Below are 144179 nucleotides of genomic sequence, written 5' to 3' on the forward strand. Positions count from 1 at the left end.
AAATTAACAGTAAATATGCAACATGTTGACTTGTATATAAACTGTAAGTATATTAAATAAACAAATGTGTTCATATACACATTTATGTTTTTATTTAGGCTGTTTTATAATTTAGGAATTAGGGCTGGGCGATATATCGAGATTCAAGATGTATCGAGTTTACTATTTTGGTGATATAGAAAACTGTAATATTTCACATATATATATATATAAATAATAGCTTATTATGTATCAAAATACTAGTTTCAGGAGTCGCTACTTTTACTTCTCAGTACAGCATGTAAAGCTCAGTTAGATGAATTTCTGAGTGCACATATTGTGCAGTTGTTAATAAAGGTCGACCTACCACACTCTAATCACATAATTGTATTTAGTAAGTAGTTGACAAGTGGGTATTTTAGATTTCTTATACACCTATTTTAAAATGTAAGGGATACTGGAGCTTGGTGGGGCAGGTGGGACGGCTCATAGTGGGCGCCAGAAAATTTCCCTTATTTTCAAATCCAAAATTTGACAGGTATGATCCAGCCATGGAACACATATACTGACATGCACACACTACACAAAGCAACACACGCTGGGAACAGACAACAGAACTGCACACATTGAAGACAGATTAGGGGGCTTAAACAACAGGAAGCCTCACACACTGACAGAGAAGAGACAGAAACGCACACCTGGGGACACGCAATGACAAAGACAGAGAAGAAGACACACAGAGAGGAAATACACAGCATCACATCCTCACACACACACACCAAAGATCCCACGCTCACATACACACACAACATATACTTGTCACTCACGTCATAACAAGCACACAGCTCCAACATTAGCATCAAGTTCATATACGTTTTATTTTCATACACACAAACTTAGATTAGAGTGGGTCCATACACAAACCTCATAGCATCAAATCTACCAAAATGATTCAGCATTCAGGTAGATACTTGCTGCTGCTGTGTGTTCAGCTCTGAATGTCAGCTGCTTAACCAAGACATATTTGACATCTGCCAGAGTGTCTTGTGCAATACCGTTATTGGAGGTAGCATTTCAGCACAAGGATGGACGTCATCGGGCCATTTCACCAAAATGCACTGGGTTATTGCTTCGTATTAGCACTATAATAGATTATGCAATGCAGTATCCTGAAGCAGTGCCACTGCCCACTATCTCTGTACAGAGCTTCAGAGATACATTCTGTGCTGCCACAGAAAACAGGCTCAAAAATACAGTTTCAGTGTGATCTTAAGTTTAGAGACATGGGGCCTCATTTAACCGTTGCACACACACACAAAATGTTGCCTGAAAGATGTGCATGACACTGGCTGCAATAGACTGCACGTTCAATCAACCTTCAGAGCATGGAGGAGGTAAGCTGTGTCTGCGCTCGTGTGCGCTCTGTTGTGGACACACATTGTCACAAAATGATGAATCAACTGGCATGCAGCATGGCCCCCACATGTAGGAGACACACTGACGGTGCCATGCCTCACTCCATTATCACTAACTTCACAGCAACACTGACAGTGTTGTTTTAACTCTGAGGTAGAGCTGGGCTATATATTGTACATCCCACAAAAAAAAACTTTCACAAGAAAAGTTGCGGATAAGGAGAGTAAAACGTAGACCTTCTTCATTTGGACCATCTAGTAATATATTCACCTCTCAATACTGTTATATCCTTTATGTCTGTGCTTCCCAAACTATTCACAGTCCCGTACCCCTTCAGACATTTAACCTGAAGCCATGTAGCCCCTACTGCTGCACACTTAACAAATACGATAATGTAAAGCAGTGTTTTTCAACCTTGGGGTCGTGACCCCATGTGAGGTCACCTGGAATTCAAATGGGGTCCCATGAAATGTTTCATCATTTATAAATTTGAAAAAAATACTGATTAAAAATCTATTTTTAAAATGTTTTAATTATAATTATCACCACACACAAAATCTTAAACAACTGTATTCTATACTGTCACTTTATCAAATGTAAATCTAGTTCAAATAAAATTCAGTATAAAAATATTTTAGCTGGCGCATATTGTCACTTTGTGCACTAAATTAATCCTGGCAACAACAAACACTATCAAAAGCTAATTATAGAAAGAGTTTGCCAGGGCTTCTGTCTCCAGGTTTAAATTGTTATTTATCCCCCTTTCGTTAGGTTTTTTTTAATTTTATTTTATTTTATTTTATTTTTCCCTCTCATCTCTTAATTTTATTACAATATCTAATTTGTATTTGATATATATAGTGTATCGTTCTTTTCCCTCATGTATTTGTCTATTGTTATTTTGATATTGTCTCCTCCCCTCACCCACTAATAGCACAATACCATTACTATTACTATTATATAATCACACACAGACACACACAAACGCACATGCACATGCACACTCACGCACGCACACACACACGTTTTGTATTTCAATGTGTAAGATATGTAAATATTGTCTGTAGTAATTTGTCAGCGTATTTTTTTTTCTTTCTTCTTTTGTGTAATTGTCTCATTCTTTGTGTTGTATGTGGCAAAAATAAAATAAATATGGATTAAAAATAAATAAACAAATACAGCAAATCTAATATTTTCATTTAAAAAGTTGAACAAAATTTCTTGGCATTTGGCATTTCTAAGCTTTGAATCACTAATGTGGGTAACAAAAAAATAAACTGTGACAGTTGTGGAGTGACGTCAGAATATAAAAGCAGACGATGGAGACCTGTGAAGGCAGTGATAAACAGGTTAGTGGGTCACACGTAGCTGTAAGGAGTGGGCTGTTTTCTGAGCTTATTGAATTGAAGTGTCATTTTTACAGCTTCATTAGTGTGTTCTGCGTCTTCAGGGGAATCCTGTACGTAGGATGTAAACTCACACAAAGTATAAATTGCCTAGCCAGCAGCCATAAAACGCTCCTACAGAGACAACACGTCAAGCTGAGTCGTTGACAGTGGGGGTGTCACATCTCCCAGTGTTTCCCTCACAGGTTCCCTGTTCTTTCAGCTTCCACTGAAGCTGTTAACAGTGAAAAAGTGGAAGGACGGCTGCTCTCTGGAGATCTGTAGCTCCATAAATACCTGCAGGTGATAACTAGGTAAGATCATGTGGCAGAGGTTTTTTTTTTTGCCATCTTCACGATGGTGTATGTTTCATACCTGTGGGTGGAGGTGGTAATTAACTGCTGTTTAGCACCATTTTTAGACATGTTTCCATGACATCTCTCTCTTCCTCCCTCCCTAGTCACTGTCTAATCACACTGCCCTCCTGCTATGTTTTGTTGACACCTTCCCTCAGTCCATTGTATTCATCTATAGCACTCATGCATTATTTATGGCTTTATTGCAACACAGAAGTTATGGCTGTGGCGGTTCTGATGAGCGTTTTGATATGCGCATATCTGCACATGCACTCACATGCACACTAGCGAAAAATGAATTTTTGCAAAAAAAAAAAAAATGTATTCATTTTTGTTTATTTTTGTTTTCAAAGTGAACGGACACGTGTTTTATTTGTTTATTGGATTATGTTAGGGTTAGGGTTATAATCTCAGCACGGAGGTAAACTCAGACCGTGACACCAGGTCATGCACTGGTCTCAGTGGTCTTCAGGTAACAGTGGCTGCTGCAAGGAATCTCAGCTGTGAATAGGCTGCTTAGTGTTAGCAATAACTAAAAGTTAAAAAAGGGGAAAAAAAGCCTGACCGTTCACAGGAACAGCTACAAACACACGGTTCAATGTGCATTTTTTCAGGCTTGTGTATACAGGTACACTACTGGTTAAAAGTTTTAGAACACCCTAATTTATTTTTAGTTATTTATTGCTATTCAAGTCGTGCAAGTCCAGTGAATAGCTTGAAATGATACAAAGGTAAATACTGAACAGCCAGAGGTTAAAGAAAAAGGTTTGGTTACTCAAAACTAAAAAATAATGTACATTTCAGAATGATACAAATAGGCCTTTTTCAGGGAACACAAAGTGGGTTAACACTTTAAAGCTGCTCTGCAGCAGTGAAGGTTGAATCAGCCTTGAAAGCTGGTGCTACTCATTCCTACAGGTGTTCCAACTTTTCTTACTTCCAACCCTTCTGTCTGCATAAAAGCAGTGTTGGAACGCACTGTGGTAGCAGACCCTCATGAGCACCAGGTAAACAGTATTGTTCATGGATTCCATCATTTCTTTTTCAACTCAAATTGCTTATTTGTTCTGTGCTTTCACTGAGTGTAATGACACAATACGCTGAATAATTTTCAGTAAAAAACTGGAAAAAATGTGGTGTTCTAAAACTTTTGACCGGTTGTGTACTTTCAATTTACTGTACAATGGGTCAGGTTTCTCCTCCGCATACCTTAGGCCCGAGGTTCTCAACCTAAGGGCAGGCACTCAAAATTGGGTCAAAATCTTTATTATGTTGTGGACTTTAAAGAAAATACTTCATTAGTTCCACATTTGGAAAATTCAGTTTTGCCTGTGTCAAAAGTAAAAAAAAGTGCTATCTTTTCCTATTTATACTTTGGTCAAAATTGTCAATCCTTCCTAAAACAAAAGACTTTGAATCCAGCAAGTAAAAACCCACAATACCCTCCTCCCACAGATACTATTAAATATCTGGGTTAAAGAAAAGAAAATAATCAGTCTGTTCTCTTTGATCCAGATGTGTAAAGTAGATGTAATTGATTGAAATTGTACTCAAGTACAAGTACAAGTAAGTCATACATAAAATACTCAAGTACAAGTAAAAAGTAGCTCAATTAAATAATGCTCAAAGTAAATGCTAATAGTTACTTTCACCACCCATGTTTATTTTTGCCACGTTTCCCTTGCATACATTAAACATCTCATGTATAAACTTAAAAAGGCAGAGACCAAATCTTGCACAATTGCAACTTCATTTATTTTCCACAAAGGCATCTGTATAAAATAAAAGGTTTGTCAAAATGTACAATTCTTTTTTAAATAAATTAACAACAATAAATTAAAAACGCATAGAGCAGGATTTGAGAAAAAAGAAACATTCATTTTAAGTTTTTTTTTTTTTTTTAATACGAATGGGTGATGAAGCACTCTGAACCAAAGAGAATGAGCCCACACACATTTCTACCTATTGCCTTGAAAAGATTGTGTGATGCATTTTGTACTGCTGTCTTTCCCACGCAGTTCTGCAGACGTGACGTCTAATGACGCTGATGCACGTTCTCGATGGCTTGGAAATAAACAGGAACTAAAGAAGAATGAGAAGAAGTTGGCTTGAAGACTGAAAGAAGACAAGCACAACCTACAGTAAACAGCCACATGAACAGTGAGTAAAAAAAAAATAACCGTGTCACAGTTAGAGTCCATATTTTCATCCGAGTCCAACTCAACAGTGAAAACCTCATTTTTTTCTCTCAAAGAAATGACATATTTATGTTTATTTTAGTGGTAAGCAGTGATTTTATTAACAAACAACTGTTAATGTCAACATCACATCAGCGCACAGGTAACAAGCGAACATCAAACATAAACAGTGCAGTGCACACAAGAGACCCATCAGATCTATTCACATAATCCATGTATCAAAGATAAGGATAATCCAGCCACGGGGAGGAAGCCAGCTGCGAGGAATTGTGGGAAGTGCACAGTTGTGTTCTGTTTATCACTTAAAAGTGGAATTCTACCTTTTGTATAGCCTCTGTTCTAAAGTGGCTGTTTATATCTGAGTTGTGCCTTCTTTTGTAGAATGATTAAGGTAAAGATATGTGCATTGTTCGTGCACCGTGAGCAAGGTCTGTGTGCTGTTCATGTAAATGTCGCTGATAATAATAGCACCACCTACAGTTTTGGATCTGTGTGAAAAGTAAGTTGTCCTTGCTGCCTCGCGCTTCCACATTGATAGCTATATTATTGTGCAGAAAAAGGATTGTTTCAATGATGTATTCCTTTAAAATGATCTTCTGCTCCATTTTCCTAGCTCGCAGATCACTGATCTCACTGTTACAGTAAAAGCTGCACTCTGCATCAGGAAATAGAAGAACACTGCGCACAAACGACACTATGTGACAGAATCCGAGAGCACCAGTTCTAAATATCTATCCGTATCCGCCCCGTCCGATGCCATTGGCTCCCGTCAGGGTTCGATCGGGTATCCATCCTCTAGCTACAGAATCAGCTGTAATAATTTGATGCGTGTCCCCCACGACAGATGACTGTAGTTGTCTGAGTCTGAGTTCTAGATCCTTCCCTTTGCTCCTTTAAATTCAAAATAAAAACAATTCTCAGGCTCTAAGTATAGCTACATTTGAGAAACTGAGAAAATAACCTTCATTCAATTCTGTTTTTGCACCGCGGATTACGTTTAATCGGACTGGTCGGCTGTGATGTGATGCATTTGATTGTTGTCTGGGTCATTTCATTTTTAGTAGTTTCACAATCATTTTAAAACAAAAAAAAATATTTACTCAGTAATGGTTGGGTGTAGAAATGTAATAAATGTCTTTACTCTTTTAAAACATATTTAAGTACAAGTAAAATGACTGATATAGAAATATACCCATAAAAGCTACTCAGTTACAGTAAAGTGAGTACTTGTAATGTGTTACTTTCACCTTTGCTATGATCCCACTGAAACCACCAACATAGTGCTTACAAAATATTGATTCTATGATTTCAAAATGGAAATAATAATAATAATAATAATAATAATAATAATAATAATAATAATAATAATAATAATAATAATAATAATAATAATAAATAGCCTTTCAGCTCTTCAGAAAAATAAATCTGACGGGGGTCTCTTCATGCATTACTTTCTAGCAAACCAACTACTATAACAAAATGGTTATATCCCTATGAAAATATGTTAGAAATACTAGAACAACTAGACTACAAATATAACAAACTCTCTGACCTTCCCTCTATCACTGCTACTCTCAAACATCACAACTGCTTTAAAAATCTTCTGGTCGCCTCCATCTTAACGGCATAGTGGAAACCCCTTGGCATTGCGAATGCCCCATTAAAATCAGGACATGCAGTAGGAACAGATTGGTATCACTCATCTAGAGCAGGGGTTCTCAACTGGTCTCACCCTGGGACCCACATTATCCCATGTACATTAAATTGCGACTTTTTTTTTTTTTTAATTCAAGCAACCAAATTTAGTTTTTCAAAACTAGCTGTTGAAAACACAAATCTATATCTTTCAAAATAAATGACAAGTCCAACATGAGAGACATTAAGTATTTATTTATTTTTGACCAGCTGTCTGCGACCTACCCAGTACAGGTCCGCGACCCATTTTTGGGTCCCGACCCACCAGTTGAGAATCACTGATCGAGAGGACCTTTTCCAAGAAGGTAGAATTAGGAGATATGACAGTTTAATCCAAACATTTAATATGAGTAAAGGTAAATTCCTACACTTACGTAGCAGAGACGATAAAGAAAAACACTCCAATGGATCCAAATACTTTTCAGCCTCCAGAGCTGGTCATATTCACTAGAAAGATTTAATTTAAAAAAAATCCGAAAACTATCCAATATCTATAAAGCACTCTTGAGTTTTAACTCAGTTAATATAACTGGAGACTTAACTGTCAATGACTAATGGCACTGATTTCTGGGCCTAAATCTGTACTATAACCTCCAAAATAACAAAAAACACAAGCCTAGAATGAATTGAAAATAAGGTTCTTCTGGAGGCCTTTTAGGGGCTGACAAAGACATGGGATGCTCTGGAATGCACTGAGTAAAATAAGAAAATGGAAACCTAAAGAAACACAGAGCTGTAAGTGTTTGGGATGTAAGTGGGAAAAGATTGGATTTTTAATGTTCCTTTAATGGCCTTTAATGTTCTTCTCCTCTGCATATATAACCATGGTGTTTTTATAGGGACGAGATATCTGCCCTCTCTGCTGCACTGAGGATCAAAAATAAAGCTATACACACAAAATAAAATGCCATGCTGAAATATTTAATTGTATGATAACAGCAGTGAAGCTATGGGTATAATGAAAACTGGCATGGTTGATTTTGCTAAAATGTCTTTCTCTTTTTTATTAAAAATGGATTTCAGGATTAATTCGATGCTTAAAACTGAAAAAATACAGACAAAAAAAACCTAAACAGAAAATTAAGCTCCATAAAATATTATTTTACCCTAATATAGCCACAGAAAATAGTGACGTCCTAGTGTGCACACAGTATGTCGGTTGTTTTAAAGGTCATAACAGGGCGATCCATTGTAGGGATTTCTACCGACAGGCTAGAAGCAGCAGTCCAATAGGTTTACATTCATGTGCTCACACACTTAATGACAGAAAAGTATTATGCTGTGATGCTCTAGTTCAAAGTCAGGTCATAGTGTTTACCTCTGACACAGTAAGTGAACTGCTGTTGTGTGACTGACATCCTGCACTATATACAGTTACATAAGACCAAATGCACTATTTCTAATGCATATATATTCTAATTAAGTTGTTTGGCACAATTACGGTATTTCGGTTTAAGCTACTTGTTAAAGTGTAAGGCAAAGACAACGCAGCAAACGTGGTGGGTTTCCAAGCACAGATCTAAAGACACATACTGATACTGATGTCTCCCATACATTCCAATAATACGCTGTGTGACTTTGCACTTGGATTCTTAAATCCCTCAGGTTTAATCCCACAGAAATAACTTTATGCTTACCTGAACATGAATACAAAATATTAAATCATCAGCCTGACAGTTATACAATTAAGGGTACCCCTCAATCTGACCATCAACGTTGTACATAAAGACAAATTTCAACATATTATAGATCCATTCTGTGCTAAGGAATGCTACCTCTTTTTAGCCTTGTCAAAGAGCAACCGTAGCAGTGGAGGCAGTCAATGAGGAAACCAAGCTCCAGGTTTTGATGCATCAGTTTATCTGTTTATTTTTAATGTACACCACAAGCACAGTGTACTTCAATCTCCACTCAACTCTCTACTGAACAGAATGAAGGTTCTTATATACAGGTGCACCACTAATTAGCCTGTACCAAGCATGGGGTGACATTTAATTTGCATATTAAAAGTTATTACAGTCCTGAAAAGTGATGCAGAGGTTGCTGTCTCTCTGATGAACAGGTCAGTAATTGTTTTGCTTCTGGAAGATTTTCTCTTGTATCAGTTGCATGCGCAAGCTCATGCTCCCGTATGTTCCTGTCGGGGGTGGAGCTTAGAGGAGGTTTTCCTAGCTCAAATCATGCTAGCTTTCAAATTTTGCCTTTTTAGGAAAGGTAAAAAACACTTTACTTGAGGTTTTATACGTGAAGGCTGACATTACGCCGTCATTATTATGACATGACACTTATCATTAGCATGCATAAGGTGCCATGATGGCTGTCATTAAGTGTTGTTCATTACCCTAACCCTACGTTACCCAAACCCCTAACCATAACTCTATACCTAACCTCACTTGATTCCTCTATCTAACCCAAAAAAATGCCAACATAGCTCCAAAGGTGTCATAATTTAGCAAACGACAGACAGCCTGCCATGCTCATTTTTGCTGCCTATTTTTCTAACTGCTTATTAACCCTCACACTGTGACATCATCTCCACGGTGATGATGAAACAGTGTGAGTTTGTTTGCTGGTAACTCAAACGGCTGTCTTTGCGGTGTCTCTCTTGACCATGTCTTATTTCATGTCTCATTAGCTGTGTGTTTGGAGGCCATTGATCTATGAGACGTAATTACATTATCAGAAAGAGAGAGTGGTATGATCCTTTACAGTACACACAGAAACTAATGACGCAAGGTCCAGTTTGCTGTTATCACTCTTGCACCGTTTGATGCTCAGAATATATTCCTTAGGTCAGTAACGGAAACGTCCTCAAACTTTGCTCAAGATTTTTCTTATAGAGTTTCACCCTCATCCACTGAAAATAAATGAAGACCTCATGCAAACAAAAAGGGCAACTCAGACTGGGACTAAAATGCATGACATTTTTTAAATGATGAAAAAAAAAAATCCCCAAAGTGGTGGGGGTGTGATTTTGAATTAATTATCCTGTTTTTGGAATAAATACTTTTGATTTATTGATCTGTGTATGTATATGTCTGTGTTATAAACAATGTTAATCATTGTCCCTAGAAGCTGGATTTTTCCTTATTGAGGTAATTTCAGGAACAAACCAGGGTATCCTGTACTACAACACTGGCTAACTTCTAACTGGTGTAAATCAAAGGTAACTTATAGGAGAAACTCTAAAAATGTAAATATTGTGCAAAAGTTCATTTATTTCAGTAATTCAACTTAAAGCTGCAATATGTATTTTTTTTTTTTTTTTTTTAATCATTTGGTCAAAAATCCATAATCATTTTTTAGCATATTGTAAACCAAAGTATTCTGAGTGGACAGTGAATCTCTGCTCCTTCTCCTTCTATACAGGAAGTTTAAAAATCCAGGAGCTGGATGTCAGCCAATCAGAGATCTTTCTACAAACGTGTGCTCCATGAGCTGTTTTAAGCGTGACTAATGGCTGCTCGTCTGAAGTCAGGCTTGTTCACGGACCATCGGTAGTAAAAGTGTAATGATGGACGTTCAAGCAAAAGTCTCCATAACAGCGTTCGACACAATAGTGACACAGCAAATCAAGACGAAAAAGGTCGACTGAGGTGGAGAAGAAACAATTTAAGAGGCACAAACACTGAGAAGGAATGGACCGCTTTGTGTCCTCATTGATCCCCGTGACTGTGCACAGTCCGCCCCACACACTCTGGAGAGAAAGTGAGAACAGACGGGATAAATCGTGTTTGAGAAGCTATTTCAAGGTGAAATCTTTTTTGCATTCTGGATGCGGAGTGGTAGTTGTCAGTCCGCTCAGAGCGGCAGGCAGCCTAGATCACAGCCAACTGTGTGAGCTCTCTGGTGGGGATGAGCTGACAGTAGCAGTCGCTGCTCAGGACAGTAACTACACAATGATGCATTCATGTCAGAGTCTCTAACACACCAGAAAAATCTCCACGAACACAAGATAAAGTCTATACATTTGTCTCTACGGAGAAAAAAGTCACTAAGAGCGTTCAGAAAATATACCAATAAGGGAGGTTGAGTTTCGGTTTCGGTTTCAAAACGGAGCGGAGAGAGGATTCTACATACTGCAGCTTTAAATGGTGAAACTAATATATTATATAGACTCCTTACACGCAAAGTCAGATATTTTAAGCCTTTTTTTGTTCTAATTGTGATTATGGAAATGTGCCCCTTTTACATGAATTACTGGCTCAATAAGGTGTTGTATGGATGTTATCAACATGTGGCACAGCTGTGTTATAGATGACCAGGATGCTTCATTACCAGCCTTCAGCTGAACCACGTTTTAGTACTTTTGGCAGCGTGGGCAGGTGCCAGGGTTGGGTTCAATTACATGTTTTAGTTACAGTTTCAATTACCCATGTTTAATTACAATTCAATTACAATTACAGTGACCGGCATTTTTTCCAATTACAATTAAATTTCAATTATTTTTTACATAAATGCAATTACAATTATGCTCTCAATTACTCAAGTTGAATTACAATTTTAATCACAATTACTGAGCCTGAAATAAATGACCTGATAAAAGTGAACCATCTCTGACGATAACGGGTCCTAAATCAGCTGTAAAATACATTAAAAACAAATATCTATGATCTAATTTATTTCCTACTTTATTAGGCTTCCTAATCAATAAAAATATAGGTTTTTATATTTTTGGTGTGGGCGGCTGAGCCTTTTTGTGTCACTATACCCCTAGAGCTAATTTTTTTTAAAATGGTAAAATATGGGAAAGCTGAATATTTGTTGACTACACATGTGTAGAACTGTACATAGAACTGTTACGTAGTTCCCCAGTTTTGTTTTAAATTATATTTTAAAAATCTAATTTTATAGAATTTTCATCGCAATTACAATTACAAAGTCAATTATCTGAACTCAATTGCAATTTAATTACGATTATGATTGCAACAGATTTTTAAAATTACAATAACACTGTAATTGTAATTAATTATCAATTACGTGATTACAATTGACCCTAACCCTGACAGGTGCTAAGTCCTGCTGGAAAATGAAGTCATCATCTGCTGAAGAATGAAGTGCTCTAAAATGAGCTGGTAGGTGCTGCGTTGACTGGACTTAATAAAGCACAGTAGACCAACACCAGGAGATGACATGTCTTCCCAAAGCAACCCAGACTGTGGAAACCAAACATCTTGGATTGTGTGCCTCTCCATTCTTCCTCCAAACTCTGGGACCTTGCTTTCCAAATGAGGTACAAAATTTGCTGTCATCACAAACGTGGTCCCCACGCACAAAGCAATCAATTCTTTCTGTTTCGTGACAGTGTGACATTCTCCTGTGAGCTCAGGCTGAAATATGTTAGTGTATTTTAAATGTGCTCCTACGTCTGATATGACCAGGGCTAGAACAGACAAAAGAGATTGGGAACCACAGATCCAGACAACTCGGTATTTATAAAAACATGCAGCATGTATTTAAAAAGGAGTCTGCCTAGTCAGGGCTGCTGTGTAATAATCTCATTTACCATCAGATAACTTCAAATGTCACCAGTAAAACACCAGTGAGCTTTTTTCCTCGTCTCTGAAGGTTTTTAAGTCATCAGGTCGTGATGACCAGAGCATAGCTCAGTAAAAGCAGCTGGACTCTTTAAGTAGTGTTTAAAGGTCTCCTACTTGCCTGCAGTCTTTTCCATCCATCTCACTTGTCCCAGTATCATTCATTATCATGATTAGAGAGACTTGAGGCATTTATGTGCTGTTTGTCTTTCTGAGTGACTGACAAGGTTGTATTTATGGAAACGAGCCCCTCAGACACAAACCCATTCTGCTCTCTCTCAGTGAATCACTACAGATAATTCACCTTAATTAGACAGCGTTGATGAAAGTGCAGCGTCTAAATTAAGAGGAACAAGATGTTTTTCACCATTTTGTTTATTCATTTCTGGATTTATAATGTTATTCTCTCAGTTAATAGAGAATCTGAGATTTGTCTTTTTCCTGAGTTTAAATGCCTTTCATTAACTTTTTTTCATGTGTTGGCTCCATGATAGGAACAGCAATGATTTCTTTAGAATCAGTTTCATTATTATATTTCACTCCATGTCAATAGGTGTTAGCACTGAGCCCAATGAGGCTGCTTTGGGATCCTTTGTAAATTGCTGTGCAGTTCACAAGTTTCAGTTTTATGGATTCACATCGGACAAAAGTTACAGATTAAGGTAGTTATGAAACAATAGAAAAGTCTTAAGAGTGTGTTGACTGAAACCAAATGAATTGAGCTGCTTTAAGTGCAGTGAACTCAAACTGCTCAACAAAATCTAGTTGTTGATTCAGCCCTGATGATGATTTCTACTTCAACCTGAGAAAAAAGGTCAGCCATGCACGTCATGCACTCTAGAATAATCTTGGATCTTGAATAATGATCAACAAAATATGCAACATATTTAAGGTAGAAATAGGTTAATCAACAAAAAGGTAGACATGATGGTTTGCACAGTAACAGACTATTGGTGTTTAAAGAGTCAGTGATCTTTACCTGTGAATGCTCATTGCAGACTATTCTTTCCTGTATTGAAATGAAATGAGCTATAGAGAACTGACTGAACAGGGGAAACTGAAGTGATGGTGCTCTCTAGTGGAAAATGCTTCTATAACACCAAATTATAAATAGAATTGTGGAAAATATTTTTGCATTAAACACTGAATGTGCAGATTTGTTTTTACTATATATATATATATATATATATATATATATATATATATATATATATATACACACACACACACACACACACACACACACAATGGCCTGACTGTTGCTCAGTGGTCCAAAGTTAATTTTGCATATGATTTGGAAATCAAGGTCCCAGAGTCTGGAGGAAGAGTGGAGAGGCTCAGAATCCACATTGCTTGAACTCCAGTGTGAAGTTTCCACAGTCTGTGATGATTTGGGCTGCCATGTCATCTGCTGGTGTCGTTCCACTGTGTTTTCTTAAGTCCACAGTCAACACAGCATCTACCAGGAAATCTTAGAGCACTTCATGCTTCATTCTGCTGACAAGCTTTATGGAGATGATTTCATTTTCCAGCAGGACTTGGCACCTGCCCACACTGCCAAAGATACCAAAAACTGGTTCAATGACCATGGTGTTACTGAGCTTGATTAACCAGCAAACTGGCCTGAACCCCATAAAGAATCTATGGGTTATTGTCAAGAGGAAGATGAGAGACACCAGACAACAATGTAGATGACCTGAAGGCTGCTATCAAGGCAACCTGGGCTTCCATTACAACTGAGCAGTGCCACATATTGATCACCTCCATGCCACGCCTCATTGATGCAGTAATCCATGCAAAAGGAGGCCCAACTAAGTATTGAGTGCATAGAAATGAACATACTTTTCAGAAGACTTATATTTTTGTTTAAAATTTCCTTTTTTTTTATTGAACTTATGTAATATTCAAATTTTCCAAGACACTGAATTTTGGGTTACCATTATCTCTACGCCATAATCATCAAGATTTCAAGAAATAAAGGCTTGAAATACTTCACTCTATGTGTCATGAGCTTATATCATATATGGGTTTGACTTTCTGAAATGAGTGACAATAAATACTGAACATTTTCTTGATATTCTAATTTTTTTTAGATGTACCTGTATACATACATTCATTTTCATACTCGGTTTTTTTTTCAGGATCACAGGGGATCTTCTGGTGGGTATCCACTTCTCAAAGGGCTTTAGGCGGCGATACACCCTGGACAGAACACCAGTCCATCAGGCAATTTAAAACCGGGATACCTAGAGGAAATTCACAAAGCACAGGGAGAACATGCAAACTCCACACAGAAAGGACCAGTGTCCACCCCAGGACCTTCTTGCTGTGAGGTAGATGTGCTAACCACTAAGCCACGGTGCACTACTATACATTGAAGTTACTAATACTTAAATAATAAATAACTGTTTTAAATGTAATCTGATATAATGCTCATGAGGTTTTATTATTTATTGTGGATGGTGCATATTATAAAATATGACAAAATGAACCAATGTGGCAGTCCTCAATCTGCAGTCCTTAAAACGTTTGGTTTTTTGTCCATAGGCTTGAAAAAAATATATGTATTTAAATAATTTGGTTATTTAAAAAAAGAAAATTGACCATTATGCACAAATGATAATGTTCCATTCCCAATGTTGAACCTGTGTAGTTTGCATGTTGAATATAAGAATGTAAATCCCACATCGTTAGTAACTGCTGTCTGAAATGCATTGATGAACAATAAATATTGGCTGTAACGGCACAGAAAACCAGAACAAAGAGACTGTGTTTAGTTACCCAAAAGAACAAAAACACTTTAATGCTACATCAGTTTGAAAAAGTATTTATAATATGATACAAGTGTATTTTGTGCAAGAGGTTGTTGTGGCTGTGAAACCTGTACATGATGAAGACAAACAACCTGAAAGCTGAGTAACACAGCAGCAATGAGTCCAAACTGCTAAGTGTACATAGATAAAGATACAAGGAACATAATACGGACGGGATGGACCAGAGTACAGTGGCTGTAAAAGGTTAGATTACATATTTATATAAAGTGCAGAAGGATTAAACAGGTCGGGGCCGATCTACTAAAGATCTGCATCTGTAAAAACGAGCACTAATGTCACTACGTGTGCTGATAGATGCTGAGGGGCATCTACTGTACTAACCCCACGCAATCAGGATTGTGTCTGTCAAACACAAACATAATACACACAAATTCATTTGGCGGCTTTTGCTCTGATGAATATGTGATGTGGAAGAATCAGAGCTAAACGTTGGGATGAATAAATGCAAACATTAATGTAGCCTGTGCAATGTGATTTATCATTTTGCACATAGATTCAGCACGTCCTACAGCCAGCATGTGCTAACTGTCACAGCTTTATACACACAGTGATGCTTCATTGAGTTTTAGAATCAAAAAAATATTGAAATATATAATATATATGTGTAAAAGCTGTGTAAATTGTGTGTGAGGTATAATGACCAAATAAATAGCCTGTTTGACACTATTTATTGGTACCGGTGCTTTCTTTCCTCTTAGGCCACGTTTTGCTCCTGGAGCCGTGCACTCTGCTCTCCCTCTCCGACTGCACAAATGAGGTTCTGGGATTCAGACTAAAGTCTATCACTCTTGCTGAAGCATTGATGGTGAGAACCAGCGCTGACCTGCTGCCTGATGATGTGTGGAGTAATAGGTCAAGTTAAGTCAATCCTGAGTGCGTGCGACACAGCACCAAACCAGGACACAGCTCTGACCTCCTGGATGATGACATACGATTTCTGAGGGCTGATCTGAGAAGTGATATCAACAGTAATGGACGGACTTTAAAAAGCTTTACATTAAAATGCATATAAGCAACAGCAACATTTTGAAAAAATAACATTACTGTCTTTTAGTCTATTCAAGTAACAACACTTTCATTTACATTTATTTTGTTGGATATCTAATTGAATAAACTCAATGTATTCACTAAAAATAAATGAGTGTTTGTTCAGAACTGAACCTGCTGCTCTTCCAATGGCTTCAAAGGTACTTTTGTCCCTTAGCCCACTCAGCTCTTCTTCGTTCTCCATGTTGAACACTTAAAACGCAGAAAATTCCTCCATAGCAGGCGAGAGAATAGCACATCCAAAGTATAAAAGCTTGCAAGAGATTTTGCATCCTTAATTTGAGATCTTAGTAGATCAGCCCCTTAAAAAGCGAAGGCCTACAGAAATGTGACAGATTTGAAAAGTCACTCTCACAGTGCTGGAAGCCTCCTTATCATTCGCTGCTGTGGTCGGGTCGAAACAATCGACGGACTTGGCAAACTGTTGGCAACAGTTCAACAGCAGATTATACTCTGAGATACAAAATGTATGAAAGAGAGACCAATCTGTGCAACAGACAAGAGTCTTAAAATACCAAAAGTCCCATTTTTGCCCAGAATAAGCAGCTGTTTGCTGCTCTCCGTGCTGGAGCTTAGCACCAAAGGCTCCTTTCTGCCAGTATGAGCTAACCTGAAATAAATGAGAGGGTTTACCTTTGTTCCTGGGCAGTAAGACATCTCTGATGTTAACGATATAAGAAAATATATGCACTGTTAGGGACTAGATTACATGCTTTGTATATACTCATAAATCTGCTTTGTCACTTTAATGCGTCAGCGTTATAAAAGTAAGTGGATTCAGCATCACAGTTGAGTCGTAAGAACAAAGAACAGCAAGGAGGCATCAGGCGGTCCATCACCTCTCCACCCAGCACCAGAGCATTGTGGGAGATTAGGTCTGCTGAGAACCCTGTGGAAGGACAAACAGTGCATTGTGGGAACCAAAGAACAAACCAGCAGGTGCCAGTGGCTCATAGACATTAGTGCTTACAGAGTTGGTTCTTTTCCTCTTCCAGCAGTCTGGGTTGAGTCTTTTCTGCTCCTCAGCCAGAGCCTTGGCCTCCATGGTGTACATCCTCCTCTCCTCGCTCTTCATTTTCTTCCACTTATCACCCAAGATGACACTAATAGCCCTGGAGCCCAAAGGTCAGAGCACAGATCAAAGATTGATTAGTCACATTTCTACCGTGACAAAAAATATCTTTGTTCTCCTCTGACATTTTTATCGTTTCTCTTTCTACCCAGGCATTGACCTACATTCATTTCCCCATCATTAAACCTTCAGAGATATGCCAGACAATGCAGAAAAGGTAAAAGAGAAAAATGTGTTGATAGGATGTAGACTGTTGGACTGAAGCTATTTCAAACTTATGTGTTGTGTGACAGCTGAGAGTCTGACTGATCAGCAGAAGAAATGACCAAGTGAAAGCAGTAGAATGACTTGCTTATGCAGCATCTTGTGTACGTGATGCTCATGAACAGGCCTGGAGTGGTTAACCAGGAGGACGGGGACAGTTCCTGGTGGACCCCATCATCCTTCCCACCACACTGCATTACGTTTTAAAACAATAAAAAATGTGTATTTAAACTCAGTTTGTCTGACTCACATCAATCTTTTTCAAATAACTAATGCATAGATCTATGCTGTTGATGTGATATAGCAACTCCTTTTTATTAGCTGTAGCACATCAAAGTGTAGTGGGCATGTCCTCCATCTGCCACATGGGCAGTGGGGCAGTGCTTTTCAATCTTGGGGTCACCCGGAATTCAAATGGGGTTGGCTGAAATGTCTAGTAATTGTTAAAAAAAAAAAAAAAAATTACTGATTAAAATTATATTTTTGTAATTTTTTAAAATTATTAATAAATATTAATAATTGAACGGGCATCATATGTACACATCATGCACACAAACCCCATGACCACAAAAAGGTGGCAATCCCTAAAGGGGAGAAACTGAAAAAAAAAATACAATACAGAAAAAATCCTTCATTCAGATTTCATCAACAGAGAGATGAGAGGTAGCTGATATTATATCGTCTTCGTGTTCCCTTTTGGCTACATTTTTTCCGCTACTTCTAAAATTTTGATTTGAGGGGGAAAGACATTTATTTGCATAGGGTCAGCTTCGACAGACCTAGAAATATTTTAGAAAAATACCCTGAATAACACGGTTTACAGAACAATCTGCTTATGACTTTTCCCCCGTTTATCTGTATGTTGTCAACGGTTAACACTACATTTAGTGTAATCTAATGCAACATATATGCATGTTATATTCTAGCTAAAAACATAATAATAATAATACATTTATCATATTGCTTAGTTGTGACCATCAGCAGCCCTCCCTAAGGAAGGGTGAGCTCAACTTTAATAAGGGCTGAAGAGGGAAATGTTACACCCAATCAAAGAGAGGCAAAGCACACCCTAGCGATAATTACATGATTAGAATAATAATAGGTCATGAAATAAAATGGGCCAGTCTAAGGCATGAAAATCCAGGGCTGAAAATGAGCCCCACTTCGGCCCTGCTCATGAACCTTACAAACGTTTCAATCTGTGTTTGTAATCAGGATTTGTTTAAAAAAAAAAGTTGTCTGTGTGTATTTCATTTCATCTGTATTTACATCTGTATGCATGTGTAATCAAACCAAGCCACTCTATTGGCTGTGTCTTTACCCGTGACTTTTGGAACACTTTTAGTGAGCAAAATCTGTAACTTTTTGAAACTTGTAACTCATGCAATACACGCTTGGTCACTGCTACCAAAGCCATAGACTCATTAATGTGAGGCCAACTTCATAAGATACTTTGTCTTAAAAACATGTTTCTCATAACTTAAAGTCCTAGTGGCATGGACAAACAAGTTAATTTTAATAAAAAATAGACATGAATGGTGAAATGTTTGTAGTATAAGAGGAATATTGAGATAAAGCAAACATTTCCAAGCACTTTGCTGCCGTCTACTTCAAGTTTTTCCATATTGTGACATCATGGGTGGACTCTTCTTTGGTTGACTGTTTCTCGCATGCGATTACTTCACATTCAGAGCTCAGATTAGACAGTGCCTGGTATCAATGGATAGAGCTGGTCCTCTCGAGTCTGAATTGAGTCCGATGGAAGCAAAATGCAGTTTTTGGACACAAAAAAAAACCTACTAAAATCGAAAATGGGGGAAGCCCAATGAGAAAGGAGCCTCATACCCAGGGAAGAGTCAGAATTGGCCCTGCTGGAGGCTCTGGAAGTCCGACCAGTTCCATTTTTTGTAGTGATGCTGTGAGGCCAGCACAGTGCTCGGAAATGTATTTATTTTTTTATATGTTACACATTTGATTATACATCATGATACATCCTCATGATTGTATCAAAGATCATTATGTACTCTATTTTATATTAAAAATATCTTGCTTTTCCATGCCACTAGCACTGTAAATTATAAAAAATACATTTTTAAAAGAAAGCCAAAAACAATTCAGCATCAGATTGGTGGGTTTATCACTTGGTACCAGCTACGACTGGTGGTTTCTAGTGGTATTGCACAAGTTACAAGTTTCAAAATATTACAGATCGTGTTCACCAAAAGTGTACCAAAAGTCACGTGCACAGAGACAGCCAATAGAGTTGGTCCAGTTTGATTACATATGCATACAGATGTAAATACAGACACGGTATGGTTTACAAACAGAAAACTCCTTTTACAAATCCTAATTCTACACACACAGATTGAAACACACCCATGGATCAAAGTATAGACACAGATTGTATTACGCACACACAAATAGTTTTGTTGCAAATAGGAGTCGTCTGCTGGTGCACTCCATATAAACACCTACATATAAACATATAAACCAGTGCTACACTGGTTCCACTGGGGCTCACCTGTTGTCCTTCCCCGGATACATCTGTGTATATTCTACTCTGTACTTCTTGGCAAAGAGCATGAAGGCATTCATTGGCCGCTTGCATTTTGTGGGCGTGGCACCGCTGGCTGTCCCTGGGTTGTTGCTCCGGTTGGATTTACTGCTGGAGGATTGTGGGGAGCAGGACCGCTCCAGTTTCTCACAGTACTGACTGACTGGGCTGACGGCGCCCCCGCTAGACAGGGAGGCCCGTCGCTGACGAGCCATGTTGCTGAGGACATACACGGCTGAGGAATCAAGCGGGGTGAAGTCGTAACTACAGGAGATGAAGAGGAAGGGAGGAACAGGAAGGTCCAGCATGATTAACACAATCTCCCACTATTTTTTTAGAAAATATTAAAACTAAAATAGTCCTAAAGGTGCAACAATCTTCTAAACCTGGAAAAAATTCACATCAAATTTTAAGTCTATACTAGTGCTTTAGCTTAGTGTGGGGAAATACCAGGATTCTCAAGGTAATAGCTCGCAGCGTCATATTTAAAATTATTAAAAAAAGGACATAAAAAAATAACTATGAACTTAATTTTAAAAAAAGATTATTCTCAACTATGAACTGAACTAGTTCATTTTAACATTTGTGAACTAAACTTTGAGCTATTCCATGTAGAAAATTTACTTTTCAATCCCCTAGCGTATTAAAATAATAATTAGGAAAAAACATAGCTAAAGTCCAGGCTGATGAAGATTTTAGAACCAGAAAACTGGAGAGAAAATAGTGTCACGACTTTCAAGGGAAATGTTGTCCAACAGATGTGTTTATTGAGCGCAGAATGAATAATGTATATCTAAGGGACAGAAAGTGTGTTTGTGACACACATTTAGGGTGATGATATGTTTTGGTTTGAAGGACGTACCTCCTAAAAGTGTCAAAGACGACCGAGTCATCACAGTTAATGGCTTCTGGGTGGGTTGGTGGCAGACACACGTCTCCAAGCTGCATCTCATAGCAAGGGATCCCATGGTGCACCACAGTAAGGCTTGGATAAAAAGAGGACCACCCTGACAAAGAAAAGGAGACATAAAATCACTACGAGTGTCAGAAAATGTATTAAAGATGTCACTACTTAGAGTTGAAACTACAGCATTAAGCCTGAAACATGTAAGCTGCATATTTGCCTAAGTCTTATACATACAGGTGATGCTCACACCCTAATGAAAGCTGGAGGAACATTTAAAAAGAGACAAATATGCTCAATACTGAGTAAAACAGCTGGAAGAATCAGACTCAATACTGACTCAGTCTACTTGGTTGGAAAAATAGGGCTTCACAAACTAATCACACTGCAGTTAATAATACAACTCACCCAATCATCCAATACTCTCTATCTCAAATTATTGAAAAAAAGAAGAAAAAAAAGGATTATAGGCTGAAAATCTTCAAAACCAGACTTTAATAAAAGAAAATCTCTACCATTAAATCATAGCATATTGCAGTTATTTAATGAGTTATTTATTTATTTTTTGATCGGACACGAATCTTGAAATGCACTAAAAACTAAAAAAGACAATGTAATAGTTGAAAGTCTTATTTCTCCTCTAAAATATCTTTATTACCTGAGAAAGTGTCATAGGAAAAAAAAGTCATCAAGGACCTTTGGAGGATGTTACAAGCAAGGCTAAGTTTCCTTTACAACAGCCAGCTTTTGTGACATTAAAATCCATTCTAAAATGTTTAAACAAACTAACAGTCTGGTTCAACCACTGTTGTCTTGATGAATTTTCAGAGCACTACCATCCCTGCTGCACTCAGAAGCAAAAAAAGTGATGACTTGAAGTTGACATTGTTGGAAATTCACTGGAAAGTTCCTAAATTTTGTGTTTCTGCTTTTTTCGATGAACCTCTAGCTGTGCCACTCATGGGTTAATGCTGGGCCACACCTTTACTGAGATCCATCGGTTAAATTAGCAAAGATGCTATTCTTCAAATTATCTGGTAGGAGTTGTTTATTTACAGTCAAGCAGGTTTATTCTAACTTTGTTAATGTCTCTTTGAGTTACTAATCACCTGTTCATCCTGTTTTTTTTTTCCTGAATATGTCTGCTGCTGTCAGAAGGACCAGATCATATTCATATGATACGTTCTGAGTGCTTGAACAGCTTGAACAGTTGGTGCGGGGTTTTTCTGTCTATATGTGACGCATGATTCTGATGTAGCAGTGAATATTTGATAAATACACTCAAGCAGGGCCTGAACAGTGGGTTCCATAAATGGAACAGAACATAAATCAAATGTACAGACATTCCATGAAGTCAGGCATTGATTTCTATACAAGTACCATTTGCTCTTCCTCAAACAGTCAATCTTTACAATCACTTGGTTTAATTTTCCTGAAAACACAGGTTCAGTCATACCTTTGTTTTTGACAAAGAACGGGTGATCCAGTCTGCACTCAGCTGTGAGAAGGCCTTGGTCAGGGGAGCCAGGGTCAAAGGTCAGTTTGAGGATCGCCTGACTAAAAGACAGCGTCTCTTCGTGGTTGACCAACTTAAGTCCATCTGAACCATAATGCTGTATCAGAAACAAAACAGCCTGATAAGAACTACAATTAATAAAACAGATCAACACTAAGTGGTAATGGTAAAATATTAATAAGATAACTCTTCTGTGTTTTAAAAGGACAGAAACTTTCTGGGTTTCCCTGTGATGGACTTACAGTGCGTCCATTGTCGACCCCGCTTAGTGCCCAGAGTCAGATGCTATTGATTTCAGCATCATGTGACCCTATATTCCATGTAATTTCAACAAATGGCCCAAGCACTTTGGTCTAAAAAATCCTGAAGTTTTTACCAATTGTTCCGATTGTTGTGCGTCCTTATTTTTCTTCCATTTTCAGTTTACAATATCTCACAAATGACACCACATAAGAAAGTGAAATTTGGTATACTATTACAGCTCCACCTACTCTCACAGAATATACAAAAATATCTGCGATACATCCTACCCGGTGGACATGCCAGCCCCTCAAATTTGAAAAAAGTTAGTCAGGGTTTGGGGCTTGAACATGTTTGGGCCTTCTGTAAACAACTTTAAATATGCCTCTGCTCCCTGTTATTTAATGAGCTTTGAGCTATGTACATAGACTGTTCAAATCATTTAGTTTTAAGCAGATATTGATGATGGTCCTTGTTGTTTCTTTTTGCAAATCCAAAATACCATCATCAGAATAACCTCCTGTATAATGACCTAGAAATACATTTTATCCACTTTTTTTTCATGCAGAAAGGTTTAAAACATTCTGAAGATGTTCCCATGTATTGTTGACAAAGACGGTTTGGCCATTTGGTGGAGTTGGGTGGGGTGGGGGTGAGACTTTGGACTCCAGCTACTGCTCCTATGTGCTTTCTGAAGAGCTAGCTGTGGTGGGTCAACGTATAATGTTTAAGCTGCCCCCCAGTGGTTTATCTATGGACTCACACCATGTACAATCAATGCAAAAAGAGCCCAGGATGTTACAGGCCTCACTGCAGATTTACAATTTCAACACCTTTGAGCCCATTTTGCTCTGTTAAATTTGACTCTCAGGTCCTATGTTGGACTCCCAGATTACTTCGATGACTCTGAAAAGGTTGCCTTGCCTTCAGCCTGGAGGTAGATGGTAGCATGCTTTCATCATCTGAGTCATCATCTGAATCCCCGAGTTCATCAGCTTCCTGCCACTCCACATTAGAACCTCTGTGGAAGCGCACACGAGTTCCTGAATATCAAAAAAGATACAATTAAAATGCAGTGAATCAGCGGACGTGGGCTGACACTGAGAAGGAAGTGGGAGACGGAGCGGATAATTTCTTTACAGATGTTTTTTAACATCTAAACACACATTCAAAGTCATACAAGAATTTAAAAAAGCAGCTGTAACAGAAGTATTAAACAACCTACAATTATTATTTACATGATAGTTACACGAACATGACAATAAATGCACTCTTTTGTTTGTTGATAAAGCTTTGAGAACACTTGTACCATTTGTTTAAGAGTCCAAATTGAGATTAAAAAAAATAATGATATACAATATTTTACTCAAGCATGTGATAGAATCCATTAAACAGGCTACTTTATTGAAGAGAGCATTGTACATGGGACAGAGAGAAAAGAGAGCAAAAAGGACAAAAAGAGGCCAAATAACAGCAAATTTTGCTGAAAAATTACAGCAGGAATAATCTCTCAGATAATAAAACCTCCATGGAGGTCCAGAGAGGGATTTGGCAATGAAAACACCATGAAAGGAGGAACTGCTGGGGAAAAAAGTGTTTTGTTAAAAGTATGCTAAGTGTCCTCTTTTCTAGAAATCAGAAATTGTTCACCCAAAGTTATGGGCAGAGAAGTTCCAAATGGTTTGTTATCACATTAGTAAGAAAAAATCTACATGGGTAAATGGATTTAATTTATATAGCACTTCATCCCACCAAAATAGTCTCAAAGCAATTTACAGTATCAGATCATTTACACATTCACATACCAAATGGACAGAGCTGCCATGCAAGGACCTATTCAACCTTAAGCAGCCACTAAGAGTTCAGTGGCTTGCTCAAGGACACTGTGTATATCACTGCTTTTTTCCAATCAATATAACTTTATAAATGACAATACAAACTTTTAATGTAAACTATATACATCAAAATAAGCCATGGATTAAATGTAACATTCTGAAATATATCACAAAATAAATCTTGAAATAAAAAAAGTTAAACCAAATACCACAAGAGTTTGAGGCTCAAGAAAACTGATTTCTATTTTAAGTAATATTGTAAAGTATATGTTTTAACCTGTATGTGTGTATGTCTAGGCATTGATTTGTTGCACATGTACACAAGTGATTTTTTTCATTACCTTTCAGAAAGCAGTGCCAGGCTGTGGACGGCCAGGAGTGAGACCAGGCCATGTCTTCATCATCAGAAAAGGATGAAGACATGGAGAAAACCCCAGACTCTGATTCACTGCAGGCCTGTTATTGGTTTAAAGTGTGGGGGGGTGAATTACATCAGGAAATAGGAACAGGAAGCATGTTACAAAGCAAACAATCACTGGGCCTAAAAGAACTGGCCAGTCTGAAGTTACCCTGACACGCCTGCGCTCTCTCAGGTGGCCCCTGTACGGGTTGGGTGCACTGCTGGCTAACGGGGGCCGAGCGTAGGAATGTAAGCTGTTACTGGTGCCAAAGATGTGAACTGGAGATGATCTGGGTATAAAAATCATATCTGTTGTGACACACATTGTTACAACTAAAAAATGCAACATTTATGGACACATTAACATAACTCATCAGTTTTTCTTCTACAAACCTCTTGTGAGGAGCATCCTTCAGCAATGGACTCTGAGGACTGGTGGCAATGTTGGCCAGCTCAGCAAGCCAGTTTGGGCTTGGGGAGCAGCTGAGCTCCTGGTGAGACACTGCTCCAACCTGAAACAACCTTGTAGACCTCTGGTCCTCCTCCACCTCCTGCAGCTCCGGCATGTCATCTAGGGAAAAGTAGCATTTTAGAGCTTTTCAACTGCCGGCCTCCAAAGTTTAGTAGAAATTTCCATTACAATTACAGATTTTTAGCATATTTAAGGTTGCTCGAGACTATATTTATTTATCTTTTGTTAGATAAAGACCTCATAGATCAATAAATTAAAGGTCATTTGCTCATTTAGTTTATTATTGCTGCTCAATGGTCTGTTTTGATCTCCACTGTAAACACTCCATTTATTGACAATTTGGAAAAGTTTTGTGCATCGCCTTGTGGCACCAGACAAAGAGGACAGTGATTCTCTTGACACTCTTTTTGTTTTAGTCTGTTCCTGATATTCCTCGTGATATTACCTCACTTCCACGAGACTTTCAATTTTGGCCGAATTTTGATCGTTCAGCGTCACTTTGGCAGAGTTTTACCAACACTATATTCAAGCTGCGGTTTCAACTTTTTACATCTTTTTTTTTTCTTTTTTTGAGCAAATGATCTTTGATTCATTGATCTATAAGGGCTACACTTGGATTTCCTCTTATGGTGGTAACTTCTAGTATTTATTATGCGTGTTCTCTACTACAACACTGGTTAACTTTTTACCAGGGTAAATCACCATGGTAACTTAGAACGTATAACGTGGGGTAGAGCAGGTTTTTTTCTGGATAGGATATCAGAGAGTACAAAAGCAATAACCAATCAGTTCTCTTGGATAATGACCTGCCTATTCTTAGAAGATCCTGTTGGTGTGTGCACTGTGAGAGGTGCGAATATTTAGGCACAGATGCAGTCTGGTTGGGAACCAAAATACTGTAAAATTTGTGGTTTTCCCACCCACCTGCCCATACATTTAATCAAAGAGGGGTTTGATGTGATAGCAGGTAAGCTAATAGGCTGTAAAATACAAAAAATGTCCACCTTATGATGCAGACTTAAAGGCAGGGTAGGTAATTTTCAACAACTAGCATGATTTTGAAAGTAGCATCCTCCAACTGCTCCACTTTTACCCACCTCCTGCCCTCTGTGCTCCATCTAAAGCCACGTCCCTCACACACATGCACGAGCGCCGGTGCTCCAGACACAGACCTCAGCTCATCGCTTGTATTGTGTAGAAACTTCATCGTCTCATGTCTCATTCAGCTGTAAGTAAACACTAAACTTTATCATTATATATATTAAAAAACGTGACTAAAAACTCAATTTTAACTCTGTCACCGTTGATGCGCTTTGAGTGTGGGCTAGTGCACATGAGGGGTCTAGAATGAGCAGGGAGACATGATTGATTAATGAAAAACCGTCTTTTTTCATTGGTTGACGTTTTTACATTCTTACAGCTGCTACAGATGACAGATTTTCTTTATTCCTTTTTCAAAGCACATAGGATCCTAATTTCTGTCAGGACATAAAGACAATTTCAACCAAAAACTTAAAAAGTGTATCTGGAGAAAATTACCTACCCTACCTTTAAGGCTCAAACATACATACGGCCTGGTAGTAGTTTCCAGTAAAATCCTACATTTCTCATAATCCTCCAAATCGCTTCTCTGTAGTCCTTGTACGCCTAGGACGTGTTTTAAAGGTGTCAGTACTTTCGTAGCTCGTCTGCATCTCTCCTCTAAGCTCGTGTTCATCTCTCCTGCTCTGTTTCTAACCTGGCAAGAACCAGATTGTTGTGTAGCCCTCCCTCTAACTCAAGTTCTCCACATCGATCTGGGTCCGTGTCAGGCGAATCCTTTCGGAACCAGGGAGGGACACGAACAGAATGCTTGAAGCTTGGGGCGAAGGGCCTGTCCACCATGATTTGTTTTAGCCAATCACAGGGTAACAAATGATGTCGTCATTGGCATGTGCCGCAGAGATGCTGCTACAACAACAACAAGGTCTTTTGGGATAGTAATGCTGCGGTCATTATGTTGTTGAGTTACTTTTGCAACATGAGTATGTGAGTTAAGGGCGTGTTAACCATCCTCCTGCGTCGACATCTTTCTATTTTGATTCAGAGCTATGCTAATAGCAGTAGCACGGCTAATACCTCACCCCTCAACTGCGCATGCGCCAGTTTTGCTTCGGCACTTTTGCCTTCATAACACCCGGATATCCCAACACTGCCTCATGATAGGTTCTAACCATTTTGGTTTCGAAAAAGCAAAAGCGGGAGCAGTACAAGATGGATTCTGGTGTTTAGGGATGCACCGAACATTCGGTGGCCAAATATATTCTGAAGAATATTGTAAAAAAAAAAGCCACATTCGGCCTTCGGTTTAGTGAGTTAAAAGCAAGGCCGAATAGTAGTGTGTGACGCAATGACACAATCAAACAATGTGCAGTGATTTTGAGTCAGAAAAGTGTGCGCGCGTTGCTGCAGGAGCACAGCAGCAGCAACAGCTCCTCCTTTCCGCACACAAACACAGCCAGACTCTCTCCGTTGTCAGTCACCAAGTCCATTGTTAGCGCTGTGAGCCACGAATCCGTCAACATCTCCATCTTTCCTCCATACACTACACCGGGTCTCGCTGCATAGGCTGGTGTAGCATTAGCACGGAGTGCTAACAGCTGATGAGTGTAAACAATGGGTCCATGGCTCCAAGCAGTGACTCGAAACACGATCGGTAGCAGAAAAAGTAGTGCACTTTGGCAATTTCCTGTCTACATTATGTCCTTCCTGCTTTTGCTGCAGCGACAGTGTTGCTTTAGGACTGAATTATTGATTTACCGGTAAATATTTCATATTTTTAAGAATTGCTCCTCATGGTGATGTGAGTTGCTCTGCATTGTTTCTTCATGTTTGTGATTGACCACAGTGTCCACGCAGCCAGGTTCGATACCACTGGTTTAAGTTAACGTCTTAATAACCAGAGTCATACTATAGCTACTCTGAGATTGTGAATGTTTGGTCGTCTTTATCTGATAAAAAAAACTAATATTATCGTTCTGAGCAGTTTTATAGTAAATTATATACTGATTTCATTGTTGTTTAAAAAATACATCTATAACATGTTTTTAAAAATTGGTTACAAGCCAGAGGACACAGGTGACAGGTAGAGCAAGCAGGCAGCTTTCAAATAGAGTAAAGGTTTATTTTTCTCATTCAATTAATTATATTGATTTTAATAATCTGGTAATTACTTTATTAATGTAAGTATAACTCAAGTTTTGCTTAATTTTCATTTCTTGTCTAAAATGTCTAAACCCAGGGTTCTCAAGTCCGGTTCTGGTGAGCACCTACAGTATTAAGCATGGTGGCAGTGTCATCATGCATCTCTACAGAAAGCCTGTCAACAAGATAATCTGTACAATCAGGCGTGCTGGACTAGGCACGCATCCCAGACATGCAGGACACGAGCTCTCTAGGAATAGACCTGAGATCCCCTGGTGTAAACTTACCCTTGTGGAGGTAAAATCTTTAAGCAGTCATTTATACCATACTTTATCCTTTTACCAAATCTATGTTTGCTTAACTGTTGTATCATCTTTAATGGTTTAGCATTTTACCATAATCCATGTGGCACCCCGGTGAGGAGCGCAGGTGCTCGTTGCACTTGAGTGGATTGAAAACTTCGTCCATGCTCACAATGTTCTGGAGATTCCTCTTTGTTCCTCAAACCAGCTTCAGTTCACATTACTCAGCGTCCATCAGTACAATGGCACATCATTAGAGTCTGCTAAACGAAAACAGCAGATTTAGATCATACACAGATAATGACAAACTGCTGGGTTCTGCATATCAGTTAAAGCTGCTGGAGACAATGGATTTTATTAATCAGATAAAGACTAAATAGTGTAGGCCTCATAGATCAATAAAAAGATGTAAAGGATTGAAATGGTTGCTTGAAAGTTTTTGATCTCCACTGTAAACACTCTTGTTGACAGTTTTGTGCATTGCGTAATTCTATGACACATCTCACGATGCAATACACAAAACTTTTTCAACAGTGTCAACAAGATCGAAACAAACCTCCAAGGAAAATTTGCAAACTTTTACATCTTTTTTTTTTTTTTCTGGGCAAAGTCTTCCATTTATTGATCTATAACAGCTTTAAATTTGTGAAACATACAATTCCTTTTCTTAAATCCCAGATTGTTCTTGAAATAGAACAAACTACCGGTACATTGTGTTGCTAAAACAGCTCTGACCTTTCAAGATGTAGGCAAGTATCTTAATGTATTCAAATTTATTAATGAATGCTTTTGAAAAGCCTGTGCATGAAGGTACAAAAGGTTTTCAAAACCTAATAATTGATTTTCCAAAGATAGGTTTAGATTAATTTAAATTCTCCATCCATTGATCTGTCTTTACTCCTCCATCCCATGAATAAACTCAGGGAACAAAGTGGGTACAAGACAATCCCAGTGACACACTCACTGAGCACCACTATTACCACTCCTGATAATTTCACAAGCATGCCAACCATGTAGAAAAAATACATTGGTGGAAATGGGGATTTAAAATGAAAAAGGAGGACTGTAGGGAAGGTTTACGCATGCAGAGGAAAAGCAAAAAAGACGCTCTATAATGAACCCAAGAGCAGACAGACAAAAGAGAAGCTGCTTTATTTGAATATTTCGATATATACTTTCATAAATACCTGAAAATTACTTGTTTTTAATGTAGTGGTGTGCATGTTTTAATTGAATTAATGTGACGATATAAAATAAGATGTGAAATGGCAAAAACATGATTTAATAATCAGTTGTCAGGGTTTTCAGGGAAAGCAGAGTGGTTTTCTGTGAAGTGCTGGACACTGTGCAGTCTTTGAGGAATCCTTTGTTTCTCAACCATGCAGGAAACCTCTATGAATGGTCATGTGACGCGCTGCGTGCAGGCCTTGTTTATAAACTCAAGGGTGGACTGGCGCATGCGCAGCAGTGCTCATTCATTCCCAGCTGCGCAGAAAAAGTGAATAAAATCGGAAAATCGCTTTAAAAAGTGACGTTTAAACACTCGAAAACACGAGTATGTCTTAAAAACAACACCGACATGAGATAAATATGAACTCGCATGCGTGTTTTGTTTGGATTTGTGTTGTTTAGTGACGGGCTGTACAGAAAAACAGCCTTGTAGTTACACAATGACAAAAGAACATGCTAAATTCAAGTCGATATGTGCCACTTAACTGTCATTTACGCCCTGACAACGCATTTAAAGCTCCAGCAAAAAAATGTGAAATAAAAAAAAAAAAAAAAAAAATCCCTTGATTTTGGGGAGCACGGAAAATAACAAGGAGCTGATAGTAAAGCGTTAAATGCAAGTTTGGTGCAGTTTATTGGGCTCATGTAAAAGCAAAAGTCCAAAGCAGAGGCTCGAGCACTGTAAACAAAAGAATGTCAACAAGTTGGGACATGACGCAACCTCGTCCCGTTCAAAATGAATGACACAAAGAGCTCGTGCCGACCTTTTAACCAGCAGCAGCCGTGCTCGTGCTCGTTTCGGCCTGCTTTCATTCAACGAGCTGCCGTCAGTCACACTGGTTTGTTATCGACAAAACAACTAGCGCCACAGAGGCAAAACAACCGCAGCTTAGTCTGACTGTAGACTCCATTAGAAGGTGTGACAACTACGTTGAAACTTGGTTTTAAAACAGCGGATTCACGAATCATATAAAAGTCTAGATAAAGACCACGTCAACGCGTTTCTCTTGTCGAGAAAAAAACCAGCTAACTTCCCACTTACCAGAGCTGTCGCCATCGAGAAACTCTGGCATTCACTGGAGGGGTGGGTGAGAACCTTCACAGAGAAGGCTCGCCATTGGTCAATCACGATGTCAGTTACACAAGAGCTAACATTCTATTGGATGGGCCGCTTGAGAAAAATGTAAAGGGCGGGGCTTGGTTTGTTGTTTATCGTCCCATTGGTTGAAAGTGTAAGGATGTTTTTTACCCAGTAACAGCTGATTGGCAATAACAAGAACAATACAATGTTACATCAGCGCGAAAATCCCTGCAAGTACTACTAAATATTGACATTTTCTGCTGCAGGATTTTCTGAGTGAATGTTTTATAATGAATGAATGAACAATGTGACATCTAAACTTTATGAATGTGTGTCTTTCATTATTGTGGATAACAATAACGTGACGAGTACAAATGCTGAGTTTGCTTTCTTTCTTCTTGTCTCCTTAGTTAAAAAAAAAAGCTGCAAAAATATCGAAATGTGTGATATGAACAATGCGTTTAAATTAATACAAATTGTGGAAAAAAAAATAAAAAATTAAAATCACATTTATAGAAATAATTATTTTGGATTAAAATGTGAATTTTGTGTACATTTCTTATATACTGTATTTATTCAATGATGCACGACTTACATGGTTAAATGTGTACCCAGGTATGACACGGTAGTAAGAAATGTTGTTTATTGACATGATAAGTGACTTGCACACTACTTTTAGCCAGTTTCATTTTTTTTTTTTTTTTTGCTTTTCAAAACCACCAGAAATATTAAAGAGGGATGAAATGAAAAATTACTATTGTTTTATAACTAATCAATTTTTTTTTTACCATTTAGCCGGCAAAATAGAGACAAAATACATAAGACTTTATACTATGCATGTAAAATGAAGAAGAAGAAGAAGAAGAAGAAGAAGAAGAAGAAGAAGAAGAAGAAGAAGAAGAAGAAGAAGAAGAAGAAGAAGAAGAAGAAGAAGAAGAAGAAGAAGAAGAAGAAAAAGAAGAAGAAGAAGAAGAAGAAGAAAAAAAAAAAGAACAAGAAATCTCATTTTAGACTCCTGACAAGTTGGGAACCATAAAAGTTGTTGGCCGAGGTAGACAGCAATAATTATAGTTGCAGTAATGTTCATATCACCACAAAAAACAGCATGACCTAAAACTTACATTAAATACAGAAAAAAATTGGAGAAAGATTAAGTGTCTGAGGACGTTGGTATGACCTTTTTCATAAGAAGAGGTCACTCTAAAAATTGTACAGGAGAATGTTTTCAAATCTTACAAAACTATCAGCTTACTAGCAGCAGAAGTTTGTTTGGCTGTAAAAAAACAAACAAACAAACAAAAACAAACTGCTGCAAACACTTATCAGCTATAGTGTGTGGACACAGGAATAAACAGCACAATAATAATAATACAAAAAAATGCTTTGTAAAAACATTAAGGTAGTGCCAAGTTTACATTCTGGTGTAATCAAAATGTAACAGAAAGTTTTGTAATAAATGTTGAGCTCTTGTGTTGATGCACAATGAACTGTGACCAAAAGAAACGCCAAGATCTCCAGTAAGAAATATAGTTTTGGCATCAAAACAAGCACAGAAATCAAATGATGCTGTGGGTGCAGCAGAGAACACTGTGAACAAATGATGAATCTATGTAAAAATCTTTTCTTTTTTTTTTTTTTTTTAACAAACAATGCACATAACTTGATGAGTAAAATGCACAGTAATATCTTTACGGTGAGATTCATTGAAAAAAGCCATTGAAACAAGCTGTAAGCACATCTGCTTTGGCTTTACTTCAGTCCAATCGGTGTCAAACTCTGCTAATGTGAACCTTGTCTCAGGTGGAAATTCAGAGTCTTACATGTCAGACACTCAGATGATGTACTGCAGTGGATATTCACATTTCTTGTAGGAAAATCTGTACATCCAAACACGCCCCAGATTAACCCTTTAATGGTCCATTGGTGTTACTTTATGCACTTTGTTGCTCGATCTCAGGGCTGCTTCCAAACAGGGTGACCAGCTGTTCCTCGTAGTTAGCAATGTTTCTCTTCATGATGTCCATGCAGGGGCCCAGCAACCTCTCAAAGGCTTTCACGTCCATGACTGACGGAGAAGCACCAAAACAGAGGAATGGACAATTATCCAGATGTGGATAAAGTTGATAAAACATATGTAAAAAGCATTACCCAAGCATTTGACGTTCCCCACAGCGTAGGCAGAAGCAGCTCTGGGTTTGTTCGTAACGAGAGCCAACTCTCCAAAATACTGTCCCCTCGAGCACATGGCGATGTCCACCTCCTCTTCCTCCTGGTCCTTTTTTGTCTGAGTCATGAAGACACAAAGTAAGACACCAAATGACAATTATACACATTTACACTGATCAGCTACTACATTATAAGCACGGCACCAAAACTGTTCATATCCTTTGTCCAAATACCAATAAGAAATGAGGAGCAATAAAAGTTAGAGCAACATTACATGCTGACTTATTTTGAAGGAAGCCATTGCATAAGGGAGCATGGCACACTCCGTAATATCTATCTATAAAAGCAAGAAAGGTCTGCGTTCGTGCGTGCGTGTACATATTTGTGTCTTTGTGGAGCGAATATCTCCCCAACGCAGTGTCTGTTTGAGATACACACACACGGCTGATACACGTGTGTGTGTGTGTGTGTGTGTGTGAGAGAGAGTGCCGACCTGTTCTTTTTACGTGGTACCACAACCACAAAGAGAAAACAGCACCGTAACACCTACAATAAACAGCACTAACCATAATAACACACACTCACACACACAATAATCACCCCTGCACTAAGAAATGTTAAACCCCTTTATAACACTACAGAGTACAGAGTATGTCCACCTCTTTGTACATCCAACCTTCTAACATACTCATTTGGCCATTATTGACAACTATACTTAAACCCCTACATGAAAACATACTTCCGACAGGTACTGTACTAGTACACTACAAACTCAATAAGTATATAATGTCTATTATATACTATTAGTATGGTTAGGATGATGACCATTCCCACTGAAGTATACTTCAAAGTTTCCCAAGATGCATTTCAAACCTATGACAAAAACCTGAAGCACACTGAGGCTAAATATTCTATTGATTCTTCACCTTTGAAAGTTCTGAAAACATTTTAAAGAGGACATATCATGCTAAATCCACTTTTTTAGCCCTTAAATGCATTTTGTTGTATATTTAGAGTGCATAGAAGTACAGAAAAAATAAAATTAGTCTCTTCAGGTGCTCCGTTGATATCTTTATATTCTGTTTTGCTCATATTTTTCAATCTGTTTCGATTTTTCTATTTTCTATTATGTTTTTTGAACTATTACATCACAGTATTTGCAGCGGAACTGCCAAATTTGTACATCAACTCCAGGTCCAACACTTCGAGCAATCCGCCATTTTTATTTCTCGCTTTTATTTTGTAGTCCAAGCTCAAGGATGCAGAAGTTACGAGAGGATAAGTCAAAATGTTTGGCTGTTGGATGTAGTAACCCACACGCTTCATTACACCATCTCCCAGCACCAGAACCTTTTCAAAGTGCCTGGTTGAGTTTTATTTTTTATAGAAATGTACCCACATCTGTGGGTAAGATCATTTTTGTGTGTGCGAAGCACTTCAAGGATGACTGCTTCAGCAACCTCCGCCAGTATAAAGAAGGATTTGCAGAAAGACTTTGTCTGATTGAGGGTTCAATTCCTTCTATCTTTGGAGACGATGAACAGAGCACTTCGGTAAGCTGTAAATAACGCTAAAAAGTGTGATGATAAGACGTCCCTGTCATTGTTTTGTTAGCATTAGCAGCTGTACCATCTTCATATGTTAGCGCTGTGTGTTCATTTTAGATCCTTGATGATATGGCCTACGTGATATAATTTAAGTCTAAAGTCTTCATTAGTCATTTCATTTTGCCGGTTTTGTCTCCGAAAAGACTGTATTAAAATGCATTTCATGACGTTAGCTTGGCGCTAGCGTTAGCTCGGCGCTTGTGTTAGCTCACTTGTTAGGGTTCTGCAGGTTCATCATCTTCATTTTCATCTCGCTCCGCTGGGCAGACTCTGGCTTGAACATGTAAAGCTGGATGGACAAGTCTTCTGTTGTTGACATTTTGTAAATAACCTCTGAATAAAAAGTTTATGCGTCGCTACATAGCCGTATCTCTTCTATCAAACTACAAAAATGGCCGAGCAGGGTGGAGTTGAACCGAGTGTCACCTGAAGAGGGGGCGGGGTATGAAGTGTCTCATTTGCATTTAAAGAGACCGCACCAAAACGAGTTGCTCTCAGAAGCACATCAGAAAAGGGGTAGAAAAGGGGCCTGTGGAGCTATAATAATGAGGAATTCAAACCCAAGCAATGCATTTCCTCTTTATATAGACCACAACTGTATGATTTATATGTAAAAAGGAAGGATTTAAAACCATGATATGTCCCCTTTAAGTGAGAAAGTGACCAAGTAAAATATCAACATGTGCTCATTTGTCCCAATATAGTATACATCTGGGTATTTCTCGCGTACTGCATCTTTCCATACTATCTAATGTGAACGCACTACATACTCATTTTGGCGTCAGATTTAGTATGAGTAGTACGTTAGTATGACATTTACAACACAGCCACTGTGATAGCTGACCAGCTAACTGTGGGCTCCTCAAAAAACATCAGCTCATATTTCAAAAATGTATAGGTTGAGTTATTTTAAATAAGTCCTTATTTCATGAAATCAGAGGAAAAACTACAGGCTTAGATTGTGATGAAAAGATTGGTTGTGGTTATTAGGGCCATAGACATATAAGTAGATGCCCAGTCACTCCTGGCCAAACGTTGCCATCTTTTGTTGGTCTGAGCAGAGGCAGGACTGCTTGTAAAGTTAGAAGGCTCTCAACAATAAAGAAGAATTATTCACTGAATTTAGTTAGTTTCTTTTAAATTGTCATATATAGCTGTCGCACAGAATTCTTGAATCTTGTATAAATGCTGTGTTTACCACTAACATACTTGCTCTTCTGACAGAACATGGATAACAATGCCCCACTTCTGTGTCTATTCTGACTGTTCTATCTAGGCATGTCCTGATACAACTTTTCATTTTCTATATGATACCGATATTGCAGCCTATATTGGTATCGGCCGATACCAATAGTGATACGATATCAGCATCAATCATACATACTATTATTACTTTTTTTCTTCTTTCATAAAAAAATAATAATTACTTATTTTGTAGTGTGGAATGTTAGAAAAGGCTTGATCAAGTGATGTTACTCAGAGAACAATAGTCAGCAACAGTAGTTATGAGAAAAACTGACCCATTTATTATTAACCAATGGGTTACATATATTTTAACCTTCAACATAATATCTACAGTATTCTACAATTGAATAAAATAAATAGAAAATGACATGAAAAAAAAAAAATTGGAAATTTTTGTTTTCAGGCTGATATGGGATCGGGACACCCCTAGTTCTAATAATTGGAACGTAGAAAGTAAATCCTATGGAAACACCTTTCACAGGTACAGTGAGGAATAATGTGGAGCGAGCAGGTTGGAATGTAAAACTAATATAAACAGGAGGAATAGAGCTGCTCTGTATTCAGGTTCTATCCATGAAATGAACACTATCTCATGTAATACACACCTTATAAGTGAAATATATTATTTGAGACATAATTTGGGTTTAAATGCCTAATTATTTTAGAAACAAACTGCCCCTGGTCTGAAATAAAGGACTTATGACTGTAGTAATTAGGAGATCATTTCAATGTACTGGATGTATTTATTACACTAACCTTCATATTGTTAAGGATAAGTTATATTTAGTTGTTTTTATCTCTCATATGTCTGATAACTGATAAATATGCTTCTATTAACTATACAACAGTGATGATAATGGTAATAATAAACATATGAATTGTATATAAACAATATGCATTTGATCATCATTATCTATGTAGTGTATAATATTCATATTTTTGTCATATATAGATAGGTTGATTAAAAAAGACAAGTAAATGAAATATTTAAAACACATAATCTATTAATTATTGGGTTTTGTCAGGAAATAAACATTGTTTAGTTCAAAACTGTTCATGAAAATACATTTGTCATCTTTTTGTTCACTAATAACACAAGCTGTAATCTAAACCTGAATGTTTCCTTGTTTTTTTTTTCATTGTCTGTCTATTCAACATGTCTGACGTTTGTAACAGACAACTCACGTTAATATATTTTGACAAATCAGTGATTTATGAGCACTTTAAATAGTGAATTCCTCCGTAGACTTAATGCATTACAGCAGCGTGTTGGACCCAAGCAAGATGGCAACGCATGGTCACATCAGCAGCACTCGAGGCGTCTACATATATGATGTCTATGGTTAGGAATCTCTGATTTTAGGAGATCTTGGAAAATGAACAGAAATGACAGTATGGTTGATGGAAGTATCTATAGCAGAACTAGGGCTGTGCAAAAGAATAGATTTAATTGATTTATCAAATTTGTAAATCCAAATTATTTTTTATTTTAATTAAAAAAAATGAAAAATGTAATGTTATGTTATAAAATATGTAGTTATCTGATTTCTTAATCAGAAAATTTACGCTACTGTGAAGTTGCTGTTGCACTTTTGCTTAAACTTGGGTTAAAGCTTGAAATTGTTGAATGACAGAGCCTCATTTACTTTTTATTTTGGGATTGTTCTACGCATTTTAAAAAGTTGCACTTTTGACAATATATCTGATGTCTGCAGTCATTTTTAAGTGCATTGAAAAACTCTCAAATTTTTCTTTAAAAAATCAGACTTTTTTTTTTTTTATGGCAAAATCGCTCAGCCCTAAGCAGAACTAATAAAAAGCAGATGGAACAAATCCCACTCCCTAAACTGGTTCTCCACCAGTGGCGGATGCTTTAAGACTACAAGGGAACCTCAGCTTCCCCTAAAATCAGTGGTCAAATATGTAGTGTTGTGTGTACATTTCATTGACTAAATATATGACAGAACACATGTATGTTTAGTTCAGAATCAGCTTCTTATAACAGGAAACTGACAGTGACAGCGTGACGTTCTTCATTCATTACCGCAGCGTCACAGTGTTAATAAACAGTGGTACAGTGGTGAAGTTCAGCTTCAATTGACTTCAATGGGACAGGATTTAGGGGTTGATCCACTGCAGTCAAACTAGACGCTCATTGGATAAATGCTCGGTTATGACGCACTTAGTCCCGCCCATCGTGTGCGATAATCTACAAATAGTTGTTGACAACAAAATGTGAATTCTACTAGAATTCACATTTAAATAAACAGATAAATTTTCTGAAGTAGGCAGAAAATGAGCTTCCCCTGCATGAAAGACCAGCAGCCGCCACTGTTCTCCACCCATTACTGCAAGTTTTATAGGAGGCTCCAAAAGACAAGCTCATCAACATACAAGTATGTTGATGAGCTTGTCAATGGAGCCATCGCAAACCCGCAGGATTGTGGTCGGTCGCACAACATGAAAAATAATTAAATGCTGGAATAGTCTTGCGCTTTGTAACTTTTTCTTCATCTAAAAACATTGTGTCCACTTTTATCTGAATGAATGTGAACATTAGAGATAATGTGAAATAAATCCAGGGCTGATTTGTGTATCAATGTGTTTTGATTGCATGTGTGCAAATACCCGGCTTCTTTTCATGGTGATCCTCACTTGCCCAGACTCCACAATGTAGAAGGAATCTGCTAAATCCCCCTAAAGGAACAAAGCCATCAGACCCTCACACACGAGGACAGAAATGTTTGAGCCAGGCAAACATAAACCAGACACAGACACTGCTCACCTGAGCGATGATCTGCTGCGAATCGCTGTACACTTTTGTGGAAAGTACGTCCACCACCTTCATCCTCTCAGAGAGCTGTAGGATGGAGGACATTCAGGTGCTAATACTGTCTTGTGTAAATACACATTTTGTTGTTTGTTAGTGTAAATCCTGACCTCTAAGGAGGTGAGCAGTGGGAGTGTTTCGATGAACGCCTCGTACATCTTCCGCTTCTTGGCGTTGTTCTTTACAATGATCCTCCTGAATGTGAGACGGTCCTAAAACACAGATTTAAGGTCAACAGAAGCATCCTTTCATGACCAAGAACCAGTCCAGCTTTTCAAGATGTCACACTTTTCCACTCAAATACCATAATGATATCTAGAATGTATGACATTGCACTGTGCACACACCTGTAGAGGGCGCTCTTCTAGAGCTCTGATGCAGCAGTGGTTCTATCTAGATCAGTGTTCTGTTTAGCAACCAGATACTTTTACATTTTTTATTTACAGAAACAAGTACAATTGTAGCTGCTGCGCAGCAATGGTCGGGGCCAGGCCATTTGAGGCAAAACAGGACAGCGGTTTCTACACACTATCTACAATGATTCTATAATTGTATTTATTTTCTGAACATTGACAATGTATTGAGCAAGAATTTTTAAGTATCGGTATATGTTAACTTTACTGTTTACAGCCATTTTTATGCACTGTAGGCTGACTTTTTTAATAAATCAATAATCTGTGTGGATTGTTTGTGTAGGACAGTCTGAAGATGAGCTGTAGCAAGTTTGGTGTCAATAGAGCAAACATTGTGGGAGGAGATTGATTTAAAATGTTTTACAATTTTTGTAAAAACAAAAAAAACACAGTAATAGACTTGATAATATGCAATAGTTTTAAATGACCAAATGTTTTGTCATCGTTGGGGCTACACTTTGGTAAATGTGGCACATCTATAGCACATATGGTTGAATTGTTTGTGGATGTGAAGTAGGATTTGCTCAAAAAAAAGTAAGAAAGAAAAAAGAAAGAAAGAAAAAAGAAAGAAAGAAAGAAAGAAAGAAAGAAAGAAAGAAAGAAATTTGTAATTTATAGCCAGCGGTTCAAATGAGACCGAATTCAAATCAATTTTTAAATCTTTAATTTGTACAATTATTTTCCTGCACCATTCATAAAATACCTGATCATGAGAGGATGATTAAATTAGATCACAATCACAAATATCTAACTCAAGGCCCAGGGGCCAAATCATATCGCATCCAATTCAGCCCGTAGGAGAAAGTAAAAATGATACAGAAAACATGAATCATTGATTAAAATACCAGCTGATTCAGATCTTAGTGCCTTCATTTACACAAATTCAATAAGACTCCACCATATTTGCAGGGCTTACAGTTTTCCTATGCTTATATCACATGATGGAAGTCATTTTTAATGTGAAATTGTTAAAAGAACTTTCAGTTTTCTCAAAATCCTGGAAATGTCCTCAATGTCGACAAAATGTCCCCAAATTTAATTAAAATTGGTCCGGAAATCAATAAAATTTAATGTAAAGATCCTGCAGTGACATCTGTCACATGAAATCTATACGTAGAAGTGTAAACTAGGACACATCGATGTTGTAATTGTCTATAATCTGTGACGCATTTGAGATTAACTAGTCCGTTTTTCTTTTAAACAAGTGTAAACAGGTTTCAGGGCAGGGTTTTAGCCTTTCCAGCGTGGCGGTTTACCTCGCCACACGTATGAGGAGATAACAGAGGAATAAAGATTAAGGGGTCTATTCTCCCATCTGGATTTAAGCACTTTTTTGGGCACCTGCAGTTAGAAGTACCCCTGACTGCAGTCCACAGTTCGGAGCGGAGCTCAACTCTGCTCAACGTCGGCATGCTACTGGCTTTCAGTACATAGTTTTCCTAACGCTTGTAAATGTCATTGAAATCAATGAAAATGATAAAGTTCACTTTTAATTTGAAATGCCTTCATTGAAAAACAATGTAACAGGTTGATTTGATCATATCATTGATCAGATTATTGCAGTGTGACTGAGTCACAGTTAAAATCTCTTTCCTTGATTAGCACTTCATCAGCATCATCATCTTTATAATCATCATCATCGCTATAAAGCGTGACTGAGTTAGATGCTGGAAATATGAGGAAATAATCCAGCAGCAGAGCGTCCTGCTTTATTACAGAGGGATGTTTGCAGTGAAACAACTATTGGCTTCCATAATACGCAGTTTTAAATATAAATAGTTTAAAGTGACCTGAGCTGAGCCTCATTAAAATATGTGTGGTCTTAATTAATCACGCAGCAGCACCGGAGTGATCACAGCTGCTGCTGCGTGACGCACAAGTCTGTGTGGCTTCAAATGTAACTAAGTCCATATTTCTAGTGCAATATAATGTTTCACTTTATCGGGGCGCTGCACTTATTCCAGGGTTAGAAGTGATTAAGACGTAAAGGACTTACTCACACCGGAGAATGTGCGTAAAGCCAGATTTGAAAGGGAACACCCACATTTCAGGGCTGCTCCACCCACAGTGCGTAACTGGGATGAAGGCGCGCAGCGACTGACTTAAGTACAGGGGGAGAATAGCACACAGCCAAAAACAACACCGCTGTGCAGCTTTTTGGACTTATGCACATGGGAGACTCGAACCCTAAAAGAGCTGCTTTAACACACCCAACAAAAGTTAGTGACAAGGTGAGTCTGTGTTAATTTTAACAGAAAATGTTGAATTAGTCATAGTTTTAATCTTTTGGCAGGAAGTTCATTTTATATTCTAGGTATTGTTGCAGGACAGTGGCTATCCAGGACTAAATCTCTCAAGATTCAAGATGGCGCCGCGGATGGCTGCTGTGGTGTGTTGGTGCGCACTTTTTTGTCTTGTTTTTGTCGTAAAATCCGCAATTGGCTGCTCTTATTCCAGAGAAGAGCTCTTGAACGTCAGGGCAACAATCCCCAAAGATTTATTTCCCACTTTCATCGCTTCCTCTGTGGATTTACTGGACATTTTACTCAAAGGTGCGCTCACCTTTGCTCACGCAGTGAAGCGTCGGAGGAGAGGAAAAAGAGCTGGTGCGCTTGTGCGCCTCCGCCAGCACGGCCGACGCACACCATTACCGGGGATATTCCTCTTTAACGTGCGCTCACTGTGTAACAAAGTGGACGAACTCCAGCTGCTGTTGGGTAGAAACAGAGATTTCTCCTCATCTTCTGTTCTGTGCTTCACGGAAACGTGGCTGTGTGGAGCGGTACCGGACTCTGCGCTGCAGTTGGCCGGCTTCCAACTTCACAGAGCGGACCGAGACGCGGAGCTCACCGCGAAGAGGAAAGGTGGAGGAATCTGCTTTTATCTGAACAGCAACTGGTGTAACGACGTGACAGTGATCCTTCAGCACTGCTCTCCTCACCTGGAATCCTTGATTATCAACAGCAAACCCTTCTATTCTCCCCGTGAGTTCGCTTCATTCATCCTGGTTGGTGTGTACATCCCACCGTCAGCTGATGTGCGTGAGGCACAGCGCACACTCGCCGACCAGATCCTGTGCATGGAGCGGACCTACCCTGACTCTTTTGTCATTGTGCTTGGTGACTTTAATAAAGGGGACCTCTCACACCAGCTCCCCAAATATAGACAATTAATTAAATGTCCGACCAGAGAGGAGAAGACACTGGATCACTGTTACACCACACTAAGCAGTGCTTATCACGCCGTTTCCCGTGATGCACTGGGCCTATCGGACCATTTGATGGTCCACCTGATTGCTTCATACAGACAGAGGCTGAAGCTCTGTAAACCTGTGGTGAAGGAATCTAAACAGTGGACCAGTGAAGCAGTGGAGAAACTCCAGGAGTGTTTGGACTGTACTGACTGGGATGTTTTCAGATCTGCGAACAGTTCTCTGGATGAGTTTACAGACGCTGTGACGTCCTACATCAGCTTCTGTGAGGACATCTGTATTCCATCAAAGACCAGGGTGAGTTATAACAATGACAAACCCTGGTTCACAGCTAAGCTCAGAGGGCTGAGGGCAGACAAAGAGGTCGCTTTCAGGAGTGGAGACAGAGCCAGGTACAGAGAGTCGAAGTACACGTTTGGAAAGGAGGTGAGAAAAGCCAAACGTTTGTACTCAGAGAAGCTACAACATCAGTTCTCTGCGTATGACTCGGCTTCTGTCTGGAGAGGGCTCAGGCAAATTACAAACTACATGCCCAGAGCCCCTGCTGCTGCTAACGACCTCTGCCCCCCCCCCCCCCCCCCCCCCTCCCACAGAGACACCTTTCTCCATCAAAGAGAGAGATGTAAATAGACTTTTCAGGAGACAAAACCCCCGTAAGGCTTGTGGACCGGACTCTGTCTCTCCTTCCACCTTAAAGCACTGTGCTGATCAGCTGTCTCCAGTGTTCACAGACATTTTTAATACCTCAAAAAGCTGAGGATCACAGGACTTAATGACTACAGACCCGTCGCTCTGACATCTGTGGTCATGAAGTCCTTTGAACGCCTCATGCTGTCCCACATCAAGGACATCACCGACCCCCACCTGGACCCCCTGCAGTTCGCCTATAGATCCAACAGGTCTGTAGACGATGCTGTAAACCTGGCTCTCCACTTCATCCTCCAGCACCTGGACAACCCAGGCTCCTATGCCAGGATCCTGTTTGTGGACTTCAGCTCTGCTTTTAATACAATAATCCCAGCTCTCCTTCAGGACAAGCTTTCCCAGCTGAACGTGCCAGACTCCACCTGCAGGTGGATCACAGACTTCCTGTCTGACAGGAGGCAGCACGTGAAGCTGGGAAAAACCATCTCTGCTCCCCGGACCATCAGCACTGGATCTCCTCAGGGCTGTGTTCTTTCTCCTCTGCTCTTCTCTCTGTACACCAACAGCTGCATTTCCTCTCACCAGTCGGTCAAACTCCTGAAGTTTGCAGACGACACGACCATCATCGGTCTCATCTCTGATGGAGACGAGTCTGACTACAGGTGGGAGACAGACCGGCTGGTGTCCTGGTGCAGCCAGAACAACCTGGAGCTCAACGCTTTAAAGACAGTGGAGATGATAGCAGACTTCAGGAAGAACCCAGCCCCCCTCACCCCCTCACCCTAGGAGACTCTACAGTGAGCTCTGTGGAGTACTTCTGCTTCCTGGGGACCATCATCACTCAGGACCTCAAGTGGGAGCTGAACATCAGCTCCCTTATCAAAAAAGCTCAGCAGAGGATGTACTTCCTGCGGCAGCTGAAGAAGTTCAGTCTGCCAACAAAGATGATGGTGAACTTCTACAGCTCCATCATCCAGTCCATCCTCTCCTCCTCCATCACCATCTCCTCCTCCATCACCATCTGGTACGCTGCAGCTACGACCAAGGACAAGGCCAGACTGCAGCGTATCATCCACTCTGCAGAGAAGGTCATCGGCTGCAATCTGCCCTCCCTCCAGGACCTGTACGCCTCCAGGATTTTGAGGCGTGCAGGAAAGATTGTGGCCGACCCCTCCCACCCCAGTCATAAACTGTTTCAATCTCTCCCTTCTGGAAGGAGGTTTCGGTCCATCAGGACCAGAACCTCCAGACACAAAAACAGCTTATTTCCCTCTGCCACCATCCACATGAACACACCCCAAGTCAACCACTGAACCCCCCCCACCCGATCACCACCTTCATGATGACATTATCTGCTGCACTGTAGATAATATATATATATATATTTATATTTATCCTATTTATCCTTTATTCTCTATCTATCCTTTATTTATCCCTCATCCTTTATATTTATCATTATTATTATTATTATTATTATTATTATTATTATTATTATTATTATTATTATTATTATTATTGTTGCTGGGTTGTTCTTTGTTTTTTTTTTTTTTTTTTTTTTTTTTTGTTTGTTTTTGTGCACCAACTACCAAGACAAATTCCTTGTACTGTCCTTAAAACTGTACATGGCCATTAAAAACATTTCTGATTTCTGATTCTGAAGAAGCTGGTTTCAGAGTGGGACTCATTTGCAGACGGAGCTAAATGTGTCAAAGCTAATGTGAAGCCTGAAACAAAGTGGCACCATCTGACACCCTGATCCATTGGAGTGCTAATCACACAGATATTAAGCTGCAGCCGAGGCATTGTGTGCTCAGGTCGAGTAAGGACAAAGCAACAACCAGCCCTGGGTGCACAGACATGCCTGAACACAAGCTGTTGGCCCCTCTTTAAGGACACGATCCCCCCTGAGTCATTGATCAACAAGCTGCTTCTTAGAAAGACGTCAAACAGCAAATGAATCGCTCCAGGGTTGGACCATTTTCTGCTCTGTCTTTACTCTCTACACTTGTTCTTCTCCACTTCTTCTCCTTTGAGGACTAAGGGGAAGATTCACTAAGATCTGAAATAAAGGGTGGTAAACCAGGTGCGTCCCCAAATCCTTTGGTGGCGCTGTTTGCTCACCTGCTGTGAGGAATTCACTAACACTGCATGCGGCACTTAGGTGCACGTGTAGACATGGTTGAGGCCGCCCTATTTAAATGAAAGATTTGGTCATTCAAAGTGGAGAGGTGAGTGTACAGATGGACAAAATTACATTTGAAGAAATTAAATTGAGGCAGGTGGACTTCTCTGTCTGCTGCACTAACATTTAATATCATTTAGTAATGTCGAAAACAGAATAAACAAATAAAAATGTTGTTTAATAAACTTTAAATCCTATTGATATATATTTTGTTTTCCTAATTTAATGTGGGTGCTCCATCAGTTCCTGTAACTTTCCTATGATCAGTCCATAGAAAACAGGCAGATTTGGACAGAAACCGTCCTATTGATCTGTTGATGCTTCATCTGAGTCATTGCAGCAACAGAGTCTGTCAATCAGTCAGCACCATTTGAAGATGATCTACTGACCATCACCCAGCAGGTCAGACCTCCTGAGCAGCGTTGTCACTCACACTCTCATTTGTGAAAATTGTGCCATCACTATGTAAATTATGCAGCTGATCAGCTGATTCTGGCCTGATGCTCCTGCCACCAACATGACAAGAGTTTGAGTGAAAACATGGAGAGAAAGACAGAAGCTCACTGGAGCGGTGCGTCCGGAGCGACATCCATGGAGCTCCACGCAAAGCAACCCTGCACCGCAGCGTCACCAGACTATTGATCCGCCGTGTATTGTGTGACAATTTACTGCAACTGATCTCTGTGTGTGTTTGCACCTGTGGATCGTACTAGTTTCGGCGCAGAAAACTGTCACCGAAAACCGTTCCAGATTTGATGAATTGTATTGCGTCCACTGCATTAATTCATTTGCATTTCCCCCTCCAATTTTTTCGCTTCCCTTGTGAGATACGCCTATTTTACATATTCATCAGAGGGAAACGTGCTAAATGGATTGTGATGTACTGAAAATGCGCAGTCCTGATTCGCTGGGGTTTGTACTCGTTATTAGTGGGTGGAGTGACATTTGCACACGTTTTAATACCCCTAAACCTTTAGTGTCTCCGCCCCTAAGAATTCACTTGCTATCTTACACATCCCACCAAATGGCGCCATGTCTACACCTGGCAGTGGTCCTAATGTTTAATTTCTGCTGACTCACTGTGGCTCTAGTTTGATTGTAGACTCTAAAAAAAGATGAAGTGTTTAATTTCCACATTATTCTTTTTGAAAAAGCAATGGTGTTTAGAAATGTAATGACGGTGGGTGGTAAAAATGTTGATCAAACAAGAGAAACAACTTTAGAGGATACAGTGAGTGTGTGTGTGTGTGGCCATGCTTGGCATGAAGCATGTAAAGGGAATTACATTTTTTGGAGACTATGCTGGAGACTATGATCTTTCATAGACATAGTGTAGGCTTCATAGATAAATAGAAATAATTTACTCACAAACAAAAGAAGGTTCAAAATTACAACTCAAAAGTTTGTTTTGATCTCCGTTAATTGACAATTGGTCATGTGACTTGAACTTTGGAAATATGTTGTGCATTGCATTGTGGGATTTGAAGTCCAGAAGAACAATACAAAGAAGGTGCTGAAGCGGCAAAGTCTTTTTAAGAAGTGTTTTTACTAGTGGTGGGACTCGATTAAAAAAATTAATCTAATTCATTAGAGACTGTAATTAATCAATCTAATCTAAATTAATCGCATAACAATATTTGACACGAGAAGCAACGTTTTTCAAATTCAATTGGATTTTTATATATGATTGAATCAATTAAAACAATAAATGAGCTTAAACAACAAAATGATGCGCTAAAATAATGCGTAATATGAATAAAGAATATTATGATTGCATTGTTCACAAAGCATACACTTAAATGTAAGTAAGGTATATCCATGCTTTTCCAGATTTTTTTGTAAACTTTCTAAAACAAATGTGTTTTTGTGTATTAAAAGTAAAAACAGAACTTAGTATAGAACATTCCAGAGAAGTAGAAACTGAACATTACTAAAATACTTAGAATATTAGTGACATGACAATATACAGACAATGAAGCTGATTCAGTTTGTTTGAAATTGTCATCTTGAGTGTGGATTGGCAACACTGCCTGTTGCAGTTAGCGCTGTCCGAATGTCCGTGCTAGCGGCTACATCTTTAGCATTGAGGGGATAGAGGAGGCTACAAAACTACGGTGATCGGCAAACTCTTTCTTTTCTGTTTGACAAAAATGTATTGTTTACAACAGGAATCAAAACAAACTTCCGAGCACAAATTAAATGGAATTTTCAAGCCTTAATGTTACAGTTTACAGGACAAGAAATCAGGTTGTTATTTGCAAAAAAATATAACTTTCTCAATCAGAACCAACATATACAGACACCACAGTTCTTTTGATTTCAAGAGATCAGCCAAAAGACTAACCCCCATTTTCCACTGGAAATTGGGGGTTAGTCTTCCGCTGTCTTCCGCTGCGTTACGTCACCGCCACGTCACCAGAGCTGATAGGTTTCCACTTTAGTCTATGTGTTATTTCCACCGGGTCCGCTGCGGTGCGTGTCTACTCCTTCCCAGATGCGGTAGTCCGGTGCCCTCCACCAGATATACGCAGGGCTTCTATTTCTGGCAGACACTGGAGCACGACTCATCAACCAGCATAGAGCAAATGAAGCTAAACAGGAAATTAAGCACGTATTCCGCAATAAAATATCAAGTGACTTTTCAAAATGTGTGAAAACAAACTCACATCCACTATACTGTTTCCTCTCATACTGTAACTGCACTGTAAACTGCAGCAACGTTGATTTAGTTCATGTTTTACTGGTGCAGTTTTATCTCTTCTCTGTTGGCTATGACAAATTTAGAGAGTCCATCCTCCTTGTACTCCTAGAAACACTGACCTGTTTATTGTTGCGTTTATAACACATACATTTAACTGCGTGAGAACTCCTCTGTCTCGTCACAATAAACCGGAGTGTACCGTGGCGCACTCAAAACGCAACCGGTAGGGATTACCGGACGGCGGACAGCGGGGACAAACCGGATCGTTGCTGTGGCGCAGGGGAGACGTATCCAGTGGAAACCCGGGGTAAGAAATGCACCCACTTTACATAAACATGGAGAAGATCAGAGCTGATTTCTGCTGCTGCTACTCCCACACCATCTCTGAGCTGAATCCCATGGCTCACACTGTGAGTTATCATGGTGCCGCAGACCTTCAGTGTGTTTAATCAAATCATGACCGCTGGAAGCTCAGTGTGGAGCCCACTCACCAGGCACCAAAGGGCTCCGGGCGATGTGGCAACGATGGTGGCGGCCCTCGGCGTGTTGTACATTAACGCCAGCTCGCCAAAGCTGCCTTTGTTGTCATAGCAACCGACCAGCTTCTCCACACCTTCCACCTTCAGGAAAATGTTAAATGTCCCACTGGAGGAAGAAAAAAAACCACATAGCTGTGAGGACCAACATCAGCAGCAACGCTAGCAAGAAAAGGTTAGTTCTGTATGTTGGCTTTAAACATTAATGAAGTCTACAATCATTTTAACACTTTGTCTTCATTTCCAGACACGCATCAGTCGTGACAGATTGTTCTATGATTGCAGTCTCTGAGCCAAAACCTTTTTTCATCATATTTTAACAGTGGACACAACTAATGAGACTCTTGCCCAGTTTTTGGTTTTCCATCTCATTTCAAAGCAACATTTAGAAGCCTGAGGGTACATTTTGACATCTCCGTGGGTCAAAGCGAGTGTATTTCAGCTAAGTTTTCTAGCCAAGGTGAAAGCTAGTGAAAGGCTATCCATGCTTTGATCAGCTCAGAGCATAAGCGAGCATTGGACTGCACTTTGTTTTGGAGTTTCTCACTCTTTCCTGAGTCGCTCACCTTTTAACCAACACTTCTAGATGTAAACACATTACTATGTTTTATCTTTTTTCCATTGGCTTCATTTTAGAAAAGATATTGAACTTTTAGAGTTTGATTTTAATTACTTTAGCCCTCCTCATTTGGCTGAAATACCAAATATCTGTCACATAACAGCTTTCTAAGGTCATCAAATGGACTTTTACAGCATGTGCCAAGATCCAGTGGAAAACTGGGATGATCATCTCGGACTGTGGATCCAGTTTCTTCCTGACTTACACTCACAGCAAAACTTTAAATGTCTTTAATTAAGACAGACCTTTAAATACCAACGGAAAATACAACCTTTCTCATGATCTTACTGCCTTTTAAATATTGTTTCTCCTGTTATTGCCTTTTTCACTATCTTTGATGATCTTATTTCACCTTCATTTTATTGATTGATTTAAAGGCTTTGAGGCATCCTTAAGACATCAGCTTTTTTTTTTGGTTAAAGCTGATATCCGGAGTTTCTGAGAAGTCTATGTTTATGTATGATTGCCTCTGGTAGATTGGCAGAGGCAGGGGAGGAAGTAGAGCTGTTGAGGGCGGGACATTGAGACGATCTCTCAGATAGCAGCTTTAAGGGTGCGTTCACACTGACGGATCCTAGAACGGTTAAAATGCAACAGAATTACTTTGCTCAAATAGTCCGTCTTGTTTGGGTTGTGTGAACATGCAAACACAGTCTAGAGTAGATCAAACAAGATAATTCTAATGCAATTGTTTCTGTTGGTTTCACAGTCAGTGACAGCACAAAACAGGGCATTAAAATCACCTAAAGCACGGCCACTTGTCGCTGCTCCATTGATGAATCTTGTGAAAGAATAAACGGAGAAGGAGGAAGTTTCAGTTACTCTTAAGCGTTCAACTTGACCCATTGATGATAGCCTCTTCTTCAGGTTTCTGTTTTTCTGCCTAGAGAAGTCTCTACTCCAGTAACGCTCCCTCAACTGGTTAGCTCATGGAACTGCACCAGAGGCTGTTTGGAGCCGATCAGAAGTTACGCTCTGAATGCAAACCGAGCCAAACCAAGGTGATAAAATTATCAGCTGTCATCCGCCAATTTGGACCGAGTCCAGGACTAAAACAGTGTGTATATGGCACCATTTTTTAAAGTAGATGCTAAATTCAACAACACATCCTAAATAGTGCATCTATAAAATCTTAAAAATCATTAAGTCCATCTTAACGTTAAATTTAGCATTTAAATATCTCTTGACGAAATATGGGTTATGACACACGGAGACGTTCTTGCGAGGTTATCTTCATCTTCACTGCAGAACTGAAAGCTCACACTGATGACACCTAACAGAGTTAGATAGCATCATTATTATCATTATATGACTTGCTCTCAAAGAGGTCTCCATACTGTGTAATAGCTAACTGTAAGAACACTTCAAGTTCTGGGAAAGGAATTCACAACACTTATTTATACAGGTGCTGCGACAAATTCTGTAACGCAAGAAAATGATGGTCCACATACACTTGCGAGCTTCGGAGCCTGAGCACACAGAGCTTGATGTGCTGCATTGACAGCAGCCTGACTAGTTCCTTATCACTCACATTGGTTTCATATCAATAAGGCTGAATGAATCCTTCAACATATCTAAAACATCTTCAAAGGCGTACTTCTCCAGAAATCAAGCGTTCGTGTGAGTTGGATACGAGAGTTCCTCTGATGATGTAACAGACTGGGATTTCAGCAAACCAAAATACAGGGCCGAAGTGAAAATAACGCTGTTATGTTTAAGATTACGGACAAACCGAGCACCATTTGGCACTTTTATTACCTGATATTAGCGTGATTTTTATCATAAAAACATAAAATGTCAAAATGTCTTTAACAAACCTTTCAATGACATAAAAGTTGTCCCCATCATCATCCTGATCAATGATGTGCTCTCCTTCAGTGCAGAACTTTTCAAACATGGCATCCAGCACCTGAAATATCTCCTCCTGAAACATGGGAAGGCATTTCAAACAGTGTGGCACACACCACGTTAACAGGGACCAGCAGATGGTTTACTTTGGTCAATGGTTAGTTCCAGGTTAGTTTTACATTAATGATTATACAATTTATAATAATTCTGTGGTTCATTTCTATTTGTTCCACATGTGATATTTGTGTTTCAGCAAATGTACTCTGTTTTTATTTACATTTTTTCTGGTTTAATTAGATTTTATTTATCCATCATTACACTTTCTGAAATCCTATTTTTTCTCCATTGCATTTAGAATATTGTTCAAAAATCACCTTTTCATGACTTATCCTTCGTCATGAAGCATGGGTTTAATAATTACTCTTTACAAAATGAAGATTAATTTAATTATTTATGCTACATAAATAATATATATATATATATACATATTTATTGACTGACTTATTTAATATTACTACATTCCAAAAACGGACTGGTCCTTTATTATCATTTTATGGACTTACTCAGATTTTTAGGAGATAATCCTTCATCTTTTTATTTCATGTAGCAACAAATAATTGAAAGAAAACCACAAAATTCAGCAAAAGATGAATAAAGTAGTATAAATTCAGAGAAGAAAAAAGCACAGTTGTATATAATAATAGTCATCGCAGTTAAAAAAATAAATAAATTAAAAAAACCACCACCACAGTGAATAACAATGTAAAAACATCCACAATGCTCAACGTCTGACAAACAGAGAAGTTCACCAGTCTGGACGAAAACCTGACAGAACTGCGTACAGGGTTAGCTAACACTGCAATTATGTGTTATATTTAAAATTCAATTATTAATTATTATCAAAAGAAACTCAATGGAAAGACGTGCTAAAAATTATATCAATTTAAATAGAAATGCATGCTCATTACCCACTTACTCTTTTACCTGAATTATTCAAATTAAACCTGATTTATCCGCAAAATTTAATCCTAACGGCATTTTTTCAATGAAACAAACAGTTTAAACTGTATGTTCCGTATGCTTATGTCTGGCCATTAAAGCATGCATTCCTACATGTTTTAGATGTGTCCCTGCACAAACACAGCTGATCATAGAAATATCTGACTGTCTTTCTTTCTGAAAAGCCTCGTGATGATGACAACACACATATCTGTGTAGCATGGAGACATATCAAACATGACCAGTATACCACAGTAACTCAGTAACTCACTACATATAATGAGCAACGCACCACAATTTGTTTAATTGTTTTCTGGGTTTATTCATCTTTTTTTGTGTCATTTTGTGTAGTTTTGCTGTCCTTTTGCTATTTTTCTATATAATTTATGTTTTTTTTACTAGTTTTTTGTATTTTTGTTGTCATTTTAAAATTTTCGTGTCATTTTGTGTATTTTTCTATACATTCCTATGTTTTTTGGGCCAATTTTGTGTCATATTGCTGTTGTTTAGTGTATTTTCTTTAATTATTATCTATTTTTAAAAACAATTTTGTGTGTTTACTTTGGGGATCACACAAAAATAAGTCCGACATCTGCATGTGGTTCCAAGGCCACCAGTAGCCCATGTCTGGTTTCAAAGCATGAGCAGTGAAAAGCTGATGGAGCTCCAGCTGTGTGTGATTTAGGACGCGGACGGTCATAAACTTGAGCTTTGCTTGTGGAAAAATCTACTCACCGGATCCAAGTTCTTAAAAAAAAGAATGTCCCTGCAGGCTTCCTGTAGTCTCTGTCTCTGCTCGTCGGTTTTTGGGGAGGTGACCTGTAAGTGGGTAACACACATGCTGGTTAATAAGTCTTCTACACCCACCAGGGTCAGCAACACAGTGGTGGACTCGGGTGTTAGAAAAGGTTTGCATCCTCAGGATGGAAGTAGATCTCATCCCATAAAACCATTCCTCTGGCTTCTTTTCATTTCTAGATTTAGTGAGTGTGTGTGCATGTGTGCGTGTGTGTGTGCGCGTGTGTGTGTGTGTGTGTGTGTGTGTGTGTGTGCATGTGTGTGTGTGTGTGTGTGTGTGTGTGTGCATGTGTGTGTGTGTGCGTGTGTGTGTGTGTGTGTGTGTGTGTGTGTGTGTGTGTGTGTGTGTGTGTGTGTGTGTGTGTGTGTGTGCGTACCCTTGGCTCTTTATCTTCCTCATCGTCATCAGGATTGAAGGCTTCAGCACAGACTGAAATAGAGAGATTGAAGGTGAAGAATATGTTGCCGTACACAGGATACGTCATGTCACATAAAAAAAACTCAACTCTCATATCATAAAATGGAAATATCTATGATATAAAAACCAAATCTAATCAAGATTTACCATAGTTTTTTTGTTGGCACATGAGAAACAGACCATTCCTTCATGTAACTAATCTGTTCAACCAACCTGAATGAAATAATCCCACACAGATGTTCAGTGATGCAAACGTGTTTTTTTACACACTGGGAGAACGTAAGATACTTGACGACAACACACATGCTGATTAGGACCACACTACTAGATTCATTAGTGTCTATTTTAAGAGCTTCATCAAAAATATCTCCTTGACCAGAAAATGACAGAGCACACTGGTGTAGCAGTTAATGGTTTGAGCTCAAAGCTGGAAGCTTATGAGTTTGAAACCAGGATTATCTTGTGTATGAGCAGTCATTTCAGTAGTCATTGGGTTTGTATAGGGCAGTTGTGCCTTGGCACTAAGATGTGTCCAATTATAATCAACTGTTACAGATGTGCTGGGGCTGTAAGATATATCAATATAGCAATACATATCAAAGTTTTCTAATACGCAATATAGACAAAGACAATATGATCTATATGGTTAAAGCTTTGTTTTAAAAAATGATTTTGCAATGAAATACAAATTTTAAGTGTCTACTTTCACTTTTTCTTTCCTAACTGTCTGCCTCTCAAACAAACTCCTCCCCACTCACCGCACTGTAACATAATGGTATGATATCAGAAGTGAAAAAGTTGTATCCTTGTTAGAGCCCAATATGTAACAATGAAGGTGAGTGAAATAAATAAAGCCATGTCACGTAAAGCAAACAACTCTTCAGTGTGAATGATAAAACAATGCAATGGGAGCATCTACAGAAAGTTTCATCACAAAAATGACGTCATTGGTCAGGTCGGCGAATTAAGACATTACAGCCGATCACATTAATTGTATAAAATGCTAAATATCGGCCGATCAGATTGGTGTAAAGTCTAATTATTACACTATTAGAGGACAAATGCTTTGCCTGCCCCATAAGAACAACGGCAAAAAGTTTTTATGTTTTCATTATTGACCAGTTGTAACATTTTCAGTTTTATTACATTTTTCTTTCGGGACTCGGTATTGGCCAATTCTCAAAATCCAAGGAATCGGATTCGGGGGCAAAAAAAAACCTGATCAGGACATCCTTATTTATGATCTTTTTATTTTATTTTATAAAAATTCAGGTCTTGTTAGACTTCGGGCTCTAACAAGACCTCACTGGTTTTTAAACTTCCCCAAATCCTGCCAAATATTGCTTAATACAGTTAATTTAGTAAACTATTGTCATTCATTTCATATTTCCTTGTTGCAGCACTGTGCTGAATGCACACACAGAAATCACTTAGAGCAACAGTTCATGCTGCTGCTGGTTGAAAGGTGTGGACCTCTTCTTATTGTTGCAGACCATGTCCATCACGGTGTACCGCCTTCTGATCTACTTCCATAACATTCCGTGTCAAAAATGATCTCAAACTGGTTTCTTTAATATGATGATGAGTTTAATTACATTCATAGTCACATTATTTCATCAATAAGACCTTATTTGGAATGTGTTTATATATCTTTTCTACATCCAACACCTCTAAAGGAAGGTTTCTAGCTTCTTGATGTTGTGAAGAAGCATTTGAAATAAAACCCAGTACAAGCATGTGGCACGTGTCCACTGGGTTTATATTTGAATAAAGAGTTCAAGGAATGCAAACATGTACAGTAGCTACTACACCTGAACGTTCTCTTTACCAAGCTACACCTTCACCACTGTAACCATGAGGTGAGTTTCAGTGATCATCCACATCTGTCACTTGGGTTTATAACTATTCACATAAAGACAAAGAAGATCGTATAAATCAACATTTTTATGAATGGAAAAAGTCCGTAAGTCGTATCTAATTTGGTGCTCATGTTGAATCTCACCATCTTTGACACAGTGCAGAACTTTGGCTTTGACACAACAAAAACGGGAGGAAACCATAACTCACCTGATGCTCTTCTGATGTATCTGTTGATGACCGGAGCTGCAGAGCATGAAAACATACAGTAGGATGTTAGATCTTAGGCTTCACTGGCAGAGGATTGCAACGTTCCTACACCCAAGGAGCTCATGTGGAGCTGTATATATCGATATCCTCAAATAAATCTGAATTTAAGCCACATACTAACAAAAATCAGGGATGGTATTTGAATATTTCTGATTCACTCACCCTTGCACCCATGTGGCGTTAAAGAGTAACTCAACCAGTGGTTCCCAACCTTTTTCAGGTCATGACCCCATTTTTATATCACAAATTTCTGGCGACCAAAGGGACATTTTTCTCTAGAGATAGTTTTTGATCATGTTTGTTATGCTGTGTTACAAATACAAAGTAGTCATGATTAGTGCACAAAGTGACAAGATGCCCCAGCTCAAATATGTTTATACTGTATTTTATATGAACTCATTTTTTGTTGGAGAAAGTGAAAGTAAAGAATACAATTGTTTGAGATTGCGTGTGGTGTCGAGTTAATTAAAAAAAAAAAAAAAAAAATTTAATTTTACATTTAAAATGAATAGGACCTACAATAATTTTAATCAGCAAGATTTTTTATTTATTTTTATCAATCACTAGATATTTCAGGTGACCCCGTTTTAATTTCAGGCTACCCCAAGATTGAAAAACAATCAACTAATCCCTGAGGTTTTGGCTGACGAACGTCTGAGCTGGAAATTAAAAAAAATGCCTTGATTGGGTTCATGGAGCACTTATTACCACCCAGTCTATAATATAAAATATACAAAAAACAATCTATGCTATGCTAATTAGCTTCTCAGTACTCACTATACCTCTCTATTCACAATTCTATTACTCCAACCATCTCACCACAGATTGTAGAGTCCACAGGTACTAGTTCTCGTAGAAGGGGCGGGGCTTACAGTGGTGGTTCATAATGCAATAAGCCACCAAAAACGTCACAAACAACCACCAATAAAACATTTTGATTGGAATAGCTGGGTTTCAACAAATAAAGCAGGGGTGTCAAACTCATTTTAGTTTGGGGGCCAAATACGGTTTGATCTCAAGTGGGCCACAGATAGAGAAAAATAGCAAGTTTGCACTTCGACGTATAACCGATATGTAAAGTACGTCAGGCACCAAAAATATCCAAGCAAAAATTTTAATTGAACCAAAAGTCACTTAAATTTCCTTCATTTTGTGACTAATTTTGGTGAAACTTTGTAGAAAAATTTGAGGAAAATTGCAGGATTTTGGAAAACTAGTTTTAGGAGTCACTGTATCATTACTTCACAGAACAGCATTAAAAGCACAGTTAGATGGATTTGTGAGTGCACCCTAAAAAAAGACCTTCCCCTGAACAAGCCACACTACAGAACTCACTCACACGTGCTGTCCCTTATTAGTGAAAAAGCCAAAAGTGGCACATATTGTGCAGCTGTTTATTAGTAAATGAGCCATTGTGGCATTTAGCATCAGCTAATGTTCTTTCTTGTCAGACCTTATTTGAATTTAAATTATGGAGATTTATATCGTATATCGACATTGTGAGGAAAAATATGTCATGGTCCATATCGCCCAGCCCTACTTTGAGTCAAATCTCAAGAGTTGGACAAGAGTCAACCAACAACACTACTTCACTTCACACCCCAATACATTTGTTTTCAGCAGGAAAAGGTGTCTATGGGGTTTAGTGACCCTATAAACAGTTATAGATCAGTGGTCCAGTCTACTAATGGGTCCTATGGTGACCCTCACGCCCTTCCAGCCCGCAGAGGCCAGTCCTCATTGGGATGCTGTGTCAGAGCCCATGGTGCAGCCCTGCAGAGGCCCTACAATATACAGCTATGCTAATCACAGCAGGCCCAGCACACAGGATTGGAACCTTCATCCTACAGATGCATCCTCTGCATGGGGAGCAGCACATCCCACAGCATGCATCCATCCATCCATCCATCCATCCATCCATGCACAGCGCTAACAGCCTCCATCAGCCCACCTATGAATTCCCCGTCGTCGTCGTCGTCGTCGTCGTCGTCCTCCTCCAGGTTTTCCGAGTCGATCTGCATGGCTTCTTCGATGAAGATGACCGCTTTCCCAGCCCTGGGAGCCGAGTTCTGCTCATGGCCAAAGGAAGCCTCTTTGGTCTCGCTGTCCTTCAGCTGGGTGAAATACTGCAAGGCGAACTCGAGCAAATCCCCGGGCTGGTTCCTCAACACTTCCACGGTAAAGCTCTGTAACAGCTCCGTCAGCCCTTCAGGGATTTCTATACTCATTCCTGTTGCCCGTCTACGGATGCGGACTAAAGCGGCTTGGCGTTGCGGTCCTGGTGGTGCAGAGGCGGGGATGTGGTCCGTGGTCCGAGGTGCGGTCCGTCCACAGCCGATCGTCGGTGTCTGCTGGATGAAAATGGCTGTGGGTTTCAGGTCCGAGCATCCTCTGCCGCCTCTGGCTGCAGGAAACCCACGCATGTGACCCGCGTTTCCATGGCAACCACCTATCAGGGGATTACGTATGTGCAGACTGCAGCCAGTGGCAATAATACAAATGATGATGGAGAGAAGAAATCAATCCACACTCAGTGAGGAAGGAGAGACAACGTCCTTTATCTCATAGCGATGATGAATTCATCATTTACTGAGGAAAAACATGAAGGAAAATACAGCTGTAGCTACACAAAAGCAACATTAGATCATGCATTTATTTTTACACACTTTAGTAACCAAAGCTATTCACATTTTGGAAGAAAAAGACCAAAAAAATATAAACCAAAAAAAAAAAAAACACAATTATATGCATATTGGTATCACTGGGTAGTGGCTGGAGGCATGTGATCCCTAGCTTTACGTTGTCATTGGTTACCACCAATGCCGACCTGCATTATTGGCTCCAAGCCCAGGATTTAACAGTGTTTTTTAATTTATCTTTGAGTACTGGTTCATCTTTGATATTGTCTTTCCTGGCCTGTTGCTCAGATAGCTGGAGCAATACATGCAAAACATATATACAGTAGATCCATTAATCAAATTACAATAGTGATCACTTTTTGAACAAAGAGAATTAAAGTATAAATTAACAGGGGTTTATATTTTTAACCAAAGTAAATTTAGAACAAATGTTAATAGAAGATGTGTTTCTGTTGGTGGTAAAGCCTGGAATGATCTTGAGGATCACTTTAATGTAATCAGTTCACTGTCTATGTTCAAAATAAAGGTTTTAATTGAAACACAAGTTGATAATCTGCTGTTATTGAGTCGTTTCTATAGTTTTTTTTATAATGCTCTTTGGGGATGGGCTAGGATAAACAGTTACAGCCCATTCCATTTTTGGTTGTGAAAATAAATGCTTATTTTTTGTATTGCATTGTATATGCTAGAAGACAGCCAATAATAAATAAATATCAATCAATAGGGATGTAAAGATTAATCGTGAGGCAGTTAAAAATCGTATCAAATTTGTCATGGTTCGAAATCGATACTCTGAAATTGAATCGCAGTAATTTTTTTTACAGCAGAGGGTGCTATCTATTTAGAATTTGAAATTCAGGACGCACCACCGTGTTTTAAATCCGAAGTGTGGAAGCATTTTGGCTTCCTCAAGACAAAATGAAAGAGGTGAGACTGAACGTGTGAAATCCAAGTTAAGAGGAGCACAGAGAGGAAAGGGAGAAACAAGAGAGAGAGAATGAAAGTCATAATTTATTTGCATTATTTCTTTGATATGGGATTTGTTTTAAAGTCAATTGTTAAGGCACAAAATACATTTTCAGTTGCACATTTAAAAAGAAAAAGAACTATTATGTAGTTTTGCATAGTTTACTGTAGAGTCAGAATTTAAGTGATTAGGCTTCTTCTTCATTTGTACTATTTCTTTATTTATTTCAGGATTTATTTTTAATTAAATTGAATTGTTTTTCATGGTTTATCAAGGGATTCTTTTGACAATGAAAGATAAAAATAATACAGTATTTAATATTTTTCAGTCGTCATTTGTCTACAGTCTCATTTTGTAAAATAAATCTTGAACCCAGCATCGTGAACTGAATCATATCGGGAGTTGAGTGAATTGTTACATCTCTATCAATCAATCAAACCCCATACCGGTAATGTGTAAATCTGCCACAATACACAGAAGTGTATCATCTGCAAACCACAGACGTGCATTCTTGTCACATCAGAATGACCATTACTTTTCTGCTCTTTCTGGGTTTTTTTTTTTTATTTTGTTGTATTTATACATTTCATATTGCTATACTAACAATGTAATGCAATTTAGAACTGTTTATATCAAATGTTAGTTTGCGCAGACACCTGGTAATTTGCAGGTGGGTCTAACATTTGTATTTCTTCTGTTTTGTATTTCTGCTGCTTTAACACTCAGACATTAGAAATGCTAAGGCCAGTCAATGTGTATTAAAAACTGAACCGAATTAAGACATTACACAATGATGCCAAAAAAAAAATTTTCAATGCAACAAACCATTCATTTTTTTATGCAGTCGTCTACGTGGATAAGTAATGCTTAAACACAAGCACAGATGTGCAAATAATCTGAAATAAATAAATAAATCTATGAAGTGTTAAAGAAATGAGCTAAATTCAGTGACCTCTTTCAGAGACGTCATAACCAACCTCATTCAGGAGCAGAGAGCACTACAGATAAATCACTGTTTTGATGCACAACATATGTAATATATGAAATACAGTGTTAAAAACTGTTGTTTTAACATTGTTTGTGGGAATGCCCAATTATTCAATGCTTTTGGGTGGAGGTCATCCATGTCCTTAGTAAGTGGTTGGGAAAGCCTGTACCACATTGTCCTGGACTGTGTTTACTGGGCGATTAAAGAAGGATATAACTAATATATCAATTGGGAAATTTTCAGTTATTATGGTTGGGGTATCAGTGGCAGCCAGGGTTATATGTACATGTACAGCTGCCTTATTGAGTGTGGATTGTGATTTTGTAATGTACCATGAAAATGTTCAATAAAAAACTTTAATTACAAAAAGAAGCCGTTTCAAAGCTTGTACAAACAGGCACTTAAAACATTAGATTAAAAAATAAATAAAAAAATGTTTCATACTACTACTGTAACATGGTGAAGAAGTATAAATAATAAATTATTAAAATTAAATTTTGTTTTCAAATGTCTGTTTAGTGTATAAAATCCTCTGATTTGGCTCCACAGCCCCTGAGAATGTTTGTGAAATCTTGTGTAGAGGCAGGACTTAGAACAACACAAGTCTCTTCCAGAGGAGACTGTTATGTGAACTTTAGGTTCTCTACCTTTGGACAGAATTGTTCTCTGTGAAAGCTGCAGGGATGTGGAACCCATTACCATTAACTGTTTGAGAGAGCAGCACCTTGTAACAGCTTAAACTTAACCTAAAAAGTGGTTGAAAAAGGGTCAGACTTGTGATCATTAGAAAAAAACAAAACAAAAAAAAAACTGGTTAATCAGGGTATTATTAAAAACATAAGTAGGTAATTAAAAAAAAAAAAACTGCAAATAATTTTAATTGCAATTGTAAATACTGTAAACATTGCATTGAATGTTTGTTGAGGTGATCCTTTTGCCAGTGCTTTATCTGTTTTTTTATATTGTGAATGGACTCTACAGTAAGAATGCTCAATGTCTACTGTATAAACCTGCTGTCACTTTGCCTCTGCACAGGGACTACAGATGAAAATGAGTTTGTAGCTATCTCTGGTCTGTGCAACATCTCTGTCAAAGAAAGAAAGAAAGAAAAATAAAGAGAACAGTTAAAAAAATTAGTATGTAATTTATTCACACTTCTGGGAATTCAACCTGTCGAGTTAGGAAGCAATAAGTGGAACACCATAGCAGCCCCTCATATTGTATTGCCACATAAATGATAGATTAAGGATATTAATCCAGATAATCCTCAAAATCTAATAACTTGTTCCTTGTCCCATTTTGGATAGTTCCTGAAAACGTCATCCACTTCAGTCTTCAGTTGTTGAGTTCAACTATCTACAGACGAACAGATAAACAAATAAATAGAAACTGGCACAAACATAACCTTCTTGGCAGACCTATTAAGGAAATCGTTGTTCAGGTGGTGATCACCATTTGTTGTCCTCATCCTTAGATAACATGATTTTTATTAATCATTTTTTTAGTCATGCATTCCACTGTTCACTGTGATCTAGGTTGTGTTGAAGTGTTCCCTTTACTTCTGTGACCAATGTTTGTATGTGTTGTGATTTCTAGGTCAGCAGAGGAGATCTGCTTGTTAAAAAATGTTAAATATTGTCTGCCATAGTATACAGGGCCCCTTCCCCCTGCTGTGGCCCACATCCGTCACCTTTGATTAAGAAGCCACATCTCTACATACAGGGATATACGAGGTCTGCTGCAGGGTGCATGCAACAATCCACAGCGTTTACATCAGTGCATCTGTGCTCAGCAGAGATGAGATTGATGCTCTGGAAATTTCTGCAAGCGAGACTAGACCCTGGGCTCATTTGAACATTTAGAATTAACTGAACAGAAAGATAAATAGACTTATGATCAATGTGTGAGGCTGCTGCTTTACAAATATCTCAACACATTAAAACATTTTTATTCATAGTTTATTTCAACCTAAGAGCAATTACCCACCAAAAACTTTTGGGAACTGAGTCTATTTTGAACTTGTTTAAACCGTTGTCACAACTCTCTCCCTTTTTAAACGGCTCTGGTGTAAGAGTTACAAGGAAGTTAAAAATAAAAATAAAATCAAATGCACTTGATGTGAATTCATGGAGATTATCTACACGTCACAAGACAAAAATATGATTAAGCAAGTTTTTGATTTGCTAATCTTTGGATTTTTCTTTGATAAGTCTTGAATGTATTCAATTCCTCAACGTTTCTGTAAAATGTTTACAAACTCTCCCAAAAACACAAGTATATGTTCCTGTGTTAAAGTGGGCGGGGCAGCATTGGCTCATAACCTAAAATACATCAAGCAGGGATTTTTTCCTTAGTACATCTGTTTAAACATGCATGTTTATTTAATGTATTGATAGTGTGTAAGCGGCCCAGTGATGGTGGTGCCAAACATCCAGTGAAACGCTTTCAACTTGCATGAACAGAAGTGATTCTTTTGCATCCAAACATGTGTTTGTCCAGGAAACATTTATTTGATCAATAGACAGGATCACATCTTTCCATAAACAGGTCAGTTAAATATTAACAAATTTACAATGAGGAATGTAAAAAACAAAAAAAACAAAAAACTGAACACAACCCAAAACATTCATCTTATAAAACCCAGACCCAAGGACCCCTCCCAGAACAACATTGACCATGGTGGGACTGGAGCAGATTCCAGCCTCCTCCCGATGAGTTTCCCTTCAGTGTTTCTCACAGTTCATCTTTCTCTGTTTTTGTCTGCAGAGAGGAGAGAAACAAAGGGTTAATTCAACAGTCAGCAGCTTCTGAAGACTTCATATTGCAAGCACTTACCATCTCTTCGTCTTCTTCATCAACAATTTCTTCTTCTTCTTGGTCTTCAGCGTCGTCATCCGCTTGTTCTTCTGGCTCCTCCTCTGGTTCCTCTTCAACCTATAGAAAATAACAGGAATCATTAGTTATGAACAATTACAGTTTATTTCTTAGTTTTGCTCAAATACAACAAGATTAAAACCATAAAATCAATGAGGTTAAAAGACAGGCTTAATGGACACACCCAGCACTGTTAATATCACAAGCTGCTGGGAGGGCAATGCAAGCCATACCATCACCACATCAGCAATTTAGAGCAGGGGTGTCAAACTCATTTTAGTTCAGAGGCCGATCTCTAGAGGGCCACGGGTTTAAACTGGAAAACAAGTAATCAACATTATTGTGCCCTAGTTTGCACTTGTATGTTTATAAATACAAAATCTGTAAGAATCTGAGAATATCCAAGCAATAAGTGACAGATATCAGACCAAACAAGATCTTCACTTTAAAATTCCTAGATTTGTGACAAATGTATGTATTTAAGGAAAATGTTAAGTAATCATTTGAGGAAAAGAATTGAGGTTCTTCAACAGTTACATTAAAAGTGACTGCAATCATGTTATATAAGTAAATATATACAAGTAAATATTGTTGTTTCATTTACACAATAATTCATGTTTTCCATCATTTTTACTTTCTCCTGAAGGCCAAATTGGATGCTTCAAAGGGCCACATTTGGCCCCCGAACCTCGAGTTTGACAGGTTATTTACAGTATCCAGTTTGGAGAACATGCAACCTTGGCACTAAAGTGTGACCACTGCAGCATAGATCCAGAACCTTCATTGCACACAGTAAAAGCAGATACGTGCAGGACTTCACTTGCCTGCTCGTCCAGAGGAACATTCATGCTGAGGCGGAGCATGCGCTCTATCCTCTCTCCGTACGCCTTGGTGTCGGCCAGCTGGTAGCCTGAGCGCAGCGTGGCTGTCTCGAACAGAACCACGGCTAGATCTGATGCTGTCTGGTCCTCAGCATTTTCCTGAAGACAGAAGAGAAATGTCATTTCCTAAAATTATCAGAACATAAAAACTCGGCAGTGGTAGAACCTTCATCCATCACATCATTAAAGGTTTAAGTAGAAAAACATGTCTGTTCTCTGACGGTTTAAAGCAGCAAAATGTTCTCCTTCCATACAATTTTATTGATAAAGTTTGACTTTAAAGCTTTGAAGGCATATGGTGCCTTCCAACAGCTCTACTTAGTGCACATTTTAGCTCTATGTTCTGCATTTCCATCACCTCTGAAGTGAGTTACTGTGCACGTGTGATGTTACAGCAGGAGGAGAATTTTTTTTATTAAAACTGTCAAATGCTTAAAGGAGTTTCTTCTCACCATTAGTAATAAACAATGACTAAACACAATGAGCTTTGAACATAATAGAGGCTAGTGGGTGACCATTATCGGGCGTCAATCCATTCAGACATGGCCTATGCAAAGTCTTGCAAACTAAATGTAACCCTGTAGAACACATTTAAAAGCCCAAACCCACTGAAGTGACTTACGTTGACTTTGTTGAGCATCTGCTTTATAAGCGGGTGTTTGGGGTTGATTTCTAGTGTTTTCTTCTGACTAGCGTAGTAGCTGTGAATGACAGGGTGAAGTGAGACTTGCACAGGAAGTAATAGCAGCACAGCACTATTTGAGCAGCCAGCACGAACACTCACTTTGTGGAAATATCTTTTCCTGTCTGGTAAGCCTGAGCCTTCATGATCCTTTCCATGTTTCCTGACCAGCCGTACTGACTGGCCACCAGAGCACAGGGTGAGTCAGTGAGCCTCTGGGAGAGGATGGCCTTCTCAATCTGCAGCCACAAAAAGAAAAAAACATTTTTATTCAAAGCAGCACAGGTCCCTTATCAGAGGATCAAAACCACATTGGAGAAGTAAAAGGTGTGAGCTAGGACTAGACTAACAAAAACAAAGTGAAGTTTACAAATTGTATTCAGACATTTGTTATAGACAACTGGCCACTTGAAGAGTATTTATCCCTCTGGCGTTAGTGTATAACTGGCCATTTTTGACAACTTTTGATTTTACCATTATTTCTCACCATAAAAATGGTTTAGATTGCCTCGTTTAGTATCATTCTTTTCAGCTGTATGCATTTACCATTAATTGTTCATTTTGACATACTGTAGGAACACAATAGACTTGAAAATCAAGCAAAAACAACAAAACCAAGTAGAAAAAAAAAAAAAAGTGTATTTCTACTGTGAAACCACAAATATGTTGAAAGGAACTGATTTGATGAATGGGAATGCAAATATGAAGTGAAACTATCAGATCACCACCTAAGGTTAAACAGCAAATGAAAAACCATACTCCGATGGCACTGAGTAATTTAAAAAAAGCATTGCACATGGGCAAGCATTGGCAATGAGAGGTTAAACCTTCATACCTTGTCTTTAAGGGCATTGTCCTTCAGCCAGGTGGTCAGAGGTTCATACTGCTTCTCCAGATCCTCCCTCTTCTCCTTTGCTTTTTCACTCTCATCAAATTTAATTCCCTCCTTGGCCACATTCTGGAAGCGCTTTCCATCAAACTCGGGCAGAGCCTGGATGCAGTACTCGTCCACAGGCTCTGTCAGATAGATCACCTCATAGCCCTTCTTCAGCAGTTTCTCCACAAATGGTGAGGACTCAGCCTGAGGAGCAAGAAGACACACCAGATGGATTTAGAGCTCTTAGCAGGAATGTACAGGAGTCCAGCCACCGTTCTCTCACCTCCTTCCTGCTGGTGCCGGCCATGAAGTAGATCTTATCCTGCTTTTCTTTCATTCGCTCCACATATTGCTCCAGGCTGGCCAGCACGGTGTCACTGTTGGAAGTCTGGAAGCGCAGCAACTTGGCCAGCCGCGTCCTGTTGGAGTGGTCCTCAATCACACCCAGCTTGATGTTGGTGCCAAACTCTTTCCAGAACTTCTCGTTGTATTCGTCATCCGCCATCTTCTTGATCATGTCCAGAGTCTTACGCACCAACTTCTTACGAATCACCTAGAACAAAGCACATTTACTCAGTGAAAACAAATATTTACACGCAGGGCAACAGATCTTCTCATTAGAACAGGAACATCTTTAAAAGTGAGACTATTCTGATGGGGGTACTGAAGCACATCCTAACTTCCTTTTTCCATTTCCTGGAATTACAATGTATCATCACATGGTCCCATAGCAAGAATTACCAAAATTTAACTAGCCGCCTCATTTTGTAGTGACATTTAGTCCAACTATTGCACCACCTCTGACTGCCAAGCAGATGAGTTGACGATGCATAATTTTTAAGCATTAGCCAAAAGAAACTGAAATGAATCACAGTTGATTGAGGATAACGTCAGACATCCTTTTTCTGTTCTGCTCAACCATCATGCTCCGAGGCGCTCACCTTAAGCAGTTTGTGCTGCTGCAGAGTCTCTCTGGACACGTTCAGAGGAAGGTCATCAGAGTCCACCTATCAGACAAAGGATTTCATCAGAGCAACATCAAATCAGGAAAGCAAGCAATCTCGCATAGCATAGAACTTAACCCGTTTCTAAAAGCTCTGCTAAAAATAAAAAGAAAATGCATGTTTGTCATGTAAATAAACACCAGTTAAGTTTAAAAATGCATTAATTCCGCCTGACATGGATTAATAAGTGATATTGGCAATGCAGAGAGCCTTTCCATTCCAAGTTATAAACACTTTCAGATGTATGAACTGGAAAATAATTTAAATCTTGAAGTTAGAGAATTATGCTTGTAGACATGAAACATGCATTCACAGTTTAAATATGTTTTTAAGACAATTCGTTTTTAAGAAAATGTGAACGTGGATGAACTTTATTTTTCTCATTGTGATAAAGAGTGACTCACCACTCCTTTGATGAAGTTCAGGTACTTAGGCATCATATCATTGAAATCGTCAGTGATGAAAACCCTTCGAACGAACAGCTGTGAAGGAAATAAGAGCTTTAACTACTCTGTTGGTTACTTACAAAAAAAAGGAAACAAAACAAACTTGTCATTTGAAGCACCTTGATGTAGTCGTTCCTTTTGGAGCCGTATTCGTCAAACAGGCCACGAGGAGCAGATTTAGGCACAAACAGGATGGACCTAAAGGTGACCTCGCCCTCAGCGGTGAAGTGAATGTGAGACAGAGGGTCGTCACTGTCCTGTGGGACCACCAGATCAATGTTATACACAGCAACACTTACTAAGGGATTACAAATACACTGCAGTTTATTTAAACTTCACAGCAACTACAACATGCACACACCTTGGAGAAAGTTTTGTAGAAAGCCTTGTACTCGTCCTCCTCCACCTCTTTGGCCGGTCTCTGCCAGATGGGCTTGATGTCATTCATTAGTTCCCAATCCCAAACAGTCTTCTCCACCTGTGAAAAGTTTAACATCTTCACCATGTGATAAAAACCAAAACAATTTCATATACTTATGGGAAAAAAAAAAAAAAAAAACACTGGATATATCTCTAGAAAAATGTCTTGTTTGTTTAAAGGATTTTAGGGTTAAAAAGGCTGACAAACCCTGCCACAGAAATACTAATTAAATTATAATTCCATTTTACCATTAGTTCAAAAAATATAAAATAAAACAATTAACCATTACTCTTGAGTGGACAACTATCTAAGAATTAATCCTTAAAGTTAAACACAAAAGGTGTCGCATCAGATAAGGTTGTTGTCTAACTGTCCGCTGTGATGGACTGGGGTCCTGTCCAGGGTGTACCCCCGCCTAGCACCCAAAGAAAACGTGTTTGTTGGATATAAGTCGATGTCGATAATTGAGTCTTTTTTAACCCATTTAAAATAAGGACAGAAGAAGAAAGGCCAAATGTAAATACATTTACTATGAAATTATTTTCTAAAAAAAAAAAAAAAAAAAAAAAAAAAAAAAAAAAAAAAAAAAAAAAAAAAAAAAAAAGGAGAAAAGCACATGAAAGGGAAAAATAACTCCAATAATGTTTTTACTGTTTATTATAAACCACTGCTGCTGAACCTTGTTTAATTGATATCTGATAATGAGTTACATAAAGTTACGATTGATAAATATCTCACTGATTTCCTATAATTACTCCAGATCAGACGTGACAATTTAATCATTAATTACTGAGAGCAGTACTAACGATATTCTGGTGTAATTATCACAATAGTTACATTACTGTGATGGGACCCGCTTTGTCTATGAACACGTGAAATATAATTAAATTATTTCAAACGACATGTTCCATAAAGTGTTAAATCTGACCATGAGTAAATCAGTGGTCATTTGTGGTTTGATGACAGTAAGACGGTGGTTAGCATTAGCTTTTAGCCCAGTCTAATGTGTCGGTGGGTTAGCTTAGCATGCTTTAGTGGAGTTTCCAGCATACATCTCTCTCGGTCAACCTGTTTGCGGAAACTTTGGGTGGATCTTGGACTGGTTCACTTTGTTGGATGTCTGGTCTTTAACAAAGCACCGGTACATCCGCAGTGAAACATGAAATTGCTAATGTACACAGCTACGTTTTTGGAGCGGTTCAAGCCGCTCATCTGCCTACATCCCCCAGAATGCCTTGCGGTTCTGGGTCGCATTTTTTTAACTGAGTTCAGTGAAATTATCGAACATTCTATTGCATATATTTTCTATTGATATCGCGATATATATTGTTATATTGCCCAGGCTTACATCCAACCCTGAAAAATAGATGAATGTTTACTTTAGTCAAGATGCAATTATTAGTCAGTGCCTTTAATGTCTGCAGGCAAACTAAATACATGTCAACAACTGATTAATGTTGATGCTGTACAGCAATTAAGAACTGATCTGAATAATAAAGCACTGAACCTGAAGGGATGAGTATGTATCCTGCTTACATTTGTCAATGATGAATGTCTTTCCTCAAACTAAATAAATATATTTTAATGGTATTGTTTGAGATTATTCTATAAGTAGAGGAAAGATTACTTGGGAAACTGAAGGAGAATTTTAGGTAAATAGATTTAATAGTTTGGTGACAAATTCCCACGATCCTAACAATGAGTGAGAAACTCCTACCTTCTTCGTCTTTGGCTTGTCTTTATCCTCTTCCTCCTCCTCCACCTCTGCTTCATCTTCAGCCTCTTTCTCTGGCTCCTCTGCTGCCTCAGCGTCCTCCTCAATGGGCTCTTCTACGGTCTCCGTCTGTCAGATTGACAAAAAGAAATACATGTTCATTGATGAAGTTAGTCAGCATGGTGAGGGAAAATTCTGAATCAGTAAATTAGTGGAAAAACAAAAAAACAAAAATGCCCTCACCTTACTGGCCCACACATAGATGGGGAAGTTAATGAACTGAGAGTACTTCCTGACCAGGTTCTTGATCGTCTCCAGCTCCAGATAGTCAGATGCCTCCTCCTTCAGCACCAGCCTGAGATTGGTAGTGAAAACAGCTGATTTAGGCCTGGCTGAACACGAAACTAATGCAGTCAGAATTACCACATTACGTTTCAGTTAACACAACTGTTTCCTTTCACCTGCTTTCCCTAATCAAATGTCATTACAGGCTAATACACTTGTTTTTTTATTCCTCCTCCCCATTTATAACCCGTTTACTGTAATGTGCTTAGAAGAAAATGGCTGAATTTGCTTTACACAGTCTTCAATATGAATAGAGTTGGTACCTTTCACATTTGAGCTCGGGCTGAGCGATTTTGCCTAAAAAAAAAAAACAACTCATCTTTCAAAGAAAATTTGAGATTCAATACTCATTTTTTTTAATGCAATTAAAATGACTGCAGACATTAGATTTATTGTCAAAAGTGCAACTTCATTGCTGTAATTGTTCTCAAGAGTTAAAATGCATAGAACAATCCCAAAAGCTAAAGTAAATGAGGCTCTGTCATTTAACTATTTCAAGCTTTAACCCAGGTTTAAGAAAGTGTAATAGCAACTTCACAGTAGCTTATAAATTCTGATCAAGAAATCAAACTACATATTTTATAACATTACAATTAAAACATGAACTCTTCCCTTAGCATCTTAGCATAGTGTGAATAAAACATTAAACATGCCTGTGGCACACATAGCGTACTCAAAGGGTAAACACATGTAAACAGAGAGGGGGCTGGCTCACATAGAATGCGAAAAAGTTAAAAAAAAAAAAAACAAAAAAAAATGTGGTGGGGAATTTTTCTCTCTTTTCTTAACTCGAAATTACAAAAATGTGATTAATCCATTTTTTGGCCAGCCCCAATTTGAACCAATACTCTGTACCTGTGAGGTAATAAATGATAAATAATAAAATTTCAAAAAGGTTCCAATGTACCATATTTATTTTTCATATTAATAAACAACTAACAAATATCAAACCAGCATCTGATTGTGTAACATTAGTTCATCATGAAAACCATTAACTACAGCTATCTACATATAATGCACAAATTAAAAAGCAGCTCTATGTGACAGGGCTCTATATTGCATATATATATCTGCACTATGCTTCAGACATTGCTCTGAAGCTCTTAGCAGCTTGCTCTTTAACTCTCTTGTAGTCTGTACAGTACGCTATTCCAGAGTGAAGCTCACATTTACACCAGTCATGTTTCTGTGTGGAGCGGGAGTTCAGCAGGGGCTCGGTCTGCAGCACATTTTAAAAAGCGAAGCGATATTTTAGCTGCAGTAATGTGGGGACAAAGTTGTATACAGGTACTGCATGGGAAATAGCCGACTCCCTCGCAGTCACAAGGATGCATTTAGTAAAGAAACATAATACGGTTTGATTTTACGGGAATTGGTACCAGATAGTACCAAAGGAATTCGGTCGAAGTACTCATCCCTAAATATGGCTAAGCTATTGTCATTTACTCCATGAACGCTGTGCGAGCTTTGATGTCCAGCTGTTTGCTACACTTGCTAAAGCTAGATATTAGATCGCCTGTTTAACAGTAAAAAAAAAAAAAAACACCCTGGAAATGTGTGATATTGTTTAAAAACATGTCTGTGAGGGTTTAGTCCATGTCTTATAGATATTTGCTGATTCTGTCTCTGACCACACATCATACTGAAACAAATTGTGTACAAACAGTGTGACAGTAAATTTCCCCACTGTGGGATGATCAAAGATTCTCTTCAAAGGTGAGTTAAGAGCACATTCACAGGCTTTGTAAAGTTAGTGTAGACCTACGTGATGGTGGTTCCTCTGCCCAGCGTGTCCCCACGGGGGTCCTCGATCACTGAGAATTGATTGGAGTCGGACTCCCAGATGTGCTGCGTGCCATTGTTGTGCTTGGAAGTCACTATGACCTTGTCTGCGACGAGGAAAGCCGAGTAGAATCCCACACCAAACTGGCCGATCAGCTCTGAGGTGGACTGGCCCTCTGTCTGCATCTCAGTCATCTTGTTGAGAAACTCGCTGGTGCCAGACTTGGCGATGGTGCCCAAGTTCTTCACCAGCTCTTCCTTGGTCATGCCGATGCCAGTGTCTGTGATGTGGAGCATGTTCTTCTCCTTGTCAGACTGTGGGCAAGAACAAAATATATTTAACACCAATCCAAAAAACCTAGAACAGAAGGAAAAGCTTACTTTAATTTTGATGGTCAGCTCTTCGTTGGCAGCCATTGCATCCTCATTAGTCAGAGACAACAATCGGATCTTATCTAGAGCATCAGAGGCATTGGAAATCAGCTCCCTAAGGAAGATCTATGGAAGAAACACATTCAGAGCCACAGAATACATTAGAACACGAGTAACTTTTAAAAAGTAAATCAGTGAGAACCATGAAATTCAGTCAAGCATGCAACATTGCAGGCGTGTCAAAATATTCCACTAAGAGCAGTATTAGTGTAAATTCTGCCATTTTTGGATGTTAGAATTAATTTATCAACATCTGTCAGTTAAATAGGCTTCAGACAGGTTCCTTTAAACATGTGCTGCAAGTCAGGTTCACAGGCAGATTTACTAATGAATAAACACAACCAATCTGTTTGAAACTTGTTGAAATGAACAGTTTTCTGGAACTTTTTAAGTACATCTTTACATTAGTAGATATTTAGGGACTTGTTTTATCTTAAAAATAAACAAAATGAACAGAATTAGTCCGGTGTTGCAACACCTAATTGGTAAAGCTTGCCGTTTTTTCCAGCTCACCTCTTTGTTCTTGTAGAGAGAGTTGATAATCAGCTTCATCATACGATTGACTTCAGCCTGAAAGGCATGTTTTTCAGACTTCTCCCGGAGTTCTTTGATCTGGGCTGCATTCAGGCCATCTAGCTGGATGGCCTCTTCCTCTCTGAGAGCAAAGACACACGTGAGATCAGACCACAGTACTTTGATAAATGGCAGTGGCAATCAACACGTATCAATATACCGGCATTCTATCCGTATGCGACGCTCCTCATTGGCCAGTTTAGGTAACGTGATAGGTGCACCGCGTGACCTAAACTGGCCAATGAGGGGCTACTTTAATACGTCAACTACGTTACAGATGAGGCTGGGACAATGCGTTGACGTAATTGATAACATCGACGCAAAAAAATTTTGTAAATAAGTGGAATAAAACAGTATTTAATTGCTCCTGAATAGATTTATTTCTATAGTTTTTATCATTTTGTGTCATCTCCCCCTAGTGTGGGACCAAGACTGACCCTTGTATTTTCAGTTCATGTTCCAGTCAAGTTCATTGACATCATCATGATTATAATTTTCTAAAAATGAACATTATAAAACTCCATATTTGTCAATTTTCCAATTTCCCTTATTTTTTGTTGGAAAAGCACTTTGTGTTAGGGTTTGGAATTTTGACTCTAAGAAAAATGTGAGTGGCAGAGTGAATTACTTTAAGTTGTTATTTTCATGTGAATGAAGAATTAAATGATGCACTTTTTTCAGTAAGTTAGGCCTATGTGTTTAACATATATCTTAATTTCTGTTAATTCAGGAAGGACACCATGACAGGCTGCCGGCTCACACTGCCTTTAGTTTTTATTGAATGCTACCTCTGACTCTGAATGCATTATGTTGTACTTTTATATTCTTAGTGAACTTTATTTGGGAATTTTGAATTAAAGAACAATACACATAGTGCAATGTTAAGGAATTAATGTGTTTTTTTTTCCATTTTAGATATGTAAATCAACATGTATGAATTATTTTTAGTCACTTAATGGGGAGATAATCAAATCTAACAGGAAAAATGAATCGTTAGATTTATCGATGCATTGAAAAAATAATCGTTTATCCTAGCCCTAGTTACGGACTAACAAACCCTATCCCAAGTTACAAACTAACTAACCCTAAATGCACAAAATGGTCACGTGACTTCCGGTAACATCTTTCATATGGATAGAATGCCGGTATATGGATACTATTACGTACTAGGAAACACTTCCTTAATAAATCACAGCTGTAAACTCCAAGTGTTGACTGAAGGTAATAAAGTCATGGGTTCCATGTTTTCCTTCAAGCATCTCATCAGATTCAGTAACTTATTCTATTCACAAGTGACAATTTGAAAGTCCAAAGATGTAGCATGAGGCACACACACAGTACTTAGTTGAGGTGACCGTGTGCTGTGAATGTAAGGTTTCATTGACCTGCCAATGATGCAATGATTACAGGTCATTCAACACTAACCTCTGCACAGCTTCATCATCTGTCCTGGAGCCATCTCTGCTTTTACCCAGGTCATCCTCTACTGTCCCGTCCACGTCCAGCTCATCCTCAGCCTTCACAGCAGCTGCAAATGGACACATTCATTAAACCCTTCACTGCTACTGCTTTACACGATTTTATATAGTTTTTTTTAATCAAACTGAAGAAATGCCATTAGTAATAATGAAACATTGCTCACATAATTTAATAACACTGTAGTTTTGGCTAATATCGTAAATGACACGTGCTTTATGGCTGTTAGAAACTTCTAGAAAAACCCTAACAATTATGTCTCATTAGTTTAACCAAGACACACAATGAGTAGTTCTGTTAAGCTATTACACATGACAGCCTTAACCTTGTTAAATAAAACAAACTTTGGTTATGAATGGACAGACGAAGCACAAAATTAACTCAACTAGCATACAGGCTAATGCTAACTGAGGTGTTAAACCAAAGAAAAGGACACGACTGTGGTATCAAACTATTTATAATCAGACACTCACCGAAAGCTAGAAGGACGAAGAGGCCAGCGATGAGCCAAACTCGCTTCATTGTGCGGAAAAGTGTGTGACAGACTCAGAGAGACAGACGCCGGTCAGTGGTGCTCACAGCACTGGTTTTACCACAGAACACTGCCAAGAGCCCACTCAGTTAAACCCGTGACGAACAGCCAATGGCTGCGCACCACGCACAACCGCCAGCCAATCAGACGCTAGACAGTGGTACATGCGGACCAATCAAATGCTTCAACATAGGTTGAGACTCAAAAATCGTGGCTGGACCGGATTGGACAGGATTGAGTGAACCGTGCAATAGTTCCAGAATTTCCTGAGATACAGCCTTGCTAATTAAAGAGGAATACAGAAGAAAGACGTCACTTTTTATTAATCACTTCAATATATATTAAAAAATATAGAGAAAAACGAGTTAAAAAAAAATAAATACAGTATATGGTTTTCTAATTAATTTAAAAGTCCACTAAATGGAAATATACGGATGTAAATATACTCAAAACAGGTATCTACATTTAGTAGAAAGGAAAACATTCCTAGAGTTAATCCTATTAAAGCAATCTTTAAAAATAGAATGAAACCACACAAACACCAGACTCAAATTAATGAAGCTTCACAACAACGTGGTGTTTGAATTAGCTTAGTTATAAACAGCTGCATTTTTTTCTATTTGTAATTTTTAGAACTTAAATATTCAGATTAAGATTCAGTGGAGGAAGAAATGTTCTCCCTTTAACACAAAGACAGACACACTTCAGATAGATTTGGATGAAGGCTGGGTGTAAGTTTGATAAATGATTTATTAAAAGTTGGACACAATTAGATATTATAGACAATTTGACAAGACAGGAAAACAAACAAAAAAAAACTTCTGCCATTTTTAGGAGTAAAATAAAAAGCAAATGAATACATTTATTCAACAAGGTCATTTATAGTTCAAAGCAGATTGTATAGGGTTTTACAAGTTTCAAATGAATTTTCATGTGCCGCGCCCCCTAGTGGGGAATGGAGTTTTGACAGGTGGAGTATATCTAATTTCATGCCAATCTTCTGAAAAGTCTTTCTTTATTGACAATAAAGATCATTAACACTAAACAAAACACCTACACACGAATAAAGTAATAATGAATAGCCTAAAAATGTAGCAGAAATGGTATTAATAGGTATTAATAATAATTGAGGTCGGCATGTGAAATGAAGCAGAACAATAAACAAACTTTTAATAGCTGACTTAAAACACAAATGTCCTTTTTTTCCCTTAAGCTTTTTGTCACAGATACCAAACAATTTGGTTATTTCCTGGATTAGTTTTTTATTAGCTTAATCTATTTGTGGATTTTTGATTTCTTATGAAATATGATGTTACTTATTTCCTGTTAGTTCAATAAATTATTCAATTATTAATTGTTATAACAAATTGTTATTTGTCGGGATTATTTGGGCATAGGTGGGGATTTAATGTTCACCTTTGCTCAAAGTGGGAAAAACTCAAAAAGTTTGAGAAGCGCTGGTGTACAGTAACAAGTGGAGTTATAGCAGTTGTCCTTACTGGTGCCATTTAAATGATTTCAGCAGTATTTTGCCTAGTGAGAATGCCAACAGGGACAATTTGTTTAAACAAATTCAGAGGATGTTACGTTACTCCAAACCATTGTATAAAGGCATGACCAGCCTTTAGCAGCAGTCTGAGTTTTCCTAATTACCTTTAATAAGAGAAACCATGTCACACAGTTTCTTCACAATCATGCAAAGAAGAAAAGTAAAGAGCCAAAGACTATGTCCAGATTTTTAAGACTAAGAACCAGAGGAGCCACTGAAGCTGATGTGCTGCTTGAATCACATTATGTAATCAGGAGCCACCTGAGAGGGTTGATGATGTCCTCATCTACCTGCTGCAAAAAGCTCAGATTATACTTTAAATATGACTCTGAGTCCATCCACCTGCAGAAGGTCTCTGATGACTCTGCTGAGGTTTGGTGTGTAAGGGAGACGCGGGACAAGAGGACAGAGCAGTACTGAGGGAGTTTAGAATGAGAATGTGAATAAAACCAAGATGGTGATCTACCATGGTGGAGGAGTGGGTGCATGTGTGTCTCCATCAACAACAGGCTGGACTGAAAATCCAACAACAGTGCAGTGTACAAGATTCAACATATAGAGAAAATCTATCTATCTATTTTTAGCAGCTAACTTTCTTAGTCATTATCACATCTTTCGTATCTTTTCTAAGAATTTTTATATTCTATCATCAGAAATGTAACAAGTAGAAATTGCATGGATGTCATTTTCTTAGTTGCACATACAGGTGCTGGTCATATAATTAAAATATCATGAAAAAGTTGATTTATTTCAGTAATTCCATTCAAAAAGTGAAACTTGTATAATGTATACATTCATTTCACAAGTGAAACAATGATGTGAAGATTGAACAAGTAGTTTTGAGGATTTTAATTTTGATCTGATAAATGCACCAACACGACTATGAAAAACTGTAAAAGCATCTTGCATTTATAGTATCTTTGTATAGCGGACAGTAGTGAATAAGTTATGCACTACTTTGTCCACAGAGTGGCAGTATGGTCATCATGCAGAGTTTATCCTTCCACTCCATCTAGTCAAGGCACTCGCATTTATTAGGAAGTGCAGAATAAACACATCAGATATGTATATTTTTTGGGGACTTTAACTTGATCACTGTCCAAATAACCAAAACCTCAAATGGACATTTAGTATTTTATTTAAAGATAACCTTCAACCCAGCATCTTGTTTTCTTTCTACCAGTTCACTGATTTCATAACTGTAACATAAAATAGTTTTGTTAACATACAGCATATAGGTGAAAAACAATAATATATACAGTTTTATCTTCATTTTAAATGTTGAAAGGGTTTGTGGCTGCTAATGCTTTCTTTTCAGTAGGAAATGGGTCCAAAAGTGATAAGCGTTGCCTACCTCTGACCTACACAGGACATACCAGGACTTTTTTCCAGCATATAGTACATACTGGGTCTTTTTGCAGCTTGCCTACAAACCCAAAACTTCCCAAATGTCCTCATTGTTCAGGGATGTGGCTGAGTTAAGGCAGGTATACACTGCGATTTTTGGCCCATTTTGAGCCGATTTTCGACTCATGCGACTATTTTGTGGGATCGTGCGAGTTTCTGCTGGATCGTGTACCATGCATCGTGTAGTATACGACCAGCTCCCTGTCAGCAATCGTAGGTCGAGTCGCTCCTCGTGAGCTTCTCGTGAGGGGATTTCACAGTTGAAGTAGTGCCACGGACCGGCTTACTGTAAATTCTCACACTGCGCATGCGCGAACATCGTAGGACCGCTGTAAAATTGACGGACTATACTTCCCACGTCTGGTAAGTATAGTCCAGCCAGTTCCTGGTCCATCACATCGCCGTCTTTTCTTTTTTAAAGCTCTTTTTGCTGAGATTTGCGAGTGTCTCTCCACTTCCGGGTTTTTCTTCTTCGTCTGTTTTAATGGCAACGCTTCAGTGTTCTTCTTCTTCTTCTAATTTGTACGTTGCATTTCCGGAAACAAGACCCCGACGTGTTGTGTATGAACGTACAGTGTGAGCAGTCAGATCGTGTCAGAGTGTCTGTCCGTACAGTGTGAGAACATGAATCGTGAGCTGCGCACATTCGGGCCCTGTACATGGGTCGCACAGTTTGAGCTGGAGCTGAGTACAACGATTGAGAAAATTGCACAGTGTATCCCAGCCTTAAGATGAACCTGCCATACAAGAGGCAAGAACAGGACAGTGGTCCTAAAGGTGCAATAATTTTACAAACCTGAAAACAATTCACATCAAATTTCATTTCAGTTCATTATTAGGATGACTGCGATTTATTTGATTAAAATGTGAGTAATTTGTAAGTGATCGTTCACCTGCACTGTTTTATTCCATCACATTAAAATGTATTTACTGTAAGTTGAACTTAACAAAGAGCAATGTGTTGAGAGATTAAAGACACCTGAAGGGAGTCACTATTTAAAGTTTTTACTCAGCTTTAAAATACAATGTTGGAAATACTTCTCAAAACACATTTAGTTGTTTTTTTCTGAAAAGTGCAAGTAATTATGTCAAAAATTTATACACATTTCATTTGAATGGGACAATGAAAAGCAGGCGAGGGCGCTGCTTGATGACAACAAGGCTAAGGTGCGCAGGTTGGAGAACGCCGAGGGTATTCAAGTGCAGAATGCTTGTGTGGAGTTCTCCTATTTTTCACATGTTGGTGTATAATTTATTTGTTTGATTTATCGCCAACCAAACACTCTGTATTATGTTATAGAATTATCGCATTTTTCTGTATTTTATTTGGGGCGGATTAATCTAAGAAAATATAGGGCGTGATGTGTGTTACCCGCGTATGTGTTTACCTGCCGGATTTCATTTGTACGGATGTCGCTGTTTTGACTGGTGAAGCTGAGCTGGTGAGTTAACGTGTTGATGTTAAACCCGTAACTACTTAAATGTTCATGTGTGCAGTTCATACAGTCGATAATATGTCCGTGTTGTTAATGTTGTGGGTGTGTCTGTTTATGTCGTTACAGTTGATTACCTGGCTGGCAAACGACACGGTTACTGTGCTAGTAATAGTTAGCGGTGAATTGAAATAAAACTGTTAAATGACAGCAATCCGATGTCCGAGCTTGAGTGACACACTTTTCACCAGCGAAACGCACCCTTTACGGTGGGAGTTAGTGGATTAAAGTTAGTTAGTCCATTAAAACCGTACAGTAATCAACACCAAGCCGGCCCCGCGACGGAGAAGCGGAGGTGGGACAGTGTGAACTACAGCGAGCCAGCGATTAGACGGAGCCCGGCCGCGGAGCGTTCCGGCCGATCGACAACGCTGCAGACTCGAATCAAGCCATCAACGAGGTCATCGTGTGGCCAGCTGCTGGGCTGTGAGTGACTTTGATTGTGACTGTTTAGTGCGACGGCATAGGATAAGCCGTTCGCCGCAGAGAGACAGTGTTAGCTTGCTAACTAGCCACCAAACAACCGGAAGTAGGTTGCCGCCATTTTGTTGGTGCGCACCGGAAGTGTACGTCAACAAAAAAGTCCGCAGGGAAGTGCGCTAAAAAAGACAGAATGGCAGACTGTGAACAATTAAAGAAAAAGCGATCTTCTGCACAAGGTGTTTTTAACAGGAAGGTCAATGCTATTGTGTTTAACATGGACCTTTTAACTGAATATGACCTCACATCTGAAATGAGGGCACTCAAGATCAGTTATGAAGAGATGTGTAATAGCAGTTTTGATTACATCGCTGTTATGGAGGAGGAGGATGCAAGTGGATTTACAGCTGAAATAGCTGGTGTGCAGAGAAAACTACACGATTGCCGCACAAAATATCAGGACACTGAACTGAAGTTGAAAGAAGCATCATGGTCCCGCTGTGCATCAGGTCAGTTTGAAAGCCTAACGGCTGACCTTCAGGACATTTTGGATCAAGCTAAAGCACTCCAGTCACGTCGCATAACCCATGAGCAGTATGATTCGGTGCTCATTGCATTGGGTGGCAGAGTCGAAGAGCTGGAGCAGTTCGTGCGGGACTGGAATCGCTACGTCCCGGAGAAGGAGGTGACTGTCATGCGGGCCTGCCTCAAAGACTTCAAGGAGAAGAGGAGAATGGCTTCTGTTGCACTAGAGAGTTCCATGCGTGAAAGCAGGAAGTCGGCGCATGGCGATCGCAGTAGCCGGGCTAGTAGTGAAGACGAGGGCGACAGTAAAGGCAGCATGGAAGGAGGAGCAACAACCACCGCTGGTAAACCCTCCACCGATGGTGCACATACTGCAGACGTGGACCCAGCAACCAACCAAGTCGCTGTAGCGAGAAGCAGCGAGCTGAGTGGTAATGTGGACAGTCCTGGTGGAGCTCAAGATGCGGGTGGTCCTTTAGGATCTCCCCCAGCTCCAACAGAGAGACAACCATCACATAGGCTCATGAGCCCAACGTTTGATCCTAGTTTCTCCAGCACACCGCAGCAGCAGCGAGGAGAACACGCTGTGCTACGAGAAAGCGTCGGAGCAGGTCGGAGCACATCTGTCATCTCTCAAGGGTCAGTCGGACCTAGGATTGCACTCGCACCCCTAAGTCTGCCTAAGTTCTCTGGGGACAGGAGGAGCTATTGGCGTTGGAAGAGTAATTGGGGGACACTTCAGACATTAGCAGAACCCACAGGCTCCCCAGAGTGCAGGCTCTTCCACCTGCTGAACAGCATCACAGACTCAGTGAAAAGTGAGCTCAGACAGTCTCATTGTCGTACTGCAGATGAAGTCTTCCGGGTTTTGGAGGACTGTTATGGGGACATGTCACAAATCGCCGATGACATTGTGTTGGAGCTTCAGGAATTACCAGGTGTGCGCAACAACCAACCAAGGGAGGCGCTGCAGTTGATCCAAGCAGTAGAAAGGGCACTATTGGACCTTATAGACCTGGGTTGTGAGGACGCCATAAAAAACCAGTTGGTGATCCGATCACTTGAGAGCAAGCTACCAGACAGTATGAAAGAAAGATGGCTTTTGTACCGGTGTGACGCAGTCAATGACGTTAACCCCCGTAACCGGTTTGATAAACTATGGCAATTCCTGAGAGATCAGAAAACTGTTCTGGTGCAATTGGAGCAGTTACAGTCCACCAGACGGTCAAACTCTGCCAGATTAGGTGAATTGAGCCCCCGCGAGAAGCCAAAGGAGAGGACGGGGGATCGGAAGCCAGAGAGACGTTCGTTCACCAAGGCTACGGCGAGAGCAGAGTCTTCACAAAATACTTGCAGCATATGTGGCGAAGAGGGACATACTGGTCGCTTATATCGCTGTAAGACCTTCAAGAAGGCCAACCCATCAGAGAGAAGGACTTACGTGAAAAAGACCAAAGCATGCCCTAAATGCCTGGACCTTCATGGGAGTGGTGGTCCGTGCAATAATAACTTTCTGTGCCGTGGTGATGAATGCAAGAAGGGTGACACCCCCCCAGATCACAATTTCTTCCTGTGCCTTAAGCCCCCAGCCAAGAGAGACACTTTCAGACAGGAGGTCAAGGGGGATAAGAGGAGAGAACCCCGTGGTCCAACCGAAGAACAAGAGGCTTTGTTCGCAGGTCTAGGCCTGACCCCGGAGCAGCTGGAGGCTGTTCGAAAGGCATGCACAAATAAAGTGTCATCAACGGTGTGTGCTGGCAAAGGTTTGGTGGGTGAGAATGGTCTGAAGGAGCACCCAGTCCTCATGATGTTGGTGGACGTCACGACTAAGAGGGGAGACTGGGTCGGAGCGCTAATCGACCTAGCCTCCGACACTAACTATATCACCCACCAAGCAGCAGAGAGACTGGGACTGTCGGGTGAGCCAATCACACTGGTTGTGTATGGTGTGGGTGGTATGGAGACAAAAGTAGAGACAAAAAGGTACTTTGTGAACATAAAAGTTGCCACAAAGAAGGGGACGTGGCGACTCCATGAGATGGTCTGCTATGGTTTGGGGGAGATCGCAAAAATGGACAATGCAGTGGACTCTGGGTGCTTGGAAAAGTTCTTCCCGGGTTATGTGAAACCAGGGGAGCTGATTCGCCCAAAAAAGATCGAGCTACTTATCAGCACACGGGAGGGTCGACTGGCCCCCCAAAGGATGATGAGGTGTGGCGACCTGGTATTGTGGGACGGCCCACTCGGAAAGACTGTTAGTGGCGTGCACCCGGACCTATTCGAGGACATGGAGGTGACTGTACGCCGCTCATCAACCCACTTTGCGTGTTCCATGAGGACAGAGTCCAGGAGGGTCAAGGTCCATAACCATTACCCAAAGCTAGAGCGCAGTGGGAAAGCTGCGACCACGGCTACGTGCAATGCTGAGATTGTTAAGTGGCTGCAGTGGGACAGTATTGGCGCTGCCTGCGACCCTGTGTGTGGCGGGTGTCGTTGTGGAAAGTGCGCTCCTGGGGGAAAGGAGATGTCTCTCGCTGATGAGAGAGAGCTGGAGATCATCAGGGGTGGACTAACCTTCAAGATGAGCGACAATCACAGCGATAAACCCCACTGGGACGCCAGATATCCATGGAAAGAGAACCCTGCTACCCTGCCTAATAATCGCAAGGCCGTCGAGGCAACGTTCCTGAAGTCAGAGAAACGCCTCGAGAGGGATCCGGTGTGGAAAGAAGCCTACGCCAGGCAGGTGCATGATATGGTTGCCAGGGGGGCTGCAGTCTAGCTTTCCAAGACTGTGATGGACAAGTGGAACGGAGCCGTGTGGTGGGTGAACCACCTGACAGCACCCAACCCGCACTCTGTCTCCACTCCAGTGAGGCTTGTCTGGGACAGTAGTCAGGAATTTAGGGGTGTCAGCCTGAATTCCATCCTGCTTAAGGGCCCAGACATCTTAAACCCCATCCGGGCAGTGCTGCTTCGTTTCCGTGAGGGAGAGCACGCGGCGATTGGAGACGTGTCCAAGATGTACAACTCGGTGTGGTTGGAGGATCAGGAGGTGCACGTACACCGCTTTCTGTGGAGGGACTCACCAGCAGACGACATCAAGGACTACGCTGTGGTACGGGTGAATATGGGCGATAAGCCGGCTGGTTGCATCGCACAGGTGGCCATGCGGGAAACTGCCAACCTCCCGCAGTTTGCTGACAAAGTAGAAGAGAGACATGTTATCTTAGACAATGCCTACGTAGATGACATACTGGTGTCCCACAATGACCCCCAAAGACTGAGCGAGATCCTTGTGGGAGTTGAGACCATCCTCGCAACTGGGGGTTTTTGCCTTAAACCTTGGGTGCGGTCTGGTCAAAGTGGGAGGCAAGGCGGTGTTCCCACCAAGCCAGAGACCATCGTATTGCCCAACCAGTTGAGGGATGAGGACAATAAAGCTCTTGGGGTTGGTTATCACGTAAGCGAAGACAAGCTCTTCCTTATGGTTGCTGTTAATTTCTCCACAAGAAAGAAAAAGATGCGCACTGGGCTTGATCTTGCCGTGAAGGACATAGAGGAGAAGACGCCAGTTCCTCTTACCCGTCGTATGCTACTGAGCCAGGTAGCTGGTCTTTACGATCCCCTTGGTCTGGTGACGCCCCTGAAACAGAAGGGTGTCATTCTAGTCAGGAGGGCCTTTCAGGAGGCTGGGTCATTGACCAAGGACACATGGGACAAACCATTGTCTAAGGAGCTACGCGGGAAGGCAATTGAGCTTTTCAAAGAGTATGCCCGGTTGAATACCATCACTTTCCCGAGAAGTATTACACCTTCTGGCTGGATGGGTAAACCCTGGGGGGTCTCGTTCTCCGACGGGAGCTGTGACTCTTATGGGGCGGTCCTCTACCTGCGTTGGGAGACGACAGAGGGTGTTGTGATCCGGCTCGTGGAATCAAAGGCTAAATTGACTCCACTCGACCAGAAGGGCGACGCCGTCAAAGCAGAGATCTGCGGAGCTGTCTTTGCTGCGCGCCTGAAGGGATATGTACTGAAACATGGGCGGTTGAACGTGGACAGGTGGTACCACTTTGTCGACAGTCAGACTGTGTTGGGCGCCATCCAGCGGGAGAGCTATGGGTTCCAGACCTTCTTCGCCAATCGTGTGGGTGAGATACAGAAGGCCGGACCTGTGACTGACTGGTGGTGGATCCCGGGGCAGTGCAACGTGGCCGATCTAGTCACAAGAGGGTGTTCCCCTGAACAGCTCGACAGTGATTCCCTATGGCAGAGAGGTCCCGAGTTTCTAACCAGGCCAGTAAAGGAGTGGCCTATGAAGTCTGCTGCAGAGGTGGCCTCCAGTACCAGGGAGGTCGTGAGTAAGCTCCAGAGAAAAGCTTTCTCCGCCGTCATGACGAGAGTCCAAGCAAAAAGGTTGTCTACTCTGGACAATTCTAGTGGGAATGCTACGGGATTGGCATCGGTAGCATCTAACACCCACAGTACGAAGAGGTTTTGGGGTTCGGCGCTCATAAGTCAAATGGATCTGTCAAGGTTCGATACACTAACCAAACTCTGTGGGACTGTGGGATATGTTCGCAGAGCCGTACACTTCTGGTTGCTCAGCAGGGGTCGAACCAGCGAGCGAGGACAGTGGGAGGCAGTGCTCACAGTCCAGGAGCGTGCTGAAGCGTTCCAGGACTTATGCCTCGCTGCCCAGTCAGGCGTGACATTCCCCACAACGACCATCAACCGCCTGGTTGTGAACAAGGACAATGAGTCGGGCCTCTTGTTGTGCTATGGCCGGGTCCAGTCTGTTAGTGAGGAGAGACCTGGGGTTCCGCTGATCCCCTACAAAGAGCGGATCAGTACCCTCCTTGCCGAAGAAGGCCACCGTGCTAACCATGAAGGTGTTGCTGGCACCCTCCTTCGAATGAGAAAAAGGGCCTGGGTAGTGCAAGGTCCTAGGGTTGCACGCAAAGTAATCGACTTATGTGTACATTGTCGGAAGTGCAGAGCTAAACTATGCACTCAAGTAATGAGAGATCTTCCCACTGTACGCACGAAACCAGCAGCCCCTTTTGAGTATACGACGTTGGATTTGTTTGGTCCGTACACAGTCAGGGACTCAGTGAGGCGGCGAACAAAGAAAAAGGTTTGGGGCGTAGTCTTTAGTTGTATGGCCTCAAGAGCGGTTCATGCAGATGTAGTTGAAGACCTGTCAACTGAGGGTTTTCTCAAGACGTATCAGCGGTTGACCGCTCTGAGGGGCCACCCCAGGAGGCTCTGGTCTGACCAGGGGACCAATTTCGTGGGGGCCAGACCTGCGCTTGAGGATCTCTACAGTTTTCTGGCGTGTATCGACAAAGAAGGAGTCCAAAAGAGAGCGGCTGTGGCTGGGACTGACTGGTTGTGGGAGTTTAGCCCAGCGGACTCACCGCATCGAAATGGGGCAGCGGAGGCAGCTGTCCGTGTGCTAAAAAGGTCATTGAGCAGCGTTGGTGAAGAAGGAAACCTGACTACGCTGGAGTTCCAAACCCTCCTTTACCTGGCTGCTAACCTCTCGAATGAGAGGCCCATCAGTGCCAGAGCACAGGTTCAGGACGAGACTGTGGACGTTGTGACACCGAACTCATTGCTGTTGGGTCGGGCGGGGCCCAGAGGTGACAATCACGGTTTTGACTTTCCTGCCTACCCCTTCAGTCGTCTGCGTGCAGTCCAGGTGGAAGTGGATAAGTTCTGGAAACGTTGGAGCCAGTTGGCAGGGCCTCACCTGTTTGTTCGACAAAAGTGGCACGCTCCTGCTAGAAATGTCTCAGTTGGAGACGTGGTCTGGGTGGCGGACCAAAACGCTCTCCGGGGTCGATTCAAACTGGGCCGTGTTGAGGAGGCGTATCCAGATGATAAGGGAGTTGTCCGGGACGTGAAAGTGAAGACTTGTCATAGTCGTCCCATCAATCTGTCCCAGGCAAGGATGGATAAGGAGTCATGTCCTACCACCATACTCCACAGGGATGTAAGGAGGCTGGTAGTGTTACTGCCAGTAGAGGAGCAAGGGAGCTTTCGTTTGCTCCCCTAAGTACCTGAGAGGTGCTTACGGACTGTGGTCATCTTAATGTGGGAATTCTGACCAAACTGTTTCAGTGTACAGTTAAATGCTGTCTCTTTAATTTTGTTGACTGAGGGGTTTTTGCATGTTCTGTTTTGCATTATTTTGTACTGTTAGTGGTTGTTGTGGCCTACTCGGTCAATGACAAGTAGCCCAAGTGGGAGGTGTGTGGAGTTCTCCTATTTTTCACATGTTGGTGTATAATTTATTTGTTTGATTTATCGCCAACCAAACACTCTGTATTATGTTATAGAATTATCGCATTTTTCTGTATTTTATTTGGGGCGGATTAATCTAAGAAAATATAGGGCGTGATGTGTGTTACCCGCGTATGTGTTTACCTGCCGGATTTCATTTGTACGGATGTCGCTGTTTTGACTGGTGAAGCTGAGCTGGTGAGTTAACGTGTTGATGTTAAACCCGTAACTACTTAAATGTTCATGTGTGCAGTTCATACAGTCGATAATATGTCCGTGTTGTTAATGTTGTGGGTGTGTCTGTTTATGTCGTTACAGTTGATTACCTGGCTGGCAAACGACACGGTTACTGTGCTAGTAATAGTTAGCGGTGAATTGAAATAAAACTGTTAAATGACAGCAATCCGATGTCCGAGCTTGAGTGACACACTTTTCACCAGCGAAACGCACCCTTTACGGTGTGAGTTAGTGGATTAAAGTTAGTTAGTCCATTAAAACCGTACAATGCTGAACTGATGGAGGAAGTCCTTTCTTTAATGAAGGCTCTTCAAAACCAGCAGGAGGAGACCCAAAAAGTCAACCTTGAGCTCCAGGATAAAATCACTCAGCTCACTGACCGGAAGATGGATTGGAGGGATTTGATGGATCAGAAAGAGGACAATGACATCCTCATTTTAAAAAAGGCCAACCAAGCCCTGAGTGAGAAGAACTGAATTGGAGAAGAGCTTGACTGAGAAACAGGAGAAGCTGATATCTGTAAAGGAAACCCTCCCTGAGTACCATGAGGATACAGTGACCACACTGTCATCAGAGATACAGACCCTAACATCTGCCCTACACGTCCAGCAGAAAGATGCTGCTGAAGCTTCAAAACAGCTTCAGGACCGGGACAAGATGACTGACCAATTGAAAACATCTGCTCAATTAAAGATGGCTGAATTTAATGGACACTAGAGCAGAAGGAGGGAGGTTTTGAAGCAGCAGGTGCAGATTTCAAAGAAGAACAATGTTTTTATGGACTCCTAGGCTGAAATAAAACAATGCAGAAAGAAGGAGACCCCCAAGAGGAGGCAAAGGGAGCTGAAAAAGAGAGAAACACTCGAGAAAACCAAATTTAAGGACGTAAAGAAAGAAAAGACTGGAGAAAACACTCTTTCTTTTAGCAAAAACCACATTGCACTCTTTTATCCCCTGCATCTTAAATTGTAAATATATGTAAATAAGCATGTATATGTATGCAAAGTCGTTTGTTGTTGTTTTAAAATATAGTAAATAAACATGTAAAAAAATAATGGGCTTTTGTTTATGTCTGACATTTAACTAAAAATTGTAAAATCGTAAAAAGTTGTAACTCACTTGAACACAAAGGACAGATAATGGAACAGCGTTCTCCTGTTTCCTACATCCCACTGGTTAAATGACTCATAGTGATCGTTTTGCTGATAAATCAAACATTTAAACAACTTTCAGGTTTCACTTCAGTCCAGTCACTGCAAGCTCAGCGGTTGCATCTAAGATGCACCTAGCCACCCCTATAAGACACTCCCATGACCCTCCCATGTGGGAAGCATGTGGGGGGGTTAAATGTCCACGAGCACCCCTCCTAGAGGTACTTTTCCTCTGCTTTTTGGTCTGTAAGGTCAGCAGAAGAGAGACGTCCATCGACTCCTAATAGTCCATCTTCGTCCGTGACCGGATTAAGCTTTTTGAGTGCGTCATTTTTGGAGTTTATCCGTTCTCCTCTTTCTATCTTTTTTTTAATGTCTATTTGTAGGCTTCCTGCTGTACTGAGTGAATGATAACGTTTTCAGCTTCAGTCAGTTTTTTTTTTGCGTTTATACATTCTTTAAGACTTGTCCATCCTTTTAGTTTATTTGACTTTGTTTGAAAGATGCACTGAAAAAGGAGGAAATGACACACAATGATTTACTTTATATTGTGTTTCCACAGTGGTCCACTTTTCCTGTAAGTTGAAGGGAAGTTTCTCTGCTATTGGCCTTACTCCTCAAGCTGTGTTGAGATACAACAGACCTGGTAGTGCACCATCTGCTTTAGCACACTATAACTCTAAAAGGAAGTCTCCAAGTTCTCTTGGCCTACCATTGTCTTTATTTGCTGCTTTGTCTGGTCTTGTGAAGCCTAACAAGAGCCTCTCTCTGTAACTCATCCAAAACCGGAATAATGGAATTAATTAGTTGGTCTCTCAGTGCTATCGATCAGATTTTTTCGACGAAAAGAACCGGGGGTGGTGAACCCGCATGTCCAAGCGGGACGTTTGCGGCTGGATACACCCTTGACCCTTGGAACAAGTGGCGAGTTGTGTGTCTGTCCATCCTTTCCGTGGAAGACGTGGAGGACATCTACATGATTGGAATAATGATAGTAGGCATGCTGCTGATCGGAACTGGTGGCTTCCTAATCTATCGAAAAGTCCGTACTACGCTGGCGACTGTTTTGGAAAAGCTGCCAGTGATTTCTGAAGGATGTAGCAGGGCTCTGAACACTCAGACTCATGTGTTGATCGATATCAAAAGCAAGCAAGAGCTGCTTTTGGATCGTCTACGCGTTATGGATAACAACTGGGAGAAGTTGGAGACCCGGCTTGGAAGTGGAAACTAGGCCATTCATTGGATTACAGCAGAGAGACCCAGGACAGAAGGCTATTGGAAATTAACATAGCCTGTATCAAATCACATTGCTTATCTCCCTTTCGGCTCCCCAGCTAGCCAAGGCTAAAGCCAAGGTTGTCTCAACTCTTATCACCAGGAAGTTTCTGCAGACGGCGGCTCTTACCCCCACTCCCTCCCCCCGCTCCTTCCCTACATTCCTCCTGGAACTGTTGATGCTGAACTTTTCCACACGTCATCTGGTTGTCAGTAACGCAGCTACAGGTCTTCAACTTCAAATGCCTCGTTGGCCATCTTTCCCCACCTCCCCATCCACAGCTGCATGGAGGCGTGGTTGCAGCGCCCATTGGCAGCACGCCCATGTCCCCAAACGGCTGGAATCCTGCTGTTCTTCCCACCTGACCCCCTCCCCCAGCCAACCTCCCACCTAACCCTTCCCACATGCCTTGTCTCGAGTTGTTTGACTGTGTCATGCTTACATTTATGTTTGCAGAGGCGGTTTTTTTTCCTGGTTTCACACTGTTTTCTCTGTTTAGGGAAATCAGTTTCAAACTGGCAGTTTTTTTTCCCCCTCACCCCTCCTCTCCTCCTGTTATTGATCCCTTTTTCACCTAATATGTGGGCGCCGCAAAAGGCTGCCCCGGTGTGTTGATGTGTCTTCTTTCACTGCAACTACCAAGTCAAATTCCTCGTATTGTTCTAAACTGTACCTGGTCAATAAACGCTGATTCTGATTCTGATTCTGATTTGATAGTCTTGGGAAGCCTTCTACCTTTTGTAGGAGTGCATCCTCAACACTCTTAAAGGCGCTGCATGACCATTTTAACACCTGCAGAGGAATTGAGGGTGTTACAGCACAGTTCCTTTTCTTTACCTATTCTGAAGATTTTAGTCCTAACCATTTTGTGATCAGGTCCAGGTCTTCTCTAGCTGACAAATTTAAGTCTTCAGTTGTCCCAAGAAATGAGTAGTATAATAGTTCTCAGGCTTGTCGTCAAAATGCAGTAAGCCAGCACTGACTAGATCTTTGCTGATGAGATACTTTGAAAAATCTTGTGCTCCATTAGACTCAGCCAAGTTGTTGTTTGGAGGTTGAAAGGTGTGAGCTATTGGGTGTTTTTTGTACACCCAGGAACCTGTTCTTGTTTCATTGGAGGAGGAACATACAGGGTTGCAGTAGTTAGCTGGTTAACTGACTGATTGTCTCTTGTTTCTGTGAGTAGTCGTGGCCTGTCAGAAGCTGCAGAAAAGAGTAACTCACGGTGTTGTGCAACATATTCACTGGTTCGTTGTACTGTATTAAGAGGCTCAGCTCACCTTCATTTTTAAGTTCTCCGTAGGCAGCATCTTCTGCTTCAGCTGCAGCCACTGCTTTTTGACATTTCAGAATGTCAAGGCTGGCATCTAAATCTGCCTTCTGCTTTATTATATTAGCCTCTTTTTCAGCAAAGGCTAGTTGAACTTTGGCTGCTTGCATCCTCGCCTTAGGCCTTAGCGGCTGAAGACCCTGATGATGCGTAGGACCGCCTGCTGGTAGCCCTGGACCTGGTGTCGAACAGCGGTGGAGTTTACAGGCATGTCCAACGGTTGGCCTGTAGCATCCAGCTGCTCTGCATCAACATCTGAACAATGTTCTGCATCTGCATCATTTTGCTGCTCATAGTCTCTCAGATAGTTTTTCCTAAACTCTGTGTTGTTTAAACCTGTTGAGAAGACATTTTGTTACTTTAAACATCTTTAATTGTCTTTTTACTGAGCTGTCCTCACAACACGTGACTGTGTGCTGCTAGACAGCCAGCTAACCATGAAAGAAATCGCCGTACACAAGGCTTGCTTTTCTTGCATTTACGGAGGTCTCTTGTAGTCAATAAAGTTGACAATTGACAATGTTGTGCATTAAGTATAACATAGATAAAAAAAATTCAATTAGTATCTATATTACTCATGTGATATGCTAACAGACAGCTCGCTAACACAAATTAAATACATTAGTAACCAGGCTAATGAAAACGCCACTGAGCTTACAAAACTTACTCAAAGTAATAAATCCGCACATTTCTGGGCTCTACATAAGTGCATTGAACATTCAATACTCACAAAGACGAATATTTTCAAAGGTTTAAACGTTTTAGAGCCCACACAGCGTGTTTATGAGGCTTTTCTGTCCTTGTTTCTGCTGCACTGCTAGCTTGTTGCACGAGGAAAACTTCAAAGATTGTCTATGACTATGAGTGAGATCAGCAACCACTCTGCTATTAACACAGATCATTTGTGTTAAGAAGCTTTACTCTGATCACTCTTTTTTAACATATTTTACCATGAAATTAACTTGTTTATTTTATACATTATTAACTTATTTGTAACTTTTAAACTAACTAAACACTCTTGTAAAATTATTAATGTCTTTGACTCAAATGCATGACAAGTAATGCTCATGAGGCACTTTATACATTTATTAAGATTTATGTCAGGTTGCTAATGTTATGTAACACCTTACTTAATAAACACCACAAGTAAATGATTACGAGAAACATTATTACATTTCACCAAATCATTATTCAATAATAAGTAAAGAATACATAAAGACAATTAATTTCATTTTGTAACTTTTATTCATACTTAATCATGTTTTAATTAACTCTGTCCCCTAGACATTAATGAACTGCTTTTTAAAGTAGCTGCTGTGAAACCTCTGTTAAAAAAGAGAACACTGGATGCCTCTATACTGGCTAACTATCAGCAACCTTCCATTCATGGCCAAGATCATTGAGAAGGTGGTCTTCAACCAACTGAGTCAATTCTCAACATTGAACTAAATATTTGGTAAATTTCAGTCAGGTTTTCGTTCTCATCACAGCACTGAAACTGCTCTTATCAAAGTGATCAATGACATAAGGTTGAACACTGATTCAGGAAAAGTATCTGTTCTCATTCTATTGGATCTAAGTGCTGCATTTGACACGGTAGATCATACAATTTTGTTGCACAGATTGCAAACATGGGTTGGACTAAATGGAAAAGTAATGCAATGATTTAAGTCCTACTTGGAGGAGCGAAGTTATTTTGTAAGCATTGAAAACTTTGAATCTGACAGATTACCAATGTCCTGTGGGGTTCCTCAGGGCTCTGTTCTTAGACCCCTTCTGTTTAGCCTTTATATGCTTCCTTTAGGACAAATTTTACAGAACTGTAAGGTTGATTATCAGAGCTTCGCAGACGACACACAACTATATCTATCACTGAACCCAGATGACTATGGTCCCATTGAGGTGTTGTGTGACTGTTTAGAAAAAGTAAACTGCTGGATGAGTGAAAACTTCCTTCAACTAAACCATGACAAGATGGAGGTGATTGTCTTTGGTAACAAGGAAAAGAGGACTGCTATCAGCAAGTATCTTGAGTCTCGATCTTTAAAAGCTAAAGACCAAGTCAAAAACCTTGGTGTTCTGATTGACTCAGATCTTACATTCAGCAGTCAGATCAAATCTATGAGAAAAACAGCCTTCTACCACCTAAAGAACATCTCCAGAGTGAAAGGTTTAATGACTCAGAAAGATCAGGAGAAACTGGTCCATGCTTTTATCTCCAGCAGACTGGACTATTGTAATGGTCTTCTGACAGGAATCCCCCAAAAGAGCATCAAACAGCGACAGCTGGTTCAGAACGCTGCAGCTCAGGTCTTAACCAGAACAAAGAGGTCAGAGCACATCACTCCAGTTTTAAAGTATTTACACTGGCTCCCAGTCAGCCTCAGAATAGACTTTAAAGTTCTGCTGCTGGTGTATAAATCTGTGAATGGGTTTGGTCCAGAATACATCAGTGACATGTTAGTCAGGTGTGAACCCAGCAGGTCTCTCAGATCTATGGACACAGGTCAGATAGTGGAGCCCAGAGCTCACAGTAAACATGGTGATGCTGCTTTTAGTTGTTATGCTGCAAAGAAGTGGAACAAACTGTCAGCAGAGCTGAAGTCAGCATCACATGTGAACATTTTTAAATCAAAGTTAAAGGCACTTTTTTTCTCTACTGTGTATGATTGAGAGATAGATTTATGGTCATGTTGTTGATGTAATGTGTTTGTTGATGATTTTAATTGATTTTACTGATGATTTTAAAAGTTCTTATTGATTTTATGCTGGTGAATGTTTTATCATGTAAAGCACATTGAGTTGCCTTATGTATGAAATGCACTATACAAATACATTTGCCTTGCCTTGCCTTAATGCATTAACTGATATGTTAGGTAACACAGTATAATGATTAATAACATATAGTATTAAACATTTTATTCTGATTATCTATCAACCAATGATCAACCACTTGATGAACCTAAAACTAAAAAGTGTATATAAAGCTGGAGCACAACATTACACAATGTTACAATGTTACATGTTATAATGACAACATGACTCGATAGATAAATAGATAGATTCAATGTTAGAAAAAACAGAACCATGAACTAGTTAATCTTTGGAACGGAGAACTTAGTTCAATTTTTTAAAATTTTGAACTGAACTTTGAACTAGTTTGTGTTGAGAATGAACTTTCCCAACACTGCCTGTAATGTTGACTCTCAAGAAATAATAACTTCTATACGTTGTCTCCTCTCCTTCACGTGTTCAACCAGGCTGCGCTGTGAGCACAGCCTGCAGTCATTGTGCATAAAGTTGACAGTTAATAGGTCTACCTGCCTGTCAAACACAAGAGTGTTCTACACTGTTTAAACAGAAATCTTGTTACTGTCAGCTAAGAAACACACACACACGCTGTGCACTATGTGGGGAGTGGTGGCCTAGTGGTCAGTGATGACAGCATGCCCAGAAGGTCCGCGTACAATTCCAGCAGAGAACAAACAGGGCAGCTACTTTGGGTCCCAGAGCAAGCTGAGCTTTAAGTCACCAAAATAGAAGCTTCTGTGTATGTCTGGTGAAAATATTGAGTTTTAGAGACATTTAAACATTTTCAGATAAAAGTTGAGATGATATTGCTAAACTGGGTTTGTGAGATTGTACGAATACTGAGAAAATAAATATTTTACATAAGGAAACTAGAACAGTAATAAGCTTATTGAGAACAATATTATTCTAATTTTTAAACCACAAGTCTAAATAGGACTTATCACTTCTTTATGCTTTAGATTTTTCAATGTTAGCTTTCATGTCCACGTTAACGCCATGAGATTTCAAGTTAATAAAAGTGACGCTGAATGACACTTTGAATGTGGCTCATGTAGATTTGATTTAGAACTGGCTTTCTTGTTTTGTCCTTTGTAATTTCTGTACTATAAAACTGTTAATATATAGATCAATAGATAGATACCAGATCTATATAGCTCTTAGAGCTTATTTTTTCCACTCAAAGCACTGAACAAGATTATCATTTGATTTAAATTCCTTTAAGGTATGGCAGTGTACCTACTTTGGCTTTTTCAATGACAAAATAAGGGTACATGAAACCAAATCCTTGGTATGAGTGTAATTTTCATCATTTAATTCTAGCTCTTACATTGTTTAAACCTGATTATGTTTGTGTGGTTTTTGTATCATGATATTCTAACTTTTCTCTGTTTAATGTTGCATATCATATCATTTCTCATTTGAAAATTGGATAACTCAAAAGGAAAATAAATGAGGTATTTATAGCTCATATTTATGAGGTATATACTGTATATAGAAACAACAAAAAAAAACCTCTGTTTCTCTCTCTCTCTCTCTCGCTATATATATATATATATATATGTATATATATATAGTCAGTTCCATAATCATTGGGACATCAACACAATTCCCACCTTTTTGGCTCTAAACAGCACCACAATGGATTTGAAATAAAACAAATAAGATGTGTTTTAACTACAGCTTTAATTTGAGGATATTTACATTAGAATCTGGTGAACAATGTAGGAATTACAAGAGTTTATATGTATATTTATGGACCTGATTGTGTGTATATATATATATGTATAAACACAAAACAACAAAAACATACAAACTACTTTGTTTTTCATTATTGTAAATGTTGACATGAATGTTGATAATGTGCCTCTTGGATCAGATACAATCACGTCTTGCAGCCTTGTTGTGAAAAAAGTTGCCCATTTCTGTTTTAGCTGGTGGTGATATTAGAACAGAATATTTTTTTATGCTAGATTGCCTTTTGATCATACGCCAGGATGGTAATGGTAAATGGTCTTGAACCCCAAACCTCTCGATCAGTAGACGACCCACTACCACCTGAGTCACGGTCGCCCGGATGGGTTGACACCTGATATACATACTGCTTTTGAATAGAATATTCATTCACCTAAATGTATGCCAATCAACAATAAAGTACAGAAAAAACAGTAAATCAATGCAACATTCTAATCCACATGATCATTAAAGGGCCCATGTTAAGCAAAATGACTTTTCTGTGCTTTAAACATGATAAAAGTGCCATTTTGGCTTCATACACATGCCCAAAGTGTTTTTTTCATGGATTCCCTCAATCATTAGTTAAAGGGTGAATTACTCCTTTCTTACTGCAGGGTGAACCCAAACACCTCGCTACAATTTGATGACGCGTTCCCACTTTATTGACAAATTTGATGTGGCACTGACCTGGAGAAGCCTCCAAGAAGATCTGCCGTGATTGACATGTAAACAGACACGCCCACAAAGGTGAGCATGTCAGCATCCTTCATGCAGTGCTTCCACAGTCTATCATCGCTGCACATCAAAGGCTGTTGTTGTTTCTGCTACTGCCGCTGTTGATACGCTATCATGTCATCTGGTTGGGAGGAGGGCGGGCCGTCCTCTGGCCCTACGTCAATGTGCGGGGAGGGGAGACGGATTCACACTCAATAGCAGCTTAAATAGCCATGTGTTTTACTGTAATGCGCAGTTTTTTGGCAGAAAACAATCACAACTGTGTGTGGATAGCAAAATTAAATTTGCTTTGGTAATTACTGATCCCCCTCGTAACAGAGTGAGACATGCAGGGAAGTCAGTGTCCCATCAATAGACACGCCCACTTATGAATATGCATAAGTAGGCCGCAAATCCGCCTGTTTGTAGAGTTGCTCCGAAAGTGACTTTTCAGAGGCTAAAACTCTGGAAAACTGGGGAGTTTGAGAAAATAAACCTCAAATACTGTGTTTTTGGGGTTCTTAGAACAAATGGAGATGGGTGAAAAATAGCATGATATGGGACCTTTAATAAGACAAAGTAACTCATGTATTTTAATCTGCTTCTTACTTGTTATGTAGGTAAATGCAGAAAAATATAACTGCCATCTAATGTAACAAGTGTTAGAGGCTGTGTTTTGTTGCATAAATAAGACCTTCAGAATAGAAGCACAGCAAACAACCTACAACGTACTAAAAAATTATTTTTGGGTCCCAACCCATGAGTCCAGAAACCCTGGTCCAACAGAAGTATAAGTCACCTTATATATAACATTTCCAAAGTTCAGTTTGACTTTGCTCTGCTCTCGTTTGATGGACCTTGTTGTGCCTTGTTTTGTGTAGTTTTTCTCTGTCCTCTGCTTTCTCTCTTCTATTTCAGTCTCTCTGAGGCCTGACCACATAATAACAGACCTGCTGTGTATTAAAGGCCTATACGTCCTCTCCCATGCCACCTCCCTCTACACAGACCTTTATAAACATCTCAAACATGGGGGGAGTACTTCTTCAATAAGAACATCTGCAGGCCTATCTTCTTCACTCAGACACATTTTTACACACAACCAGAAGTGTTCGCTCTGAAATCATGGACAACCATACATACAACTTCCCCTCTGACTGCACTCCTCTCACCAACTGCAAGTCAGCTCGAAAGCCAACTGGATCCACCGTGGTCAACATGGGAAACAGTGGCAAGAATCCTCCCCGGGACTATCTGGTCTGGTCTCTGTGCAACACCCTGTACGTTAACTTCTGCTGTCTGGGCATCATGGCACTCATTTACTCTATCAAGGTAAGCACCTGACAGTCCCAAAACTGCCTCCATTATCTCCAAAGAACACAGGGACCGACTTAATCTTTAATTAGCAGTAAAATGTTGCTTTCCAATTTGTTAGTAAGCTGCAGTTATCTAAGACTATTGCACATCATTGTTAGTTCTGGCCTTGATCGCTTTATTATCAAAAACAGGAACCCACCGAAGCTCATGTAAGGCAAGTCATTGTAGTGGCAGATGAAAAGTTCTTGAAATTTGATAAAAATCATGGTAACAATTGAGATGTTACAGCAATAGAAAAATTAGGCACAAAGGTCAAGTACAGAGAGTCCTACTGAGAATTCATATTAAAAGTATAAACCACATGAGGTTTTACGCAGCCAGGGCCCATTTAAAGAATCATATCATTTTCACTGTTCCTTTTTGATGAAATCTTAGACTAAGATGATCAAAACTTCCTGAATTCAAATAACACTGTAACATCCTAATCCTGATGGCTCCTTCCTTTGTAATAAATAGATTCTGATATTTGCAAACCCACTTTGGACTTCACAAGAAATATTACCGTAAAACATTCTGTAAAAACTATTCACATATGCGCTACACCAGTTTAAACAAAGAAAGCGTGAGCAACATGTGCTACTTTTGTCCTTAAGGAGGACAAAGAACACATGCATGTAGCCACTGTCGATCTACCTGAATAAGAAGGCTGAAAAGATCACCACAAATTAGTGTGTGCATGTTTTATTCCTGGCTAGGTGCAGATCTGAATCACAGGGCCTCTAGTGGCTTCTAACTCAAATTAAAGACAGTGACTGGCTGTCAGTCTGGTAGGTTAAAAATGGCATAATTGGCATCTTCTTAATGGGCGGGCACTTGTTGGAAATTAGAGAGTACGGTACCTTGGAGAATCTCTGACCAGTCATTTTCAAACTCTGCAGCTCAAGGATTTGCTTGACTCTGTCCTCAGCACTGAACTCAGATCATATTTCGAAGGTTTCACAGATGCACTGGTTTCCTTCTTCCCTCTACTATGTCCACAATGATTCTTCCTGAAGCAGTAGTAATTGTTAACTTCTGTGGCAGCGGCACATAACAAAATACATCATTTTTTTAAGATCCAAATCCAAAAAACGTTTTACTATAACTTTGTTTTGTAACAAATGAAAATTGAATCTATTAAAAGGAAAAGTATTCTAGAATTATTTTTTGATTGTTGTTGTCTATTGTTTTCTTATTTCTAACATTGCTTTTAGGAAACAATGGCCATTTTGTTTTAAAGCTTGCTAATCTCTTACGCATACTGCGCTTTTTTTTTTAGTCAATGCAGCGGCTGTTTCATATTAGGTGATAGAACAAATAAAAAAATATGTTTTCCTTCCTCTGGCAACCTTTGTGTTTCTCATATTGCAGATGGTAAACATGCTTTCTAAAGGGACTGAAAAAACTCCACAACAACGAGTCTGACATGTTTTGGTTATCCTAGCATAGACATGGGCAAGTTGCGGTCTGGGGGTTACATGCAGCCTTGGTCTACTTTTGTGTGGCCCCCAAACAAATACACACAATGACTACAATAACACACAATGACTGAAAAATAGACAAAAATGTCTTTAAAACCAAAACAATATAATTAATACACAAAAGGACTATAAAATCATGCAAAATGACAGAAAAATGACACAAGACAACAAAAACACACAAAAAAAACATTTGTTAATTTATTATATTTATGCTCAGATTGGTCATTATTCAAAATGCTGACATGAATGTTGATAATGCGACCCTCAGATCAGATATAACCATCATAAGCACAAAGTTGTACTGGCTGAGTCAGGTCAGAGGTTAATCGGCTGTAATCAAGCAGTATTTATCATACATGTATAGTTTTCAGAGTCAAATTCTCTGTGTTTTTCATGTAGCACCAGCCACAACGCGATTCTTTCTTTGTACACATTCACAGGCCAGAGATCAGAAGACTCAGGGAAACCTGCAGCTGGCCCAGGAGTGCTCGGACAAAGCCAAATGGTACAACATCCTGGCTGCTGGATGGAATCTGCTGATTCCTCTCCTGGCCATCATCCTGCTCGTCCTGCTCCTCGTCCACCTCGGTACATCTCAGGGATCCTTCGACTTCTTTGGAGAAGACGGCTTTCAGAACTTCATGAAGCTATTCAGCTGGTAGACGGAGGCAGAGGGAAAGCCTCCATTTCATGTTTTACTTTGGCCAAGAATAAAGAGTCAATCATTTAAAATAAGTAGTACTTGAAACATGAGCGTAAATGCATATTCAGACCCAAAACCGATTTTAGAAGTGTACAATTCTAAAGATGGGTCTTTTTATTTACCAAACAAGTAACTGTACATTTCTGTTATGTCAGGATTAGTGGAAGAGATGGTAGGATGTGAAAGGACTACACAGACAGAATTAGACCAATAAAGAAGAACCAACGCAGGATGAAACAGGGATGAAATAGAACAGGTGCTGAATCCTAGTGAGAGAATACTCTGTTATTTATTGTATTTATGTGAAAGTTTTTTTTGTTAGCAAAGGTTGAAGTCAGATTAGAGAGAAGATGAAAATTAACCATCTTCAGTTGGTTAAAACATGCTTTAAAGTGTCTTAGATCTGCAAAACGTGGCTATCTTTCTTCTTCTTCTTCTTCTTCTTCTTCTTCTTCTTCTTCTTCTTCTTCTTCTTCTTCTTCTTCTTCTTCTTCTTCTTCTTCATATTTGTTCCATATTTGACCAACCTATGGTCAGTTAAATAAAATAGATGTTATCTCACTGCACACAATTTACTTTACATTTGACTTCATAATAAAAACTGGTGATAGATGACACAATCATGAAGAGGCTCCTATATTTCTGCTGTGGCAATGACACAATTGTTTATGGCACCGCAGATAAGATTCAGGAAATGTTTGAGGAAGCATTACTGATTTCATCCCAAGTTTAAAGGAGCTGAAACATGGAGATGAGAAAATAAAAGTATGGTGATGGATTAAAAATTGAGCATGAGTAACAAGTGAATTTGCAATGTTTTACACATTTGTCTTAAAAAATTTTTGTATGGAGTAATAAAATCTTTAATCTGTTTCTGGCTTGTTACACAGTTTGAGATATTAGCTTTTTTGTTTTGGCAGGTTGTATAGTTCCTATTTCTTTTTTTTAGTTTTATTTTATGATTTTTTTTTTAGGATACTATATATTATGTCCTTTTAAATATTGAACCTCTTTTCATAACCTTGAAGAGAACCTAAAAATGTACGGTCATTACTGTAGATCAGGTTTGTTGATAAAACCAGAATGATTAGAAGGTAAAGGCAGATTAAAGCCCAACTAACTACAAACTACCCCCAAAGTTTAAGCAGAGAAGCTCTATCCATTCATTTGCACTGTGTGCCTCTTCTTTGATGACTTGGGTGTCCGAATCTGGTTGGCCTCCCACTCTCTGAACGCCCAATCCTTTAGCAGCTGCTGCTGGTTTGCATGCAGCTTTATTTTTACAAACCCAAATCACAGCCTGCTGCTTCCAACTTTCTATTTATTTCCCCTGCGGTGAAGAGAAACATTTACAGTTCTCAGCACAGGAGAGGAGCAGACCCTGCAAGGGACTCCAAACTGGGGCTCACAGAAGAACAGAAAGGCAAGCAGAGTGATGGGGAAACAGACAGCGATTATTGACTGTACCTTGTGATGAAACATTTAACAAAAGATGGCATTACTTTACCAGATATTGTCTGTTATCTGGATCAGTAACCCTGATCATGCTATCATGATCATTCACAGTTACTGGCTTGGAATAAATTCCTAGCACGTGGTTGTGCTGTTGAATAATCAAAAGAAAATGTGAGAGGGAAATCGTGACTAGAACATGTAATCCACAAGGTCACCAGCAGGAGAACCAGCTCTAAGAGCTGAACAAAAGAATTTATTGACTTTTCAAACCAATCCAGTATCTGTTTATTGACCCAAATCATCCCCAAAATCTAATCCCTTGTTTCTTTTTACTGGATCATTGTCCTTTTCATGCAGAATTCCAATAGACGCCTGAGGTGAACGTGACAATACACATTCATGTCTGAACTTGTCTTTCATCCAACAACATTTTAAGGCTTTGTCACACACCCAAGACACGCCCTATGCAGTAAAAAGATTTCTACCTCACACCACAGCTCCAGAATGTTTACATTGCAGAGTAGACTGCAATGTACTACAGTGGTTTTCAAACTTTTTTGGTCCAAGTACCTCCTTTCTCTTACTTTTGAATCCTAGTATTATGTCCGACTACTACATTTTGTTCAGAATACTGTGAAAAAACAACCATAAAGGCAAGGCAAGGCAAGGCAAGGCAAATTTATTTGTATAGCGCATTTCATACTCAAGGCAACTCAATGTGCTTTACATGATAAAACATTCAATTGTTTAAAATCAATAAGAACATTTAAAATCATCAGTAAAATCAATTAAAATCATCAGTAAAATCAATTAAAATCATCAGTAAAATCATCATGACATCAACAACATGACAAAAAATCTCTCTCTCAATCATATGCAGTAGAGAAAAAAGTGTCTTTAACTTTGATTTAAAAATGTTCACATTTTTAATGTTCACATTTTTAATGTTCACATTAAAGCGGATTTAAACATTGAGATTTAGATTTGACATATAATATTTACATTTAGATTTAATATTTAGATTTAACATTTAGATATAAGATTTATCATTTAGATATAAGATTTATCATTTAGATATAAGATTTATCATTTAGATATAAGATTTATCATTTAGATATGATATATGACATTTAGATGAAATATTTAGACTTAGATTTAACATTTAGATATAACATATAACATTTAGATTTAGATTTAAAATTTAGATTTAGATTTAATATTTAGATATAGATTTAACATTCAGATGTAACATATACCACTTAGATTTAGATTTAATGCTTTTTTACCTCTGTATATGTGGTTAAATGTTGTGTTAAATGTAGGAAAATGTGCTAAATATGAGAAAAGTGAGATAAATAATGAAAATGTGTTAGCTATGACTTTTATACTAAATTTTTACACTTGGCACCCCATATCCCTCATAGAGCTCATTACAAATATAAAGTAAAGTTATGCTTAAAGTGTACCTCTATCAAAAGATGGTGTGTAGTAAATTAGTGTTAGCCAGGTAAAGTTTGTCATAAACACCTGTGGAGCAGACAAGAGCACTGAGAACCTGGCCCTGAGGACTAGGCCCAGCTCCATCTTGCCTGGCTGTGACGTACCATCATACAGGCTGAATGACATTTGGCTGAGCTGCAGTGTGATGCAGTGATGACTCTAACCTATCATCGTCCAGGGCTGGATCACGTTTCTGAACAATTGCGGAGTGTAAAGCCAATGGTTGCTATAACAACAAGCGAAAAACCCAGCAAAAACATTTATTTTGTGTCTCTAAGCCAAATAACGACACTAAGTCAGAGTTAACCAGATGTTGGCTCCATAATATCGGTACAGGATACACACTTAAACGTTTTTTTTCAGACAAAATTCTGTGATATGCAAGGACCGCTTCAAGCCGAGCTGCTAGGGATCTGCGGGCTAAGCTAATAGGCTAAACTAATGAGCTAAGCTAATGGGCACCAAGCCAAAGTTACAAATGAAACCAGACACGGTGCCGACATGATTCCTTCACAGAAAGTCCTTCACAATGCAGAAAACGTACTTGTTCAGAGCACTACTATGTTTCTGCTGACAGGGGATACTATGGATGGTTGTCATGGCACTAACCGCATCCCCACCAGATTGTTCTCTTTTATTATTATTATTTATTTAAATGATGAACTCTGTCAGGAGAACTTACCTGTTTGTTAGGGCATCATCAGGTGCTGATCCTCAATGGCAGTGGCACATACAGAACCATAACAGAAAAACTACACTTCCTACAATGTAAACAGACCCGTTACCCCTCCACCTCCCACAATTCACCAGTTCTTTAAAGCAACAGGCCGTGCCGAATTGATAGTGCATCATTTTCTAACCATAGTTTATGCCCCAAGGTATAAAATCATTCTAAAAAGTGATTTTAATGTGTCTTTTTATAAAAAAAAGTGCACTTACTTTGTTTATTGGTAATACACTAAACAACTTTTTGTCATATACATTTCCAATACAGGTACAGAAAACCCTTTGCTACATAAGCAACATCAGCGACAACAGAGGGGAAAGATACGGGCTGCGTCTGAATAGTCCCTCCTATCACCTTTCCTATCCACTTATCCATAACCCTGTGAATGATGTCACGGGGTTAAGGAATGGTATTAGGAGAGGACTAAGGAAAAGTCATCACGTTTGTTTTGACAATCAGACGCACTAGGTGACATAATAATCTGACGGCCACGAAGGTTAGTGACGTCTGGTGAAAAAACTACAAATTTCCGAAAATGGACTAAAAGCACATTTACAACACTTTCCCCTGATATAATCTCAAACATCACAAGGTTTATTGTAAATCAAAGGAAAAGAGGTTACCAGACTATGAGGAACAAAAGTGAAACGTCACACTGAGAATGATTGCTCACACTTACCTTCCACTCATTAATATGAATTATGTTGATTGAAAATGTCTCTGATCCCTTTTTCTTGAAACACAGAGTGTCTGTTGTATGTCAGTTATAATCTGATAATATGTCTTACATATAATAATATATGGGTTTTAGATTGTTTATTTAAAGTTGTTCAAGGCATATTATTGCATTGGTAACTTACATGATCTCAGTTACTTGTTGTGAGTTTCCGTGAGCGCTAAGGTGTGCATGTCCCTTTAAATGTTGTCGCTGCAAGAAATTGTGGGTCAGCATTATCTCGTCTCCTTTGGTAAAGGATGCATCAGTGTTTCCTAGGCTAAAGGAGGTTAAAAAGGAAGCATTGAGCCTCTTTTCCTGAGCTTAAAGAGAACTCAGATGCTCTTCCACTTAAACACTTCCTAAGGTGAAGGAACAGTGGATAGGAAAGGAGATAGGAGGGACTATTCGGACACAGCCTCTCTTTTTAGAGGAAGAAACCTCCAGCAGAAGCAGACTAAGAGGTAGCACCATCTGCTGGACTGGTTGGAGTTGGTGGACAGAAGGAGGAGAACAGAACAGGACAGAGAGAAAGAACATCAGAGGATTATTATTGCTTATAGTGAGAACCACAGATTAGGAACTGTCAGCTCCATGGTCAGAATTCCTGAAAAAATAAGACAAAAATGGAAAGTGATGAGAGTGAGTTTACCAGGGTGGCATCTTTAGCAGACAAGAGTAATATTCAATAGCCTGAGACGCAGAGGGCTTCCTCTGGGAAACTTAGTTTAATTTTTCACAAGTGCAAATATGTTTTTTGTGCAATTCTGTAACAATTAAATTCAACTTTATTTATATAGCGCAATTTACAACAATAGTAATCTCATAGCACTTATCAAAAGATAAAATTCTTAAGAAAAAAACCAACAAATACACATAAACATGCTTCAGCAACAGTGGGGAGAAATAACTCCATTTTAACGGGAATAAATCTCCAGCAGAAGCAGGTTCAGAGGTGGCAGCCATTTGTTTCGACTGGTTGGGGTTCGTGGACAGAAGGACCAACAGAACAGGATAGAGAGATGAAACATCAGACTGTCCCAAATGCAGAAAGTCATTCTGTTTTTTTTGAAACCAGATGATATTAACCACATGTGTCAAACTCAAGGCCACTTAAAATCAAACTGGCCCATATCTGGCCCCTGAACTAAAATGGAATAAAAAGTTTAGCAAAAACATTTTCTAAAAATCTAAGCCAAAATGGTATTTATTGGTGACAACTCACTGTCTCTTTTAATTGTACTGTTGCTACAATTGTACTATTAAACTGTGGCTGTTTTGTACTTTATGGTCAAAGCTACACTGTGTAGCTTTATCGAGGGAAAGAAAATAGAAAATTAGACAATATTGTCATGATTAGTCACAAATTGTTTAATAAATGTCAACATTTCAAACTAAAAACATATGAATATCAGGTCAGCTCAATCCTGTTCTATTTTAGCTGCTGAGTAAATTTGTTTTGGTTATTTGCTTTAAAGCAGGGACATGCCCATTGAACATCCGTGAGTGTCTTTTCATCACAGTGAAAATACACTTGTCGGGTTTGGTAAACCCAAACCTGACATGAGTGCCTTGATTCAGAATAAGACACCATTGATAAGTTTACAAACTCTTGCTTTACCAATAAGATGTAGGGCTAGTTGTCCAGAGAAAGGATGAAAAAACAAATTATCCATCCATTTTCTGACCCGCTTCTTCCTGGTTTCGGGGTCACGGGGGTCTGCTTGTGCCTATCTCCAGGTTCCAAAGGGTGTTAGGTGGTGGTACACCCTGGACAGGGCGCCAGTAAAAAGAAAATAATCAAAGCTAAAGAAATGCACCATGAAAACACATTTGACATGTAGAAGCTACGTGTCACAGCTATAACCTTTGCCAGGTGTGAAGAACAAAGCGGATCAAATGCTAAATACTATTATCAACATGTGTTGTGGACACAAAAGTTACCATTACCGTAGGGCCACTGGACGTAATTTTGAACAGGGGGTGCTGTGAAAAAATTGGTTGTTTTTTCGGACAAAAAATGTATGTATTTAAAATACATTTTAAAAATAAATAAATTGAGATTCACCACTGTATTGTCACATACACAGTTAGGGTCTGTAACACAGAGACATCATCAGTTCTCAGATGAATATACAGTATGTTCTATTAGTTAAACTTCACAATAACGCTATAACAATGTTTTGGTCAGCTGACATGAACCTCAGTCACTGCACCATCTACATTTATGTCACGAGACTCTATAGAGGATTTTCAATGACGTCACGTTCTGGGCAGTAACCCGGATGTGCGGCCATGCTGGCGGCAACAGAGGTAAACAATACATGTTGGAGGCACTCTGAGGTAAGCACTGCGATGGATAAACCACACAAAAGCTCCTCAAAATGCATTATAGATGCAAAGGCATACAGGGAAGGACTTGGTACGCAGGAAAGGGCACCATATTTGGAAAAGTTACGCTTTATTGGTGGTGCAGATCCATATGCCATATTTCCTCCTCGTTTCTGTCATTAGACTGTAAATGTACTAGTCTGCTGCTGCCATGGCTGTATGTTGCTGCATGGAGAGAGAGGGAAACCTCTTTACTCCGTGACCACTAGCCTGCCTAACGTTGATAAGTAACTTCCGTGAACGTGAACCTGTGTTCACCCTCTAATAGCACAATACCATTATTATAACACTCTCACTCACTCACACACACACACACACACACACACACACACACACACACACACACGCGCACACACACACACACACACACACACACACACACACACACACACACACACACACACGCGCACGCACGCAGGCGCACACACACACACACCAAACCTCAAGCCAGCTGCTCGTTCACTACAACTGCCACACGTGAACCCACGGAACAACCGCTAAGTTAAACAGTTAAAAGATGCTTTGAAAGTTTAAAACTTGCGTTGGGATTGAAGTGCTTGCTTCATGCTCTGCTAGTTGAGGGAGGGGCTCTACAGCCTCTGTCTCCAGCAACACGGAGCAGCCGTGTACCGATACACGTAAAACGCACAAAAATCGGCCAGCTGATGAATCGATCCATCACTCGCTGTTAGCTATGTAACATTGTACCGTTATTTTGATTAAAAAACTTTATCTTCAGACTTTTGAAGACATTTTCTCGACTACTCACTTTTTGCTGTGTAACAGAATGTTATTTGCATACTGCGATGCAGCTCTTGGCTACTTGAGATGCCCTTCATCATATAAAAACAGATAACAACATAACAGAAAAGACTTCCCACCAAAGTTTCAAGTTTCATTCAATGTTTTGACGTTTTAAATGACCCTAGAGTAAAACTTTTACAAGAACAATGTGCTTGTTACAGTGTAAGTTTTTTCCATTCACCATTAGTCCAGTTAATTAAACACAGATCAAGCCTGAGGTTTTCTTCCCCAACCCCCCACCCCCGCTGATGTGTACTCACTGAGAGTTTAGGATCCAGGCCCTCAATCATCTCTTCTCACCTTATTTGCAGGATAGAACGTCCTGCATTCTGTACAAACCATGTTTCCCAGTTTGTTTGTTTTTGTCTTCCATCTTGGACCTATGATGTGATATGATGGACCTTTGGCTGGTCATTGGTTTGAACTTTGTCCCTCCTTATTGGAGTGATTACATTCCACCTGATGTACAGTACATGAATATTCACAGGTCTTTAGCTTTCCATGTGCTTCTGCTCTACCATTTATGTCTAGGTGAGAACACATTTATCCTGATGCATCAACAGCCTGGAGGCTTTTGCTGTTGGAGGAAACATGCTTGAGCATTGCAATATCACACCATGTTCTCTCTGAATGATTGGCCGTCTTCCATGTTGATCACTGATGAGATAAAGGTAGCACATCTTTACCTCCAGGGCTGGGAACAAAGAAAGCTCAATTGGTTTAAAAACTTTTTGGCAGAAAGCCACAACCACCAAACTCAGGGACTTTATGATCCAGTGTGACAGCACGCAGGTCCAACCCTCCCTAACACAAACCAACATCACATCAGAGACTCTCCTCCTCCTCCTCCTCATTGTGTGATGACACACCCACAATTGCTGACAGGCGTTTCTCAACACTGTAAGGCCAGAAGAACAAGTTACTGGATCATTTGTAGTTCAGTGTCATCTTCAACCTAAAGCTGCAGGGAGCCGGAGAGTCAACATGAGCAGGTCTGCTGTTTGAGATCATTACTACTTATTAACATTAGCATAAGAAATGCCAAAAAAACAGAATGTCCAGATGTTTTCTCTTAGTGTGTTTCACTGACTTGTGTCTTAGTTTTAAAGTTGTTACTGTAGCAACTGTTCCTACTATTCTTTGAGGACTGTTAGCGCTTACTGTGGGTTTTTCACCTGTGATGTAAAATATGAAAACAGTAAATATGATATATGGTCTCCCTGTTGCAGCAACAACAGCACTGTCTTGTACTTTGCAGAATTGGAATTATAAACCTCCATCAAGTCTTTTTGCAACACAATAGAAAAACATGACAAATAATGCTGGAATTACTAAACAACTAAGATGTAGAATCGTATCGTACTTCGAATCGTACTTCTCAACTGATATTGCTCGAGGGTATCAATCACACTCCCACCTCAGCATTTCTTGTCTCATCTTGTCTCATTTTGTTCGGCCTTATATAATCCAATCCTAATGTCTGTTAATCTAGTCTAGGCTCATCTTGTACGGTACCTCTACCAGTTATTTTTTACTGGTGTTCATTTCTTTGTTTGTCTGTTAGCAGGACTACTTCACGTTTTTTTTGACAAAATCTTAACTTCTCAACTTTTTTTGTCTTGTACCCCCCGAGGCCTCTCTTCAAATTAGGAGAACCCCTTCGCCACATCAATTTAGTAACCTTTCTTGTTTTATTAACATGTTGTTAACATGTTGGCCTCTGCAATCTCCTACAGCTTGAAAATGTCAACCTGTACGTTTAAACACTCACTAAATATAAATTTTGTGCATTACAACTATTGTATATCAGATAATATATTTACCTCAATTTTTAGTAATGTGCATAACATGTTTGTAACAATTTAGTAGGATATTAAGGCCACAATATTGTTTATTCCATTAATGCAGTTTATTGTCAATGGGTGGAAAAGCTGTTGGATGAGCATGTACAGTGTTTAAAATAGTCTTAAAAATGACGTGTAACCCATGGGGTACACGTACCCCTGGCTGGAAACCACTGAGAAGACAATGATGTTCACAAATTCTTTATATTTCACTTGTGTTCACACATTGATTGCCCCAAAGAAATTGACTTAGCACATTTGATCTCTCTCCAGTTTGTTGCTGACAGTCCCTGTCTTTTTTGTGTGTCAGACAAGTCGACACAAATTCACTCACACACCTGTAATCACTGAAGATTTCCAGATGCACTACCTGTATGGCGTGACAAAGTTGATGATGTAACGTTAGTGTGAGTCTTTAACCATTTCACTTGCACAAGTTCACGTATCAATTATCAGGAACTGGCTCTATTTACAACCTTTCCCAGAGAGGAGTTTGCTTCAGTATCCCTTCTCACTAACATGCCATGTACTTCATTAAATCACTTGCTCGTGTAGTACAACATTGTTTTTAATATATATTTTCTGAAGCTGCAAGCAAAAATATACATTTATGGATTTGAAAACTGAATGAGGTCATATAGAATACAGTTGTTTCATGGTTCAGGAGAGTTTTTTTTTTAACTGATATGATTACATTGACTATATAAACCCTTTCTGCATAGCTCCTTCAGTGACAGTCAGCACTTTTTGTGCATATGTATATATTCTATTTATAGTGCGCAATGTTGTGCAATGTCCTTTCTTGCACCAATGTCTTCCCTCTTTCTCTTTATGCTCCGTACAGGCCCATGTATATATATCTTCTATTTTTATTGCATTGTTTTATTTATCTATTGCTGAAACACTGCAAAATTTCCCTCTCCGGGATTAATGAAAGTTATCTTTATCTTTATCAGACAACAGATATAACTCCACTCGTGTGGTATAAAAGATTATTGTAAACCAAAAGATGGGATTGCCTTTCATATAATGAGTATATATTATCATTTCTGTATCATTACCATGTGGTTTCACTTCTGTTTTCTCTAAGTCATTCAAGGACAAGTCACTGCAAACAAGGACATTTCCAGAATTGTAAAGCATTTCATTACGGCAGCTTTTTGCAAAAAATGTGGCAGCATCTGTGTGTTGGACTCACTCCATTCATTGCACAAGATTTGTTGAATGCCAAAGTGAAATGGAAAATTCTCATTATGCTAACCTGGATCTAACCAATAGATAGTATATACAGTAAATGTAAATAAAACACACACACACACACGTAGTCAACTTATTGTCAGCTGTTGCTATGCATTGTAAATGTTCTATACCCTTCATGTTATCATGGAAAATTTCTTTGAATCATCGACTCAAACAGTAGACATTCACATGAACTGCATCTGAAAGCTATTAGTGTGCATTCCCAATTTTACTAGTCCAGCTTTTTCCTTTCAAAAAACAAATAAAAAATGTCCTGTAGGCAGAGGAGGTAGAACAAGGAAAGCCTTAGTTGCTGCTCTTATGCAGACAGAAACATTCTACAAAGAATAAAGTAAACATATCACTAAATACAAATTGTCAATGACATCATTTACTCTTCACAAAAAGACCTTATTCATTTAAGAACAATGTAACAGGTTTTTTTTGATCAGCTGCAATTTTCTGTCCGAGCCACAGTTAAAAGCTCTTTTTTCTCATACCAATGACACATTTACCGTTGGTTTTTGTGGAAAGCCTGAGTTTTAATGAGCAACTGCAGGAATTTATTACATTTAGAAATGAAGAGCGCATCGGTCATCATCATCATCATCTGTTATCAATACTCTGTGAGCTCTAAAGCCTGCATGAGTCTGCAGCGCTGTAGGGGAATAATGCGAGGTGGACTTTGACAGTGTTTGTGATACCGTATAGTTTCCTGCTTTATTACCAAAGAAACTGAGATGTTGTTTGCATCCAGTGAAACAAACCCATTGGCCTCCTACGTAATAAGCTGTTTTGAATTAAAAAATATTCAATGCCTTATGGAGATGATGTTACAGAGCCCGACCTGAAGCTAAATATGTGTCCAAACCCTTATATTCACTAAGCTCTACATAAATTACAGTTTGTTTCACTTATTATTTATTCTGTAGTGTGGATCAAACTGTGGCTTTACGTCGTAAATAGTATGAAAATAGTTGGACATCAGTCTGACCACAGTGGACAGAAGTCTGAGGTTTTGATTTGATTTTTATTTATTTTTGAGCAATTTATATTTTACATTCCTACAACATTCACATTCACATTATTCTGTTACAGTAGCTCAAAAAGGGAATAGGCTGAAGCCAAAAGCTTATATACGCCTATCCCGTAATCAATATAATAAACGGTTACATTTCCTGGTGATATTGCACAATCCGCTTATATTCTAAATAATAATTAAAAAGGAAGAAAAAAAAAAACAAACTCAATTCCAGTGGCGGGAAGTACTCAATTACATTTACTCACGTTCATGAACTTGAGTAACTTTTGAAAATAATTTTACTTCTTAGAGTATTTTATCCATACAGTACTTTCACAGTTTTACTATACTCTTGCGTAAACAAAAATAGTGGTTACATTTTCCATCCGAAGAAATAATCAAGCAACATAATGATATCCATAACCAGGCGCATGTACAGCTTCTGCATCATGCAACTGTTTACGTAGCAAATAGAATTTAAATCCTTTCATCGGCACTATATTCAAGTAAAACTTTTTCTTTATACTTTTTCTTGAATTTGAAAAGAGTTGTCAGAGGTCTGTCAGAGTTGCACTCACTGCCCTCCCAAGACTGCTCAATAGACTACGGTAAAAAGTCAAACAAATACTGGATTGACACAAACTGTCTGAATCGTTTGCACACAAATGGTTAAAATTAAATATTATCTAGGCTATATAATGAAATGTAATGCATTCAGTTTTGTCCCATCTTGAACTTGGTAATTTTTAAATGGTGACCATATTAGAAATGCCGATTGACAATCCATTGTCGTACTTGTACAGAGAATCAGAGATGCAGCATATTCATGCACCAAAATTCCAACTTAAAAACAATACGTTGGACCAAAACCCAATAATTTGCTTTTCACATAGAGATTTGCTACTTTTCACAATTTGAGAAATATTTACTCATATGGTAAATGGTAAATGGACTTGATTTTATATAGCGCTTTATCACCACACTGAAGCAGTCTCAAAGCGCTTTACATATCAGCTCATTCACCCAATCACTCTCACATTCATACACCAGTGGGACAGGACTGCCATGCAAGGCGCTAGTCGACCACTGGGAGCAACTTAGGGTTCAGTGTCTTGCCCAAGGACACTTCGACACATAGTCAGGGACTGGGATCGAACCCCCAACCTCTTGATCAGAAGACGACCCTCTACCACCTGAGCCACGGTCGGGTTTTCTTTCATGTAAAACAAACTACATTGAATTAACAAATTACATGATTTGGTTTGATTTGGTTGTTTAAACTAAATGAGATTTAAATTTTATTGTTTGCTTTAAGAAAAGGAAATTTTGTTAAAGGGCCCATGTTAAGCTCAATCAACTTTTCTGTGGTTTAAACATGATAAAAGTTTCATACACATGCCCAAAGTGTTTATTTCATTGATTCCCTCAATCGTTAGTTAGAGAGTGATTTGCTCCGTTCTTACTGCAGGGTGAGCCAAACACCTCGCTACAATTTGATAACGCGTTCCCACTTTGATGACAAATTTGACGCAGCACTGAGCTGGAGAAGCCACGCCTCCAGGAGGCTCTCTGCCATGATTGACATGTAAACAGACACACCCACAAAGGTGAGCATTTCAGCGTCCTTCGCACAGTGCTGTGTATGTATTATTCTATAGTCTATGTATGTATCGTGAACGCCCCGCCTCCACTCTCTGTCTCGTGTTTATAAAGCAGCATGAGCTCGGCTACGGAGTGGGTGGGAGGAGGGGGGGCCGTCCTCTGGCCCTACATCATCATGTGGGGAGGATGAAGTCAGTGTCCCATCTATAGACACTCCCACTCATGAATATTCATAAATAGGCCGCAAATCAGCCTGATCGTGTGGAGTTGCTCAGAAAGTGACTTTTCAGAGGCTAAAACTCTGAAAAACAGGCGAGTTTGGGAAAATAAACCTCAAATACTATGTTTTTGGGGTTCTTAGAACAAATGGAGACCTTAAAGAACGGTAAATTTGCACTCATTTGAAATCATTTTTAATTTCTAACTCGGTATTATTTGCAAGCGTTATCTTGGAAACTTGGAAGCTTGTTTCATTATAAAAAAAGCCTGTAGCAAAAGCAGAGCCAAAATGTTCTGCCATCCACTTTTCCCTTTCAATGTAATTGAATATCGCTGGTTATCCCACAGATGTCTGATCAACCACGAGACGGTAAAAAGCTTCATTGAGAAATGCATGGTGGCCGTGGGAACTAAAGAACATCATGCCCGCTCCCTGGCTGAGGTGCTAGTGGAAGGAGACCATCGAGGCCACTACAGCCACGGTCTCAACAGGATGGGTCAGTGTGATCCTCTGTGTGTCAGATCTCCCGATACCTAATAAACTGGATTAATGGACTTCAATGCGTTTGTTTGCTTGGACAGACATGTATGTAAAGGACATAAAGTCAGGAATCTGTGCCAAGGATGGTGAGCCGGTGGTGGAGAAGGAGAGCGCATCCACTGCCCTGGTGGATGGAAAGAACCTTTTAGGACCAGTGGTGGGAAACTTCTGCATGAGTCTGGCCATGAAGAAAGCAAAAGAGGTCGGTGTGGGCTGGGTGGTGGCACATGGTAAGTTTAGGCAGAATTTTCTGTTACTCATACATGTCATGCTTTAAAAACACATAGAAGGTGCAGGATCAGGTCTGGTCTGCTGTCGCCTATTTCCAGCTTCCTTTGGGCAATAGGTAGGGGTACACCATGGACAGGGCAAATGCACTAATGATAAATAAACAAATACAGACAGAAGATTATTATGATCACATGTACATGTGATGTTTTGGTCATTAGTCATAGCTCATGATTTAGTTAAAGCAGAACTAAGTAACTTGTGCTTGGCGCTCCCCTTAAAGGTCCCTTTTGGTTATGTCACTGTTGTAAAAACTCTGCACACCCTGCCGCCTGACCCGCCCCACAGCTACATGCTCACCTTTGCTCTCCCAAGACAGTAGCAACTGATCACTGAAAAATCCTAATACAAAAGTGACACTAAGGGTGCTTTCACACATATACAGTAGTCCCATGTGACCATATGAACAGTATGGGGGAAAGAGACAAGTAAAATAAATGAACGATGTGGGAGTAATATAAAAAGGAGTGTAGAAATGTGTGTGATGTTTGTTTGTGTGCTGACAAAGCTGCTCTGAAAATGGATGGATGGATGGGTGGATGGATGGATGAATGGATGGATGGATAGATAGATGGATGGATATTTGTGTGTGTGCTGCCTGATGGAGCGTTGGGTTGTGCAGCCACGGGGCTGGTCATAATCTAGCATTAATTTGTATAGGGCTGCCGTAAAGCAGTACGTCGGACAGTGGGAAGAGATGAAAGACCCCCCAATCACCCCATAAACACTTGTATTACCCACACAGGGACTACGAGAAGGATTTATTAAGGTGAAAAACTTACTTAGAACTGCATTAATGCTGAAACGTTGTAGACCATAAATTGAAATGTTTGCCTTCCAGCTTTACTCCCTTCCACTTCCTGCTGCTTCCTACTTAGCTACAAACTACCATAAAGCTATGGGAAGCACATAATCAAAGAGTAGAGGTGTTTTCCCAGATGTTTTCCCTACAGAACCCAACATCCGACCACATTTTGGCTGTACTCTTCAGTAACAGAATCACTGCTATAAGACAGCTGTGATTCAACTAACCTTCCTCTAATACAGGCCCAGCTGAATGCCTGCTGTATGGATTTGACTTCTGTTTATTCATTATTGGCACTGGGAAAACAACCCCTCCCTCCCGTTTCCTTATATTGTTACTTGTTGGGAGCAGGGCAGCAGGGCAGCATAGTTGGTAACACGTTCACATCAAAAAGGTGTTCTTGATATAGAGTTTGCTTATTCTCCTTGTGTAAAATGACTAAAGACTAGAAATGGCCCTTAGTAGTGAATACGTGTGTGGCATGGTGTTGGAATGGTTTGCTTTGATCTATTTCCATGTTGGTCCAATCTTAGTGCATCTTTTCCAGGTTTTTTTTTGTCTCACTGTGGATTTAGATTTGCTATTTTCCCCCACAATCCAAAAGCATGATTTTTTTTTTAATTACAGGAGTAAAAGGAACTATTGTTTGTCATTATGTGACTTGCCTTCTATTCAAGGTGTATCCCGCTGTACGCCCACTGTGAGCTGGATGTCAGTGAAGTCAAAAGAATGATCTTTTTATGACTGTTTCAATCCATTTCGTTCAAGGCTCCAATCACTACGGTATTGCAGGATACTACGCGATGCAAGCACTGAAGGACAACATGATTGTGAGTCAAACAAACATGGGTTTATTGTGTGGTAGCCCATTATCAAAAAGGTTTCACAATTGTCATACTTTCATATTATGCAGAAGATATTAAATGTATTGTAAATGAGTTAATATCTAATGTGCATAAATAAAAATATCTAAAACTGCTTTTATTTCCATAGGGCATGTCATTTACCAACACATCACCACTGGTGGTACCCACAAGAGCTAAAGAGGTAAATACAGCCCACCACACAATTCGGGGCCATAACATTATGACCATGCACAGTAAAGAACAGTATCAAAGCCCTTCATTGTGGCTGTTGTATGAGGCTGCAGGGGACCATGTTGTCCTCAAAAAGGTCAAACATGAGCATGAGGATGTTAAATAGGACACCTCACCTCTTCCTGGGAAACCACATTGTCAGCGTTATCTTAATGGGATATACTGTAGGAAAGAAAGGACATTTAACAGCTGCATATGCACATCAAACACATGCTTGTGAAGGTTGACATGTTTGACAAACTGTGACATAGTGATTACTCAAAGTGCTCCATTCCTGTAACTAGAACTGGTTTGATGAGGTTAAAGGCATCTGATGGTTCCCATGGTAGCGTAAATTCCTCGTTTTAAGGTATCTCCCTTGTTGAGCTGGAATGTGTAAGATCTGTAGTCAGATGGCTGATAGTGGCATCCTAATGCTGCACTGACATTTTCAAAGTCCCATTTTTCCTCTCCTGGTAGGTGCAACGTCAAAATCCATCCACTGTAATTTTCATGGGGGGTATTTCATCAAGTGTTCTTAAAAGAACAAAGGTTTCAGCAGGTTACACATGGTTAACCCAAGCCATCTCTGACCACCCTGCAGGCTTTTTTCCTTTCATCAAACTTTTCTCAGCTTGAAGAGCAGCGGTTCAGCAAAGAACTAATACTGTTTAGCAGTGACGTGCCGTGACCACTAGGGTTGGGTAGGCACGGCGTTGCAAATCAAGACCACAAATGACTTTCTTTTTTTTTTCCTGTCTTTTTTTTTCCCCCCTTGTCTGCACATGCTGTCAAAGGTCAACACTACAAGAAGTGCAATTATTATGAGACAGCAAGGACAATTTTCAATATAGCCTCCTCTAGGGATGTAACGATTAAGGCAGTTAAAAATCGATTCATAGGTGTCACGGCTGATATCGATTTTCTGAAAATTGAATCGCAGTACTATCGCAGTGCTATCCACAAGTTTAGGCGGCGGGCGGAGTCTGCTAATACTTTCTTTCTGGCCGCCTTCTACTCTAAAATATGTTAATAAATGATTAATTACCCCTTTAGCACCGATAGAATATCTGTAATATTACTTGAATATCTGTAAAAGTCACGTTCTTCTATTAGCTCTGTCTGCTAGCATAGCTTCTCTTCTTCACTGCAAGATATCTGCATGCCAACCGACCACTGTGTTACCAGCGCCCTCTGCTGGTCCAAACAAATATGACGTAAATCAGTGCAATCACGGGTTTTTTTTTTAAAAGTCCAATTGTTAAGGCACAAAATACATTTTCAGTTGCACTTTTAAAAAAACGAACTATTATGCAGTTTTGCATTGTTTATTATAGAACCAGAATTTAAATTAATAGACTTCATTTTCATTTGTATTATTCCTTTATTTATTTCATTCAAGATTTATTTTTAGTTAAATTGCATTGTTTTGAATAGTTTATCAAGGAATTCTTTTGACAATGAAAAATAAAAGGAAAATAATACAGTATTTTCTATTTTTTTTCCAAAAAAAAAAATTTGTCTACAGTCCCATTTTGTAAAATAAATCGTGAGAGAATCGTATCGTGAACCCAGTATCGTGAATTGAATCGTATCTGGAGTTGAGTGAATCGTTACATCCCTAGCCTCCTCTCCCAACAAGATATATCTCATGTCACAGCAGCGCATCCGTTGTTTGTGTTGGAAACACGGAAAAAATGACAACGACTCGGACGGCGGAGCTGTCTGCGGTGCTGAAACCACGTCTGCACCCCAAATTCACGTAACACCCAAAACCTTTACAACAATAAGTTTATGCACATATTCAAAATGTGCAGCACCTCTTCCTCTTACGTCATGCTATTTCCGTTGTTATTTTTTCATAAACACCATATTTTACCACATACACACACCATTCAGCTCGCACAATGACCACCGCTGTAATCACGAGAGAGAGAGAGAGAGAGAGAGAGAGAGAGAGAGAGAGAGAGAGAGAGAGAGAGAGAGAGAGAAAGAGAGAGATTAAACTTTAGACTTACTTTATTTGAAGATGAAGTCCATGCGCCTGTCTTTCTGGACAAAGATGTTGATCACAGCAGTGTAAAAGTCCGCTGTCTTGGTCTTCAGCTTTATGAGTCTCTCTTTCTCAATAGATATGAGAGCCAGTGATGAAAGTCTTCCTTGCTCTGTTCTGTTGCGGCTGTAAGTTTTGATGCGTTTTAAAGTAGAAAATGACCTCTCCACCAATGCTGTGGTGGCTGGAATGGTCAACACCAACTTCAGCAGACTAGACCTTGTCGGTGATGCCACGGCCGCCAAACAGCAAACACGGGAAGCAGAACAGCCAGTTCCGTGAGGCGCATCCACAAGGCCATTCCTTCCGTCTGTGCCATTCACTTTTCTGACCTTTCTTTTGCTGAAGGTCTGGTAGCTCAGGTGTTGGTCTCCCATCTTTTAAAAGCTGTCGCTTTTCTTCGAAAGAAAGTTGTGAAAATTTATTTATCCTCTCCATCGCTGTCATCCAACCTGTAGTGTAATCTTGCCCGGGCGGTATCCCGCCCACTAGATGCGGCCACGTGATATCTGTTTTGTATTCACTATGCACTGTGCGTACGTATTGGAAAAACATAGCACGGTTACGTCCAAAGGCAGGGCAGCGATTTGCCTTTTTGCGTAAATAGTTTTTCATAGTGGGTCCATGGGGAACTGACTGCGCATGCGCAAACATTCGTTCACGTGATATGGGGCTAAACTTTAGCCGCTAAAGGAAGAGCAGCAGTGTGCCTTCGGGAGAGGTGTGTCCTCCTCCTCGTAATACAGGAGTGTGCAGCGTCTCTGCCGTTCCAGGAAATAGGCGCATAACGATGTTTAGTCACTCATTTGGGCTATGAAAAGCACAAAAATGCTGACACTTTCAAACTTATCGGTACTGTAGGCTATCGGAAATTGAAAAAAAAAAAAAAAATTACTTTTTTTTTTTTTAAATGAATATGTCATTCATCTAAATTCACCCTGGTAGGCACTGCCTACCTTGCCTACCCTGACTGCACGTGCCTGCTGTTTAGCATCAGTGCACGTCTTTAGAAGATCTGTGAAGTAGATCCCAGAGTTCATGATCAGAAACATGAGGATGCATGCGCTGCAGCTGTAAACAGCCAATAGAAACCAATACTGAGACCAAACAGGACAACACATATGTTACTGAGCAGTAAGCAAGAAGAGGAAAAAGAGAAAGAAAGAAAAAAGAGGAAGGACACGTTTCAGAATTTTCATGTGGTTTCAACATTTTACAAGTAGTAAATGGTTAAAGTAGCTGTTATTCAATCAATTTATCATAGAGAACAACTAAAGCATGTATGATCACACACTGATCCATGTGAGTTTGCTGAGTTAACTGTGCTTCTTTTTGTTTGTTTTTTCACCTGTTAGCATTTTAAAAAGATGTAGATGCAGTAACTCACAATTAAATAGTTTATCATTTTTTTTTAGACTTGTGAGTGTTTTAATGAATAGTTTCTTGAACCCAGCACTAAACATTAAATTTAAATGAATGGAGGAAGCAGCAGCGCTGTGTGCACTGCTGGATGTGATGCTGCTTCTTCATAAAACAGTACAGCTGCTGCTGAAATAGGTTGATGGATCTGAAACAATCTAACTAAAGTTAGAAAAAGTTGGAAAAGGTTAAAACAAGTTGAAAAATGTTAATATGGTTGAAATAGCTGAAACATTGTTAATAAAATTGTTTGTAGTTTAAAAAGTTGAAAAAGGCTGAACATAGTTAAAATAGCTGACGACAGTTGAAAAAGGGACAAAAAAATGTTTAAATGGGTTGGAATAGTTAAACCTTTTCTTCTGCATTGATGCGACTGGATAGGATAGTATCTGTTAGTGATTTTAAACTGCCTATCTTTAATTTTGGGGGGTATAGACCAGTTCATAAATTGTAGTTTTGTTAATAATTTTCCTACTTGACAATGTTTTTTTTTTTTTTTTTAAATATTTTTATGAAGTTAGTGGAATAATTTATTCTTAAATAATTTATTAACCATTTAATTATTAATTTTTATGTCTTGTAGTTTAATCTGGGATAGTTGTAATTTAGGTACATTTATTGTCAACCCATCTAAATAATGTAAAATATTTTGTATTAGGTTTAATAAGGGAATAAGTATTGCACTGCACACTTTCTGGTAATCTCTCATTGAACATTTTTTTTCAAACGTATGTTTAAATTCTGATAGGTCCATGAAACTTCCCTGCTCTTTTAATAGATCTGTATTCTTTCCATATCAACTGGTTATGAACAAAGTTTTCCTGTTAAAGCTGCAGTAAGTAAGCGTTCTGATCGTAAACGGGACCTCTGCATCTTCTCTTGGCCCTGTATAAGACCTTTAAAAATCCAGGAGCGTGACACAGCCTTTCAGCCAATCAGAGATCTTTTCATAAACAGAGTGCTCCGTGAGTTGTTTTGGGGTGTTACTATTGGCTGCCCGACTAAATTCGATGCATATTTTCATCCTCTGTAGTAAAGTACAATGATGGGCATTCTAGCAGAAGTCTCATGTAATCATTGTGGCGTTACACACAATGGTTACATGACAAAGCAAGCGGAAAAAGGCAGACCGACATAGAGAAGCAACAGTCTAAAGGTACAAACATACTGCTTTACGTCTTTGCGGATCCCTGTGACTGTGCAGGGTTTGCCCCACGTACTGGCTTCAGATGGAGAGTGATAACAGATGGGATACATCGCATGTAAAGCTAAGAGAAGCTTATCCAAGGTGGAGAGAACAGACGTGGTTGTCACTTTGCTCTGATCAAAAGCTGAGATCACAGCAGCCACCTGTGTGAGTTGTGTGGTGGTTACAAGCAGACGGTAGCAGCTGCTGCTCAGGGCAGTAACTACAGAGTGATACGTGCATTCATGTCAGAGTCTCTAAAACACCAGAAAACAAGATAAAGTCCCCTACATTTGTCATTATTGTCTCTATTGAGAAAAAAAAGTCAATAAGAGCTTTACAGCTGTGTGCATTCACGTGGATACCAGTAAGGGATGATAAAACAGGGAGAGGAAGGGGGAGCAAGGTTATTTCTCACAATTCTACACACTGCAGCTTTAATTGTGATTGTTCTGTTGTTCTACAAGGTGGAGCCATGTGGAGTAAAGGTGTGGGCAAACACCATCCTCTAATATTGCAGAACAATATATATCAATCAATATATACAGTATATATGATTGTCTGATAATACAAATGCAGTTTGGAGATGTTGTCATCACATTTTAGTAAAAAATCTGATTCTCCCAATTTCTTAAAGACGTTTTTAGGTATATAAAATCAGATGGACATGGACCAATAATTGCTTCAAAATCCAGTGAATTAATACCACCTTTGTCATGATATTTTATAAGTTGTGATTTTTCAATACATATTGTATTTTTTTCCCACCAGAAAAATTGGTTTGTTATTTAATTGTTTTTTCTAATATTTTGTGGATTTATGGTAAACAAGTTTTTATTTGCCAGGAGCTCAGCTATTGATTGTGTTCTCCTAGTCTGTGTAAAAGATGATTTTATATTGGTCTAAAATAATACAGTAAGCAGGTTAGAATTGTCTGTGAGTCAGATGTGAAGCAAACCAGTTAAAAAAATTCCCAGAGATGCCTCTCTGTGTGTGTTTAGTCTATCCACAAGATTCTGCATGGTGCTCAACAGTATGGTATTTTTGAACAGGTAACTTGTAATTTTACTGGATTACATTTTTAAGTAACTCTCCTAACCCTGCGCATCCTAATGTAACATAGTTGAAATTAAAAATATTTTAGTGAAGTTAAATCCTGCAAAATGGTGAAAGTCTGACCCTTGCTGGACACTGTGGTACCTGTGATGCGTTGTGGGATTCCCTCTCTACTACGGAGGACTTCACATGAGATGTAACTTTAAAAAGTGACTGATTAAAAACACGTCTTCTAGTAATAACTAATACCGTGTTAAAGAGCTTGATGCATCTTAAAGTTTCTAATAAATGTCTGTATTAACTGTTGACATAGTTTTCATTTGATAAATCTTCTTATTAATGAAAGATAGGTAAAAACCACATTTTATTTTTGTCTTTTTCTGTGGTTTTGTCAGTTTTTAGTAATTTGTTTTTATTTTTTGTTGTAATTTTGTGTATTTTTCTGTCATTTCCTGTTGTTGATATGTGTGGTTTTTGTGGCACTTCCGGTATTTTTGTTGTTTTTTATGTTTTCATAGTCTGTTTAAGTGGTTGTTGTGCCCGTCTTTGTCGTTTTGTGTGTATTTTTGTGTACTTTGTGTATTTTGCTGTCGATTTGTGTGTTTTGGGAGTTATTTTCTGTATTATGTTGGGCTTTATATTCCTTTGAACTTCTTGAAATACAATTTTTGGGGATTTGTTTTGGGGGCCACACAAACTTAGACAGAGGACCACATGTGGCCCCCGGGCCACGAGTTGCCTATGTCTGCTATAGAGTGTACAAGGTACAGTAAATACTTCCAGTCCACAGTTTACTTGAATAAAATAATGATGTTCTCCGTATTGAAAGACTTACTCCCTAAGGTTTGGGAACCATTTGTGTTTTGGTGTTTGTTATTATTGCAGGAAACCAAAAAGACTAAAATCGTCTTGATAACAGAGCTAGTTCTAAAAATAAAGTCTTCCAAAGACTGTATGGGAAAAACTAAATGAGTTAATAGACACACATGTAATGCTAATTAGGCTATAGGACTGACTGCAGCAGGCTACAAAAAATATTAGCACACCAGATCAGATCAGCTGATCACAACAACATGGGATTTTAATCATTTTATTGATGACGTTACTTTTTTTTGGCCAAAATGAACAAATGATTCATAGATTAGAAACCGAAAGTCAGACTGAATCCAAATTAGGGATGTCCCGATACAACTTTTTCACTAACGATACGATACCAATGTTACAGCCTTGAGTATTGGTCGATACCGATATCGATCTGATGCGATATCAGCACAAATCATACATACTTTTATTCCTTATTTTGTAGTGTGGAATGTTAGAAAAGGCTTGATCAAGTGATGTCACTCAAACAGAGAACAATAGTCAGCAACAGGTATGAGAAAAACTGACCCATTTATTATTAACCAATTGGTTACATTTTAACCTTCAACATAAAATCAACAGTATTCTACAATTGAATAAATATAATATATATCGGAGATTTTAGACGGAAACCGATACAATCCAATATTCATTTTCTGGCTGATATCAGACTCGGATCGGGACACCCCTAATACAAATTAAGCAGATTTACAAAATGCAACTAAAAAAACACAGCAAACATATTCCCTCAAACACTGCAGTAACAGAATAAGATTGACTGGTAAAGAAAGTTTGAAGCTCTGTATTAAGGTTTGCAGATCTCAGCACTCCCTGTATAATAGTTAACATGTGGAGCGGCTCAGTGAAGGTGGTGTGTACTCTGTGGAGGAGAGTCATGGTGTCACAGACACTGTAGAAGCTCAGAGTAGCTGCTGTGGGATCCACGTACACTCCTATCCTGGAGGACTGAGGACCTGAGACTGCAGTGCAGATGTTGTTGTGATCAAATCTGTAACCATCGGAATAACAGTTCAACATCCACGATTTATCATCAGATCCAAATTCACTTTCCTTCCCTCTCCCTGCTCTGCTGATACTCTTGTATGCGACGGAAACACCAACTCCTCTCTCCAACTCCAACTCCATCTCCCAGTAACAACATCCAATCAGACTCTGTCTGCTCAGGACCTAAGTCCACTCACTGAACCTGTCTGGATGATGAGGATGATGCTGATCTAACATTAGTGTTACTCTTCTGTTTCCTTAATAATTATCTGAGCTCTGTGTGAGCTGTGTTGGGATCCAGAGTGATTCCTTGTGAATACTGTAAGAATCAAGCTCTGCTCGTGGGCTCTGGCAGCTGTACAACCATCACTCTCTCCACAGTCCCACAGACTTTGGTCCAGTCCTCCATCAGGATGATGTGGAGATGCTCTGTGAGCTGGGACACAGCTGCTGAGACCTCCTGGAAGCTGCTGTGAGGACCTGTGTAGATGATGGAGGAGTGTGTGGACATACTGAGCGCTGACAGGGAGCTGGAGCTGAGGACAAACTGGATGTGGTCCTCAGTGGTGGAGATCTGCTGCAGGTCAGCTTCTCTCTTCTTCAGCTCACTGATCTCCTGCTCCAGCTTCTCCTGAAGAGCTCGCACTGCACTCACTTCAGTCTGCTGCTTGGATCGGACCTTCTTCTCCAGCTCAGAGCTTCTTCTGTGGAGGAGACTGATCAGCTCAGTGATGATCTGCTGCCTGTGCTCCACTGTGTGATCAGCAGAGAACTGGAGGCTCTTCAGCTGCTCCTCAAGCCGCTGCAGCTCGTTCTCTCTGTCCTGGATGTTCTTGTGGATGACTCTCCTGCAGCTCCCTCTGCCTCAGTGTGTTCTGCTGAAACCGTGTAATGGCCTTTATGTTCCTCCATGGAGCAGAGAATACAGATACACTGCTGATCAGTGCGGCAGAACATCTTCATCACCTCATCGTGACGAGAGCAGATGTTCTCCTGGAGCTTGTTGGAGGGATCCACCAGTTTGTGCCTCTTTGATGGAGTGACTTCATTATGTCTCTGAAGGTGTTCCTCACAGTAAGAGGCCACACAGGTCAAACAGGACTTGTGGGCTTTCCGTTTCCGCCCAGTGCAATCATCATAGGCCACGTCTTCATCTCCAGCGTAGCTTTGAACAGAAGGATCATCCTGAGTATGGGGATAGATTTGTTTACTAAATAGATCCCCAATTTTCACGTGTTTTTTACAAATCCACAAATATATTTACAATTTTCACATGTATTTTTCAGATTTTCACATGTTTTTCAGATCCACAAATACAGCCATAATTTACACGTGTTTTAAAAATATTTTTGATGACACTTCTCTTGATGTATGTGATGCTATATTTTATATAACACAGACTAAAAATGGCATAGTGCACCAATTTGGCCAAATAAATGAATTAAACTTCACCACATAGAGTCAGACCCCCACCAATAAACTATTGAGGCTGCACCTCATGTAATGACAAATAGGAGGAAATAAAAATAGGACACCATCTTAAACTGTTTCAGTGTTAATTGATTATTCAAACCAGAATGTTTAAATTTTTATTCACTTTAAAAACCCAATAATATTATGATAAAGTGTTTTTTGACAAATCAGTTGGTGTAGTGTGATCAACAGAACCCCTTTGATGGTTGGATTGAGTTATGTCATGAGTATACAGTACATTAGAGTTAAATTATTCAATTTAATTATTAATAATAATTACGTCTCAAAAATAATTTCACATGCGCGCTGATCCATAAACACACTTTGCTCAGTCCACAAGCACAATTGAAGATTTACACAGAATAACTCATGATGAATACAGGGTTGCCCCAGTGCTTTCTTGCCCCTCCGCCAGGCTAAGCTTCACTCGTTTATTTATGGCACTTGGTGGTGGAGACACCAACAGGATACCTGGAAGCATGAATCAAAAGAAGACTACAAATCTAAACTACACAGATCTGAATGTTTTTTCGTAGATCGTTTTAACTTTAACTGTCACAACCTACAAGTTCCAATAAAGTTACCTTGACCTTATTCATCAACACAACATTTCAAATGTTATGGAAGGAATTGAAAATATGGGTAGAATAGGTCCATAAAAGCTTTTCTCAAACGATATTTTGTTATGTTTGCAGTGCACCATTGGGACCAACCCCATCAGTGTGGCAGCTCCAGCTAAGGATGGCGACAGCTTTGTTCTGGACATGGCCACCTCAGCAGTTGCACTGGGAAAGGTAACATGGAAACATGTTTTTTTTCTGAAGAAAGCTTTTCTTTTTTTTGTGGCAAGACACATGTTAAATGTTAAATATATTTAAAAAGCTACATTTGAGAAATGTTGACTAATGTGCTTAGGTGGAGCTCCACGACAGGCGTGGAGACGTAATCCCAGAGGGATGGGGCTGTGATGCTCAGGGAAAATTGACCACCAACCCAAAGGAAGTCCTGAATGGAGGAGGCCTGGTACCCATTGGGGGCTCTGAGGCTACGGGTCAGAAGATTCAAGATTTTTTCTTAAATTTGATAGTTTTATTGCTGGGGTCTGCCCACACTGGGGCCAATCCCTGCACAACGTCATATGTTTCAGGCCCAACCTGGTGTATTTAAAAACAAAATTCTGCTGTTCAAATATTTCTTATAAAACATCAATTATTTGAGTGTTAGTTAAAAAAAGGGTTAAAATTTTTTTTTTTTTTTTTTTTTTTTTTTTTTTTTTAAATGATTGCTATATATCAAATTGGAGTGTTCAAGTAAGAATGACTTAAAAAGTAATTGTTCTCGTTTTATTAGCTAATCATTCTTTTTTATAGTGAACATGTCAATGTTAAAACTTGCATATATTCCCTGTTAGTTATAGATAATTAGGGGCCCTTTGCAGGATGCAACAATTTGTTATAATAGACATTTTTAATGGTCTTTGCTATGATAATAATAAATCTTCTTTACCTACAACATGAAAACAGGCTAGAGCAGATCTTCTCAAATGGTGGGTCCAGGTCTAAAAGTCCATTGCCCCTATTCACAAAGCCTCCTAAAGCTAAAAGTAGCTCTTAGTGACATCACTCTTAGAAAATTTTGAGATTTTTTTTTTTAGAATTTTCCCATGTTAGGATTAAAGTAATACACAAAGCATCTTAGGCCCTAAAGGTGTCTTAAACAGACAGAATTAGAGAGAATGACACAGAGGACTGAGATATATCATCTGAATGTTAAATGACAGTGATTTAATAAGATGCTACTGGCTTGATCGTGCAGAGATAATATTTGTGGTTGACTTTATCTGGGATACGTGTCCTTTTCTCACACAGAGTAACGTAATAGCAGAGTGCTCAGTCAGACCAACAAACGAGCATTCAGGGGCATAGCGGGTTTCCTTGGCGTTGTTGATGTTGTTGTTGACGTCTGAATATCGGCACCATTACAAGATGAGGCGTTTATGTGAAGAGAAAGCTAGTGATCCACCCATAAACAGTTTAGTAAATGAGCAAATAATTAAAACATTCACACAATTATTAATATCAAAGTAAGCGATGTCAGCAGCCATAGTCTTAATGGTAGACTACAACATTCAACTATTTGAGAAGAACTTTCTTCGTCCTTACTTACAGCAGGTAGTAGCGCTTCTTACACTCACTGCTTGTGCACACATGGAGAGGGAACAACACTGTGATTTGTTGGGCAATGCTCTCCAAGTTCTGCCTCTTCCTTTGTGCAGTGATCCCAGTTTCCCTCTTAATACTTTTTTATTTTGCTTTTTAAAAGAGTGTCAACAATCACAGTAATCACTGACAGCTGTGTCTGCGTCCGCCATTAATATTAAATACATAGTGGTAAAATTACCAACGTGGACAGATAATAACAATATGTAAATCAATATAACAGCCAACATGTGAGCGAGGTTCAGACATTTTCAAGCTGTGTAGTGTACAAATTATTACATTTTGCTGAATTAGGTTAATTTCAGGATTAAATAGTTCTTGATGCAGTCCAAGTGTGATCCGTTGATTTTACTCTCCATTAATTACTAGGAGCACAGAGCGCTGTTTTCTTTTCTCTAACAAAACAATCACAGCTTTTAGAAAACTGCATCATACCCAGCAATGGCGTCAACCACACCTCCTCACTAAGATTACTGATAAACTTACTGAATCACTTTTAAGCTAAGATTCCTTGCTAGGAATTTTCAGACTAAGTTAGGAGGTCTCTGAGAAGACTCTGAGAAGCTTCATGAATACTGGCACAGAGGTTTAAACAAAACATTGGAGAGATGAGAAAAGCTGGCGTATGTGCTTTTATTTCTGCTGATCCACTGAGATCTGTTCTCAATCATCTGAAGGATCCTGTCCATGCTCAGTGACATGTTCTTGCTGTCTTCAGGAGGCTACAAAGGCTATGGTCTGGGGATGATGGTGGAGGTCTTCTGTGGTATCCTGGCTGGTGCCAATTACAGCAATAATGTACGCACGTGGAAAGTGACGGACAAAGTCGCCAACTTGGTACGTCTTGGGGTTTAAAGTGTCTCTAAACTAACTTTCATCCTGATCCTCCTGTTCGTAATGTGTTTTAAATCATGGAGATGACAGAGTTTATCAAGCAGCTGACTTTCATTACCCATTGGCCTGCTGTTACACATTAAAGATGTGTTGAGTGGCACGGTTGGGGTCAATTATATTTGTAATCATGTAATTGATAATTCATTACAAATATGGTTCTCTGTTGCTGTCATAATGAAATTGTAATTGCATTTAGATAATTTACTTTATGGGTTGAAACCAGGCTATTACAATAATTTTTGCTATTGGCTGAGAGTGGGACCATCTTGCATCACAAACAAGCTCTGTTAGCCCCGCCCCTTTTATAAAGACTAGCATCTGTGGGCTCTACAATCCGTGGTGAATAGGTTGGATTGGGAGTAGAGTGAATAGAGAGGTATTTTGAGTAATGAGTAGCTAGTTAGCATAGCATAGATTGTTCATTGGAGATTTTATAGTATAGACTGGGCGTGTCTATGTCCTCCAGTAGCCCCGCCCATAATCAAAGCATTATTGAATTTTTCTCCTAGTAACAGCTCAGCAGAAAGCAGGGGTTTAGTTGCTCTTTAAGTTGAAGGTAATATTTATTGATAATTATATTACTTGAATCAAGCACACGTTCTCAAATATGCTGAAGTCGAGTAGTACAGTATAGTAGAATACATTTAAGTTCAGTCTCCCTTCAGTGGTCAGTACACAAAAAGTACCCCGTTCCCTGAATCTCTGTAAAAGCTCATGAGACGTCACTGTATCTATTTTTCAGGGTCAGTGTTTTGTGGCGATCAACCCTGAAAACTTTGCCCCTGGATTCCCTGACAGGATGACTGATCTGCTGTCCATCCAGAGAGGCCTGGATCCTGTAAGTAGAGACAACAAGGGGTTAATCAGTGGCTGTGAAGGGAATTAATGAGCTGCTCTGTGCTTGATTGGAATGCCTGTCTGTGGCAGGCTGACCCTGACGCCCCGGTTCTGGTGGCTGGAGATCCAGAGAGGACGAACATGAAAAAGTGTCAGAAATCTGGTGGGATCTCCTACCACATCAGTGTTGTCAATTACATGGTAAGAACCGGAAACTGCACCAATTACAATGAAAACGTACACATAAATAAAAAAATGTTAAAACTTTAAAAAAGCAAATCCACTAAATATTTTAAATACTATATTTAACTTATAAAATGTAACATAAAAAGATAAGAATCAAATTGTAGTTTTGTAAGGAATTGTATATATTTTCAGATGTTGATATTGGCATTCATGAAACATCAATAAAATTTGAATAAAACAATACACATGACCTAAATTGAAAGTACATTAAGATAATCAGAACATCTCACAATGGGCAAAATCTCTGATATCTGTTGGTTTTCCTTTTCAGCTATCGATTGTCTGTAGTCACTTATTCCTGCACTCACTGCCTCACGTCAACTTACCGACATTCATTCATCCATTTACTCATATTAACCTAATCTATATGTATGTAGTGTGTGAGAGGAAAGTCAAGAACCTTGAGAGAACAAAAATAAGCACTTGGAGAACATGCAAACTCCACAGAGGACGTTTTTTTCATATATATATATATATATATATATATATTTTTTTTTTTTGGACAATATTCCATGGCACAGCAGACCAGCTCTCACTCACACACATTTGTGGTTGAAAAACACAATTAAAAATAATAATTTAATACAGAATATATCATATATAATACAATATAATAAAATAATAACAACTTAATCTAAATCTTTACATAATTGCCTAACCCTAACCCTAACACTCAAAAGCATTTTATATTCCCACTTTAAACATGCTAGAAATGAAACTTTAATTGGATACACAAAAAAGTGTAATGAAAATTTCCTAGTGTTCTGTCTCAGGTAATTGATGTAAAATTATGAATAATAGGCATACAGAGTATGACATATCTTACATGTTGCCTCATTGAGTAAAAAAATTAAAATAATTGTCTATCTATTGTTGTCCGATTGTGTACATTTCTGTCATTTTGTACACTTTGTGGTCATTTTGGGTTTTTAGACTCATTTGTGTGTATTTATGTTGTGCTTTTGTGTATTCCTCTTTTACCTTGTTGTTTCTTTTTTTGGTCAGGTTGTGCCTTTACAAAATGAGACAGAGTGCTGCCAGTTGCTCATCTGTTATGTTTTTTCCTTGTTCAGTGTCATGAAGAAAAACTTATAACACTAAACTTCTCAGTCACACACGTTTAGAGTTAAATGTGCTATGATGTGCATTTCCTGTGTGAGAACTGAAGTGAGCATTGGTTCCTGTGTTGTGTCTCTGCAGAATGACTGTGCTCAGAAACTCGGCGTCAGTCCTCTGCTGCCCACTGACAAGATCGACTCCAGTTAGATCACATCTGCACATCTGCACATCTGCACATCTGCAGTCCCACTGGGAAGCATATGATGCTGTTCTGTTTACACACCTTCTACCACGAGAGCACCTCACATGGTTTGTAGTGTTTTTATATTCCTCTTAATAATAAATGTTGTTTATATCAGAGCCTTGCTTTTGATACGACATCCAGTGTGAACATTCACCTTTAAAAGTTTGACATCTTTAGAGATAGCTTGTTAATTTCAGGCTGATTCTTAGATATGAGAGAGTTTAGAAAGTCATAAATCTTTTCAGCATTTGTTGTTTGCTCAGACAAAAGTCCAAACATGAACATGTTGTGCTTTGTGAATGTGATGTTAACAACATGGGTATCACACCTACAATAAAGTCATACATTTATATATTTTGTTGTCCAGCTCCTTATTTTTAAACATCTGTGTATGATAACATGTGACTTTATACTTTATAGAAAGTGTCCATTTGTACGGTTACCGTACGTAGCGTCTTAGGGTTAGAGTTAGGATTAGGTTTCGGGTTAGGGTTAAGTTATAACACAATATCGCAACAATTTTTAGGATTAGGTTTAGGGTTAGGTTTAGGGTAAGGTTTAGTCTTAGTCAAGCAACTTAAACTGGCCAATGACTGACCTATTACTTGACCTAAACTGGCCAAATAGAGGCACTGCGTACGGATAGAATGTCGGTATATTGATACGGCAACCATACGGATAGCCACTGCCTACTTTATACCATACATGTCAAAATCCAGCCCTTTAGAGCATCCAATTTGGCCCGTACAAGAAGGTAAAAAAAAAATAGAAACAATGAATTATTGTGTAAATTACCAACTAACACCACAATAGCACGGCTAACAAGATTTTCCCCATCCTTATATCACATGATCGCAGTCATTTTCACATGTTAAAAGAACAAAATTGAAGCTGTGACCTACAGAAGAGTGGAATTAATCAATGAAAACAACTTTTTTGGGTTTCTCACTTTTTAATAAAATTAAAAAATGATAAAACAGTAAAAACTATATTATTATAATATCACTTATTCTTGATTCACATAACATAATTTATTGAATTCTAAATATTATATATAATTTATAATAGTGAATGAACACAGACTGACAAAACAAATTATTCACCACCAGATGGCAACAAATCATCAATAAACAGTCATTCGAACTCCCTGGTTATCGTCTAATCACATAGAATAGCTAGGTACCAACAGTTCAGCCTCTAAAAATGTCATATATACAGTATATATATATCCTAATAGATTTAAATGTTTTTTAAATCTATAAGGATATATACATACAATCATATATATATATATACAGTAAACAGTATACAGTAATACCACAGTAACATTAATAAATGATAATTTATTGGACTTTAAAACCTCAACATCCTAAACAATCAATGTATTCACAAAAGTCCAATAAGACAGGTGTATCACATCCTCTGACAGGAGCACAACCAAATTAAAGTGATCATCAATCATATGTAATGTATCATGACAGTCTCAGGAGATAATTGACTTGTGAAAAACTGTTACTGATGCTTGTGTTTTCTGTGTTTGATACACATTTTTCACTTCTGATACTGATATTGACTACTGACCAATACCAATGTGATGTCAATGCGGATCATACAGAATTTTCTGTATTGTGGGGTGTTAGAAAAGTTTTGATCAAGTGATATTACTCATTACTCAAACAGGACAATATAATACAAATGAATAAATTAAATTAAAAATAGATAATTAGAAGTATTTCATTTGTGTTTCCTTTTGTTCACAACTGTTGTAAGATTTGTGTGTGTGTGTGTGTGTGTGTGTGTGTGTGTGTGTGTGTGTGTGTGTGTGTGTGTGTGTGTGTGTGTGTGTGTGTGTGAAATACGTGTAATGGGCAGTAATCAATATATGACCAAAAAATGTCCAAATAAAGGTTGATTCAGCAATTTTTTGCCTTCTACATGTATTTTATTTGTGCAAAATTAATGTGCACAACGTGTCTTCTGCTGCATGATGGCTTTGAATGAACATCAATTTTCCAAATACATATATTTTTAATTCAATTAAATAAAGAATGATCAACAACGATGTATTTAAAGTGGTTTACAATCAGCCCAGTCTCATGCGGATTGTGAAACTGTCACAAAAATGACTTGATGTGATTTTTTGTGCGTGGCAAAATGATTTCGTCATATTTGATGTGCTGCAGGCAATGTTCTTTTTTGTGTCTGGCCCAAAATGTTGTCATGATGCCTGACACAATTTTATTTTTGTGCAAATTTGTGTCGATTATTGGCCTTGACTCTAACCCCAACCCCTGAACCTGAGTAAAATGTTGTAATAGTTGTAATTGCACAAAACGGCTTCCAATAGAAATAGAGGAGTTTAAAAGTTGTGTCCAGCAACAAGAAAGAATGCATGAATCATGTTGGCCTGCACACAATTAAAAAGTTAGAAAATTAGATTGTGTAGTTATAATCACGTACCATTTAAAGCGTAAAATCTTGGGCAACATAATGTTCGGTTTGGGCTTTTTTGTTGAAATAAAATGATGTCAGGATGGTTCTGATGATCACTTGGGTTCTAGGTTGCCTCTGAACTAAAACGCGTTTGACTAAACAGTTGTTTGTTGGAAACCTTTCTCTGCTGCTGCTTTGCTTGACTATGACTCATTTAGAAAATATATTTTTAATCTAAACAAGGCTTTGCTGGTTAAAAAAAAGTCAATTTTATAATATTGACGTTAATTGTCAAAAATAAATATAGCGTAAAAGGACTGGACACTGACAGATGCCCAGATTAGGTTCTTAATCTCCCATGCCAAAAGTCCTGGCACTGAGTACTGGATCCTGGATGTCCCATTAAAACTTGGCCGGCCACAGACAATGGGAGAGAAATCAACAAATCAATGGGCTATCAGGCCCCCCCACCCCTGGGGAGGGGTAGGAGTGAGTGCTGGGCTGGTTCAGGTCTGTGATATAAAGATTAGTCCAGGACGGAGGGGGAGGTGGCCCAGAGCTAGCAGGAGGATTAAGAGGCCGATTCAAACTCTTGTTTTGGTGGCCGACTGTGAGGAGTTAGAGATGGATGGATGGGTGGATGGTGGGGGTCTAATCTGCCCTGGCCTTGGCCCGATGCCCTTGTGTCGATTCTAAAAAAAAAACCCTGACAGCCCCGAGAGCCGGGCTGCTGCTCAGGATTAGGCAGATATAAACAGGTGTTGTCTTTTGTGGTGCAAAGTGTGGATCGGCCCATCATTCACTGAAGGAGCAAATCATGAAGTGATTGCTGCTTTCTGATGAAGGTCAATGACGCCAAGAGGCCACGGTAGGCGTGTGTGTGTGTGTGTGTGTGTTTTGGAGTTCTCAGGTGATGTTCACACTGCTCCATAACCCTCACACAAAGCTGCCAAACGTAAAGCATGACGTGTCTGAGTGAAGCTGAACATCAGACATCCTGCATGGAGGAGGAGATTAAAGAAAGTGGCGCTGCTGCAGAGAGGAACTTGGAGGATCGGATCAGAGGAGCTTAGAATCGCCGAAGAATTAGAAAAACACACACAACGCAGAGGCTTAGTGTGTCTGTGCTGCAGACAGGAACAGGTGGGAGTCAGAGGTTAATAGATGATGATTTATCAGCATTTCAAAGTCACCTCGCCTGGCGTTAAGCCACACCCACTTCCTTACTTTTTGTAAGAAAGTGGATTTTGTAATACAGATGTTTCTGCTCTCTCAGCTCAAAAAACACTGAGCCAATCAAAGCCGTAGATAATAGAACGTCATATCTCATGGAGAAGGCGTTTGGAGCTGCGCTCTGCTCTGTTTTAAAAGACCTGGAAACCACAACAAGAAGAGGCTTTAAAACAATAAGTTTGTACTAGACGCCATTTGCCACTGCCAGCTACGTTCAGGGAAAAATATTTACGCTTGTCACGCTTTTGTCGTCAGGTCCGCTCATCGTTTGATTGGTTACTCTGCACGTGTTTGTCCCACCGCCAGAACTCAAACGCCTTGAGAGCGCTTCCAGACTACAGGCCTGTGCTGAACATTGAATAATACAAGGAGATTAGGATGGATTCCAGGCTAAATGTCTTAAAAGCATTTATTTCATCATGTTATTGTCAAAACTGATTTTCTAAAAAATATTTTAATCATTAGAGTTGCTCTGTATAATATCATTATTAAATTCTAAATTATTCTATATATATTTTTTATTATATATTTCCCTTATTTCATAATCACTTTTAATCTCTTTTTTAAATTGGAGTTTTCACGATTCTGTTCCCTTGTTGTCTGAAAACAGTGAAGCTCACCCTTTTCTTTTGTGTGTGTAAACATCTGACTGTTCTTGTTTTGAAACCTGAAGTGTGCACATGTGTGAGGACAAACAGGAGGGAGGAGAGCAGCGATGATGAGAGGGACGAGAAGAAAAGCTCGCTGCACTCATGCTGAGTCTTTAATGAAGTGAAACCACTCCTTAGTGCTCGCTCCTCCCAGCCATCATACATATCTGTCCATGGGCTCTTTGTCTCTCTCGGGCTGCCATACCTCCAAACGACAGAGTGAACACCTAAATATAAAAAGCCAAGCATCTGCTGTCTTGTTGGAGAATGCAAACATTTGTCCATCTGTTGCCTGGTCGTGAATGTTAGAGCTGGAAGAACATCCAAGCAGATGCTGACCAAGAACACTCATCTCATCATATAAAATAAAATGTATATTTGAAGCCATAGTACCCACTACATCTCACAACAAGAGGCAGGTAAATGGACAGGGTGACTGGACAGGGTGCAGTGGACAGAACGTTAACCTGTTGTTAGAGAAGTTAACTTGGTTAATGGTTATGGTTGGGATAAAGCAATGTATTTCAATTAAACTCCAGGGGCCCCTCGACCCCGCCGTAGAGCAGAGAGAGAGCAGCGAGGTAATCTGGTCCACGGCCCTGGGAAACGGGGAGCGAGACAGCACTGTAAAACTCGCTTTAAACATAACGTCATGTCTGCTCCTCTATGTATATTTATATTTGACCTTTCTACCTTGTACATATTTCTATTTATCTTTATTACTTTTTTATTTTAATTATTATTATAATTATTGTTACTATACCTTTCCTCTTTATTTGTTTTCTTTGTAATGTCATTGTACAGGGAAACATGTTTCCTTACTGTGCACATGACAATAAACACTTTGAATCTTGAATCTATCAGCCTCCACAGCACGTTGGTCATTGTTTACTGTTAATAAAACACACACACTGTAGATACAGAGACGAGGCAGTAGTAGTGATAATAACAGTAAACGCACACCTTTTGTCTGTGATTGACTCCGTTTGGCGGTGCTTCACGTGCTGCAGCCATGAAAGGAAATAATAAAACTGTCATTTTTAGCCTGTCTCGGTTCTCTCTCAGTCCACTGTTGAAACAACTCTCGTATCCCTACGCTAAAAAATGAAACATGGCAGACCAATCACAGCGCTTGTCGCCTCGGCGTGTAGTCAGCATTTTTTTAAGGAGTACAGTCCGTGTATCATTCGTTCATTCGTTTTTCATTATGTAATAAAAACATGAAAAACAAAAAAAACACTCGTTATTTGATATTTGTTTCCAAAACCAAAATGAAAAAATGGAAAAAGCCTTGTTTTTCAAATTCAAGCTCTTTTGCTTCGGTACAGAAAACGAAAAATGGAAAAAGAAACACCTTTATTTGTTTTCTTTATTACCGATTGGCCAAAGTATGTGACCAGGAAGTGAAGCGTTACACTATTTTTTAGCTCTGCAACACTTACGAGTCTCTAAATCCTCCGAAATGTCCGTGAGGAGGTTCTGTGCCCAACACCAGCTAAAGCGATAAGGACATGTTTCAGATGCACAGTTGGAAGCAGCAATCTTGTCATGCCAAACTTCCGTTAGCATAGCCGTTAGCATAGCCGTTAGCGTCGGATGAGAGTACGGAGTCTACGCCTACGTAAAGCGCTAAGTGCGTCTGCGGGGTTGATTTTACGCAGAACCATATATCAGGCTTAAGACACATCATGGTTGGATTGATTTAACAGACTACTTTGATTCAATTTAATGTTTAGGATGTGGAGGTTTTAAAATCAAATGAAAGATTATTTATTATTACAGTAGTATTAGGCAATATAAATAGGCATAATATGTGTGGCCTTTTAACAAACAAATCATATTGATAGATAAACATTAAATAAATAAATACATAAATATTTTATTTCCTAGGTTAAAAAAATATTTCTGTATATTCTAGTGGTTCCAAAACTGGTGTACTTAAAACACCTTTCAGGAGGTACACTGAAACATTTCAGTTTATTTTTTTAACAATATAGATTTTTTTTTTTTTTACATGTGCGCTCATCAAAAAAAAAAAATTGTGGCACAACTCTTTAAAATACACTAAAAGGTGAAATTATAATTTTAAAATGAGCAAAACATCAGAAATACATGAATAAAAAGGCCTAAATTCAAGGCTAGTGTTAAACGAGACACAGGAAATAGTTTAGACGAGCCTGCAGACACAAATAAATAATGTTTAACATGAGTTAAGGGGTACATGTTTCTATTCTTGAGTATTATGTTCACGGCCCATGGGTGTCCCTTATTTTCTTTTCTGAAAGGTGGCAACGCTAATCGAGGGCCTTTTATCACAGATTACATTTTACGGATTTAATCTCCCACAATGCAATGGGATGTTGCTCACTCAGTAACTTTTGAACTTTACTTCTTTATTGTCCTGCTGTGGACAGAAAATCAAGAAGTAAATGGTGTTATGTCAGTGCATCAATGCAGAGTCGTCCGGAGTGATTCATTTCAACACCCATACAGCAGCCAGGGTTTGGTGTTTCCTGTGTGGTCCACTCACCTCTGTCTGCTAGTGACGCCTGGCTCTCATACACACCATTTAGCACAGGGCGCTGGTGGCCTTTGTCCATGTGTGAGGTCCTATTGACGCTCCAACACTTGTCACCACAGGTTGCCCTCTGAGTTTATTCTGGACTGCTCTGAATTTGCTGCACTGCTTCAAAATCAGTCATTCATTCTCAACATTTATGAGTAAGTCAGTGTGAACAGTCGGGAGGCATATGTGTCCCCATTTGGTCATATTTCAATTAAAAAAAACAAACAGGTAGGTTCTGTATTTTCTGCTGTTTTTTGTATCGCAGTTTAACTGCAATACTTATAGTAAAAACTTAAAAAACCCAAGTTGTTTTGCAATTAAAGCATGCAACAACAAAATATCAAAAAATTAAAAAAATTAAATAATTGTCATGTTTGTCCTCCTACCAGGCTTTGAAATCATCTTCAGACAAGTTTATGCAAACAAAGCAAAACATTATGTAAAAACATACGAGGGAGGAAATAGAGCAGAAAAGAGAATTATTCTACATTTAACAAACAATGGTTGGTGGCCTGCACCTCATTGTGTCTGTCCATTTGCTTTCTTGAAATAAAAAAAAAAAACTACAACACAGCACACACACAATGCTCCAACTTGCCGTAAAATGGTTTGGAAGCTTCCTGTGAGCGACAATTTCTTCACTTTTTGGCGTCGATCCCATCAGTCCTATGAGCATGGGAAGTGAGTTCTGAATTAGAGTCAAAAGGCTCCTGCTGGGTCCTGTAATGAGGTGACAGGTAGGACACGGGCTGATGTCCATGCGTGTTCAGGGCCCTCATGTTGCTCCTGCTCAGCAAAAACTCCATCAATCCTGTGCTCCAGGCTGGATTTGTTGTTCAGCAAACTTTACTAAACAAACAACAGGATCAGACAATGTCAACTTCAAATGCCATGTTTGAAATAGAATTTGAAAAAGAGATAAAAATAGTAATAACCACAAACGCATGCCTGACCACAAGGTCAATGACAGAAAAGCTCATCTTTAAATGAATTTAAATTAAAAATTCTACTATTGTTTAAGCTTTTACTCCTTGTCCATCAAGGCACCAAGGGTTCTATAGCTGCTGCACACATAGCACTAGTCAGGGACAGGCAAATTTAGGCAATTCTGAGCAAATGGTAAATGGACTTGATCTATATAGACAGTTAATGACAGCTTTACAACATCAGCTCAATCACACTGACATTCACACATCAATGAGACAGAGCTCCCATCAAAAGAACTAGTACACTGTTGGGAGAAACTTAGAGTTCAGTGTCTTGCCCAAGGACACTTCAACATACAGACAGGTATAGCCTTCGGATTGAACCCCACACCCTCACGATCAGAAAAGTTTCTTTAGTGTTGGGGCTACACTTTAGTGAAAGTTGCTAATCTGTAGCGCATATGATTGATTTGTTGTGAATTTTCAAATAGGATTGCTGTAGCGCCACCTTTAGTGCTATTGGCTTGTTCCATCAGCTAAGGCAATCTGGCATGAACGGGACCTTTGTGCAAAATTTGGTGATTGTTTGCACATGGGAAGTTAAATTTCCTCAGAAGAAGAAGAAGAAGGAAGAAAGAATGAAGAACACACAGGATAACAAACATCTTATGCAGCTGACCCCTAATTATTAACTCATACAGTAGAAAACTACCAAGGTCCAAAGTGGCCCAGTTTCATGAGGTTTGTGACACTCACACAAAACTTTTTAAATAATTTCTCATGCATAGCATAACAATTTCCTCATATTTTACATCCTGCAGGGAAAGATATTAGGAGGTTTAGGGGCAAAATTAGCAACATCCTGAAATCTCTCCTGTAGCCTATAATACCCACAGTTCTCTTCAGGAAACTTGTTGCAGCTGAGCAGCAAACACTTGACAGGGGGTGGGTATACCTTTGAATCATTTACGTCATGTATTTTAATAAATAAATCATTTTAATTAATGATATTAAATATTTTACTCACTCTACCCTAATGTTTGCTGTGTCACCAGGAATTGCAACAAATTTCATTTAAAAAATAACCCACAAAAGCCATTTAATTTACTCCCTGAACTGTGTGTGTTGTAGTAACTACAAGTGAGTAGGCATGTCCACAGTGTAGTTATGGTTCCATCCAGACTACAAGTGAAGTCACAAACAGCAGAGCACGGAGCTATTTACAGGTACCGTCGCCAACCTTAAATCTGCCCTTATTGCCTAAACTCCCTATTTATTCCTGCTGAGTAGCATATGATGTTTATGACTTCTGCATTCTTTTTGTGCTGCGGACACGACTTTTAAACTTGTGTTTTGATTGAAAAGTTATTTCATACATTTAAGTTTATATATGTTAAGTAACTTTCGTACACACACTTTATTAGAAATATCCATGAAATCAAACAGAAATGAGAAAGAAGTTGCAAGTGATGGTGTATAAAATCCCGACCCACCCGTCTCTGCAGTGATACAACCGTATTCATGAATTAAACCATAGAACAATATTCCTTAATATAACTGTGTATTTATAGTCAGGAGTGCTGATGGGCTGTGACAAATCACATGGTTCAGTTTATTATAGAAAAGCTTGAAGCATGAATATAGTATTAATTCACTGATGTGACCAAAAGTCGCTCTGGGAGCAGCTCTGCTTGTAGAAGTGGATCAGTGGACGACTTCAAAGGCAGGAAAGCCTTTAATGATTCACTCTGGTCTGAACAAAGTGTCTGCCTCTTCCTACTAAATGACAACCATTTTTTTCTGTTCCCTTTGAGGTGTCCAAGGCTGTGATTTGGTTAGCTGCACCCCTCCGGGCAAATGAAGCCTGTGTCCAAAATAGAGGGTCTGGAGAGCAACCATAAACTCCCTCTCAGTCTGACCCCCCACCATGTAAAGACAGTAATGGGCTCCATTAGGCCAGCTGCTACCCCACCCTGAAGTCAGAAGGCTGCTGACAGGTGAGGAAGGGAGGGACGGGAAAACACTATTCACAACATTAAAACAAGCGCCTGTCATTTTATTAATTCCAGGTATAGATCTATTTCCTTTTTCCACTAAAGATATACACTTAAATGAATGTGAATATTTGTCCCCCCTTATCCCATGACTCAGCCCAGTCTCAAGAAATTTGTGACAATGACACATAATGGACTTTGATTAACTTTTTGTTCATGGCAATACAATTTCCTTATAAGTGGCAACCTCCTGGAAGTAAGATGGGTGGGATTTGTAGAGACGTGCCGTGACCACTAGGGTTGGGTAGGCACGTTGCAAATCGAGACCACCAATGACAATTTCATATGTTTCTGCTGTCAAGTGTTAATTCAATTCAAATCAATTTTATTTGCATAAAGCAATTTCCAAAAAAAGTAATCTCAATGCGCTTATCAAAATATAAAATTCATAATAAGAAAGAAAAAATCCAACAAGATCCACATGAACAAGCATTTAGCCATCTAACCAAATCAACATCATAAACACCATAAAAGAAACATAAACAATTATTTAATATAACCTCAATACTCTCCCAACCAAATATATCTAATGACACGACAGCGCATCTGTTGTTTGTGTTGAAAACACAGAGAAAATGACAACAACAACTGAGAACAGCCTCAGTGAGTAGCATCCACAAAGCCAATCCTTCCTTTAGTACCATTCACTGTGGAAAGTATGAAACATTTTCTGACCTTACCTTTGCTGAAGCTCTGGTAACTCAGGTGTTGGTCTCCATCTTTTGAAAGCTGTCGTTTTTCACTATCATCTCTGGTGCTGCCATCCTGCCTGTAGTGTTATACCGCTCACTAGCTAGAGAACGTAGCAGCAGCGGTCACATGACATCTATTCACTAATGCACTGTGAACTTACATATAGCATTTAGCATAGCGCGGTTACGTCCAAAGGCAGCTCTCTACGCTGCCTTTGGATGTAAATGGTTGTCATCTTGGGGACCTGACTGCACATGCGCAAACACATAAAAACACGCAATCGGAACAGAGGCAGAGGAGCAACGTGCCTTTGGAGGGGGTGTGGCCTCCCTCTGCCTTACAGCGGAGTGAAAAAAAAAAAAAAAAAAAAAAAAAAAAAAAAAAGACTGTGCAGGTGTTCCAGGAAATAGCACTGTGTAGTAATTTGGGCTATGAAACGCACAAAATACAGACACTTTCAAACTTTAAAGGTACTGTAGGCTATTGGAAATGGAAATTAAAACAAATAATCAAAATATCAATTCACCCTTGGGTAGGCACTGCCTACCTTGCCTACCCTGACGGCACGTCACTGATGGGATCTGTAGAGACGGAGGGTTATAGAGCTTTGGCAGAATTACACTTGCCTCTATCACGTTATTTAACAAAACGTTGCCTTTCACAATAAGGCATAAGGATTTGATGCTAATTAAAAGTGAAATATAACAGTGGAACAGTGTTTAGTGTCAGTTAGATGAATGTTTTATTATCCCCCCACCTCCTTCCTGTCACTCACACACACCTCGCGCTCCATCCACACCGCAAAACTAACAAATATTTTCTATTCATCAACTTGAAGAACTACTAGTTAAAAACAAACTTTTAACCTAAAGCCAACTTCCTCCTGACATTCTGTGATTCATGGGGACTTGTATTTTGCCCTCAAGAAGAAGAGACGTCCCCTTAAATGAGATTGTGTAAACACATTAAGTCCAAGACAGCAGCAGCAGTGCAAGCTGGACCACACACACACACACACACACACACACACACACACACACACACACACACACACACACACACGCACGCACGCACACACACACACACACACACACACACACACACACACACACACACACACACACACACACACACACACGCGCGGACACACACGGGTACGCTCACACACATACACACGATTGTGCATAGCATAGTAAAAATTATCATTATCAATATTCATGTCAGCATTCAGAATAAGGACCAATCTGTGAATTAATACAGAAAGAACAAATGTTTCTGTTTGTATTTTTGTTGGTGGTTGTGTTTTTGGAATACATTTGCATATTTTTTATGAAGTTGTGTATATCTTTTGCTCATTTCGCATGTTTTTTATGTTGTTTTGCGTGTTTTTTTAAGTCATTTATTGTATTTTTGTTGTTTTGTGTATTTTTATTGTCATTTTGCATATTTTTCAGTATTTCATTTGAACTCATCTTGTGTATTTATGGAATAATTTTGTCTGTAATTGTTGCCCTTTTGCGTATTATGCTTTAATTTGGAGAATTTTTCTGTGTTTACTTTAGCGGCTGCACAAAATTAGACTGAGGGCCACATGTGGTCCCCCTAGGCTGCGAGTCGCACATATTTGATCTAAAGTATCAAAACATGCCTTTTCCAACCATGTTTGTCCATCTCTCATATGTAAGAATGCAATTTCATTTCAGTGATTCTTAGTGAACTATGTAGTTGTGACTTATTCCCTTTTGAACAAACAGTAATTTGTGTGTGCGGTGTAATAAAATCTGAAGTTGAAACACAACACCCACTGAAATAAATCAGGCACATCACGTCCCTGCACACTGTTTGTCCAGCTGTGTTAATGGCCTTGTTGAGTGAAACTTGAGTAGATATGAGCGTAGCAGAGGTTCGGCTGTGGAGCCCACTCCTCCTTTAACAACACAATATTTCATTATCAGGCAACAGTTTGGATTTATGTCCTTCAAGACGCAAATCCAAGATGGAAAAGCAGTATGGAGATAAACATGATCAGGATTAATTTGTAATTTGCTTCTGTTACTTGTTTCTGGGTGTTTCCATGTCACAAACTCTTAGTAAACTACTTTTTACCAGCTGCCTCTCACTGGAAATGTGAAAACGAACAAAAATAGAACCCAAGCATGCAGGCTAGATCTTGATATACAGCCTTAGGGAAGACAAACTATGAAGGCTCCAAAGCCGAGGCGCCAGCCAAGCAAAAGCTCAATCACCACTTGACCTTAAACTGGATTGTGTGGCTGCTGCAATGTAAAGCACACATCCCAGTGGGATTGTTTAAAGAAAGTAGAATGGAAGAAGGAACAGCATAGGTCACTATGGTTGGGCATAGTGAGCCCAGAGGGTCACTACTACGGCCACAAAAAGGTAGACCTTAACTGAACAAAGACACAACTTAAAGACCACAACAAAGAGATTGTGCAAACAAGTCGAGCACGTTTCAATGAAGATTTGGGGGAGGTAGGGACCCATAGGTTGTGCCAAATCAATGTAATTAACAAAACTAAATCCCAGCCTATCAACCTCTCTAATCTTAGCAGAAACAAAAATAACCTAAAAAAGACAGACTAACTAATCTACAAAAAGAGTTTAAGTAAAAGTAGAGTGGGTGGGACCAACCTCTTTCTTAATGTTTATAGACACAACGTTTCCTACGTGCTGCAAATGTAAGGGTACCCAACTTGCCTGAATCTTGTACATACCTGTCAAGTTTTGGATTTGAAAATAAGGAACGTTTTCTGGCGCCTGCTCCAAGACGTCTCACCACCCCAACCAAGCTCCAGTATCCCTAATATTTTAAGTGTACAAGAAATCTAAAATAGCCACTTGTCAACCACTTTCTGAATACGATTATGTGATTAGAAGCTGGTAGACCGAACTTTGTTGACAGTGAAATGCTGTGAACATTCCTACTAGGGCTGGATGATATGGACCAAAACTCATATCACAGTATATTTTCTCAAAATAATGATATACGATATAAATCTCTATAATATTATTTCAAATGAAGTCTGACCAGAAAGACAATTCTGGGTTAAATTTGCTGATGCTAAATGTCACACGGGATCATTTATTAACAAACATATACACGATATGTGCCACTTTTGGCTTTTTCACCTGTAAGGGACAGCATGTGTGAGTGAGTTCTGTAGTGTAGCTTGTTATTGGGAAGGTCTGGGTTAAGACGCACTCAGTGATCATCTAACTGAGCTTTACAACAAGTAATTTAATACAAAATAAGCTATTATATATACACACATATATATATTGATACATGCGATACTGTAGTTTTCTATTTCGCCAAAATAGAAAACTCAATATACTGTATTTTGAATCTTGATATATCGCCCAGCCCTAATTCCTAAAATCATAAAACAGCCTAAATGAAAACATAAATGTGTATATGAAGCACATTTGTTTATTTAATATACTTACAGTTCATATACAAATCAACACATTGGATATTTACTGTTAATTTCACATTGCTTGTCTTTAAGTTAGACATTTACATTTTATCTTTATTACATATTTTCTTATAATTTCTCATGTTCACTGATGTGGTTCTCTGGTATTCACGAATGACTTATTAGACACATTTGTTGCAGACTTTACATTCTTTAACACTTTTTGAAAGGAGTTTATATTTGTGGAGCTTGTATTTGGCTGATTTTCCATGCTGACTAACGTCGTTCCTGCTGGACCTGCTGCTCTTTAGGAAGGTAAACTCTCCTCCCGTTTTCCAAGGTATTTACACAAGTTATTTGTTTTTTTCACCGGAACGTCTTCTTACATTCATCCATCTCTCTTCTGACTAGTTTCCGGGTTGGTTGGCGCTGTCGGCACTAATCTCGCAGGAACTGCC

General features: G+C 39.3%; 5 protein-coding genes across 6 annotated transcripts; 2 read left to right on the forward strand and 3 right to left on the reverse strand.

The window, feature by feature from the left end:
- Window positions 1–15377: 15377 nt before the first annotated feature.
- Window positions 15378–31556, reverse strand: hbp1 (HMG-box transcription factor 1). Of its 2 annotated transcripts, none has more exons than XM_028451741.1 (11): window positions 31462–31556; window positions 29283–29449; window positions 25626–25803; window positions 25402–25522; window positions 25174–25288; window positions 23922–24040; window positions 22698–22854; window positions 21200–21344; window positions 20305–20601; window positions 17418–17559; window positions 15378–17336 (listed from the first exon to the last, which is right to left on the reverse strand). In XM_028451741.1, the coding sequence occupies exons 2-11, from the start codon at window positions 29353–29355 to the stop codon at window positions 17319–17321; spliced, it is 1365 nt and encodes a 454-aa protein (XP_028307542.1). In that variant the 5' UTR covers window positions 29356–29449; window positions 31462–31556; the 3' UTR covers window positions 15378–17318. The 2 variants fall into 2 exon arrangements, with proteins under 2 accessions (XP_028307542.1, XP_028307541.1); XM_028451740.1 differs by having other exon boundaries at window positions 29283–29452.
- Window positions 31557–32305: 749 nt separating this feature from the next.
- On the reverse strand, window positions 32306–58306 carry prkar2b (protein kinase cAMP-dependent type II regulatory subunit beta). The gene is made up of 11 exons (XM_028451739.1): window positions 57797–58306; window positions 55786–55821; window positions 53678–53730; window positions 53238–53321; window positions 51473–51579; window positions 48992–49145; window positions 39459–39560; window positions 39304–39378; window positions 39147–39215; window positions 33649–33784; window positions 32306–33565 (listed from the first exon to the last, which is right to left on the reverse strand). Exons 1-11 carry the CDS (start codon window positions 58266–58268, stop codon window positions 33432–33434), a joined length of 1422 nt encoding a protein of 473 aa, XP_028307540.1. The 5' UTR covers window positions 58269–58306; the 3' UTR covers window positions 32306–33431.
- Window positions 58307–62925: 4619 nt separating this feature from the next.
- hsp90b1 (heat shock protein 90, beta (grp94), member 1) lies at window positions 62926–74578 on the reverse strand. The gene is made up of 18 exons (XM_028451732.1): window positions 74420–74578; window positions 73896–73998; window positions 72411–72552; window positions 71847–71963; window positions 71449–71780; window positions 69582–69693; window positions 69342–69467; window positions 67565–67681; window positions 67323–67460; window positions 67162–67239; window positions 66695–66760; window positions 66037–66306; window positions 65712–65957; window positions 64979–65115; window positions 64817–64895; window positions 64138–64293; window positions 63275–63373; window positions 62926–63199 (listed from the first exon to the last, which is right to left on the reverse strand). Exons 1-18 carry the CDS (start codon window positions 74466–74468, stop codon window positions 63173–63175), a joined length of 2394 nt encoding a protein of 797 aa, XP_028307533.1. The 5' UTR covers window positions 74469–74578; the 3' UTR covers window positions 62926–63172.
- A 21875-nt stretch (window positions 74579–96453) lies between these two features.
- Window positions 96454–99292, forward strand: LOC114466193 (interferon-induced transmembrane protein 5-like). The gene is made up of 2 exons (XM_028451762.1): window positions 96454–96742; window positions 98688–99292. The coding sequence occupies exons 1-2, from the start codon at window positions 96536–96538 to the stop codon at window positions 98907–98909; spliced, it is 429 nt and encodes a 142-aa protein (XP_028307563.1). The 5' UTR covers window positions 96454–96535; the 3' UTR covers window positions 98910–99292.
- Window positions 99293–107382: 8090 nt separating this feature from the next.
- Window positions 107383–130083, forward strand: LOC114466187 (uncharacterized oxidoreductase YjmC-like). Its single transcript, XM_028451755.1, has 11 exons — window positions 107383–107534; window positions 112816–112964; window positions 113050–113238; window positions 114870–114931; window positions 115095–115148; window positions 124926–125024; window positions 125146–125281; window positions 127168–127286; window positions 128086–128181; window positions 128271–128381; window positions 129627–130083. The coding sequence occupies exons 1-11, from the start codon at window positions 107527–107529 to the stop codon at window positions 129690–129692; spliced, it is 1089 nt and encodes a 362-aa protein (XP_028307556.1). The 5' UTR covers window positions 107383–107526; the 3' UTR covers window positions 129693–130083.
- Window positions 130084–144179: the final 14096 nt, after the last annotated feature.

This window comes from Gouania willdenowi, chromosome 6 (genome assembly GCF_900634775.1).
Source record: "Gouania willdenowi chromosome 6, fGouWil2.1, whole genome shotgun sequence".
Taxonomy (NCBI): Eukaryota; Metazoa; Chordata; class Actinopteri; order Blenniiformes; family Gobiesocidae; genus Gouania; species Gouania willdenowi.

Excerpts from the sequence above, each read along its gene's own strand:
- hbp1 (XM_028451741.1), bottom strand. The coding sequence starts at position 29,355 with ATGGACGAAGTTTTCAATCCACTCAAGTGCAACGAGCACCTGCGCTCC. Across the intron at positions 25,289-25,401 it reads GAGAGCGCAGGCGTGTCAGG|GCCTGCAGTGAATCAGAGTC; the intron begins GTAACTTCAGAC and ends AACCAATAACAG. Across the intron at positions 17,560-20,304 it reads TATCCGGGGAAGGACAACAG|GGCTATTAGTGTCATCTTGG; the intron begins GTGAGCCCCAGT and ends TTTGGGCTCCAG.
- prkar2b (XM_028451739.1), bottom strand. The coding sequence starts at position 58,268 with ATGCGTGGGTTTCCTGCAGCCAGAGGCGGCAGAGGATGCTCGGACCTG. Across the intron at positions 55,822-57,796 it reads CGACGACGGGGAATTCATAG|CTCCGGTCATCAACAGATAC; the intron begins GTGGGCTGATGG and ends CATGCTCTGCAG. Across the intron at positions 33,566-33,648 it reads GGGGAACGTCAAATGCTTGG|TCATGGACGTGAAAGCCTTT; the intron begins GTAATGCTTTTT and ends CTTCTCCGTCAG.
- hsp90b1 (XM_028451732.1), bottom strand. The coding sequence starts at position 74,468 with ATGAAGCGAGTTTGGCTCATCGCTGGCCTCTTCGTCCTTCTAGCTTTC. Across the intron at positions 64,896-64,978 it reads GGAAAAGATATTTCCACAAA|CTACTACGCTAGTCAGAAGA; the intron begins GTGAGTGTTCGT and ends TGTCATTCACAG. Across the intron at positions 64,294-64,816 it reads AGATGCTCAACAAAGTCAAC|GAAAATGCTGAGGACCAGAC; the intron begins GTAAGTCACTTC and ends TTCTGTCTTCAG.
- LOC114466193 (XM_028451762.1), top strand. The coding sequence starts at position 96,536 with ATGGACAACCATACATACAACTTCCCCTCTGACTGCACTCCTCTCACC. Across the intron at positions 96,743-98,687 it reads CACTCATTTACTCTATCAAG|GCCAGAGATCAGAAGACTCA; the intron begins GTAAGCACCTGA and ends ACACATTCACAG.
- LOC114466187 (XM_028451755.1), top strand. Across the intron at positions 112,965-113,049 it reads CCACGGTCTCAACAGGATGG|ACATGTATGTAAAGGACATA; the intron begins GTCAGTGTGATC and ends TTGCTTGGACAG. Across the intron at positions 113,239-114,869 it reads GGGCTGGGTGGTGGCACATG|GCTCCAATCACTACGGTATT; the intron begins GTAAGTTTAGGC and ends ATTTCGTTCAAG.